This window comes from Petromyzon marinus, chromosome 6 (genome assembly GCF_048934315.1).
Source record: "Petromyzon marinus isolate PM22_M1 ecotype Great Lakes invasive population chromosome 6, UKy_Petmar_22M1.pri1.0, whole genome shotgun sequence".
Lineage (NCBI taxonomy): Eukaryota > Metazoa > Chordata > Hyperoartia > Petromyzontiformes > Petromyzontidae > Petromyzon > Petromyzon marinus.
The window spans coordinates 17808405-17952583 of record NC_133672.1 but is presented as its reverse complement, the minus strand read 5'-3'; the positions used below and the strand labels follow the sequence as shown (position 1 = coordinate 17952583).

Genomic DNA, 144179 nt, shown 5'->3' with positions numbered 1-144179 from the left:
TGTTTAAGGTCTGCTTTGTGTTCACGAATGCGGTCCGAGACATGGCGTTTGGTTTCTCCAATGTAACTACTACCACAGAGGCAACTTAGTTTGTAGACACCAGGGTATTGTATGTCCGGAATCACATCTTTTACAGACGGAACCATCAGGTCTCTTTTTAATTAGGACATCTAAAAAAGGTAGCCATCAGATTTACCATGGAAGTCGAAAAAGATGGCAAGCTACCTTTTTTGGATGTCCTAATTAAAAAGAGACCTGATGGTTCAATGAGCCACTCTGTCTACAGGAAAGCTACCCATACGGATGCTTATCTGAAACCGGATTCCCACCACCATCCATCACAGAAGAATTCTCTCATCAAGACTCTGTATCATAGAGCCCAATGCATATCCGACCAGGAACACATAGGCAGTGAACTCAAGCACGTACACCAAGCTCTTAAGGCTAATGGTTACTCCGACTATACAATCCGCAAAGCTATCACTCAAACCATGAAGGACCCTCTTGAGGAGCCTTTCAAAACCATCACTTTACCCTACATTGTGGGGATCACAAAAAAGATCTCCAAAATCTTGAATAAACACAAGATCCAGGTCCGTTTCAACACATTACATAAAATCCGTGATCTGGTTCCGTCTGTAAAAGATGTGATTCCGGACATACAATACCCTGGTGTCTACAAACTAAGTTGCCTCTGTGGTAGTAGTTACATTGGAGAAACCAAACGCCATGTCTCGGACCGCATTCGTGAACACAAAGCAGACCTTAAACACGGTAGGACCAACACCTCGGCCGTGGCAGATCATTGTTATAATTCAGTAGGCTCACATGACATTAACTTTTCCAAGACAGAGGTTATTTGTAAGCCATCTGGCTACCATGAGAGATTCGTTCATGAGCTATCCACATATACAAGCACAGAGACAATTTCAACCGAGAAGATGGATTCTGGCTTAGCAATCATTGGAAAGATTTGATAAACCATTTCAGGTCTTAATTGATTGTTCACGCTTACAGTGGCTTTCAGACAGCGTACATTAATTTTTTGTCTCCCCCCTCCTCTTTTCAGAACATAGATGGACTAGTCCTTCTAAATAAACTGCCAAATCGCTGCGCGTGGCACTAACGGTTTTTATAAATAAATACACCGTTTAAAAATAAATACATTTATGCAAACCGACACACCTGATGACGACCGTTTGTGTTATGGTCGAAACGTCGTGAGAATTTTTATTGTTATATATATTTTATTATTTTATTGTTTCCCTTCAACGTGACTTTACCGAAAGAACTAAGAACATGATCATTTCTTTGTCAGTGGGCAAACGTACAAAATCAGCAGGGGATCAAATACTGTTTTCCCTCACTGTACCTATGTAAAAGCACTGTTTGCTAAATGTTTACTTCTGTCAGATAAAAAAAGACAGTAGTCTGCAAATATTCCATTCTTGGAATATGCAGATTTTTGTGACACTAGTCATTACTAAGTGGTGGTATGTACGTAGAACTTATTTCGCGCCGCACATAGCCAACCAGGCTAATCCGAGGTGCTTGATGCATGCCAAGTGCACCAAGACAGGATGGAATTCCAAAGGTTCAGCGGCAGAAGGGCACAGGAAATATCCAAGCGTTACGTCTTAACAGATGCTCAATTGAAACACGGGTACATGAGGCTACACAGTGACGCACGCGTGTACACATAACGCTGTTGCCCACGCGGACACGAAGCGTACCTGGCTTGGTGATGTAGGCGAGACACTCCTCCTGTAGAGCCTTGTCATCGGTCAGCTGCTGCAGCCCAGGCGTTGGGCAGTACACATTGGAATACTATGCACACGCACAAACACACACAAGCATCTCACTTGCCTTGCAATTTTTTTTCACAAATAATAAATAATCTCCGCATGGATTGCCATATACATTAAAAAACAACATTTTATTCGATAAATAGATACATGCCTAAACAAGTATTTTGTTTGGAAACAGAGAGGGTGTTCAGTAGTTGTGCAGTAAATCTTACCTGGAATATAGGAACAATGGTGACTACATCATAGTACCTGTAAGACAGTTGTACATAATTTAGTACCGAATGTACTACGCACAGTATCAGAGACAGGGTTAATTATTACAAACAGAAGAAAATTTGGGAGAACACACTGTACGATTCATTGGTGCGAACACAGTTATTGTATCAGTGCAGATATATTTATTTTTTGCGAAGGGACAACATTTTCACGGTATTCTCGCTCAGGGATGGGAGTAGTGTTCTTCTCAGGGTTTACTGGTGAGGAGCACAGACTCGAGGCACTCACAGCAGGTTTTGTACGGCAATGCGCACGAGGTTGAGCTCCACATCAGCCTCGTCGGCGATCCTTCGCACCTGCCGGAACCCGTCCATATACGGCACAATCTGCGCGGCCGTAGGGCGCACAGTGAACAACAGACATATCCACGCCTCGGTGTCCACAGAGCGTACACACCCCACGACACCATCCTTTACGCTCACACTGTGCAGCATTTCACGACATACGCATGGCAGCATGCGTGCGTGGCTGCTACGAGCACAGTGTGGCTTCACCATTTGTAATGAGAGTAAAATCTCCCCCCGACGTGGAAGGTAAGCAGGGGGCTGGCCCAGCTACTGGCTACAATTAAGGATAGCCCACAGTGCGACTGCATTCACCAATCTCAAACCATGGACCAGTTGAAACAATGGGTAAAGATGCTCAAATCCCCGCTCCTCTGTTCCCATCCGGCAGTATAAAAGGGAACACCGGCCAGTCTACCAGCAGGTCACGTACCATAGGGTAGCGTCGGTACACCAACTACAGATAGTCCCCGAGTTACGATGGTCCGACTTACGATATTTCCATCTTAAGATGGCGATAGCGATACGACAAAACTGTAAAATATTTTTAATTTCGCGCGGCAGGCAAACGCAGCAGCGTACAAGGTACGAATCTTGGCAAGTACAGTAGAATGATACGTTACGATACGTTCAATGCATGTATGATACGTAGCTTTAGCGATTTCATTTTAGGTTTACCACGATACGTTCAATGCATGTTAAAAGTTTTTATAGCAGATAGGATTGTTTCCTGAAAAAAACTTTCTATTAAATTGCAGTTCATATAGGTAGGCTAAGAATTTACCTTTTTTTACTTTACATTTTACTGTGCAATACAGTATTGTAATTAATAAATACATACAGTATATAGTTCATACAGTATGGTACTGTAAATTGCTCTGTTTTGCTAAATTATCACCATTCTTTAAGACTCCTGGGTAGGCTAGGCCATCTTCGACTTATGATGTTTTTGACTTCTGATGTGGGGGTCGTCGTAACGCATCTCCATCGTAAGTAGAGGACTACTTCCAAGTAGTGGTGCGGGCAAGCAAATTAGCAATTGCTGGGTTGCGCCTTTACCGTTTAACTGAGAAACGAGGGCAAATGTACTTCGTGGTTTGTACATTCGCGTGCATTAATCTGCATTCATCACTAAAATTATACTGGATAACAATTACTGGTTCCTGACTTTGGAACCGGTGATCGATTCTGAAAACGGTTTCCAATTTACCGATTATAGTTTAAGAACCCTATCCTGAAGCCATCCAATGTTTCACCAACCATGACATGAATATAGAAACGCTGCTGATCAATTCCTTTCCCCACGAAAGAAGCGGAGCCGCAGGCTTGAGGTCTTACTGGCTGCACACTGCTGGGTAGTGTACATATGTTGTACGTGTGTAGAACTTATTTTGCACCGTACGTAGCCGACCCTGTTAATCGGAGGTGCAGTGGAAAGACAACAAACTAAACAAAAAAACCAGTGTTCTAAAGAAATGGGTTTTCAATCTAGGTGATGATTTAAAAGTGCATAGCTCATGTGGGCTTCCTAACATAAGAAGGAAGAGTGTTCCAGACGGCTACAGAAGCACATCCGACAGCGCACAATGCAGTGACCATCTTTGTTCGATGGCGAGGTCTCCCTGACCGAACGCTGCATTGTGGACAAGGTGATGCCCTCACCTGCTGGGTGGTGAGGTCCCACTGGCTGAAGTCGCGAGCATCGCGGGGCTCCGTGAACACGGGGACGTCGTACTCCTGCACCACGGCCGGGGCACGTCGCTGTGGGACCACCTTCACGTGGATCGTGTTGGACTCGTCTGCACAGCGCCCGAGCAACGGCCAAGACGACGATCCCCAATGTGCATACGTACATGTACAGCCCTTGAGCCAATCCACGGCTATATTAGGGCCTTCCCCATGCCACATGGGTCATGGGGGTTAATTTTTCATACTTCAGTGCGCTGTTCGATGTGGGTTAGTGAGACATGGAGCATGACAATGTATATTGCTGCACTGCTGTCTGCTGCCCAGTGTAGTCCCAAAGCCTATAATGCGTACGTGTTGGTCGTCCATCAGACGTGATATGTAAACAAGGACAAATTCACAACGCGGTTTGTACGTTCACATGTGTCAATTATGAGTAAATTTAGTGCCAACATTCCAGGCTCAATCTTGATTAGCTTCCAGATCTGATGAGGTTGAACGTATTCCGGCTAATTTGGTCAAAAGTTATTTACAATGCTCATCTATGTATATAAAAAAGGGATATTTGTGAATATGTGTGTCTGTTCGAAATGTTTAGCATACTTCCCAACATGCAACAAACTTGAAATTTGGCATGTGGGCAGCTTCCAGACTGTACACAATGCAAAAAGTCAAAAAATAGACTTTGTATTTTGGGTGGGGGGTGCAATAATGGATATATTTTGCACTGGAAGTGAGCGGTGACGTCACGTCTGTGAAGTCACCCGCATGCGGCAGCGTCACGCAGTGTGCCTGCTGACGTCACGCATCCCCCCCCCACCCTCCGCGTAGACCGTGTATTAATCCAAGACAAAAATCCAAGTCTTGGGCGAAGCCGGGTAATGAAGCTAGTTACAAATATGTTTGTGGAGCTGTTCGGTAACTTATGTGAGGGCAGACAGTTTAGCCAGGAACTAATGCTGAAGTAAGGTCAGTCAAGTTGGTCGGTGATGCTGAGTATGAAGGTTGATTGACAGTCCTTGAATAATAGAACAGATGAAAAAGACATCAAGGGCAGTTAGTTCAGACTAATCAATAATACACTGCAATTCAAGTAAAACATTTTCTCCAGCACTGGACTAACATAGGCTCAAAGTAATGCAATAATTGTGGTGGCCCAAATAGATATTTGTTTTTTTTCCTGCAGTAAAATCAATCGGAAACAATCATATAACTCGGAAACACCAAGCATGTAGGCAGGTACCGAAACGTCGTACGCTGACCTAGACCAGGGGTCAGGCAACCTGTAGCTCTGGTGCCACGCGCGGCTCTTTTGAGGACTCCCGCTTCATGACGTTATTTATTAAGGACCGCCGTCTCGTATTCACCATGTATTACGACTGTAAATGTTTTTTTTTAAACCGAATTCGAAACAAAATGGCTCTTCTTGTTATTTCGGTTGCCGACCCCTGACCTAGAGGAACTCGCAGACCGTTCCGCTCACCGACAGGAATGGAGCATCTCCCGGACGAATTGAGCTCCGACAACAGCTCGGCCATGATGCGCGGCAGCCTCTGCTTACTCTCTTCGTTGGAGATGAATCCATTCTCCTGCTGTACTCGGAGAGCGAGAGGGACACTTTGTTAGATAGAGGCAGGTGAAAGACAGATTGGGGTCAGAGGAGGAAGGCATGGCGCACAGAACAATAGGAGACATTACCCTTGGCGAGAGTTTACGTTGATATATTGACTTCTGTAATTAAAGTGTGAGAAAGGTAATGGCCAAAAGAGTTAAATAAATCAAGTGTGAAATTGTAAAATCACAAGTTCCAATTCTGGTCATCATTAGCTCAGTCTTATCAGATCTCAAAGGTGGGTAAAATTAATACCTCCGAGTCAGCATCATTTTGGTGGGACCAAGCAATGGTTTGTTTTAATGATTCATTGGTCACCACTGCAGAAGCATGGCTTGTTCAACAATTACACCAAGCAACCAAGACTGATGGAAGTAAGTTATAAGGTTGCAGAGTTCTGGTTAAGGTGTAAGAAAAGGCAGGCACCTCCAATGTCTTGAGGTAGGTGGAGAGCTTCTTAACGATAGGCTCCAGAGAACAGGTCTTGGCAGCCGCATCGCACACCAAGGCCATGTTAAAGAGCAGCGCGTTGCGAGAATACTTCTTGTTCTCGATGCACACCGGGCAGCCAATCACCTTCTTTCCAAGAGCCGTCCTGCAGGCAAAAAGAAACACCCGAAAACCTGAGTTGTAATCATTTATGCAATCACCTAGTAGTCACAGAAATAGGTCAGAAGGGTACAATTTTGGGGCGAAACCAAACGTCATAATCTTTAAAGAAACAGGCACAAAAGCTAAATAGGACAATGGTCGTGCCCAGTATCATCTCAGTGTCAGGGTCTTCCTGGCCAGATAATGTCTGTTATTTGTAGAATCAAGTAACAACGGACCACTGTCTTAGCAATAACCCTTTTATATCAGGTTCTATTCAAGAGCAGATACTTTCTAACCACTGGCTTAGATATCCAGCATGTTGCCAATTAACCTCACCCAATGATAAATACGTATTCCTTAAGCACTGTACATTTTAAATGAATTAATGGTTACATTTCTGAAGCTGAACAATGTTTAAAAGCATGATTGAAATGTAACACTTAATAATATTATACTTTTGCCACTGTTCTAGTGATGTATCAAACATTAAAATGGCAAATTTTCTATCACTGGTAAGACAAATGTGCTCCATATTTACCTTAAGGTTCTCTGCTGCACGAATGATAAACGAATTAATAAACAATAGAACTTACAACAAATGAAAAAATGTGTTTTGTCTTACACTGTAATAAGTTTATTTTGTAGTTCAGGTTTGGTGATGATGTAAACTTGAATGGTATCAAAGAACTCCTTTGAGATGTAATCCTCTGGAACCTGCAGGTCAAAACGCACCAAGGATGATGCATCAACACTCATGCGCTGTAAATCAGAACGGAATATACGAACACACCAAGGCTGTAGCCATGGAGTCAACATTGGGGGGGGAGGGTGGGGGGGGGGCAAATCATCCAGGAGGTCCGGGGGTCTCCCCCCAGAAAAAAAATCTAAATTTGAAAACGAATTTCCTGCCTAAAATATTTAAAAATTCACCAACACATGGGATTGATTTTTTGCTTACAATAATGTCTAATAGTGTATATTGTATTGCATTGCTCCGTTTTTACTTTCTTACCATTTCTTGTTTCATTGTATGTAATGGCAGAGATTAGGGATTAATAAAGTACAACTATAACCACAATCATATAAACAGAAATCTATTTTATAGCGATATATTGGGGGGGGGCATTTTGAGCATATTTGAATATATATTATAATTATGGCCTTGGAACACACCACAAACACCGCAAAGATGCAATAATTTCCCACAAAGGCTTTCACAAAATTAGGTAGGAAGGCATTTATAATGACAACAGCCACCTTCAATCCCTCTCCATCCAATCTGTTCCTCTAATCATATCTAAACTCAAGTTTTCTTTGGAACCAAGACTCTTTAAATACTGAAATCCGAGCGTCATGTGTAGAATAATCAGTTTACTGTCCACGGCTGCATTGTATGGACAACTTTATTTGTAATTTAATGTCACACGAATGTGATTTCATTTGAATTCAGAAATTAATGCTTTAGTTAGTGCTGGATAATCACAAATATTAATTTAGATTTATACAGCGTCTAAATACCGCACAAATCTGTTCCAACAATTAAGGCGTTTTACGCTATTCTCTATAGCAAACCAAATCCACATACCACAGATACAATTATTCAAATTTCACCCTTAACGAACCATTAAGTGGACATAATAAAAATATGTTAAGACAAAATCGGCAGATCTAGTTATTGAAATATTTATCACAGGAACTGCTTATGATCAACTGCGTATCAATTATTAAAACAGTACAGCACGTGTTTAATCTGTCACGTATCCGTTGACGCGTGTAAGTCTTCAACGCAGACAAATTGTATTATGATCGCGTTGATCAGTGCTGTAAACGTTTGCACATTTTATTGATGGGGGATGTTGGAGTGAATAGTATAGTTCGTGTTGTTTGTAACAGGCGAGCCCGGCACTGCCTTCAGCCCTTTCGTGCACGAATGCCTTCAAGGGGGACCTTGAAATGAACACTTTTGTCTACAATGCATGTTGTGCAACCAGAAACTCCAAACATTGTACAATCAACGGTCCAAACAAGCTAAGAAGCGGCGCTTCCCACATCTGCGGCTATGCAAGACACCACTAAAGCCCCATTGGTGTATTCAAGTTAAACATTGTTAGTATGAAAACCCTTGATGGTAATAAAACAGATATTCTTGTGCAAGGAACATATTTTATTGCCAGAAAGGGTGAAAACCTATCCTTGGTTTTTTTAATACTTTGATACTGGCAACAACAAAAATAAGATCCCATTTAGTAAATACTGATAGGGGCCCGTCCATAAATGACGTCACGAGATTTTGGACCCCCCCCGCTAGTCACACGGCGTCACAAAAAGTCAGACCCCCCCCCTCAAATATGACGTCACAAAGCTCTGCCCCCCCCCCCAAAATAAAACATGCTTCAAATCGCTTTAAACTATTGTCATTGTAGTGAGTATTTAATGTGGCGCTACACTCTGATGTTGTAGGAGAAAACATTTATTTAAAAAAAGTCTTATTTAATTAAGTAGAACGTGTTGTCTATATTTATTTAAAGTTGCGAATGTTGATGTGACGTCACATTTCTCAAACCACCCCCTCCCCCTTGTCACACATCGTCACAAATGTCTGACCCCCCCCCCTAGGTGCGTGACGTCATTTATGGCCGGCCCCTTATCCTAACGCCCTGACCGCAAGGTGCACCCCCCCCCCCTGCCCGCCTCTCTCGTCACCTCGCCTCGGACTTTCCGCCTCCACTCGCTGCAGCAGTACGACGCCTCGGGCAGCAGCAGCTGCACGAAGCGTCGTGCAGCAGCAGCTGCACGAGGCCTCGCTGCTGCACGAGGTGTCGTACTGCTGCTGCTGCAGAGCTACTGCTGCACGAGGCCTCGCTGCCGCTGCGGCAAGCGACGAGGCCGCGAGTTCTCTCCCAGAGTCCCCGCCCTCGTGTTTGTTCGCCTCTCGTGCGGCGCCACTTTGTTCAGAGAGAGCCGGGTGGGTGTAGCGTGGTGGTGGTGGTGCACGATAGCTGCGGTGTGAAGAGGCCGAGACGGAGGCCCCAGCGAGACCCTGCCTGGAACGTGATCTTGGGCCCTGCCGTGGGATGGAACTCGCTGAAGAGGATGCACTCGATGCGTCGCTCCATCGCCTCCACCCTCCCTCCTCCTGCCCGGGGGGATTCACTCAGCCGAAATCTCTCTCACTCCCCTTACCAACCTAGCTCACCTTATCGCGTCCTCGCTCACCCCTCTTTACACTCACACACTCACCCTCTCTCACTCACCCTCTCTCACGCTCACACTCATCCTCTCACACTCACCCTCTCTCACTCACCCTCACACTCACTCACACTTACTCACACTCATTTACCCTCACTCACCCACACACTCACTCTCTCTCTTACTCTCACTCACCCTCTTTCGCTCACGCGCTCACCCACCCCCCCTCGGTCACGTGAGCCGGGGCCCTGCAATGTGAATTCGCTGTTGTCTGCGGGCCCGGGCACGTGAATTCTTCTCTGTCCGGGCCCTGGAACCGGAATTTCTCTTCCGAGCTCTGCAACGTGAATTGCGCGTTTCCGGGGGGCCCAGGAACGTGAATGCCCCGTTGTGTTGCGTGGCCCTTGAACATGAATCTCTCTCGGGGCCCTGTAACGTGGATCCCACTCTGGCGTGACATTGTCAATTCCCGCTCGAAGAACTCCATCAAATCGGCGCCCCTCCATCCTTATCAGTGCACCGACTACCTCCAGCACACATCGCCATCTGAATGTTGTTTCTCCTTTTGTCCAATGCAGTTACCCGCATTACTTTAGAAATAGGCCGTATGCAATATTGTTCAGTGCAAAAGGGGCCAGTCACATTCTCCCAGCAAGTCTCAAGCCGAAGTGACCAGATCTGGAAGACGCTACTTCATGATGATTTTAATACAAGGGCACATCCTCTTTCAGGGCTGTGCATATGCGGTAGTGTCAGATTAATGTTGTAAATAACAGGAATGTAGTTCTACATCCATTGCTGAAAAACGATTGTCGTGATAATGCTCATTGTAGAATGCAAAAGTCACGAATGGAAAACATAATTTAAAAATATTGTTGTGGAAAACGGTACCCCTGATATATACATTACTTTAATTATGATGTTGTTACTGGCAACTTTTACATTCTATAATGAGCACTTACCACGACCTTGGTATGGAAGTTTGTTTGGCTTGAATGTCATCAGTTTCACCTACACATGGGTAATTTTCACTGTCAGTTTTATCCATGAGCATCAGGACCTGAACATTTGGTTGCCCCGACTTATTCTTTGGGTCTTTTAAAAATTTACTTTAAAAAAATAAACAAAAAAAACACGACGTTTCGATCGCGACACAAGCGACCGTTTTCAGGCGGAAATAAGGGGTGAAGCTCCCAAAGGCAAGCTGTCTTTAAAGGTTTGAGCTGAGCGTAGCCCAAGTGTCATAACGAAGGAGGCGGGCTACAAGTGCCCTAGGGCCAGCAACACCGCACTTGCAGTGCGCCCAACGAAGTGGGTTATGTTAATGTGGGAAATTAACAACTTGTTGTACTTGTCGCATGCCCAACTTCAAGCGGAGACGGTTATGTTCATGTAAAATCGGAGAATCAGGAGAAGGGTAGGCGCATGAGCCCTGGAGAAATTAACAGCTTTTGGGTGCGACAGCGAAAACTGGAATTGTCCCATTTTTAGTCAAATAAAACTTAACATCGGAAGGTGACAAGATGGAAACATCACAGCCAGTTATCTCTGGTTGTAGCCAATGTTTTCATGGAAAATTTTGAGATAAATGCCATCCAGGCATCCACTCTACGTGCATCTTTGTGGAAGAGGTACGTAGATGACACGTTCGTCATCTGGTCACATGGCCGACCAGCTCTGAAACAATTCAACCACATCAATTCCATACACCCAGCCATCAAATTCACCATGGAGGTAGAAAAGGATGGCAAGCTACCATGTTCTAATCGAAAAGAGACCAGATGGCTCAAGGGGCTACTCTGTCTACAGGAAAGTAACCCATACTGATGCAGACCTAAAACCTGACTCCCACCACCATCCATCCCAGAAGAATTCCCTCATCAAAACTCTACACCATAGAGCTCGATGTATCTCCGACCATCACCACCTAGCCAGTGAACTGAAACACGTGCACCAAGCTCGCAAGATGAATGGATATTCAGACTACACAATCCGTAAAGCTATCACCCAAACCGTTGGGAAAGAAACATCTGAGGACCTAATCAAAACCATCACCTTGCCATGCATAGCAGGGGTCACCAAAAAGATTTCCAAAATCATGAGCAAACACAAGATCCTGGTTCGATTTAAGTCCATAAAATTCGTGATCTGATCCCATCTGTCACGAAAGCTTTAAGTCAAGAAATTGCCCCTACTTTGCCCAGTTTTTTCTCCCAAACTCTTGAAATTACATTCTTAATTGATACGGATTTAAAGTGAACTTAATAAAAGGGACAGGAAAAAATGTCATCAGCCTTTTTCATTTGTAAAGGTATAACATGCTCAGACAAATTTCCTGAACATACTATAAGCCTTCTCAGTAAGACATTTTTAGAAGTACACATAGGTAACTGCAAAACATTTCAGGCGTGTAGCTTTATTCGTTTTTACCATATTCCAGTGTGAAATTTAACCCAAAACACATTCGTGAATGCATTATTTACTCTCCTCCATGTTTAAATGAGCATTCCAATTGGCCTATAGAACTGCAACATTGCATATGGTCTAGGTCTATAGTAGTAAAACCTTGGACAAAAGGATAAACTATGGATATGGTAATGCTGGAAGGTTCCTGGTATGCAGGCAACCTTCACCCATATAAACTTTAAGATATTTTAATATTAAGTACGATGCTTGGAATTATTTTATCACTTAAAATTTCCATACTTTACAATGTTAAGCAACATTAACCTGTACATATTGAGTGGAACACTATGAGCAAGGCTCTGCGAAATTAAAATATATATTGGGGGTAGTTACTGTGAATAACTGTTCATACCAAGTCGTGCAATGTATGTTCTGTTTAACTCCTGAAACAAACTGGTTAAGAGGAATGTGACATTTCCAACACTGGGTCAGGGCTGACAGCAAGAGAGGACACACATGCCTAAGTAGGAAACCACTTCGATTTGTTTTTCATAACTTGCCAAGAAATTATCATGAGACAGTAAAATTGTAAGCCTGTAACTCTGAATAATAAGCGTGTTAATTTTTATTGACAACTTAAACAATACAATGTCAAATCATTGTGATTCACTTTTTCAAAATTCAAGTCAACTGCATCTTAACAGCCAATGGTCATAATTCAATACAACTGATGGTAAAAAATAAAAATAGAAAAACCATGGTTCTCCAAAAAACAAACAAGTTTATATAACCTTATCCAGAGCACGCATTTGCAAATGCACATTTCTATCTCTCAAGCACATTCTTCCGAGGTTTAGTTCTTGTCTTCATACTGAGCCTTGTTTTTCATTAAATATGCTGCCAGGTACTCAATAGGATTTGGTGGTCTGCAATGAAACATAAGACAAATAAAAAATGGTTTCGTTAGTGAGCCTCAACAGACCATTAATAGACTTTAAATTGATACTTTACAGAGAAAAACACATACTAAAAAGGTCCTGAGTGCAGCATTGGACCAATTTATTTTCAAATATTGCATGAAGAATATCTACACAAAAATTGGGGACTCGATATGCACAGGCTAATGGCAAAACTGTATGCTGTCATCATCATCACGATCCATGGGCAGATGGGCTGTAGGTGTCGACTTCACATTGGTCATCGTTTACACTTTCCTATCTATTGCCAATTTATTTAAGTAGTGCCACGTCATGCCCCATTAGATGTTCCTCTCTTTCCGGTTCCTTTATTTTTTCCAAACAATACACTTTAAATTTGCTTGTTGTTGTTCATTCTACAGGTGTCCAAACTGTGCCAGTTTCCTTCTCATCACTGCCTGCATCATCAGGTCTTCTTCTATGTGCAACCTTTTTATTACTTCTATATTGGTCACTCTTTTGGTCCAGTTTACACGCACTATCCTACAGCAATATATTTCGAATGCCAATGTGCAAGTTTCGCAGGCATAAAAAAGCTGTACCGAACATGCACGTAAAAATGTTCCGTTTGGTCGCTGATTTTCTTGCTTCTCCATATGTTATTGAATACTACCACGACTCCTTTTGCCTTTGTGATCTTCGCTCTTATGTCTTTCGTTGCAATCGTTGTCCCATGTCAGTAGACTTCGCTGTATGCTGTACCTTCCCCTAGAGGCACCATAATGCCCAGCAGATGGGGGGTCTTATGAGGATGTTTCTTGCTAAATCACTTGTAGCTCAAGTGCTGTGACAATGTATGGTCTTTTCATATTAAGTCTCTAACAGTGTGATTAAGAGATTTGTTTTTAAACAGTTAATATACAAACATATGACTGAATAACGTGGTAATGTTTCTACCAGGTAAAAGAGCATAAGCACCTGTCCTTGGCAAGTACAGACAGCCCCTGGAGGAGGATAGGCACCACTGTTTGGTCAAGATATGCACGCGTAGGCAGCGCCTGCAGGTCCACCTTCTGCTTGGAACGGTCCCCGCCAACCCTCTCGCTCTCCATGATTTTCTGTAATGAAGTACAATAGCAGTGGGGTTTTTGGTTTGTATGTTAAGTTGAAATATCTGCAAGAACAGAAGCCAAATGGAAGATGGAAGTGTGCAGATGCAATATACCTGGATACTGTCTGCAAGTCCGAACTCTGCATGTGGATTTTCAGGTCCCTGCAAAGGAAACTTCCGTTTTGAGAATGCAGTTTGCAAAAGCGCAACAGGTTTAAATTTTCAGAATAAAAACTTAGTTAAAATTTAAATCATTGAATTGTATTTCGATTCCTGCTCTTCCATCTTCATAAATCCGTCACATTAAACAATGAATAGGAGTTGTGGTTATGTTAACTTTAAGAGATGGTTAGGGTCAACGCTACAACTGCTTACATCTGCATAGGTTGTCGTCACTTCACACCGTACGAGGACTGGCGCTGAGCTTGTTGCATTTATGTATGGTATCTCACCATCTGCTCGTTGATTTCCAGGCACCCATATAAATCATGTTAACTTGAATGAACATCAGCCACTGGTGATATGCATATATATTACAATGTGTGATTCAGGAGTGTGCATCAAGTCAGACATTTGCAAGCATATAATGTAAAATGACAAGCTCATTTGCAGACCATTTGGTCAGATAGAAAAGAGAACTGTATACATAACTCTCCACCCCATTTCTTCCCTCCCTCCCTCCCCACCCCTCACGTTGTAGTCTAAACGTTTCACCTCATTACTAAAAGGCAAGTGTGCTCTACATTGCAAACTTGACCCCAGTAATGGCAATAATGTACAACAGCACTGTCCATCCACTGCTGGATTAATTGCCTATCACTCTGCTGTCAGTCATGCAAACACATGTTCTGGTCCACACTGGGAATATTCAACTTGTATGTATCAAAGTGTGCACCTACACCTCGCATTTATTTACCTCTCAAACTCTCTCCTACTTTTGTAACAACTAGGTTGAGATCTGCACCATATTTATGCAACTCTGCGTGTTATAGTGCAGTATTTGGAGCAGATGCCCAGTGCTGTTCTCTGTTGTAGTCTATCAGCATTTAAATTATATTATGTAGTACTGCAGATAAGTCTGTTGAAACTGTAATTCAAGCAGGCCTCATTTCATTATACATTCACCTTATCCCAGACTGGCCGAGTACATGACCCCACTCGGCAAATTGAAAGTATTTTTTCATTGAAGTCTGTCTCACGCAGAATATCATACTGTGGTGAGTATTGTATCCAAGACAACACATTTATCTTGAAACTCATTCGTCGGAAATCATGTCAAACCGTTTAAGTCCATCAGGCGGTACTTCGCCTGCTTAACCAATGGTTTAAATCGACCGTGCGAATACATATTTACAAAAACAAACGTATTGTTGCTTTCATGAAAACGCGCTCTGGATCTAATTTCCGGAATGAGCGGCCTCCTGGCGTTGGCCGTGCCAGCATCTTACCTGGGGCTGCGACTCGGTCGCTTGCTCAGCCGACACCACCGCCTGTTCTGCAACACAACAAGCGCAACACACAAAACCGTGTCAAAGAGACGGAAGGAACGCGACTCCCCGAGTGCTGGCAATTCATCGACTCACACGGGGTTCGAGGCTTAGTTCGTAATCTTAAACACGCGAAGGGGGCCAATATCACCGAGTGTGTTATACAACCGGTCAGTGGTTACGCATACTCGAGAAACACTCCATTGTTTAATGTACGAGTGTGAGAAGAGTGTTGAGTGTGAGAAGAGTGTTGAGTGTGACAAGAGTGTTGAGTGTGAGTGTTGAGTGTGACAAGAGTGTTGAGTGTGACAAGAGTGTTGAGTGTGACAAGAGTGTTGAGAGTGACAAGAGTGTTGAGTGTGAGTGTTGAGTGTGAGTGTTGAGTGTGACAAGAGTGTTGAGTGTGACAAGAGTGTTGAGTGTGACAAGAGTGTTGAGTGTGACAAGAGTGTTGAGTGTGAGAAGAGTGTTGAGTGTGACAAGAGTGTTGAGTGTGAGTGTTGAGTGTGACAAGAGTGTTGAGTGTGACAAGAGTGTTGAGTGTGACAAGAGTGTTGAGAGTGACAAGAGTGTTGAGTGTGAGTGTTGAGTGTGAGTGTTGAGTGTGACAAGAGTGTTGAGTGTGACAAGAGTGTTGAGTGTGACAAGAGTGTTGAGTGTGACAAGAGTGTTGAGTGTGACAAGAGTGTTGAGTGTGACAAGAGTGTTGAGTGTGACAAGAGTGTTGAGTGTGACAAGAGTGTTGAGTGTGAGTGTTGAGTGTGACAAGAGTGTTGAGTGTGACAAGAGTGTTGAGTGTGACAAGAGTGTTGAGTGTGACAAGAGTGTTGAGAGTGACAAGAGTGTTGAGTGTGACAAGAGTGTTGAGTGTGAGTGTTGAGTGTGAGTGTTGAGTGTGACAAGAGTGTTGAGTGTGACAAGAGTGTTGAGAGTGACAAGAATGTTGAGTGTGACAAGAGTGTTGAGTGTGACAAGAGTGTTGAGTGTGAGTGTTGAGTGTGACAAGAGTGTTGAGTGTGACAAGAGTGTTGAGAGTGACAAGAGTGTTGAGTGTGACAAGAGTGTTGAGTGTGACAAGAGTGTTGAGTGTGACAAGAGTGTTGAGTGTGACAAGAGTGTTGAGTGTGACAAGAGTGTTGAGTGTGACAAGAGTGTTGAGTGTGACGAGAGTGTTGAGTGTGACAAGAGTGTGACAAGAGTGTTGAGTGTGACAAGAGTGTTGAGAGTGACAAGAGTGTTGAGTGTGACAAGAGTGTTGAGTGTGACAAGAGTGTTGAGTGTGACAAGAGTGTTGAGTGTGAGTGTTGAGTGTGAGTGTTGAGTGTGACAAGAGTGTTGAGTGTGACAAGAGTGTTGAGTGTGACAAGAGTGTGACAAGAGTGTTGAGTGTGACAAGAGTGTTGAGAGTGACAAGAGTGTTGAGTGTGACAAGAGTGTTGAGTGTGACAAGAGTGTTGAGTGTGACAAGAGTGTTGAGTGTGACAAGAGTGTTGAGTGTGACAAGAGTGTTGAGTGTGACAAGAGTGTGACAAGAGTGTTGAGTGTGACAAGAGTGTTGAGAGTGACAAGAGTGTTGAGTGTGACAAGAGTGTTGAGTGTGACAAGAGTGTTGAGTGTGACAAGAGTGTTGAGTGTGACAAGAGTGTTGAAAGTGACAAGAGTGTTGAGAGTGTGAGAGTGTTGAGTGTGACAAGAGTGTTGAGTGTGACAAGAGTGTTGAGTGTGACAAGAGTGTTGAGTGTGAGAGTATTAAGTGTGACAAGAGTGTTGAGTGTGACAAGAGTGTTGAGAGTGACAAGAGTGTTGAGAGTGAGAGTATTAAGTGTGACAAGAGTGTTGAGTGTGACAAGAGTGTTGAGAGTGACAAGAGTGTTGAGAGTGACAAGAGTGTTGAGTGTGAGTGTTGAGTGTGACAAGAGTGTTGAGTGTGACAAGAGTGTTGAGTGTGACAAGAGTGTTGAGTGTGACAAGAGTGTTGAGTGTGACAAGAGTGTTGAGTGTGACAAGAGTGTTGAGTGTGACTAGTGTTGAGAGTGACAAGAGTGTTGAGTGTGACAAGAGTGTTGAGTGTGACAAGAGTGTTGAGTGTGACAAGACTGTTGAGTGTGACAAGAGTGTTGAGTGTGACAAGAGTGTTGAGTGTGACAAGAGTGTTGAGTGTGACAAGAGTGTTGAGAGTGACAAGAGTGTTGAGTGTGACAAGAGTGTTGAGTGTGAGTGTTGAGTGTGACAAGAGTGTTGAGTGTGAGTGTTGAGTGTGACAAGAGTGTCGAGTGTGACAAGAGTGTTGAGTGTGAGAGTGTTGAGTGTGACAAGAGTGTTGAGTGTGACAAGAGTGTTGAGTGTGACAAGAGTGTTGAGAGTGACAAGAGTGTTGAGTGTGACAAGAGTGTTGAGTGTGACAAGAGTGTTAAGTGTGAGTGTTGAGTGTGACAAGAGTGTTGAGTGTGACAAGAGTGTTGAGTGTGACAAGAGTGTTGAGTGTGACAAGAGTGTTGAGAGTGACAAGAGTGTTGAGTGTGACAAGAGTGTTGAGAGTGACTAGAGTGTTGAGTGTGACAAGAGTGTTGAGTGTGACAAGAGTGTTGAGAGTGACAAGAATGTTGAGTGTGACAAGAGTGTTGAGTGTGACAAGAGTGTTGAGTGTGAGTGTTGAGTGTGACAAGAGTGTTGAGTGTGACAAGAGTGTTGAGTGTGACAAGAGTGTTGAGTGTGACAAGAGTGTTGAGTGTGACAAGAGTGTGACAAGAGTGTTGAGTGTGACAAGAGTGTTGAGAGTGACAAGAGTGTTGAGTGTGACAAGAGTGTTGAGTGTGACAAGAGTGTTGAGTGTGACAAGAGTGTTGAGTGTGACAAGAGTGTTGAGTGTGACAAGAGTGTGACAAGAGTGTTGAGTGTGACAAGAGTGTTGAGAGTGACAAGAGTGTTGAGTGTGACAAGAGTGTTGAGTGTGACAAGAGTGTTGAGTGTGACAAGAGTGTTGAGTGTGACAAGAGTGTTGAGAGTGACAAGAGTGTTGAGAGTGTGAGAGTGTTGAGTGTGACAAGAGTGTTGAGTGTGACAAGAGTGTTGAGTGTGACAAGAGTGTTGAGTGTGAGAGTATTGAGTGTGACAAGAGTGTTGAGTGTGACAAGAGTGTTGAGAGTGACAAGAGTGTTGAGTGTGACAAGAGTGTTGAGTGTGACAAGAGTGCTGAGTGTGACAAGAGTGTTGAGAGTGACAAGAGTGTTGAGTGTGACAAGAGTGTTGAGTGTGACAAGAGTGTTGAGTGTGACAAGAGTGTTGAGTGTGAAAAGAGTGTTGAGAGTGACAAGAGTGTTGAGTGTGACAAGAGTGTTGAGAGTGACAAGAGTGTTGAGTGTGACAAGAGTGTTGAGTGTGACAAGAGTGTTGAGTGTGACAAGAGTGTTGAGTGTGACAAGAGTGTTGAGTGTGACAAGAGTGTTGAGAGTGACAAGAGTGTTGAGTGTGATTGTTGAGTGTGACAAGAGTGTTGAGTGTGACAAGAGTGTTGAGTGTGACAAGAGTGTTGAGTGTGACAAGAGTGTTGAGTGTGACAAGAGTGTTGAGTGTGACAAGAGTGTTGAGTGTGAGTGTTGAGTGTGACAAGAGTGTTGAGTGTGACAAGAGTGTTGAGTGTGACAAGAGTGTTGAGTGTGACAAGAGTGTTGAGAGTGACAAGAGTGTTGAGTGTGACAAGAGTGTTGAGAGTGACTAGAGTGTTGAGTGTGACAAGAGTGTTGAGTGTGACAAGAGTGTTGAGAGTGACAAGAATGTTGAGTGTGACAAGAGTGTTGAGTGTGACAAGAGTGTTGAGTGTGAGTGTTGAGTGTGACAAGAGTGTTGAGTGTGACAAGAGTGTTGAGTGTGACAAGAGTGTTGAGTGTGACAAGAGTGTTGAGTGTGACAAGAGTGTGACAAGAGTGTTGAGTGTGACAAGAGTGTTGAGAGTGACAAGAGTGTTGAGTGTGACAAGAGTGTTGAGTGTGACAAGAGTGTTGAGTGTGACAAGAGTGTTGAGTGTGACAAGAGTGTTGAGTGTGACAAGAGTGTTGAGAGTGACAAGAGTGTTGAGTGTGACAAGAGTGTTGAGTGTGACAAGAGTGTTGAGTGTGACAAGAGTGTTGAGTGTGACAAGAGTGTTGAGTGTGACAAGAGTGTTGAGTGTGACAAGAGTGTGACAAGAGTGTTGAGTGTGACAAGAGTGTTGAGAGTGACAAGAGTGTTGAGTGTGACAAGAGTGTTGAGTGTGACAAGAGTGTTGAGTGTGACAAGAGTGTTGAGTGTGACAAGAGTGTTGAGAGTGACAAGAGTGTTGAGAGTGTGAGAGTGTTGAGTGTGACAAGAGTGTTGAGTGTGACAAGAGTGTTGAGTGTGACAAGAGTGTTGAGTGTGAGAGTATTGAGTGTGACAAGAGTGTTGAGTGTGACAAGAGTGTTGAGAGTGACAAGAGTGTTGAGTGTGACAAGAGTGTTGAGTGTGACAAGAGTGCTGAGTGTGACAAGAGTGTTGAGAGTGACAAGAGTGTTGAGTGTGACAAGAGTGTTGAGTGTGACAAGAGTGTTGAGTGTGACAAGAGTGTTGAGTGTGAAAAGAGTGTTGAGAGTGACAAGAGTGTTGAGTGTGACAAGAGTGTTGAGAGTGACAAGAGTGTTGAGTGTGACAAGAGTGTTGAGTGTGACAAGAGTGTTGAGTGTGACAAGAGTGTTGAGTGTGACAAGAGTGTTGAGTGTGACAAGAGTGTTGAGAGTGACAAGAGTGTTGAGTGTGATTGTTGAGTGTGACAAGAGTGTTGAGTGTGACAAGAGTGTTGAGTGTGACAAGAGTGTTGAGTGTGACAAGAGTGTTGAGTGTGACAAGAGTGTTGAGTGTGACAAGAGTGTTGAGTGTGACAAGAGTGTTGAGTGTGAGTGTTGAGTGTGACAAGAGTGTTGAGTGTGAGTGTTGAGTGTGACAAGAGTGTCGAGTGTGACAAGAGTGTTGAGTGTGAGAGTGTTGAGTGTGACAAGAGTGTTGAGTGTGACAAGAGTGTTGAGAGTGACAAGAGTGTTGAGTGTGACAAGAGTGTTGAGTGTGACAAGAGTGTTGAGTGTGACAAGAGTGTTGAGAGTGACAAGAGTGTTGAGTGTGACAAGAGTGTTGAGTGTGACAAGAGTGTTGAGTGTGAGTGTTGAGTGTGACAAGAGTGTTGAGTGTGAGTGTTGAGTGTGACAAGAGTGTTGAGTGTGACAAGAGTGTTGAGAGTGACAAGAGTGTTGAGTGTGACAAGAGTGTTGAGTGTGACAAGAGTGTTGAGTGTGACAAGAGTGTTGAGTGTGACAAGAGTGTTGAGAGTGACAAGAGTGTTGAGAGTGACAAGAGTGTTGAGTGTGACAAGAGTGTTGAGTGTGACAAGAGTGTTGAGTGTGACAAGAGTGTTGAGAGTGACAAGAGTGTTGAGTGTGACAAGAGTGTTGAGTGTGAGAGTGTTGAGTGTGACAAGAGTGTTGAGTGTGACAAGAGTGTTGAGAGTGACAAGAGTGTTGAGTGTGACAAGAGTGTTGAGTGTGAGAGTGTTGAGTGTGACAAGAGTGTTGAGTGTGACAAGAGTGTTGAGTGTGACAAGAGTGTTGAGTGTGAGTGTTGAGTGTGACAAGAGTGTTGAGTGTGACAAGAGTGTTGAGTGTAACAAGAGTGTTGAGTGTGACAAGAGTGTTGAGTGTGACAAGAGTGTTGAGTGTGACAAGAGTGTTGAGAGTGACAAGAGTGTTGAGTGTGACAAGAGTGTTGAGTGTGACAAGAGTGTTGAGAGTGACAAGAGTGTTGAGTGTGACAAGAGTGTTGAGTGTGAGAGTGTTGAGTGTGACAAGAGTGTTGAGTGTGACAAGAGTGTTGAGTGTGACAAGAGTGTTGAGTGTGAGTGTTGAGTGTGACAAGAGTGTTGAGTGTGACAAGAGTGTTGAGTGTAACAAGAGTGTTGAGTGTGACAAGAGTGTTGAGTGTGACAAGAGTGTTGAGTGTGACAAGAGTGTTGAGAGTGACAAGAGTGTTGAGTGTGACAAGAGTGTTGAGTGTGACAAGAGTGTTGAGTGTGAGTGTTGAGTGTGACAAGAGTGTTGAGTGTGAGTGTTGAGTGTGACAAGAGTGTTGAGTGTGACAAGAGTGTTGAGAGTGACAAGAGTGTTGAGTGTGACAAGAGTGTTGAGTGTGACAAGAGTGTTGAGTGTGACAAGAGTGTTGAGTGTGACAAGAGTGTTGAGAGTGACAAGAGTGTTGAGAGTGACAAGAGTGTTGAGTGTGACAAGAGTGTTGAGTGTGACAAGAGTGTTGAGTGTGACAAGAGTGTTGAGAGTGACAAGAGTGTTGAGTGTGACAAGAGTGTTGAGTGTGAGAGTGTTGAGTGTGACAAGAGTGTTGAGTGTGACAAGAGTGTTGAGAGTGACAAGAGTGTTGAGTGTGACAAGAGTGTTGAGTGTGACAAGAGTGTTGAGTGTGACAAGAGTGTTGAGTGTGACAAGAGTGTTGAGTGTGACAAGAGTGTTGAGTGTGACAAGAGTGTGACAAGAGTGTTGAGTGTGACAAGAGTGTTGAGAGTGACAAGAGTGTTGAGTGTGACAAGAGTGTTGAGTGTGACAAGAGTGTTGAGTGTGACAAGAGTGTTGAGTGTGACAAGAGTGTTGAAAGTGACAAGAGTGTTGAGAGTGTGAGAGTGTTGAGTGTGACAAGAGTGTTGAGTGTGACAAGAGTGTTGAGTGTGACAAGAGTGTTGAGTGTGAGAGTATTGAGTGTGACAAGAGTGTTGAGTGTGACAAGAGTGTTGAGAGTGACAAGAGTGTTGAGAGTGACAAGAGTGTTGAGTGTGACAAGAGTGTTGAGTGTGACAAGAGTGTTGAGTGTGACAAGAGTGTTGAGTGTGACAAGAGTGTTGAGAGTGACAAGAGTGTTGAGTGTGAGTGTTGAGTGTGACAAGAGTGTTGAGTGTGACAAGAGTGTTGAGTGTGACAAGAGTGTTGAGTGTGACAAGAGTGTTGAGTGTGACAAGAGTGTTGAGTGTGACAAGAGTGTTGAGTGTGACTAGTGTTGAGAGTGACAAGAGTGTTGAGTGTGACAAGAGTGTTGAGTGTGACAAGAGTGTTGAGTGTGACAAGAGTGTTGAGTGTGACAAGAGTGTTGAGTGTGACAAGAGTGTTGAGTGTGACAAGAGTGTTGAGTGTGACAAGAGTGTTGAGAGTGACAAGAGTGTTGAGTGTGACAAGAGTGTTGAGTGTGAGTGTTGAGTGTGACAAGAGTGTTGAGTGTGAGTGTTGAGTGTGACAAGAGTGTCGAGTGTGACAAGAGTGTTGAGTGTGAGAGTGTTGAGTGTGACAAGAGTGTTGAGTGTGACAAGAGTGTTGAGTGTGACAAGAGTGTTGAGAGTGACAAGAGTGTTGAGTGTGACAAGAGTGTTAAGTGTGAGTGTTGAGTGTGACAAGAGTGTTGAGTGTGACAAGAGTGTTGAGTGTGACAAGAGTGTTGAGTGTGACAAGAGTGTTGAGAGTGACAAGAGTGTTGAGTGTGACAAGAGTGTTGAGAGTGACTAGAGTGTTGAGTGTGACAAGAGTGTTGAGTGTGACAAGAGTGTTGAGAGTGACAAGAATGTTGAGTGTGACAAGAGTGTTGAGTGTGACAAGAGTGTTGAGTGTGAGTGTTGAGTGTGACAAGAGTGTTGAGTGTGACAAGAGTGTTGAGTGTGACAAGAGTGTTGAGTGTGACAAGAGTGTTGAGTGTGACAAGAGTGTGACAAGAGTGTTGAGTGTGACAAGAGTGTTGAGAGTGACAAGAGTGTTGAGTGTGACAAGAGTGTTGAGTGTGACAAGAGTGTTGAGTGTGACAAGAGTGTTGAGTGTGACAAGAGTGTTGAGTGTGACAAGAGTGTTGAGAGTGACAAGAGTGTTGAGTGTGACAAGAGTGTTGAGTGTGACAAGAGTGTTGAGTGTGACAAGAGTGTTGAGTGTGACAAGAGTGTTGAGTGTGACAAGAGTGTTGAGTGTGACAAGAGTGTGACAAGAGTGTTGAGTGTGACAAGAGTGTTGAGAGTGACAAGAGTGTTGAGTGTGACAAGAGTGTTGAGTGTGACAAGAGTGTTGAGTGTGACAAGAGTGTTGAGTGTGACAAGAGTGTTGAGAGTGACAAGAGTGTTGAGAGTGTGAGAGTGTTGAGTGTGACAAGAGTGTTGAGTGTGACAAGAGTGTTGAGTGTGACAAGAGTGTTGAGTGTGAGAGTATTGAGTGTGACAAGAGTGTTGAGTGTGACAAGAGTGTTGAGAGTGACAAGAGTGTTGAGTGTGACAAGAGTGTTGAGTGTGACAAGAGTGCTGAGTGTGACAAGAGTGTTGAGAGTGACAAGAGTGTTGAGTGTGACAAGAGTGTTGAGAGTGACAAGAGTGTTGAGTGTGACAAGAGTGTTGAGTGTGACAAGAGTGTTGAGTGTGACAAGAGTGTTGAGTGTGACAAGAGTGTGACAAGAGTGTTGAGTGTGACAAGAGTGTTGAGTGTGACAAGAGTGTTGAGTGTGACAAGAGTGTTGAGTGTGACAAGAGTGTTGAGTGTGACAAGAGTGTGACAAGAGTGTTGAGTGTGACAAGAGTGTTGAGAGTGACAAGAGTGTTGAGTGTGACAAGAGTGTTGAGTGTGACAAGAGTGTTGAGTGTGACAAGAGTGTTGAGTGTGACAAGAGTGTTGAAAGTGACAAGAGTGTTGAGAGTGTGAGAGTGTTGAGTGTGACAAGAGTGTTGAGTGTGACAAGAGTGTTGAGTGTGACAAGAGTGTTGAGTGTGAGAGTATTGAGTGTGACAAGAGTGTTGAGTGTGACAAGAGTGTTGAGAGTGACAAGAGTGTTGAGAGTGACAAGAGTGTTGAGTGTGACAAGAGTGTTGAGTGTGACAAGAGTGTTGAGTGTGACAAGAGTGTTGAGTGTGACAAGAGTGTTGAGAGTGACAAGAGTGTTGAGTGTGAGTGTTGAGTGTGACAAGAGTGTTGAGTGTGACAAGAGTGTTGAGTGTGACAAGAGTGTTGAGTGTGACAAGAGTGTTGAGTGTGACAAGAGTGTTGAGTGTGACAAGAGTGTTGAGTGTGACTAGTGTTGAGAGTGACAAGAGTGTTGAGTGTGACAAGAGTGTTGAGTGTGACAAGAGTGTTGAGTGTGACAAGAGTGTTGAGTGTGACAAGAGTGTTGAGTGTGACAAGAGTGTTGAGTGTGACAAGAGTGTTGAGTGTGACAAGAGTGTTGAGAGTGACAAGAGTGTTGAGTGTGACAAGAGTGTTGAGTGTGAGTGTTGAGTGTGACAAGAGTGTTGAGTGTGAGTGTTGAGTGTGACAAGAGTGTCGAGTGTGACAAGAGTGTTGAGTGTGAGAGTGTTGAGTGTGACAAGAGTGTTGAGTGTGACAAGAGTGTTGAGTGTGACAAGAGTGTTGAGAGTGACAAGAGTGTTGAGTGTGACAAGAGTGTTGAGTGTGACAAGAGTGTTAAGTGTGAGTGTTGAGTGTGACAAGAGTGTTGAGTGTGACAAGAGTGTTGAGTGTGACAAGAGTGTTGAGTGTGACAAGAGTGTTGAGAGTGACAAGAGTGTTGAGTGTGACAAGAGTGTTGAGAGTGACTAGAGTGTTGAGTGTGACAAGAGTGTTGAGTGTGACAAGAGTGTTGAGAGTGACAAGAATGTTGAGTGTGACAAGAGTGTTGAGTGTGACAAGAGTGTTGAGTGTGAGTGTTGAGTGTGACAAGAGTGTTGAGTGTGACAAGAGTGTTGAGTGTGACAAGAGTGTTGAGTGTGACAAGAGTGTTGAGTGTGACAAGAGTGTGACAAGAGTGTTGAGTGTGACAAGAGTGTTGAGAGTGACAAGAGTGTTGAGTGTGACAAGAGTGTTGAGTGTGACAAGAGTGTTGAGTGTGACAAGAGTGTTGAGTGTGACAAGAGTGTTGAGTGTGACAAGAGTGTTGAGAGTGACAAGAGTGTTGAGTGTGACAAGAGTGTTGAGTGTGACAAGAGTGTTGAGTGTGACAAGAGTGTTGAGTGTGACAAGAGTGTTGAGTGTGACAAGAGTGTTGAGTGTGACAAGAGTGTGACAAGAGTGTTGAGTGTGACAAGAGTGTTGAGAGTGACAAGAGTGTTGAGTGTGACAAGAGTGTTGAGTGTGACAAGAGTGTTGAGTGTGACAAGAGTGTTGAGTGTGACAAGAGTGTTGAGAGTGACAAGAGTGTTGAGAGTGTGAGAGTGTTGAGTGTGACAAGAGTGTTGAGTGTGACAAGAGTGTTGAGTGTGACAAGAGTGTTGAGTGTGACAAGAGTGTTGAGTGTAACAAGAGTGTTGAGAGTGACAAGAGTGTTGAGTGTGACAAGAGTGTTGAGTGTGACAAGAGTGTTGAGTGTGACAAGAGTGTTGAGTGTGACAAGAGTGTTGAGTGTGACAAGAGTGTTGAGAGTGACAAGAGTGTTGAGTGTGACAAGAGTGTTGAGTGTGACAAGAGTGCTGAGTGTGACAAGAGTGTTGAGAGTGACAAGAGTGTTGAGTGTGACAAGAGTGTTGAGTGTGACAAGAGTGTTGAGTGTGACAAGAGTGTTGAGTGTGAAAAGAGTGTTGAGAGTGACAAGAGTGTTGAGTGTGACAAGAGTGTTGAGAGTGACAAGAGTGTTGAGTGTGACAAGAGTGTTGAGTGTGACAAGAGTGTTGAGTGTGACAAGAGTGTTGAGTGTGACAAGAGTGTTGAGTGTGACAAGAGTGTTGAGAGTGACAAGAGTGTTGAGTGTGATTGTTGAGTGTGACAAGAGTGTTGAGTGTGACAAGAGTGTTGAGTGTGACAAGAGTGTTGAGTGTGACAAGAGTGTTGAGTGTGACAAGAGTGTTGAGTGTGAGTGTTGAGTGTGACAAGAGTGTTGAGTGTGACAAGAGTGTTGAGTGTGACAAGAGTGTTGAGTGTGACAAGAGTGTTGAGAGTGACAAGAGTGTTGAGTGTGACAAGAGTGTTGAGAGTGACTAGAGTGTTGAGTGTGACAAGAGTGTTGAGTGTGACAAGAGTGTTGAGAGTGACAAGAATGTTGAGTGTGACAAGAGTGTTGAGTGTGACAAGAGTGTTGAGTGTGAGTGTTGAGTGTGACAAGAGTGTTGAGTGTGACAAGAGTGTTGAGTGTGACAAGAGTGTTGAGTGTGACAAGAGTGTTGAGTGTGACAAGAGTGTGACAAGAGTGTTGAGTGTGACAAGAGTGTTGAGAGTGACAAGAGTGTTGAGTGTGACAAGAGTGTTGAGTGTGACAAGAGTGTTGAGTGTGACAAGAGTGTTGAGTGTGACAAGAGTGTTGAGAGTGACAAGAGTGTTGAGTGTGACAAGAGTGTTGAGTGTGACAAGAGTGTTGAGTGTGACAAGAGTGTTGAGTGTGACAAGAGTGTTGAGTGTGACAAGAGTGTTGAGTGTGACAAGAGTGTGACAAGAGTGTTGAGTGTGACAAGAGTGTTGAGAGTGACAAGAGTGTTGAGTGTGACAAGAGTGTTGAGTGTGACAAGAGTGTTGAGTGTGACAAGAGTGTTGAGTGTGACAAGAGTGTTGAGAGTGACAAGAGTGTTGAGAGTGTGAGAGTGTTGAGTGTGACAAGAGTGTTGAGTGTGACAAGAGTGTTGAGTGTGACAAGAGTGTTGAGTGTGAGAGTATTGAGTGTGACAAGAGTGTTGAGTGTGACAAGAGTGTTGAGAGTGACAAGAGTGTTGAGTGTGACAAGAGTGTTGAGTGTGACAAGAGTGCTGAGTGTGACAAGAGTGTTGAGAGTGACAAGAGTGTTGAGTGTGACAAGAGTGTTGAGTGTGACAAGAGTGTTGAGTGTGACAAGAGTGTTGAGTGTGAAAAGAGTGTTGAGAGTGACAAGAGTGTTGAGTGTGACAAGAGTGTTGAGAGTGACAAGAGTGTTGAGTGTGACAAGAGTGTTGAGTGTGACAAGAGTGTTGAGTGTGACAAGAGTGTTGAGTGTGACAAGAGTGTTGAGTGTGACAAGAGTGTTGAGTGTGACAAGAGTGTTGAGTGTGAGTGTTGAGTGTGACAAGAGTGTTGAGTGTGAGTGTTGAGTGTGACAAGAGTGTCGAGTGTGACAAGAGTGTTGAGTGTGAGAGTGTTGAGTGTGACAAGAGTGTTGAGTGTGACAAGAGTGTTGAGAGTGACAAGAGTGTTGAGTGTGACAAGAGTGTTGAGTGTGACAAGAGTGTTGAGAGTGACAAGAGTGTTGAGTGTGACAAGAGTGTTGAGTGTGACAAGAGTGTTGAGAGTGACAAGAGTGTTGAGTGTGACAAGAGTGTTGAGTGTGACAAGAGTGTTGAGTGTGAGTGTTGAGTGTGACAAGAGTGTTGAGTGTGAGTGTTGAGTGTGACAAGAGTGTTGAGTGTGACAAGAGTGTTGAGAGTGACAAGAGTGTTGAGTGTGACAAGAGTGTTGAGTGTGACAAGAGTGTTGAGTGTGACAAGAGTGTTGAGTGTGACAAGAGTGTTGAGAGTGACAAGAGTGTTGAGAGTGACAAGAGTGTTGAGTGTGACAAGAGTGTTGAGTGTGACAAGAGTGTTGAGTGTGACAAGAGTGTTGAGAGTGACAAGAGTGTTGAGTGTGACAAGAGTGTTGAGTGTGAGAGTGTTGAGTGTGACAAGAGTGTTGAGTGTGACAAGAGTGTTGAGAGTGACAAGAGTGTTGAGTGTGACAAGAGTGTTGAGTGTGAGAGTGTTGAGTGTGACAAGAGTGTTGAGTGTGACAAGAGTGTTGAGTGTGACAAGAGTGTTGAGTGTGAGTGTTGAGTGTGACAAGAGTGTTGAGTGTGACAAGAGTGTTGAGTGTAACAAGAGTGTTGAGTGTGACAAGAGTGTTGAGTGTGACAAGAGTGTTGAGTGTGACAAGAGTGTTGAGAGTGACAAGAGTGTTGAGTGTGACAAGAGTGTTGAGTGTGACAAGAGTGTTGAGAGTGACAAGAGTGTTGAGTGTGACAAGAGTGTTGAGTGTGAGAGTGTTGAGTGTGACAAGAGTGTTGAGTGTGACAAGAGTGTTGAGTGTGACAAGAGTGTTGAGTGTGAGTGTTGAGTGTGACAAGAGTGTTGAGTGTGACAAGAGTGTTGAGTGTAACAAGAGTGTTGAGTGTGACAAGAGTGTTGAGTGTGACAAGAGTGTTGAGTGTGACAAGAGTGTTGAGAGTGACAAGAGTGTTGAGTGTGACAAGAGTGTTGAGTGTGACAAGAGTGTTGAGTGTGAGTGTTGAGTGTGACAAGAGTGTTGAGTGTGAGTGTTGAGTGTGACAAGAGTGTTGAGTGTGACAAGAGTGTTGAGAGTGACAAGAGTGTTGAGTGTGACAAGAGTGTTGAGTGTGACAAGAGTGTTGAGTGTGACAAGAGTGTTGAGTGTGACAAGAGTGTTGAGAGTGACAAGAGTGTTGAGAGTGACAAGAGTGTTGAGTGTGACAAGAGTGTTGAGTGTGACAAGAGTGTTGAGTGTGACAAGAGTGTTGAGAGTGACAAGAGTGTTGAGTGTGACAAGAGTGTTGAGTGTGAGAGTGTTGAGTGTGACAAGAGTGTTGAGTGTGACAAGAGTGTTGAGAGTGACAAGAGTGTTGAGTGTGACAAGAGTGTTGAGTGTGAGAGTGTTGAGTGTGACAAGAGTGTTGAGTGTGACAAGAGTGTTGAGTGTGACAAGAGTGTTGAGTGTGACAAGAGTGTTGAGTGTGACAAGAGTGTTGAGTGTGACAAGAGTGTTGAGTGTAACAAGAGTGTTGAGTGTGACAAGAGTGTTGAGTGTGACAAGAGTGTTGAGTGTGACAAGAGTGTTGAGTGTGACAAGAGTGTGACAAGAGTGTTGAGTGTGACAAGAGTGTTGAGAGTGACAAGAGTGTTGAGTGTGACAAGAGTGTTGAGTGTGACAAGAGTGTTGAGAGTGACAAGAGTGTTGAGTGTGACAAGAGTGTTGAGTGTGACAAGAGTGTTGAGAGTGACAAGAGTGTTGAGTGTGACAAGAGTGTTGAGTGTGACAAGAGTGTTGAGAGTGACAAGAGTGTTGAGTGTGACAAGAATGTTGAGTGTGACAAGAGTGTTGAGTGTGACAAGAGTGTTGAGTGTGACAAGAGTGTTGAGTGTGACAAGAGTGTTGAGTGTGACAAGAGTGTTGAGTGTGACAAGAGTGTTGAGTGTGACAATAGTGTTGAGTGTGACAAGAGTGTTGAGTGTGACAAGAGTGTTGAGTGTGACAAGAGTGTTGAGTGTGACAAGAGTGTTGAGTGTGACAAGAGTGTTGAGTGTGACAAGAGTGTTGAGTGTGACAAGAGTGCTGAGTGTGACAAGAGTGTTGAGTGTGACAAGAGTGTTGAGAGTGACAAGAGTGTTGAGTGTGAGTGTGACAAGAGTGTTGAGTGTGAGTGTTGAGTGTGAGTGTTGAGTGTGACAAGAGTGTTGAGTGTGACAAGAGTGTTGAGTGTGACAAGAATGTTGAGAGTGACAAGAGTGTTGAGAGTGACAAGAGTGTTGAGAGTGACAAGAGTGTTGAGTGTGACAAGAGTGTTGAGTGTGACAAGAGTGTTGAGTGTGACAAGAGTGTTGAGTGTGACAAGAGTGTTGAGTGTGATAAGAGTCTTGAGTGTGAGTGTTGAGTGTGACAAGAGTGTTGAGTGTGACAAGAGTGTTGAGAGTGTGAGAGTGTTGAGTGTGACAAGAGTGTTGAGTGTGACAAGAGTGTTGAGAGTGACAAGAGTGTTGAGTGTGACAAGAGTGTTGAGAGTGACAAGAGTGTTGAGTGTGACAAGAGTGTTGAGTGTGAGAGTGTTGAGTGTGACAAGAGTGTTGAGTGTGACAAGAGTGTTGAGTGTGACAAGAGTGTTGAGTGTGAGAGTGTTGAGTGTGACAAGAGTGTTGAGTGTGACAAGAGTGTTGAGTGTGATAAGAGTGTTGAGTGTGACAAGAGTGTTGAGTGTGACAAGAGTGTTGAGTGTGACAAGAGTGTTGAGTGTGACAAGAGTGTTGAGTGTGACAAGAGTGTTGAGAGTGACAAGAGTGTTGAGAGTGACAAGAGTGTTGAGAGTGACAAGAGTGTTGAGAGTGACAAGAGTGTTGAGTGTGACAAGAGTGTTGAGTGTGACAAGAGTGTTGAGAGTGACAAGAGTGTTGAGTGTGACAAGAGTGTTGAGTGTGACAAGAGTGTTGAGTGTGACAAGAGTGTTGAGTGTGAGAAGAGTGTTGATTGTGACAAGAGTGTTGAGTGTGACAAGAGTGTTGAGTGTGACAAGAGTGTTGAGTGTGAGAGTGTTGAGTGTGACAAGAGTGTTGAGTGTGACAAGAGTGTTGAGTGTGATAAGAGTGTTGAGTGTGACAAGAGTGTTGAGTGTGACAAGAGTGTTGAGTGTGACAAGAGTGTTGAGTGTGACAAGAGTGTTGAGTGTGACAAGAGTGTTGAGAGTGACAAGAGTGTTGAGTGTGACAAGAGTGTTGAGTGTGACAAGAGTGTTGAGAGTGACAAGAGTGTTGAGTGTGACAAGAGTGTTGAGTGTGACAAGAGTGTTGAGTGTGACAAGAGTGTTGAGAGTGACAAGAGTGTTGAGTGTGACAAGAGTGTTGAGTGTGACAAGAGTGTTGAGTGTGACAAGAGTGTTGAGTGTGACAAGAGTGTTGAGTGTGACAAGAGTGTTGAGTGTGACAAGAGTGTTGAGTGTGACAAGAGTGTTGAGTGTGACAAGAGTGTTGAGTTTGACAAGAGTGTTGAAAGTGACAAGAGTGTTGAGTGTGACAAGAGTGTTGAGTGTGACAAGAGTGTTGAGTGTGACAAGAGTGTTGAGTGTGACAAGAGTGTTGAGTGTGACAAGAGTGTTGAGAGTGACAAGAGTGTTGAGTGTGACAAGAGTGTTGAGTGTGACAAGAGTGTTGAGTGTGACAAGAGTGTTGAGTGTGACAAGAGTGTTGAGTGTGACAAGAGTGTTGAGTGTGACAAGAGTGTTGAGAGTGACAAGAGTGTTGAGTGTGACAAGAGTGTTGAGTGTGACAAGAGTGTTGAGTGTGACAAGAGTGTTGAGTGTGACAAGAGTGTTGAGAGTGACAAGAGTGTTGAGTGTGACAAGAGTGTTGAGTGTGACAAGAGTGTTGAGTGTGAGAGAAGTGAATGTTGACATTTGAGGAGAGTTGCCACTACGAGTATGACGACTGTGTGGTGAGTGTGAGTAGTGTGAAGCAAGTACAATATGTAGTGTTAAAAGTGTAGCGAGTGCGAGACGTGTCCTTTCAGTACGAGATGTTTGGGTGGATGAGTGCATTAGGAGTGTGTATTATTTGCAGTGTTTTAGCGGAGAGGGAGATGCTAAGAGTAAGTGCTGGAGAGTGTGATAAGCACGAGGAGTATTAATAGTGAATTCGTTTTTATTAGTGAGTGGTAGTGTGGTAGGTGTCTGCTATTAGTACATAGGAGTGTGTTATTGGTGTGAGTAGTGATTTGAGTACAGTATTAGTAGTGTGTTATTGGTGAGTAGTGTTGAGTACAGTATTAGTAGGAGTGTTATTGGTGAGTAGTGTTATGAGTACAGTATGAGTACAGTATTAGCAGGAGTGTTATTGGTGAGTAGTGTTATGAGTACAGTACTAGTAGGAGAGTGTTATTGGTGAGTAGTGTTATGAGTACAGTAAGAGTACAGTATGAGTACAGTACTAGGAGAGTGTTATTGGTGAGTAGTGTTATGAGTACAGTAAGAGTACAGTATTAGTAGGAGAGTGTTATTGGTGAGTAGTGTTGAGTACAGTATGAGTACAGTACTAGTAGGAGAGTGTTATTGATGAGTAGTGTTATGAGTACAGTAAGAGTACAGTACTACGAGTGTTATTGGTGAGTAGTGTTGAGTACAGTATTCGTAGGAGAGTTATTGGTGAGTAGTGTTATGAGTACAGTACGAGTACAGTATGAGTACAGTAGTAGCAGGAGAGTGTTATTGGTGAGTAGTGTTATGAGTACAGTATGAGTACAGTACTAGTAGGAGTGTTATTGGTGAGTAGTGTTATGAGTACAGTAAGAGTACAGTACTAGGAGAGTATTATTGGTGAGTAGTGTTATGAGTACAGTATTCGTAGGAGAGTTATTGGTGAGTAGTGTTATGAGTACAGTACGAGTACAGTATGAGTACAGTAGTAGCAGGAGAGTGTTATTGGTGAGTAGTGTTATGGGTACAGTATGAGTACAGTACTAGTAGGAGTGTTATTGGTGAGTAGTGTTATGAGTACAGTACGAGTACAGTATTAGCAGGAGTGTTATTGGTGAGTAGTGTTATGAGTACAGTATGAGTACAGTATTAGCAGGAGTGTTATTGGTGAGTAGTGTTATGAGTACAGTATGAGTACAGTACTAGTAGGAGTGTTATTGGTGAGTAGTGTTATGAGTACAGTAGTAGCAGGAGAGTGTTATTGGTGAGTAGTGTTATGAGTACAGTATGAGTACAGTACTAGTAGGAGTGTTATTGTTGAGTAGTGTTATGAGTACAGTATGAGTACAGTACTAGTAGGAGTGTTATTGGTGAGTAGTGTTATGAGTACAGTACGAGTACAGTATGAGTACAGTAGTAGCAGGAGAGTGTTATTGGTGAATACAGTATGAGTACATTAGGAGTGTGTTATTGGTGAGTAGTGTTGAGTACAGTACGAGTACAGTATGAGTACAGTATGAGTACAGTAGTAGCAGGAGTGTTATTGGTGAGTAGTGTTGAGTACAGTATGAGTACAGTATTAGTAGGAGTGTTATTGGTGAGTAGTGTTACGAGTGCAGTACGAGTATAGTACTATTAGGAGAGTTATTGGTGAGTAGTGTTATGAGTACAGTATGAGTACAGTATTGGTAGGAGTGTTATTGGTGAGTAGTGTTATGAGTACAGTATTAGTACAGTATTAGTAGGAGAGTGTTATTGGTGAGTAGTGTTATGAGTACAGTATTAGTAGGAGAGTTATTAGTGAGTAGTGTTATGAGTACAGTATGTGTACAGTATGAGTACAGTAGTAGCAGGAGAGTGTTATTGGTGAGTAGTGTTATGAGTACAGTATGAGTACAGTATTAGTAGGAGAGTTATTGGTGAGTAGTGTTACGAGTACAATATGTGTGCAGTATGGGTACAGTAGTAGCAGGAGAGTGTTATTGGTGAGTAGTGTTGAGTACAGTATGAGTACAGTACTAGTAGGAGAGTTATTGGTGAGTAGTGTTATGAGTACAGTATGAGTACAGTAGTAGCAGGAGTGTGTTACTGGTGAGTAGTGTTAATCGCGCGCTTTGTGTGACTGGTGCGAGGGGCTTGTTACTCAATTGATGGGTGACTTCGCGCGCTCTACGAGCGTGATGAGGGTGGTTTTGTGTCTGTGGCGCCGTGAGGTGTAGTGAGTGAGTGAGGTGTAGTGAGTGAGTGGGTGAGTGAGTGGGTGAGTGTGAGTGAGGTGTAGTGAGTGAGTGAGGGTGTGAGTGAGGTGTAGTGAGTGAGTGGGTGAGTGAGTGGGTGAGTGAGTGAGGAGTAGTGAGTGAGTGGGTGGGTGAGTGGGTGTGTGTGTGTGAGTGAGGTGTAGTGAGTGGGTGTGTGAGTGAGTGGGTGAGTGAGTGAGGTGTAGTGAGTGAGTGGGTGTGTGTGGGTGAGTGAGGAGTAGTGAGTGGGTGTATGTGAGTGAGGTGTAGTGAGTGAGGTGTAGTGAGTGAGTGAGGTGTGAGTGAGGTGTAGTGAGGTGTGAGTGAGGTGTAGTGAGTGAGGTGTAGTGAGTGAGTGAGGTGTATGTGAGTGAGGTGTAGTGAGTGAGTGAGGTGTAGTGAGGTGTAGTGAGTGAGTGTGTGTGAGTGCGTGCGTGCGTGCGACAAGCCCCGCGCTCGCAGCAGCAGCAGCAGCGGGGAGCTGTCAGGAGGCCCTCACCGTCCGCCATAGCTGCCGCCTCCGTCTCCAGGGCCGCGCGGCTCGCAGCCAATACGCGCGCGCTAAACGTGTCACGTGACGCTCGCCGCGCGTGCGTGCGCGTGCACCACAGCCGCTGCGTGAGCGGCCGACGTGCGAGTGCGCGAAAGCTTCTGTCTGCGACTACGCGGGCTTCTGTCTGCGATTCCACAGGCTTCTGTCTGCGACTCCACAGGCTTCTGTCTGCGACTCCACGGGCTTCTGTCTGCACCCCCCCCCCGTTGTGAGCTGTCACTCAAACTCAGCAGAGCCGGTAAGCTATAAAGGGGCCGTCTATTAATGACGTCATGTGATTTTGGACGATTTTTTGACCCCCCCCCCCCTAGTCACATGGCGTCACAAAAAGTCAGACCCCCCTTCAAATATGACGTCACAAAGCTCTGCCGCCCCCCCAAATAATAAAACATGCTTCAAATAGCTTTCAGCTATTGTCATTGTAGTGCGTATTTAATGTGGCGCTGCACTCTGATTAAAAAGTATATTTAATTAAGTAGAACGTGTTGTCTATATTTATTTAAAGTTGCGCATTTTTATGTGACGTCACATTTCTCAACCCCCCCCCCCCCCCCCCCCTTGTCACACATCGTCACAAATGTCTGACCCTGCTGGATCTCCTCTCTGTTTCAAAGAACAAATTTAACCTCAGCTCTTCGCTCATTTACCAGCTTCACATTCCCTATTGCCGTACAAAAACTGGAGGAAGGGCCTTTGCTATTGATGCCCCCAGGGTCTGGAATGCTATTGCCAATAAACTGCAACTTGAATCACTACCTATGAGATCTTCACTCAAAACTGCTCTAGAGGAGTTGTACAACCCTAGCTGCCACTGCTATTCAGTGGCCTAAAATATGGCTCTAGGGCAGTGGTTCTTAACCTGGGTTCGATCGAACCCCAGGGGTTCGGTGAGTTGATCTCAGGGGTTCGGCAGAGCCCCCGCCACGGAGGTCCGGACACACTTGAATTATTGTGTAAATTTGTGATGACACACACGGCCCGCTTGGCCATCACTGGCTGCAGATGATCATGCTACACTGCTTGGCCAATCAGCGCTGCGGGGAATTTAGTGCGTACTCAGTAGTCAACGTGTGACTGTTGTTGTGGTACGTCGTGTGATTTCTTTAATATTTTATCCATACTAACTATGTCGGGCAAAAGAAGAAAGTGGTCGGACGAATATGTACAACATGGATTCTCATGTATCACGGAACGTGATGGGAGTGAGCGTCCTATCTGCATGATTTGCAACGCCAAGTTGAGCAACTCTAGTCTTGCACCGGCAAAACTAAAGGAACACTTCTTGAAGCTGCATGGAGACGGGGAATACAAGAACACAACACTTGCTGAATTCAGGGTGAAGAGAGCCAGATTCGATGAAAGGGCCACTCTGCCTGCTCTTGGATTTGTACCTGTTAACAAACCAATCCTGACAACATCGTACGAAGTTGCTTACCTGATCGCAAAGCAGGGCAAGCCACACACCATTGGTGAAACACTTGTGAAACCAGCTGCATTAAAGATGGCGAATCTGATACTCGGAACAGCGGCCGAAGGTAAATTATCCCAAATTCCCCTTTCAAATGACACCGTCAGTGACAGAATAGAAGACATGAGTAAAGACATCTTGGCTCAAGTAGTCGCGGATCTGATTTCAAGCCCGGCAAAATTCAGCCTTCAACTCGACGAAACCACAGACGTTTCTGATCTAAGCCAGCTTGCTGTTTTTGTACACTATGTGAAAGACGACATGATAAAAGAAGAGTTTTTATTTTGTAAGCCTCTTACAACAACAACGAAGGCAGCCGATGTGAAGAAGCTTGTGGATGACTTCTTCAGAGACAACAATCTTTCATGGGATATGGTTTCTGCAGTTTGTACGGACGGAGCTCCAGTCATGCTGGGAAGAAAGTCTGGTTTTGGTGCGCTAGTAAAGGCCGATGCACCACACATCATTGTGACGCATTGTATTCTGCACAGGCATGCGTTGGCAACAAAAACCTTACCTCCAAAAATGGCAGAAGTATTAAAAACTGTGGTGGAATGTGTGAACTATGTGCGAAAAAGTGCTCTGAGGCACCGCATCTTCAGTGAGCTGTGTAAAGAAATGGGCTCTGAATTTGAGGTACTTCTGCTCCATTCTAATATTCGGTGGTTATCCCGGGGACAGGTGCTGAATCGTGTTTTTGCCATGCGTGTGGAATTAGCCCTGTTTTTGCAAGAGCACCAACACTGCCATGCAGATTGCTTCAAAAATCCTGAGTTCATTCTCATTTTAGCGTACATGGCTGATATATTCGCAGCTCTCAATCATCTCAATCAGCAGATGCAGGGTGGTGGAGTCAATATCATTGAAGCGGAAGAACACCTGAAGGCTTTTCAAAAAAAGCTACCGTTATGGAAACGACGAACAGAGAACAATAACTTCGCAAACTTCCCGCTTCTGGACGACTGTGCAAGTAAGATCGAAGATGTGTCTGGAATCGGAGATATTTCTGTATCCACGGAACTGAAGCAAACAATTGCCACGCACTTAGATGAGCTTGCAAAGTCTCTCGACGGATATTTCCCTACAAGAGAGTCATATCCAGCATGGGTGAGACAGCCGTTCACGTTTGCTGTTGAAACAGCAGATGTCAATGATGAATTCCTCGACGAAATCATTGAAATTCAGCAGAGCCAGGTTCAACAGCAACTCTTCAGAACAACAACGCTCTCAACGTTTTGGTGTCGACAAATGAACAAGTATCCAGTTATTGCTAAGAAAGCCCTGGATTTTTTTATACCATTTGTTACAACATATCTTTGTGAGCAATCCTTTTCGAGGATGCTGGACATAAAAACGAAGAAAAGGAACAGACTTTGCTGTGAAAATGATATGAGAGTGGCACTTGCCAAGGTGAAGCCACGCATATCTGAACTGATCTCTCAAAGGCAACAGCAGAAGTCACATTGATTTCCAGGTATGTAATTTGTTGTGAGTTTATGCATTGTGTTGGTTTTATTCTTTGAACAAGGTAATGTTCATGCATGGCTCATTTTGTGTACCAGTAAAAAAACATATCTATGTCTTGAATTTGAAAAAAATCACATTTTATTTTTCACTAAAGAGGGGTTCGGTGAATGCGCATATGAAACTGGTGGGGTTCGGTACCGCCAACAAGGTTAAGAACCACTGCTCTAGGGCTTGGTGTTATAATTTATGTAGTTTATTGTTAAAAATTCGGTCACAGTCCCTATGATCACTGTTACATTGCATTTGTAGTGGGTTCCAGTGACACGGAGACGGTAGAGTAGAGGCAGCTCTTATTTATTTATAACAAGGGATCACACTGAAGGGGTAGCGGCCCCTTCACCCGAATACGCTTAGGAATATCCCCCTAGGCTATCTAGCCTAAGTCTATGTTCCCCGGTTCCTCCAGCTAAGGGCTCTAGGGGAGGCTGTCTGATCTGGCCCTGGTTAAGCTCAGATCACGGCACCCCGCCAACCAGACCGGCCCTTAGAAGGACGTCGGCTCTGTGGCTCTTGGGGCCGTACCGCCGGCTTGCCCTGCCGATCCTGAGAAGGACAGCGGTCAGGGGAGTCCCAGGGTTCTACTTAGCTGGTCTTCCTTCTTCCCTGGTTACTTCATTCTTGGCACCAACACTCTGCCCCGAGCTCTCTCACTCCCCGCCCTTTATACCCACAGACACCTGGGCGGGGCTGTAGAAGCGGACGTGGTTGTAGCCACCTAGGATCACACCAAGCATCGGCTGTACCTCTGCATCTCACAACACCCCTACACATTTATGGCTTTTATTTTGGTGATTTCGAAAACGTTTTTTTTTGGTTTGGCCATCATCAGGTGGGAAAGCTTTTGTGTTGCCCCCGAAACGTCGTGATTTATTTTATTTTATACCTACTACGTGACTTTACCGAAAGAACCAAAGAGTATGGATTCCTGCAGTCACGAAAGCTTCAAATGAAGATAAAATAATCTAAACGAAGCCAGCAGTGGCGGGCGGTTGTCTAAAAGTTTTTTGTTGTGGCGGTGTCGGCGTCGCAAGACCGTGGTGGGTGGGCCTGGGAACGAAGGGGACTGTGCCTTTAATGTCCCTGTGAGACATTCCAGGTCCCTGTGAGACATTCAATGTCCCTGTGGGACATTCAATGTCCCTGTGTGGCTTTAATGTCCCTGTGAGACATGCAATGTCCCTGTGAGACTTTCAATGTCCCTGTGAGACTTTCAATGTCCCTGTGAGACATTCAATGTCCCTGTGAGACTTTCAATGTCCCTGTGAGACATTCAATGTCCCGGGGAGACATTCAATGTCCCTGTGAGACTTTCAATGTCCCTGTGAGGCTTTCAATGTCCCTGTGAGACATTCAATGTCCCTGTGAGACATTCAATGTCCCTGTGAGACTTTCAATGTCCCTGTGAGACATTCAATGTCCCTGTGAGACATTCAATGTCCCTGTGAGACATTCAAAGTCCATGCGAGACTTTCAATGTCCCTGTGAGGCTTTCAATGTCCCTGTGATACTTTCAATGTCCCTGTGAGACATTCAATGTCCCTGTGAGACTTTCAATGTCTCTGTGAGGCTTTCAATGTTCCTGTGAGACATTCAATGTCCCTGTGAGGCATTCAATGTCCCTGTGAGACATTCAATGTCCCTGTGAGACATTCAATGTCCCTGTGAGACTTTCAATGTCCCCGTGAGGCATTCAATGTCCCCGTGAGACTTTCAATGTCCCCGTGAGACATTCAATGTCCCCGTGAGACATTCAATATCCCCGTGAGACTTTCAATCTCCCTGTGAGACATTCAATGTCCCTGTGAGGTATTCAATGTCCCTGTGAGACATTCAATGTCCCTGTGAGGCTTTCAATATCCCTGTGAGACATTCAATGTCCCTGTGAGACTTTCAATGTCCCTGTGAGACTTTCAATGTCCCTGTGAGACATTCAATGTCCCTGTGAGACATTCAATGTCCCTGTGAGACTTTCAATGTACCTGTGAGACTTTCAATGTCCCTGTGAGATATTCAATGTCCCTGTGAGGCATTAAATGGCCCTGTGATACATCAAATGTCCCTGTGAGACTTTCATTGTCCCTGTGAGACATTCAATGTCCCTGTGAGACATTCAATGTCCGTGTGAGACATTCAATGTCCCTGTGAGACATTCAATGCCCCTGTGAGGCTTTCAATGTCCCTGTGAGACATTCAATGTCCCTGTGAGGCATTCAATGTCCCCGTGAGACATTGAACGTCCCTGTGAGACATTCAATGTCCCTGTGAGATTTTCAATGTTCTTGTGAGGCATTCAATGTCCCTGTGAGGCATTCAATGTCCCTGTGAGACTTTCAATGTCCCTGTGAGACATTCAATGTCCCTGTGAGACTTTCAATGTCCCTGTGAGGCTTCAATGTCCCTGTGAAACTTTCAATGTCCCTGTGAGACTTTCAATGTCCCTGTGAGACATTCAAAGTCCCTGTGAGACATTCAATGTCCCTGTGAGACTTTCAGTGTCCCTGTGAGGCTTTCAAAGTCCCTGTGAGACTTTCAATGTCCCTGTGAGACTTTCAGTGTCCCTGTGAGACATTCAATGTCCCGGTGAGACTTTCAATGTACCTGTGAGACATTCAATGTCCCTGTGAGACTTTCAATGTCCCTGTGAGACATTCAATGTCCCGGGGAGACATTCAATGTCCCTGTGAGACTTTCCATGTTCCTGTGAGGCTTTCAATGTCCCTGTGAGACATTCAATGTCCCTGTGAGACATTCAATGTCCCTGTGAGACTTTCAATGTCCCTGTGAGACATTCAATGTCCCTGTGAGACATTCAATGTCCCTGTGAGACATTCAATGTCCCTGTGAGACTTTCAATGTCTCTGTGAGGCTTTCAATGTTCCTGTGAGACATTCAATGTCCCTGTGAGGCATTCAATGTCCCTGTGAGACATTCAATGTCCCTGTGAGACTTTCAATGTCCCTGTGAGACATGCAATGTCCCTGTGAGACATTCAATGTCCCTGTGAGACTTTCAATGTCCCCGTGAGGCATTCAATGTCCCCGTGAGACTTTCAATGTCCCCGTGAGACATTCAATGTCCCCGTGAGACATTCAATGTCCCTGTGAGGCTTTCAATGTCCCTGTGAGACATTCAATGTCCCTGTGAGACTTTCAATGTCCCTGTGAGACTTTCAATGTCCATGTGAGACATTCAATGTCCCTGTGAGACATTCAATGTCCCTGTGAGACATTCAATGTCCCTGTGAGACTTTCAATGTCCCTGTGAGCTTTCAATGTCCCTGTGAGATATTCAATGTCCCTGTGAGGCATTCAATGTCCCTGTGATACATTAAATGTCCCTGTGAGACTTTCATTGTCCCTGTGAGACATTCAATGTCCCTGTGAGACATTCAATGTCCGTGTGAGACATTCAATGTCCCTGTGAGACATTCAATGCCCCTGTGAGGCTTTCAATGTCCCTGTGAGACATTCAATGTCCCTGTGAGGCATTCAATGTCCCCGTGAGACATTGAATGTCCCTGTGAGACATTCAATGTCCCTGTGAGACTTTCAATGTTCTTGTGAGGCATTCAATGTCCCTGTGAGGCATTCAATGTCCCTGTGAGACTTTCAATGTCCCTGTGAGACATTCAATGTCCCTGTGAGACTTTCAATGTCCCTGTGAGGCTTCAATGTCCCTGTGAAACTTTCAATGTTCCTGTGAGACTTTCAATGTCCCTGTGAGACATTCAAAGTCCCTGTGAGACTTTCAGTGTCCCTGTGAGGCATTCAATGTCCCTGTGATACATTCAATGTCCCTGTGAGACTTTCATTGTCCCTGTGAGACATTCAATGTCCCTGTGAGACATTCAATGTCCGTGTGAGACATTCAATGTCCCTGTGAGACATTCAATGCCCCTGTGAGGCTTTCAATGTCCCTGTGAGACATTCAATGTCCCTGTGAGGCATTCAATGTCCCCGTGAGACATTGAATGTCCCTGTGAGACATTCAATGTCCCTGTGAGACTTTCAATGTTCTTGTGAGGCATTCAATGTCCCTGTGAGGCATTCAATGTCCCTGTGAGACTTTCAATGTCCCTGTGAGACATTCAATGTCCCTGTGAGACTTTCAATGTCCCTGTGAGGCTTCAATGTCCCTGTGAAACTTTCAATGTCCCTGTGAGACTTTCAATGTCCCTGTGAGACATTCAAAGTCCCTGTGAGACTTTCAATGTCCCTGTGAGACTTTCAATGTCCCTGTGAGACATTCAATGTCCGGGTGAGACATTCAATGTCCCCGTGAGGCATTCAATGTCCCCGTGAGACTTTCAATTTCCCTGTGAGGCTTTCAATGTCCCCGTGAGATATTCAATGTCCCCGTGAGACATTCAATGTCCCTGTGAGACATTCAATGTCTCCGTGAGACTTTTAATGTCCCTGTGAGACATTCAATATCCCTGTGAGACATTCAATGTCCCTGTGAGGCTTTAAATGTCCCTGTGAGACATTCAATGTCCCTGTGAGACATTCAATGTCCCTGTGAGACATTCAATGTCCCTGTGAGACTTTCAATGTCCCGGGGAGACATTCAATGTCCCTTTGAGACATCCAATGTCCCCGTGAGACATTGAATGTCCCTGTGAGACATTGAATGTCCCTGTGAGACTTTCAATGTCCCTGTGAGACATTCAATGTCCCTGTGAGACATTCAATGTCCCTGTGAGACTTTAAATGTCTCTGTGAGACTTTCTATGTCCCTGCGAGACTTTCAATGTCCCTGTGAGACTTTCAATGTCCCGGTGAGACATTCAATGTCCCTGTGAGACATTCAATGTCCCTGCGAGGCATTCAATGTCCCGGTGAGACATTCAATGTCCCTGTGAGAAATTCAATGTCCCTGTGAGACTCTCAATGTCCCTGCGAGACTTTCAATGTCCCTGCGAGGCATTCAATGTCCCTGTGAGACATTCAATGTCCCTGTGAGACTTTCAATGTCCCTGCGAGGCATTCAATGTCCCTGTGAGACTTTACCGATTTCCCAGGACAACCCCCCCCCCCCCCAAGAAGGGGACAAAGTCGTCAGGACGACGTGGCAACACCAAGCCCCACGCATTCATCGCGGCAACACCGGGGGGCCCGAACTGCGCTCACGTTCTGGGGCAGGGCGAGTTTAGTGGATAAGTAAGGGGCCGTCCATAAATGACCTCACGCGATTTTGGACGATTTTAGACCCCCCCCCCACCTCGTCACACGGCGTCACAAAAAGTCAGACCCCCCCCCCTAAAATATGACGTCATAAAGCTCTGCCCCCGCCCCCACAAAATAAAACATGCTTCAAATCGCTTTAAGCTATTGTCATTGTAGTGCGTACATAAAGTGGCGCTGCACTCTGATGTTGTAGGAGAAAACATTTATTAAAAAGTCTATTTATTTAATTAAGTAGAACGTGTTGTCTATATTTATTTAAAGTTGCGCATTTTGATGTGACGTCACATTTCTCAAACCCCTCCATCGTCACAAATGTCTGAACCCCCCCCCCCCCCCCGGTGCGTGACGTCATTTATGGACGGCCCCTTACTGCCAGCGGAACGTTCCTCCGCGAAGTCGTCCCTGTGTGGTGTGAGAGCAGTCGTCTTCATTGCAAGGCCCGCGGGCCACTGGCGGCCCCTGGGCGGTCTTTAGTGGAGCCCCCGACAATAGACAAAGAGTGACAACGCCCCCCCCCCCATCACAACCACCATCATCATCGTGCTGCTGCTGCTGCTGTCAAACACAACAATGGTTTCAAACGCGTGGCGGCCCTCTCGCTGATGATGTCTTATCGGCGACAGTGGGCCCCCTCTGAAGACGAGTGAAACACACTGTAAGAGCAATATTCATCAGCCCAGTAAACCATCAGCCACACGTCAGAGAGGAGTGAACCAACACGGTGTGCCACTTTCATTGATTCTGAAACATCTTCATAATCTTCCTTGGGTTCTTTCCGTACAGTCACGTGACTTTACCGAAAGAACCAAAGGAAAATGAATTCCTGCAATTCACGAAAGCGTTCAGTCAAAATGTCCATCACCATCCTCAGCCCTGGTCAAGCTGCCGATTAAAATCTTCTCAAGCACCCGGCCACCTCTCAAGTCAGCCACGTCATAGTTCACCTGGCACCGCCAAACGAGTTAATGTCATCACTCCATCTCCTTCGGTGGACGTACTCTCAGACGTGTTCTGTTCCTTGGATGGCAACTCATCGTTCGTGACATCGGCCAAATCTCCTTTAGCCGTGACATTTCACCGCTGAAGCCCAAGCCCACTTACTTTTGTCAAGTCCGATGTCGGCAACCTGTGTTGTCTCATTCACATGTTCTTATTTCCGTCTTCAAAACGCGAATCTCTCCATTCTCTTTGCGCGCTCTACGGTGTTCGTTCAATTATCCTTAAATCAACTACCCATGAAGATGTTTTTTGACACAATATTTTTCTTTATTGAAAATATCAATGACATTTTGCCGTATGAAGCAAGGGCGACGTTTAAGCTAAAGCAGTGTTAATGTGGTCCTCTGTGTGCTCGTATAGGCCTATGTTAGTGTAACGTGGGTGAATGTTGAATTTGACTTTAGGTGCCTGTGACCACTGCTCATGTTACATGGATACACCTATTACACATTTTGTGCGTAAACGCGCTATTTAACCACACGCGCAAGGTTTCATTTGTCACTGGATAGTTACTGGAATGCTGCTAGGCTGGCTTGGAGTGGGGATTATCGGTGTAAGGCACTGCCACTAGAGTACACAAGGTCCGCCTATACGTCATAATACGATATTGTTATATTCCTATAACCCTGTTAAGGTGGATTTGTAGAAAAGAAGGCGAGATGGAGTGTGTTGTGTCAAAATAATTCCCAGAACAGCATTCCGGACTGAAATTATGCGCTGCACAAGAGTAACGATGTGGTGCTGGCTGTGTTACGTACACATCGGTATTAACAGCCAATGAATGACGAAATCCAGTCGCATCCTGCAGTGTACTATCAGCCAATTGGCGGGCGCATTCCAGAAAGCAGCACAGCTTGGCACAGTATGTCGGCATGTTTTAGACTCGCTTGGAGTGTCCAGGTGTTCTTATGCCACACGTGTGGGTTATCTTCAAGTATTCATAGATAATAACCACGCACGTGTGGGTACTTCCCACACTGGAACACCCTGATCACTGTGGTAGTCATTTCTCCCAGAGTTGTGCTCATTTTATGTAATATTTATGTCGCTGTAGAACATTTCTTGAAAGGCATCATGGACTCAGATTACAGACTGACCAATAGCTGCTATGAATAGAAACCTTGGCTTATATTGCTATTCCAGTAGTATACACACACACTCGTATACATTTACCAGACTAGCTGTTTAAAACATTTTCCAAAAAAAACCTCATGCGAATAAATGCTTGACGTTTGTACTGGGCTCACAATGCCTGCATTCCGGTGCACAAACATGCACTTTGGGCTGCTCAACAAGATTTCGATCCAGCATTGACTGGGTTGCCACCTCTGTGGTACAAAAAAAACTCGGGACATATCGTGGGGAGAATACTACCTCACCATTTTGAAAGGGCGCAGAAATACACTTAATTTGCACTGTCTTGAATGGTGTATATTTACCAACTTACACACACCGGGACTTCTAATGTCCTAGGAAGACTTACAGAACTCCGAGGACAAGCTGCCTTAACTAGGGTCCAATCCTGGGAAAAAGACAGGACAGGTGGCAACCCTAATTCTAATACAGCAATGACGCAGCATTACAGGCTGATGACACGTGGCGGCATGAGCTGCGAAAATTCACACTGGATTAAGATTGATGCCCTACAGTAAACGAAGTGATTTTGGGAGGAGACACTATTTGTCCCGTGTCAATGGATAATGAACAAATACGATGCTGTCCAATGTTTGCGAGTAAATGTGTGGCCGTGTGTGTTTCCACGTGTGTGCATGTACTTGCGCTTGCGTGCTAAAGCCAAACCAAAAAGCAGGGGAATGTCATCTTCTACAAAAGATTATCCAACACGTGGTCGATGTCAGCAGCTTGTTATATGCTCATGTCGTACGAGTCTTCCACTTGGGTCGCTGCACACGCCTGCAGGTGCTTGCACATTTCGATTCTCTGCAGAAATGACCATCATCGTCAGTATCACCATTAACGTCACTCAGATAAGCAATGACCGGGGCTTAACTTCAGCCAGGTCTGTCTAGGTTGGTGATCCAGAAAATATTTCCACACACCACATCCAGGATACCTCTTGCTACCACTGTGGCTGCTAGTCACATGCCACTACGGTCTTCTCTTTAGGTCCACTCCAGTCAACCAGTGACCCAGAACATTCTCAGTCAGACATTAAGCCCCGATAATCAAGATACCATGATAGTAAATAGAATAATTAAGGAATTAGTAAATCCATATCTGGATAAAGACCTCCCCACATAGTGTCAGTGGTGGGGGCATGTGGCCATACTTCCCCACGCTGGACACTGCTGGTTGGTGAAGGGAGGTGACTAGGACCGTTTAGCATTTAACTCGCCACTGACGTTAGCACCGGTCAAAAATTAAATACAGATCGCCCAGTTCATGATACACACGGAGCTTTAACCATTTCGCCACTGTTCCACTCCCAGTTATGATCATACTATTGTCGACATTCCCTAACGAACACCAGGCAAATTGATCAAAGGGTGCCTTTGAACAAGTTAGATAATTCATGCATATCCATTAATTGTATGCCTTGTTTAATAGCAATTAAAAACATGTATAGTTTTTTTAGATTATGGTCCACCATCAGAAGATCATTTGAAATGTATAACAGTGTGGAAGTGTTACATTAAGTTTTGACAAATGTCCATCCATAAGCAGCGTTCAACGAATCGTGTTATCTACGATGTTCACCATGCGTTGTTGATGTTCACCATGCGTGGTTGAACGTGTAGTTGTATTGTACGAATAGTGCACGTGCATGCAGGGAAACATTGAACATACCGGTTGGCTGGTTAGCTTTTTCAACACGTCCCTGGCCATTTTCAGACACGGTTGATAGTCAGCCGTTTTTTTCATTGACTTGCACGATTGTTTGAACACTACATTCTGTCACACACACAAACACACAGTCCATGAATCTCAGGGTTCAAAACAAGGAGCAGTGAAGCACAGCGATCCAGTAACAAACAGGGTAAAACGGCACATTCCCACTTTCCAAAATACAATAAAAATGTATTTTTAAAATTAGATTATTTTCATTTCAAACTGACCACATCACCGTAATCTGCCAGAACTTCCCTCTGGCTAAAAGAATGGGATTTTTTTTTACGAGAAAGCTGCTGCAAGGAGCCGGCAAAGAATCACCCCCGGTGAAGAGCTAGCATCTGGCTGGGAGTGGATTTCGGCAGATGCAGCTCTCATGAAATCATGGGGGTGCTTCTACATCGCCGACCAATGTGCTTGTCAGGAGAAGCAACCCTTACGGATCATCTCCTGACATTCCCTGCACGACCACAATGCACTCCACAAGATTTGGTAATGCCAACACCGGAAGTGGTGGCCTGTGCAGAACATTGGGAATTATTAATATAATTAGCACAATTCAATCAAAATGAAGCGATGTGTTTTTGCATGCAAGTGTGGCTGGCATGCGTGAGAGTTTGGTGTGTGCGTGTGAGAGCGCAAAAAGGGGTAACGATAGAGCGATAGGGTCCTGGATGCGTGTCGCACGTGTAACAGACTCTACAGCGCGGGAGACACGACAGCTCTGCTCGACCGTACGTGGCTGGACTACACGCACATCGTCAGTCTGGGTGATGTCTGAGCTCATGTAGGAGCTCATGATATATGTCACGTTGTGGTGGTTGGTGGTTGCTAAGACAATGAGCATAGGCTACTCCTTTCCAAGTGCCTGTGGTGACACTGACCTGCTGGGGTTACACTACCTTGGCAATGCTATAAATTGTTCAGGGACTCTATGACCAAGGGCACAACCACATTAGGGAGCTGGAGGCATTCTTCAAACGAATGATTCCTGGTGCTTATAGTTTAGATTATGGGTACGTTCCGCGAGATTCACCCCCCACTTTGTTACAGTGACCAGCTTGAGATCATCATATTGCTACACTTGAGAACCCATTTCAATTGCAGGTGGCTGAAACCCATATTGAAATCCCTGATGTCAGAGGTATCAGCCCAGCACTCTGAAGCGCTGTGCCAACGTTTAATAACTTTTCATGCACAGAATAGTAGTCAATCTGCAATTAATCAACAATATCCCCAAATCTATTACTTGCCGATCAGCCTGAATGTTTTTCTCCGCTGCCTTTGCACGTGTTGGGGCTGCTTCCATTCTTAGTCTGCTGCTCCCAGGCGTATCACCAATGTCGGTCTTGCCATGTGGGACAACCGGTCTCCACTATGTGGAAAATGGCATTTTTCGTTGGCACAGCCCAGCTTTCGTGAAGTCAAAGTTTCGTTTGACAATTTCTGCTGCTTTTTAACAGTTGACACGTTAACTGGCAACATGAATAACACGGTAGTGGTTGCTATGCCTTCACACCTTCGCAGGTAGAATATTCCCGTGCCACCTTAGCCATGCTTACTTTGAACCTCTGAACTTTATAGCACCCGATGTATTTTCAGGTTGTATCGCACATTTTCTTTGGTTCTTTCGGTAAAGTCACGTAGAATGAGAATAAAATAATAAATTGATAAAATAAAATAACACAATAATATTCTCACGACGTTTTGGCCACAACACAAGCGGCCTTCATCAGGTGAAGGGAGCGAGACTGTCTGGTAGGACAGCGCTGGAGTGAGAGAGCCACGTTCAGATCACGGCTTTTAAGCTGTGTGAGAGGAACAAAGAGCCTTGACGAAGGAATTAGCATAAAATTTAGCATTGAAATGGCTGAATGATTAGCTTGTGACTGGTCACAGAAATAGCTATGTTAAAAGTTAAAGCATACACATCCGCAGAGGCACCCATTGTTAAAAGGAATTAGCATAGAATTTAGCATTGAAATAGCTAAGTTAAGGCATACACATCCGCAGAGGCACCCCTTGACAATGGGATTAGCATAAAATTTAGCATTGAAATGGCTGAGTGATTCGCTTGTAACTGCTACAGAAATAGTTACGTTGAAGTCAGAGCATACACATTCACCGAGGCACTTAGTACAAATCAAACAGGAGAATTTAGCATTGAAATAACTAGGCGAATTTAGCATTGAAATAACTGGGTGATTTGCTAGTGACTGGTCACAGAAATGACTACACATCTGAGCTATTCACAGTACTATATAGTGAACCAATAAAAACTAAAATATAAATTACCTTCATGTTATCAATAAACTCTATATTCTCCAATCAGCTAAGCTACCAACCATAAGTCGTTATATATCACAATGCTATATGGCGAAAAAATGGGTGGATTCTTACCCTCAAATTTCCGTACCACGGATAGCTACGGGCCCCGTTCAGACGGACGAGTTCGTCCATGGTCGGAACAGAGGAGGGGGAGAGAGACAGCTGCGAAGCCCTAGTATACTCCATGTTGTAAACCATACCATTAACCGTGGTGTGAGAGGTATTAAGAGGCAATGCTGGCGAAAGAGCTGCGGTCTGAAGGTCATCGTAAAATTACAATTAATTAAGAACAGAAATGATTTAACACATCTTTCCAGTGGTTACTAAGCCTGAATCCATCTTCAGGATATCACGCTAAACAACATGCGGGACAGCCCATAAACACATCGGAGAGCCTTTGCTCCTTGGCTTTCCTCCTGGTGCAATCCATAGTGGGGGAAGTTTTTGTTGCCATATCCTGTTCATAACGAACTTATTGCCAATATTCAAACATATGAATCGGGCGTTGAGTCTGTATAATTGAGTAGTGAGCACATTTGTGCGTGTGTATGTTTATTTCTGTGTGATTGTGAAAGTGCATTCCAACCTTGCGAATCTTCAGAAGGTCCACGGCAACTTCCATTGTGGTCTGGCACAATGCGCACTGGTCCTGAGCGAGAAAACACGCACCACGGTTTAGAAATGGGACAGTTATGTAGTCCACCACAGTGCCTAAGATCTATTCTACAAATACTACTGCATATGCAAAATAATTTATATATGAAATTAAAAAACCTGTTCATCCATCTGTACTTAATGTCCGTTGCCCGTGTCTGCTCTGTGTATGAAAGTAATGCAGTGTGTTTGAAAGCGCTGCGAGTTTTCCTAATGCAAATTGGATATAACGTGATGAATGTATGAGGGAACATTTTTTTTAAATATATAACGCGGATACGAATTGGATATAACGCGATTAAGTGAACAGAACTATGTCGCATGAGCATGAATGAGCCGTTGTACGGCTGCCTTGACGTAGCATCGCACAAGGCGGGATGCTGCTGGATGCTTCTAGATGCTACCCAGTCTTTGTTCGGCCTGCATATGCATCGCGGACTGTGCTTTACTCTAATATTATTTGTTATCACGCGATTTTCCATAACGCGGTGTTCTTCAGGAACGCAACTACTACCGCGTTGTAGGAGAACAGACTGTACCAACAACAATAATTTAACAGCCACCATTCAACAATAGCAGCCCCACTTTTGGATGAAGGCTTATTTACATCGTATTAGTCATGGCGGGTTGATTATACTTCCCCACGTTGGTCAATGAAGAGGCCGTGGGCTGCCCAGGACCAGTTCCAGATATCACTTACCACTGATGTTAGCCAGGACCATGAATCTAACTCAGATCACCAGGTTCATAGTGCAGTGACCATGCACTAATATTATTCGTGCCAATTTCCAAGTGGTGATTTTAAGATATTTTTACGTGACGTAAATGAAGGTCGGGGTGAGTGTGGGTGTGTGCACCTGGCAGCTCTGATTGGTGTTCATTGAGTCAAGTGCGGCATTGCCCGAGACACCATCCTAGCTAGCATCACCGGGTTATGTGGCTGAAATGGACGGCAATGATTGACGTGGCTGTAATGATCATGGAAATGGGTTCGAGTTCAAATAAACAACAAAAAATTTATGATTGCGTTGGCAGCATTATTGAACAAAAACGCCATGCACTCTCTGCTATGGAGAAGGGTAAATGCTCGAAATGCCACCTAATATATATTGTTGCATCTGATCCAACACTGCCCCCAGCACTGCCGATTCACAAGCAATATCACCAACAACCACCAAGCCTCCGTGGAGGCTTTTAAACAGCTCAATAACATCCATATCCAAGAAATAACATTGCAAAAGTCACCCCGCCGCATACGAAAGAAGAAGACCCCGACGAACCTGTGTGGCGTGGAGAGGCACTCATCTCGCAGCGAACTGACAAAGGGCTGTACGTGTACAATTAAATAACTATACAAATAACCATAGCGGTCTGTATGGGTGAACGGTGGAGGTGCTGTGAAAGTAGAGGGAATCTTAGTCTTTGTGGGCACTCAAATCAGCACACTTCACTTGTGAGATATGGTATATATAGTTTTGCAGATACTTCAATAAGTCGATGGCATAATTACATAGCACATATGACAAGTTTGTTGATGTAATACGATGGCTAAGCGTATTAAATATTCATTTTGTATCATATACAACAGCAGGTGCATCACATGGCAATGGAACTGACAGATTTTGGGCAGAGAGCTGGAAAGCCCAAGTGTTGTTTTGTGCAGTTATTCGTAGTTACGAGGGTATAACCACCAAGGCTCTGCACTTAGGAGCCTGATTAAATGTGTTGGTGGCTGCTGCATTTCAAACACATAACTTAGACCTGAGATAATTTGCGCAAAAGCTTTGATTAGTACAGTTGGCAACGTACGACGGAAAAAAGTTCAATACATATACACACAACCCAATTGCTCTCGCAATCGCACAACTTAGTCATCGCCTGCCCCTGCTTTCTTCAAATCTGAGTGAACAGTGTCACGACAAGGGGAGTGAAACAGCGTACTCAGGATTGCAACAACCATCGTTCACTTACGTGCAGCACGTGATCAAATGTCTGCTACAAATGATCGATCTTTATCTTAAGCAACCGGATGTGCAACTGCTCGCAGTTGATATTCTTAGTTCTTTCGGTAAAGTCACGTTGAAGGGAAACAATAAAATAATAAAATATATATAAAACAATTTTATTGTTTTATATATATTTTATTGTTTCCCTTCAACGTGACTTTACCGAAAGAACTAAGAATATGAATTACTGCAGTCACGAAAGCTTTAAATCAAAATTTGCTCGCAGTTGGTTCCAGACGTCCACATTCAGGATACGCGATTCAGTTGCGCAACCAATCACTCCGATGTGCACCCGGGCTGAGTGGTCCTGGCACGTGCTTCTTGCACAACTGTTTTTTTTATTCTAAACAAGACGATATCACGTTCCTTAGTGAAGCGTGCGCTTTGGGAGTGCAAATATGGCAACAATTTGTAGACAAGTGGCACAATAACTCACTTACCAAGTCACCAACGTTTCCAAGCGAATCCTCAACATCGGTGTCAGGCGATTCCAGAAAGCCGTGCGCAGCTAAAGGGAGGCAGAATCGTAAAATAAAAACATGTAGTAAAGTATAAAATAAAAACATGTAGTAAAGTATAAAATAAAAACATGTAGTAAAGTATTCTGTCACATGAAGGAATTGGCCTCATTATCTGACACCTACAATTAGCGTCATTGTCACTGTTTAAGTTTCCTCGGTTGTGCTATATAGCTCCCCAATGTCCTTTTGGGTTGTACCGCATGCTCGTCGGCTTGATGTCCGACGTTTCGCTCCACGTGCATACCAATTCAGGAAGTGAAGAAGCTCCCAGCATGTGTAGCGAAATGTCCGACATCATGCCAAACAGAACACGTGGTACAACCAGAAAAACACATCGAAAAGGGTTTGTGTGTCTCCTGTTTTGACAGCGTGGAACCTTCATTGAGGTTACTGCTACAGATGTAAGCCAGTTCACGCGACCCGTTCATCTCATTGTCGCCTTACAACGCCCATATCAATTCATCTCAAAGACAAACACGCCCGCGTCAAAGTTGTACAATACTATTCTCGCACGTCTGTGCTATCTACCTTCCCTAACCAGCGCGAGTAAGCATGATAAAAAATAACACCCACGACTCCCCGATCCAGTAATGCTTATTAACAAAAAGGGCTGACTATGTACACAACCACGGTTGACGCATTGCCAACGAACATTCAACCTCATTACGAGAACAAGGACCGCGATGCGTACTGATAGCACACGCCAGGGCGGCCAGGACAACGAGGGGAGACAGCCAGAGATGCCCCATGCTGATGAGCTCCGAGGCACGAATCTGAAACGAGGGAGTGCAGGGTGCGGCAGTCTCGGAGAGGTGACAATTTATAGTCGATTTGAGAGGCCACCACCACTCCTCCACAACCCATCCACGAGGGGAGTGGAAGTGTGTGGGCGTGTTCGTGCGGCCAACAATGCAAAAAAAAATAATGCGTAGAACGTATTTTTTTTATTCCCCCGTTTTCAAATTTTTTGCGTGAGGTGTTGAAAATAAGTGTGGTCGACCAAAGGAGCGAATGCTAGGGATTTTAGTCCTCACAAACATCAAGCCAAAGCCACATTAATAGGAAGTAATTTTGGCAATATGAGCATTAATTAAAATAATTATTAAGTTTGTAGCTCTCATCATATTTTATGGTTTTTTTTCTCTTATTCGCTGTAGTCTGAGTACAGTCAGAAGTAACTTGGTCATTATGTTCGGCAACGCTGCTTCATAAGAACATTATAGTGCTCGAGAAACGCTGTATAAGGCGCCATATCAAAAACAAGTCAATATCATTGTTAACTCATTTAGACTTTTTGAATATTTAAACAATGAATATTTTCCAAATGAGAGACAAATGGCAGTAGTATGAGTTTGACTGACTTGTATTCAGAGAAAGTGTATCTATGTTAAGAGCGTCACATGGCAATCGTCTGCAGCGATTGCTTTGATCTGGCAGTGGAAATTACATGACCAAGCTATTGTTAAAACACTTCTACATTTTAGAAATGTTAGCTTGAAATGTAATAACAGAGGAGTCCATTTATGAAGAATTTTCCTTTGGCAAATATTGCACTGTAAACCTTTAAATGATGTTGGCAGTGATCACAAATCATAAAAACACATCGCATTACTCTTTTTTACATCTATTTGTTAATCCACTGCTGGATGAAGACCTCTTCATGCTGTGTCAGTCGGGGGATTGATGAGGAAGGGGTGGGGGATCCAGGACCTGGGTGCTACAGTGGTGAGATGTTAACTCCCTCGCCTGACATACAGGTCATGGGCTCGATCCCGACCCTGACGCCTGTATATCTATTTACGCAATCTGACTAAAAAACATCTGTATTATGGATGATATTGGTCGTGAAAGCTTACATCGAGTTTGTGTGTTCTCCCACTGGGCTTTAACTGGTAAAAAAAAATGTAGCATCACTCACCACCATTGTCAGTCATGACCAAAAACCACTGAGCTACTGCCTACCCCAAACGCTACCTTATCACAAAATACAGCAGCCTCGCATTTAACCCGGATCTGTGTTTTGAAATATGCTTTACAACGTGGTGCCTTAAAGACACTGAACAATTTGCAGAGAGTAGATATAACAATACATTTGAATTGCCGTGAACAGTATTTTTTCATTCGCAAATTTTGAACAGAACACACATTTCAATAGTTTAAATGTATGAACAAACCAATTATAAGTTATAAATATATGCATCAGATTTACAATTCAGAAATGTATCATGGAAAATTAGACAACAATAAAAAAATGAGAGTAGTAAATTCTCCAAGTCCATGTAACAGGTCACATTCACTGATAGAAATTGGGAAGACCACGTTACAATAATAAATCGTAGCCGGTGCTTGAGACAAATGACAGAATAGCAGCTAAAGAAGATAATATGCCTGAGAGCATGTCCAGAGGAGTGATGAAATCAGCTCGTTTGCATGAGGGTGCTTTTGATACAGCAGTGGATAGAATGGCTGATGAGAAGTAGACAAACATCCATTGCTATATTCCCCCTTGTGAAACGAACAATATCATGAAATTCTGAAATATTGCAGAATGGAGGAAACTAATTAACAGAATCTGGGAGGTGCCACTGTTTGAGAAAGTATAGGGGCGTGTTGTGTGTGATGGATGAGGTGACAGCGAGTTTGATGGGTTGAGTGACGATGGGGTAAACATAAAGAGCAGGGTTAGTGGGTGGCAGATGAGCAGCAGTCCGCTCCACCGGTTATAGAAAACCCAAGAGTAGTAGTACAAATGTAGTGAGTGCAACTGAGTCGCAGACGTTATTCTTTAGAGGCAAAACATTTATTATATCAACACGTAACACACAAAGGGGTAACTGCCCCTTAACGAGATTTACAGCTACGAAGGGTCGGACCCTCACTCGGGTCCCGGCCACGTGTTGATGCCTTGTAGAGCTTCCAGCTTGTAGGACGTGGAGCTTTAAGCTTGTAGAACGAAGTGACCCCGGTCCCTCTCAGGGGCCCACCTTATATCCTCTCGGGTCAGGGCTGGCTCCGCCCAGGCCCCGCCCACCTTCTCGAGCCTTCTAGCTCCCTCTTGATCCCTGTCGAGAGCTCTCCCCGGACACGTGATCACCCCCTAGCCCCCCCATCTGGGGCCCTCTCTGTGAACACTACGGATCACGTGTCTACATGGTCAACTAGAGTGCCATGGCCTGGGGCCACTCGGTCCCTGGGCTGACACTCTCCCTCTCCCCCTTGTGGGAGCCCGCACTATACGCCATGCGCGGTGTCCGTGCTATCCCAGCGCTCACCAAGCCCCGCTAGGGCTGGTACTACACCCATCTATGGGGTGTATGCGATGACGGTGCATTGCACGCCGTGCTATAGTAAAGCCGGCATCACACAGAAACCCACCCAGTGCTTCTGTCGGACTTTTGGCAGTTGCCGCTTGACGAGGCCTCATGGCCCAAGACGGCTTTTCGAACACCACAGGGGCTGTTCGAGTTTAACCGGCTTCCGATGGGGCTCCACTCCGCGCCGGCCACCTTTCAGCGTTTGATGGAATTGGTTTTGGTGGCCCTCCAGTGGGATTCATGCCTAATCTGCTTGGACGACATCATTGTTTTCGGTCGCACGTTCGATGAGCATTTGGATCGCCTGCGGGCTGTTTTCGTTAAGATGCGTGTGGCCGACCTGATATTCAAGCCCCGAAAATGTCACCTACTCCAAAAATCTGTTCGATAATTGGGCCATAGAGTCAGCGAATCGGGAATCACAACGGACCCGGAGAAAACTACTTGCGTTCGGACATGGCCGACCCCCACCTCGGCCAGCGAGGTGTGCAGTTTTATCGGCTTTGTCTCTTATTATCACTGATTTGTCGTGGGCTTCGCATCTATACCAAAAACTCTCCACGCCTTGACAGCTAAGGGCCAAACATTTCATTGGGGGGAGGAGGAGGAAGCTGCGTTCCACTCTATTCGTGATGGGCTGGTTAATGCCCCTCCCCTGCGTTATCCCGACTTTTCGTTGCCATTCGTTTTGGACACGGACGCCAGTAGTACCGGCATTGGTGTGGTGTTATCCCAAGTCGTAAATGGCGTGGAGCACGTGGCCTCCAGCCGAGCAGCGGTAATGCGTAACGCGCCGGGAGCTATTGGCCATTGTGATTTTTGTGCAACAATATCGGCCGTACTTGTACGGGCGACATTTCGAGGTGCGCTCCGATCATGCGGCACTCCAGTACACGCTACGTGTGGATCAGCCCTCCGGTCAATTGTCATGCTGGCTCGAAATCCTGCAGGATTTTTCGTTCAATGTCACCTATCGTAAGAGTTTTCACCATACGAACACCGATGCCCTATCGCGATTGCCAGCGGGCGGGGAGTGTGATTGTTTTTTGGGTTCGGGTTGTTGTCGACCGGCCGGCTCGATCTCCCCTTCCCCTCTCTTTGCGTCCGCCACGGACACGATGGCAGGGACGGGCGACGTCTCTGCTGCACGGGATGCGATTTTGGGGTTGGACTAGGAGGTGTGGGGACGCTGGCAGGCGGAGGACGCGTCCCTCCTTAAGTTGCGCTGGCGTGTCAAGGAGACCGCCGATGGCACGGCTCCGCGGGGTGTCACCTCGTTCGTCCTGCGGGGTGGCCTGCTCATGTACTGGGATGGAGGATTGCGCCGTTATGCTGTTGTTGTCCCTACCGCCCTGCGTGGCGAGGTTGTTTGGGCTGTGCATAAATTGTTGTTGCATCTCGGAGTGCAAAAGACACTGGCCGTTCTTAAACTGGATTTTTATTGGCCGGCCATGGCCTCCAACGTCGAGGATCTGCCTAAGGGCTGCGTGCAATGTGCTGTTCGGAAGCCGCCAGCGAGATTGTGTTGCCCTCCGCTTCAATCCATCCAGGTGTCGTGTGTAAATTAAATTGTTGCCCTTAATATTCTCGGGCCGTTTCCTGCTTCCGCGCGTGGAAATAGGTACTTGCTTGTGGGCGTTGAGTATTTCTCATGCTGGCCTATGGCCTGGCCGCTCCCGAATCAATTGGTGGTGACTATTACCGAGGCATTCCTCAATGGCTATGTTCTGGATAAAGGTGCCCCCGAGCGCCTCTTGACGGATCAAGGCAAAAAAAATTCGTCCAAGCTGCTGCATGAGGTGTGCGATTTGCTGGGGATGAAAAAGGTACGCACGTCACCGTACCACCCGCAAACAGATGGCATGGTCGAACGCCTACACCGGACTCTGACCTCCATGTTGAGTCACTTGGTCAGTGAGTCACAGGTCGATTGGGATTTTCATATTCCTGTGGTTCTCGACGGTTATAGGATGATCCCTCACGCGTCCACCGGCTACTCTCCCTTCTCTTTGATGTATGGGAGGGAGTATGATCCTCCCATCAATGTGCAGTTGCAAGCCGCGCCCACCCCGAAGGTGTCCAAAATTTCTGATTCAATTCAGTTCACGCTCGGCAAACTTTCCGAGGCGCGGGAACCTGCCAATGTTAACTCTTGGGCCAAACAGTTGGTCAACGAGTGGCTCAAAGGCGCCCGTGTTTCCCTGTGCGATTGGTCGCCGGGGGACAGGGCCTGGTTGCTCTGTCAGCAGGTGCCAATGGGCACATCTCCCAAATTGCTGCAACCATGGAGGGGGACGGTTGATGTGGTTTGAGTCGTGTGTCCGCAGCGTGTCGAGATTCGGTTTGGTAAGCGGAGCTGGTTTGTACACCCCTCTCGTCTTTAGCCCTTTATCACGCCGTGTGAGTTTGTTTCATCTCCATAGCGCAGGGGCCGAGTGTCGGGTGTGCCCGACAAGCTGAGGCGTGCGTCTGCCGACGCAGGTCCTCAGGAGAGTGTTTCTGTTCCGCCCCCCAGGCGCCGCGCAACTGATGCCTCGCACGCGGCCGCTCGTGTCGGCCTCGCGTGCTCCGGACATGAAGGGCCCAACGACCCGGCCGACTGCTCTTCGTGAGGAGCCGGCTTCGTCGAGTCGATTTCTTGTTCCCCCCGGCCCTTCCAGGGCGGTCGAGCCCAACCCGCCTGGAGGACCGGCGTCACCGACTCGTTCAAGTACTCGATTCGTGTGATCCCCGCGCATTTCACACTCCCACACCCTCATGGGTTGTCGCGCTTGCATGAGTCGTGGCGAGTGTTTGGCTGATCCTGCTCGCCATCAAGCTCATGGGCGCTGTTACACGTTGTGGGTGGGAGATGTTGGTTGTGGGGATCTTGTACGACGCGATTGTTGGGTTGTTCATTTTTTTTCTCTCTCGGTGTATATATTGTAAAGTTGGGTTTGGGTAATTTATTGCATTGTTCTGTTATTGTTGGAGCACACTTGCTTGTTGTTCTGTACAATTGTACGTTGGTTGCTTACTTGTGGGGGAGTTGGCAGCCGGGACAGCTGGAAGCTACGGAGGGGGGTGATGTAGTGACTGTGATTGTCACTGTGTGGTGCCGGGCTTACGAAGCCACGGTGAATAATGTTTTAATATTACATGTAGCCCGCTTACTGGGCGTAGTACCAGCCCTAGCGGGGCTTGGGTGATCACTAGTCAGCGCGGAAGGACCATGGACACTGCTCCGGTGAGGGAGCGAGAGGGAGTGTCAGCCAGCCAGGGTTTTCATTGGGGCATGATACGCTGGTTGACCTGCCGGCACGTGACCGGATGATATTGGAGGGGGGGGCACCGGTAGTCGGGGGCCGCTGGGCGGTCACGTGGTATAAAAGAGCTCTCGGGGAGCCTTCGGGAAAGAGCTCGAGAGATTTAGAAGGTGGGCGGGGCGAGGGGCGGAGCCAGCCCCAGCCCAGGCCGATATAACGGGGGCCCCGTGAGGGGCTCGGGGTTCTTCGTGTTGCTGGTGATGAAGATCGACGTTGTGTAAAGGAAGCCTCTAGCCACGCGGTCCGGGACCCAGCTTGTGGTCCGGGATAGCGAACCGTGTCTAGTTCTACCGTAGCGTGGCTAGATGGGCATTCAACACCCAAGTGTGGGTTGTGTTATGTTGAGTTACTGAATAGTGTTGCTCCCAAGACAACGTCTGCGACTCAGTTGGACTCACTACATTACAATTAGAATAACGATCCCCCTGATTATAAAGTAAAACACGATACGTATTACGCATTTAATTGTCGTAATTTCAATCATTAAGTACTGTACGAAAGACGGTAAGACATATAGACTGCAATGGTATAATGTGCGCATATGCACAACGGTGCATATCACGACACAGTCTTCAACATGCACAGATTTAGCACTTATATTTCAATTATTTACATCAACAATCATAATTAGAACATTTATTTTGACAATTTCAATAGCGATAACATTCTAAATCATAATCACGGTTCGAACCTGCTCACTCAACTTTAGCGTAACCATGTTGCCCTCAGCGCGTCGGAACGGGCGTGACAAAGCAAATTATAATTATATTTATTACAATGTCATTATTTTAGCAATAGTACTAATTATTATTGTTGTAATTGTTGGTCTCGCGCTATTGAACAACAGCGGCCGCTCCGGCGCCTTGACAAGCGGCGATGTAAGCGGCCTTTCATTGGACAGAGGCTGCCCAGCAACAGCCACTCGGATTGGACGAGATGTCCCCCCTCGTAGTTGGGCGCGACCATTCATGATTTGATATGGGGTGGAGGGTGGGGGTTGGAATGTGTGAGTGTTCATTATAACAATTTAACCTTATGGCTCCCGCATAATGTCCGTGATGCAGTCATTTTTAGTCTGTTGATGGTCGGCGATGCGGCAATCGACTCATCTCGACCAGCTGTACACGATGCACCACCACGGTGCGTACGAGCGTTCAGGGTTTCAGCGCAATCGTCCTCGCTGCGTTTCGACATCGCGGAGTGGCACTGATTTCGGATTGATTGGTACCCCAGTCGCGGAGTTAAGTACACCCCTGGAACTATTGTAGTGTACCAGAAATTAAAATATTATTGCCTCGGTCATTTTGTATTATTTGGTACCCCGGGGTACCGCCATTAGGATCAATTAATACAAAACACGAATAGGCACAGTATCGGTGGGACCTGGAGCCGTTTTTTAAATAATTAAATCTTTAACTGTCACGCGAGATGACTAGTCTGTGTATAATATTGTAGCTCGTTAGGCTTCGTAGATCCGAAGATATTAAACGTCAAAGATATCAATGGATAGAAAAGACATGGAAAGTTCAATAAAAGTGTGGAATTTAAAAAAAAGCTTGATTACTGCACCAAACCCCGAACCGGTGTTGAACTCGGCTCCTAGACCAAACCCAGAACCGATGTTGAACTCTGCTACTACGCCAAACCCAGAACCTGTGTTGAACTCTGGTGCTACACCAAACCCCGAACCTGTGTTGAACTCTGGTACTACAACAAACCCAGAACCGATGTTGAACTCTGCTTCTGGTCCACACCGAGAACCGATGCAGCTTCCCCCTACCTGCCCCCACCGTTCCGGAATGGCAGTGGGAAGATGTGAGCAGAGCACGAGTGCTTTGTTCACAAGATTGCAGAAAGTCCTGATCTTGTTTTGGACCGGATTTCATTCATACATTGCTGACTGCTGTGTTGACCACTGCGGTATACCACGCAATGTGTGCGAGTGAGGACATTGCTGTGGCTACAAGAGGCTGATGCATACATTTGGCAATAAAGTATTTATTTTGAAGATCAGCAAAATTACATTTCTCCTTTCTTAGAGAAATTCGTTTACACTAGCAGTAGTGCGGTCGTAAAGGTCAACATTTAACAGAATACAAATGTATTACTGCACCCCCACCATTTTACCAACAGGCTTGGTGAAGTAGGGTCAATTAACCTCCATCACAGTGTGGGCAAGACCCTCAGGCAGTGGTCTGATATAGGGGTGCACATGCACCCCTACAAACATGTACCCCACCAAAGCACGTATGTAGCAAGCCGTGGATAATTTGTGATAAACTCACGACGATATAGAGAAATGTGTACATTTTATTGCAAATGGTGATTTTTTTTACACCGATGTCCACTGTGTAGAAAGCAAACTTTTAACAGACGTTCTGGTGTGCTCGTATAGAAACGTGGTTGTCCCTCAGCCTCCAGATGCCCGGCTGCGCGATTCTCCTGGACCTCACAACCCAGTTTATGGCCCCAGTAACGCACACAGGCAGACATCTAGGTGAGGCTTGGGGTGGTGGTCGGGAACCACAGTGTTTAAAATCTTTGCTTAAACATAGTTGTATGCACAGGAATGTTAAGTTAGGTTCTCGCCCAGATGTTGGAGAACGGTCTGTGAAAGCGGATAACAACATAACTACGTATGAAGTTACACTTTCGCTCACACCCTGCTACAGAGTTAACAGTCCATGTGCCAGAGCAGAATTCAGTACCATTGGTGATGTCAGACATCTCGCTTAGCGTCCTGGGAAATTCTTCAGGTGAAACGCGTTCCAAGACAGAGCTTGGCAGCACAGCCACAAACACGTGCGCAGCAGAATCACATGAACGCGTCGGGTCCACACCGGTAGTCGGATGTGGGAGGCAGAGCGAGCACGTGGCCAAGTTGCGGGGTGCGTCACGCGAGTGGATTGCGAGGTGAGGTGCGCCAGTGTGACGAGGTGACGCTGGTACACATTGGGACTGTGCTGGACTGGACACTCGAGTGTGTTGTGGTGTGGCTGTGTACGCCGAGGACATTTGCCACTTGCAGGATGGCGATGCTTTCACGTTGGGCCGCAAAGGGGACGGCTGTCACGGGTTGCCACTGGTAGGTCCGCCACGTGGATAGACGTGAGATGTACTGCGTAAGCAATGGTGATGATGGGTGGTGAGGTCAAGACATTAGAAGGTAGGTTTTGGGAATGTAACAAACAATTAAAACTGCTCTGTTTTGAGTATACACGACATTCACTATGGCAGATGTTAGGAATGTCACTGAGTACAGCACGTTAAGACATTAGTAATTTGTAAAGGTAATCGACTCTGCATGAGCTTTGCTCGTTTTACTTGCTCTGGGTTCTGCATTTAATCTCATGCCGATTTCTCTTCACGTCGGTGTCTTCATGAGAGAATAAAACACCTACATACGCTTCGTCTACCAAAAGTATGTACAGTAAACGTTTATTTTCTGAAGCCAAGATCTTACGTCCCTCTAACCAACAAATAATTTAATCGCAAGTTTGTATAAAACATTCAGACGTAAAACCGTGTTAAAAAAACAAGCTCAGAGGTCATCTGAGCTGGCAGCTCTGTAGCGGTGATGGACACTCCACATTGCTGGCGGGCACTGGAGCCAGCGCCTCCAGAGCACGGCCACATGGACCTCTGCTTCACTGCGAACTCAGTCGACGCATCGCGACAAGCGCCGCTAACAGAGAAGCCGTGAGGCTGTGTTGCATCGCCTCAGATCTTTGGCTCACGCCAGGCAGCTCTGAGTCCGAGTCCCCCCTCGCCCCCCACTGGGTCCACCTCTCCCAGCTGAACTGGGCTCCCAGCTCAGCTCCAGCTGAACTGGGCTCCCAGCTCAGCCCCAGCTGAACTGGGAGCCCAGCTCAGCCCCAGCTGAATGGGGCTCCCAGCTCAGCCCCAGCTGAATGGGGCTCCCAGCTCAGCTCCAGCGCCGAGCTTCGTTATTGCGCCACTCCGCGGGCGTCGAGGAGCGAGGCGGCCCCGTCCTGGGACTCCTGCGGCTCCCGGGCCGCGCGAACCCCGCCCCGGCTTCTGGCCCCAGTCCCGGCCCATTCCAGTCCCGCCGTGCCGGGCCCGCCCGGAGTCCCGCGGGCCACGCCGGACGCCCCTCGCCCCCGTCTCCGCTCCGCCTCCTGGCCTCGCCTCCGGCCAAGCCGCGACCGCGGTCCGTTCCCGGCTACCCCCTCCCTCCTCCTGCTGCTGCTGCTGCTTCTCCCCGCCGCCGCCGCCGCCTCGTCCCACCCGGGCCCCGCGGCGTCCTCCCCGGGCCCCAGGGCGACCCGCACGGCGTCACGGCGCGCCCGCGCCTCGGCGCGCAGCAGCAGCCGCCTCCGCGCTCGCACGCACCGCAGGCGCCAACGCAGCAGCGGGAGGTAGAAGGAGCTGACGAAGTGGGCGAACATCGCCGTCGTCTGCGTCAGGCAGAGCAGCAGCAGCTGCGCGCGACACAATCGCCGCGCCACCGCCTCCACGTCCAACTCCATTCGAGTCGCGGGCAGCGACAGGCCCCGGAACGTGCGTTGAGTGATTTGTGGGGCCCCGGAGCCTGCATTGAGTGATTTGTGGGGCCCTGGAGCCTACATTGAGTGGTTGTGGGGCCCCGGAGCGTGCATTGAGTGATTGAGGGGCCCCGGAGCTTGCATTGAGTGATTTGTGGGGCCCCGGAGCGTGCATTGAGTGATTGAGGGGCCCCGGAGCGTGCGTTGAGTGATTGAGGGGCCCCGGAGCGTGCATTGAGTGGTTGTGGGGCCCCGGATCGTGCATTGAGTGATTGAGGGGCCCCGGAGCGTGCGTTGAGTGATTTGTGGGGCCCCGGAGCCTGCATTGAGTGATTGAGGGGCCGCGGAGCGTGCATTGAGTGATTGTGGGGCCCCGGAGCGTGCATTGAGTGGTTGTGGAGCCCCGGAGCCTGCATTGAGTGGTTGTGGGGTCCCGGAGCCTGCATTGAGTGATTGAGGGGCCCCGGAGCGTGCATTGAGTGGTTGTGAGGCTCCGGAGCGTGCATTGAGTGGTTGTGGGGCCCCGGAGCCTGCATTGAGTGATTGTGGGGCCCCGGAGCGTGCATTGAGTGATTTGTGGGGCCCCGGAGCCTGCATTGAGTGATTGAGGGGCCCCGGAGCGTGCATTGAGTGATTCAGGGGCCCCGGAGCGTGCATTGAGTGATTGTAGGGCCCGGGAGCCTGCATTCAGTGATTTGTGGGGCCCCGGAGCCTGCATTGAGTGATTTGTGGGGCCCCGGAGCCTGCATTGAGTGATTTGTGGGGCCCTGGAAGGTGCATTGAGTGATTGAGGGGCCCCGGAGCCTGCATTGAGTGATTTGCGGGGCCCCGGAGCCTGCATTGAGTGATTTGTGGGGCCCCGGAGCGTGCATTGAGTGGTTGTGGGGCCCCGGAGCCTGCATTGAGAGGTTGTGGGGCCCCGGAGCCTGCATTGAGTGATTGAGGGGCCCCGGAGCGTGCATTGAGTGGTTGTGGGGCTCCGGAGCGTGCATTGAGTGGTTGTGGGGCCCCGGAGCGTGCATTGAGTGATTGTGGGGCCCCGGAGCGTGCATTGAGTGATTTGTGCGGCACCGGAGCCAGCATTGAGTGATTGAGGGGCCCCGGAGCGTGCATTGAGTGATTGTGGGGCCCCGGAGCGTGCATTGAGTGATTCAGGGGCCCCGGAGCGTGCATTGAGTGATTGTGGGGCCCCGGAGCCTGCATTGAGTGATTTGTGGGGCCCCGGAGCCTGCATTGAGTGATTTGTGGGGCCCCGGAGCCTGCATTGAGTGATTTGTGGGGCCCCGGAGCGTGCATTGAGTGATTGAGGGGCCCCGGAGCCTGCATTGAGTGATTTGCGGGGCCCCGGAGCCTGCATTGAGTGATTGTGGGGCCCCGGAGCGTGCATTGAGTGATTGAGGGGCCCCGGAGCGTGCATTGAGTGATTGAGGGGCCCCGGAGCGTGCATTGAGTGATTGAGGGGCCCCGGAGCGTGCATTGAGTGATTTGTGGGGCCCCGGAGCGTGCATTGAGTGATTGAGGGGCCCTGGAGCGTGCATTGTGTGATTGAGGGGCCCCGGAGCGTGCATTGAGTGATTTGTGGGGCCCCGGAGCGTGCATTGAGTGATTGAGGGGCCCCGGAGCGTGCATTGTATGATTGAGGGGCCCCGGAGCGTGCATTGAGTGATTTGTGGGGCCCCGGAGCGTGCATTGAGTGATTGAGGGGCCCCGGAGCGTGCATTGAGTGATTGAGGGGCCCCGGAGCGTGCATTGAGTGATTTGTGGGGCCCCGGAGCGTGCATTGAGTGATTGAGGGGCCCCGGAGCGTGCATTGAGTGATTGAGGGGCCCCGGAGCGTGCATTGAGTGATTGAGGGGCCCCGGAGCGTGCATTGAGTGATTTGTGGGGCCCCGGAGCGTGCATTGAGTGATTGAGGGGCCCTGGAGCGTGCATTGTGTGATTGAGGGGCCCCGGAGCGTGCATTGAGTGATTTGTGGGGCCCCGGAGCTTGCATTGAGTGATTGAGGGGCCCCGGAGCGTGCATTGTATGATTGAGGGGCCCCGGAGCGTGCATTGAGTGATTTGTGGGGCCCCGGAGCGTGCATTGAGTGATTGAGGGGCCCCGGAGCGTGCATTGAGTGATTGAGGGGCCCTGGAGCGTGCATTGAGTGATTGTGGGAGCACCGGAGCGCCCATTGAGTGATTGTGGAGCCCCGGAACGTGCATTGAGTGATTGTGGAGCCCCGGAACGTGCATTGAGTGATTGTGGAGCCCCGGAACGTGCATTGAGTGATTGTGGGGGCACCGGAGCCCGGCTGAATGCCGCCTGAACCTGTTTGTTCACTCTGGGGAGCGTGGCCAGCTAGTTGCCGCGTGCGCATGGAGCCGCGATCAGAATCACAAATCGGTTCGTTGTTGGTTTCGTTGAGGCTCCGTGCCATGTATTTACACTGCTTCCACATCACCGTTGATTGTCTTGCCGGAGCTGTGGTGGTAAACGTTAAAAGTTGCGTTCGAGACACGGTTAACACGTTCGTTTGGAATCTAGATTTGAAGTGTTTCCTGACTGCAGGGATCCATACTCTTTGGTTCTTTCGGTAAAGTCACGTAGTAGGTAGAAAATAAATTAAATCGCGACGTTTCGGGCGCAACACAAGCGTCCGTCATCAGGTGGGACAACCACAGCAATAAACTAAGTTGCACCTGTGGTGGGTGTTACATTGGGGAAACGGAACGACATATCTCGGACCGTGTTCGCGAGCACAAGTCAGATCTGAAACACGGCAGAACTAATTCCTCTGCCGTAGCTGACCATTGCTATAACGCTGTGGGCTCTCATGATATTGTTATTTCCGAGACCAAGGTACTCTGCAAATCTTCGGGCTGCTATCAAAGCTTTGTTTAGGAAGCCATCCAGATATATAAACATAGACATAACTTCAATCGAGAAGATTGAGCAATCATTGTAAGGACGTTATGAACCAGGTAAAACCTTCACTGCTTTATGGAGTTGCCTTCATATCCGCATCTCCAGTTTCATCAGACTCCAACCCCCAGCCCCGCTCACTTTCCCCCCCCCCTCCCCGGCATTTTGCCTTGCTCCTAATCCCTCTATCTCTCTGGCTCCTCCCCCCCCTTTATATCTCTCCTCCCTGGCTCCTCCCCCCCCTTTATATCTCTCCTCCCTGGCTCCTCCCCCCCTTTATATCTCTCCTCCCTGGCTCCTCCCCCCCCCTTTATATCTCTCCTCCCTGGCTCCTCCCCCCCTTTATATCTCTCCTCCCTGGCTCCTCCCCCCCCTTTATATCTCTCCTCCCTGGCTCCTCCCCCCCCTTTATATCTCTCCTCCCTGGCTCCTCCCCCCCCCCTTATATCTCTCCTCCCTGGCTCCTCCCCCCCTTTATATCTCTCCTCCCTGGCTCCTCCCCCCCCTTTATATCTCTCCTCCCTGGCTCCTCCCCCCCCCCTTTATATCTCTCCTCCCTGGCTCCTCCCCCCCCCCTTTATATCTCTCCTCCCTGGCTCCTCCCCCCCCTTTATATCTCTCCTCCCTGGCTCCTCCCCCCCCCTTTATATCTCTCCTCCCTGGCTCCTCCCCCCCCTTTATATCTCTCCTCCCTGGCTCCTCCCCCCCCTTTATATCTCTCCTCCCTGGCTCCTCCCCCCCCCTTTATATCTTTCCTCCCTGGCTCCTCCCCCCCCCTTTATATCTCTCCTCCCTGGCTCCTCCCCCCCCCTTTATATCTCTCCTCCCTGGCTCCTCCCCCCCCCCCTTTATATCTCTCCTCCCTGGCTCCTCCCCCCCCCCCTTTATATCTTTCCTCCCTGGCTCCCCCCCCCCTTTATATCTCTCCTCCCTGGCTCCTCCCCCCCCCTTTATATCTCTCCTCCCTGGCTCCTCCCCCCCCCTTTATATCTCTCCTCCCTGGCTCCTCCCCCCCCCCCCTTTATATCTCTCCTCCCTGGCTCCTCCCCCCCCCCTTTATATCTTTCCTCCCTGGCTCCCCCCCCCCCTTTATATCTCTCCTCCCTGGCTCCTCCCCCCCCCTTTATATCTCTCCTCCCTGGCTCCTCCCCCCCCCCTTTATATCTCTCCTCCATGGCTCCTCCCCCCCCTTTATATCTCTCCTCCCTGGCTCCTCCCCCCCTTTATATCTCTCCTCCCCCCCCTTTATATCTCTCCTCCCTGGCTCCTCCCCCCCTTTATATCTCTCCTCCCCCCCCTTTATATCTCTCCTCCCTGGCTCCTCCCCCCCTTTATATCTCTCCTCCCCCCCCTTTATATCTCTCCTCCCTGGCTCCTCCCCCCCCTTTATATCTCTCCTCCCTGGCTCCTCCCCCCCCCTTTATATCTCTCCTCCCTGGCTCCTCCCCCCCCCTTTATATCTCTCCTCCCTGGCTCCTCCCCCCCCTTTATATCTCTCCTCCCTGGCTCCTCCCCCCCTCTCTATCTCTCCTCCCTGGCTCCTCCCCCCTCTCTTACCTATATAGCCTCTTGTCACAGCAGCCCTTTAGCCCACTTCAGCAATTGTTTCTTGCCGTGGTTGTCCCACCTGATGACGGACGCTTGTGTTGTGCCAGAAACGCCGTGATTTTATTTATTTTATACCTACGTGACTTTACCGAAAGAACCAAAGAGTACATTCGTTTTTAGTGGAATCAACGTTCAACTGGTGTCGAACAACCCGCGGGGATACACAGCGCCATATACAGCGTGCTTCAATAAAATGTTAACACTTTGGAGAATTTACAAACAATACCGCAAGAAATGTGCCTCCGCGCACTGGAGATAACCTGGAGAAGATTGTGTTGACAATGATGGCGAACAAATGGAGACTCTTTGAAGTTATTAACATACATTTATTATGTTACAGTGTATTATCCATTGTCTTTCCATTAAAAACGATAGTCCCATAATAAGTGTTAACATCTTTTTTTGAAGCACCCAGCATTAAGCCAGTCGGCAGTTTCACGCCTCGTTTTTGAGCGACACCCTTGCTCGCTCCGTAGGCCCCACCGTTTCCTCTTTAGGCCCCGCACCTTCCTACGTTGACACGGTGGAGTTGACGCCGAGGGTCGTGGCAGGGTTGTGAAAGGGGGCCCCAGTAAACGTGGGTTGCGGTATTCGTGGCGGGTCGTGGCAGTAGGGGAGGGCAGCTTCACAGCTTACCGAGAGCCCTCTTCGAGCAGCAATATAGGATTTCAACTGACGTGGAGAGCATGTTACTAGAGTGAATTATGTCATATATAAGCAAATGATATCCCCTATAGAAGTGTTATTTAAGCATTAGGTTGCATTTTTTTGCAGTTTTGGTTTCGAAATTTCATATTCGCTTTCCCATACCAATTCCACTTTTAGGTAGTTTGTTTTTACCTTGATCAAAAATATGTTCACGTGATCTTCAATTTAAAAAATGTTTTAGTTGTATTATTGTTGTTCTTGTTTATCCAGGGACGCCTCACCGAGTCTGCCAAGTTTTCGCAACAAGGGACAATGATTGCAATGTTTCTTCCACTTAATGTTTTACACTTGGCTAATTTGAACCATGAGGCCGGCACACTAATTAGGTGATAATTACTCTTAATAACGCGTGACTCGTTTTGTTACATTACCTGTTTAACAATGTGCTGTGCACTGTTTTCCAGACGTGTATTTCATTTCGAAGCCTTGAAAACCCAAAACCGTTGAACACTTGTAGCATGATTCAATTATCAAAAGTTCAGGTCTAATAGAATGTAATGTTGCGCGCTATGTTTAACACGTACGCTATGATCACAAAACCACACAATACACCGTCCAATTGCATAATAATACAACACTTATAATACTGTAGTTTTCATCTCACCATTTCATGGCGCTTTTAGGTTGATGTACACAGACCAATACTGTTGTCTAATCCACACTAAATTCCAAATGTACGTCAACTATATATGCCTGCGGGTATATTGGGTTAGGCCATTGCAGTTCAGCAGAGGCACGGTTTAGCCGAGCGAGCGTTCAAGGCATGGGGACACGATAGTTTCCGCACACAGGGGAGACTTGTTCATGATGCAGTCACTGATTAAAGGCCATCCTTGCGTTCATGGTGGATTCATTAAAGCGTGCATTTAAGAGTCGATCATTTATAAAATGCACAAACCATATGCAAATGTATTCTTGGTTCTTTCGGTAAAGTCACGTTGAAGGGAAACAATAAAATAATAAAATATATATAAAACAATAAAATTGTTTCCCTTCAACGTGACTTTACCGAAAGAACCAAGAATATGAATCACTGCATTCACGAAAGCTTTAAATCAAAGCTTCTATTTTTGGCGGATGAATGTAAAAGCGCTCCTACAGTTGCAATCGTGAAATCGCGAGTAAAACCTGCCATCAACTCCGAGCTCCAATCCCTACACTAGAAAATACTGTTTTTGTTACAGAATACTGTATTGTTGGTGCTATGGAGTGTAGTGTCACGAAAGCTTTAAATCAAAATTCATATGCAAATGGTTTGTGCAGAGCAAGAAATAGTGCAAACGAGATGGTACAAAGGATGCAAACATCAAATGTTCTTAATTTGAATCATGGTCTCGGATCGTGACAACCTAATTTCTGTGGGGGATATATTGTTACAGGTATTGCTTCGAGCACTGTTGTCATCTTAATACAGTAATGTATTCGAGGTGCTTTTACCTGTGTGATTGTGGTATTCCAGAGCGCACAAGAAATGATGACGGTGCAATATTTGACAGTCATAGCGCTCGCTAAACTTCAACTAAGTGCGGTGCTCGGTCATGTCCCTCGGGGTTACATCGCAATTCCTTACAGACTGCATGAGTAGGACAACCTATTTTCAATTTAGGGTGTCAAGTGCCTCGGGTTACTTTTTATTCTGTACCTACAAAACAGCATGAGACACAATTCAAGAAAATGGACCTGTTGTGCAACATTAACTTGAATATTTAAATTGGAAAATTCTACAATGTACCATTGCAAAGAGTGGTCTATTGCAGTATATAATGAAATATTTAAAGTTTATTCGTAATGTAATTATTGTAATGTGTATATTGTTTCGTATTAATATAAAGTACTATACAGCACAGTAATACTGAAATTGTAAAAGTGTTCATAACTTGGACGACGCAAGGAAAACCATTAAAAACGTCTTTGTAGTGACTGAAATTGGAATGTTCAGTAACGTATCCATATTTTCTCATCCGAGTATAAAACACGTGAGAAAATGTGTAAACCTTGAGTAATAAGTGGAATCTTCACTAATTAGTACACGTCGTTCCACTATTGCAAGTTTAACAGGTTCTAAATATCAAGTTATAACGACTATGTTTGATATGAGGCGCTTAATACGTAGTCTTCATTGCAATACTACTGCAATCTCCAGATTTTAAGACACTGGAAATATACTCTGCTTTAAAATACGGGGGGGGGGGGGGGGGAGTGCATCTTTTAATCTTGAGGATACAAAATATAAAGTGGGACATGCAATAACATAAGTATTGAAAATATTCCATAAAAAGGTCATAACACGGGCAAAATACCGTGAAGCGAATTAAATATAATCAAGGAATGGGGGTAGCAAGAGTACTGTGCTCGACTTGTGTTCGAAGAGGGGCCAGCCAGCAACACCCGGGTACTGCATCTTCAGCTGCACATGGGGACGAATGTGTGAACACATGTAGAGAAATGCTGTGCTCTCGAGCAGCAGCAGCAGCGAACACGGTGCACTGCCGGGTGCTGTGCCCCTGTAATGGATGCCAACCTCAGCTGAGTCGATCACAGGAAACTGGTCTCCCACTCGGGCTGTGCATCTTCCGTTTTGAGCTGAAGGTAGAACAAGCCACCTTCCCTGCATGTGCCATCCACACCAACGCACAGAACACACCACACACGTATCACTTTGCTCATTACGATGTCTATTTTGTGCGTATTCTTTGGGTCTTTCGGTAAAGTCACGTAGATAGAATAAAAATGAAAATAAAGTGAATAAAAAATAATAAAAAATATCACGACGTTTCGATCGCAACACAAGCAATCGTCATCAGGGGAAAAAAGGGGGTAAAGCTGCTGAGGCAGGCTGTTTTTAAAGGTTTGAAATGGGTGTAGCCCAAGGGTTATAAACGAAGTGGGCGGGGCCAGTGATGTAAAGTGAGAGAGATTAGCATGTCAATGTAAGATATTACCAGGTCAATGTAAACAGCGGCTGTGTTAGTGTGAACCTGTTAATGTAAAATCAGAGAGTCGAAAGTAACTAATCAAACGGTAGGATGGAAACATCACAGCCAGTTATGACTTTAACTGGTTAATAACGCCCTTCCAATGATTGCACAGTTTGTACCCATCTTCTCGGTTGACATTGTGTCTGTGTCTATATATCTGGATGGCTTCATGAACGAATCTTTGTTGATAGCCAGTGGGTTTGCAAAGTATCTTCATCTTGGAAAAATCAATTTCGTGTGAGCCCACTGCATTAAAACAATGATCAGCCACGGCTGAGGTATTGGTCCTACCGTGTTTCAGATCTGCCTTATGTTCACGAACACAGTCTGAGACATGTTGCTTAGGGAAACTAAGCGACATGTCTCGGACCGTGTTTTAATGCGGTGGGCTCACACGAAATTGATTTCTCCAAGATGAAGATACTCTGCAAACTCAGTGGCTATCAACAAATATTCATTTATGAAGCCATCCAGACATATAGACACAGACAATTTCAACCGAGAAGATGGGTACAAACTGAACAATCATTTGAAGGACGTTATTAACCAGTTTAAGTCATAACTGGCTGTGATGTTTCCATCCTACCTTCCGATGTTAGCAGTTATTTTCAACTCTCTGATTTTACATTAACAGGTTCACATGAACACAGCCGCCGTTTACATTGACATGCTAATCTCTTACATTGACATGCTAATCTCTCTCACCTTAACATCACTAGCCCCGCCCACTTCGTTTATGACCCTTGGGCTACACCCATTTCAAACCTTTAAAGCAGCCTGCCTCAGCAGCTTTACCCCCTTTTTTCTCCTGATGATTGCATGTGTTGCGATCAAAACATCGTAATATTTTTATTATTTTTTATTCACTTTATTTCATTTTTATTATTTTATTGTTCTATCTACGTGACTTTACCGAAAGAACCAAAGAATATGAATTCCTGCAGTCACGAAAGCTTTAAGTCAAGATTTATTTTGTGTTTATTTAAACCAACTATATCACGATTATAATATCCACGTCTCAGAATGAATGTAATAATGTTTACATCTTGGAAATATGTAATCCTCTGGAGTGACACAAACACAAGTAACATCGTTCAAATTTCCTGACATCCCTGAGCCTGCAAGAAAAATTCAGACGATTAAATATGTTCAAGCATACACCATGATCACCATGTGTACCACAAACACACGGGCATCATACACACGGGAATCATGAAGCAAACAACAGTGTCGATGTACATCCCCCCTTATGTGCACAATAATGCTTATGTAGCGAGTCCAACTGAGTCGCAGACGTTGTTCCTTTTAAAGGCAACACATTTATTTGAAGTTCTGTCTTCACGTGCATATTCTCTACACAACACACGTAACACAAAGGGGTAACTGCCCCTTCACCAGATACAGCCTAGGGTGGTGACCACCCAGCTAACTACTCTATACATAGGAGTTACTGCTACGAAGGGTCGGGCCCTCACTCGGGTCCCCAGCGACGTGGCTGCCTTGTAGAGCTTCCAGCGTGAGACGTAGAGCTTCCAGCTTGTAGATTGCAGCGATCCCGGTCCCTCTCAGGGACCCGCCTTATCCCCCTACGGTCGGGGCTGCTCCGCCCTTGGCCCCGCCCGCCTTCTGGAGCCTTCCAGCTCCCTCTCGAGAGCTCTCCCTGGACACGTGATCACCCCCTAGTCCCCCCACCTGGGGGCCTCTCTATGGACACTCTAGATCACGTGTCTGCAGGGTCGACCAGAGTGCCATGGCCCGGGGCAACCCTGCCCTTGGGCTGACACTCTCCCGCTCCCCCTCCTGGGAGCCCCCACCACACGCTGTGCGTGCTGCCCACGCTATCCCAGTGCTCACCAAGCCCCGCTAGGGCTTGGTACTACACCTGCCCACAGGGTTTATGCGATGACGGTTCATCGCGTGCCATGGCCCTCTCAGGCCGGCACCGTACAGTGACATCCCCGATGTCACTACACTTATATACACTCAATGAAATTAAATAATATTGTTTAGTCACATTTCACTGACGCTCATGGAGAAATGTTACAAAGTATTGCCGCTGAACTTGTTTGATGTTTATATGATGGCTAATAGGTGCTATTTCACCAGGGCCAACCAAAAATCTTCACTGAAATGCAAAAATATAGATGATGTGTAATATACAGTATGTTGTGGGAATTTCCGTTGTAGGAAAAACTGGTAAATGTACTAAATCAGCAGCGTTTCAGGCAATGCCCTTCTTACGTGCTGTTGATTGTGCTTGTACATCACTGCCAATGCAGCAGCAGTGTCACCAAATAATTAGTTTTAGTAAATGTAGCTGGCTTTCATAACAAATCGTCATATCACAGGCAGCGTGCATCGTTTATTCACCATCATGGTTAAATAAGAGTTTACCATAACTTAAAATGCTATATTCCACGGGTAATACAAATGCCAATACATTTAATAACCACGAGTCTACTAAAATAATATGAAACTTTTTTTTAAAGTAGTCAAACTCCATTTATCCAGGGTAAACGGGGAATCGGGTACCCTGGTTCCAAATATTCTGGGTCCCAACTGCAGATTCACTCGTTTATCCGTGGGGCATGACTACGGATAATCCCGGATAATGGGAAGAATTTGCCGAATAATTCTGTTTATTCGTGGTCCCGACCCCGGATATTCGGATGATCGGGTTTAGACAACCCGAGATGAACAAATTAATGGATAATCGTGTCGTAGATAAATAGATTGTGACTGTACTTGCTTACATATGCAGCCTGACCCACTTCTGTAGCGAGTCAAAGCATTTTGATGGCTACATTTGACAGACCTTCACTGCAGCTTTGCTTCACCGTCAGTGCTTGCATAACCCGTTAAAGTCTTAACTGACTGTGATGTTTCCATCCTACCTGCCTATGTCAGATTTTATTTTCGACTCTGTGTGTCTTTCTCCCTCTCTCTGTGCATCTCTCTCCGATCTCTACTCCAGTGACCTGGGTGCTGCTGCGGGGTCCACTTTCTGCCCCGCCTCCTCCCCCCCCTTCTCTCTCCCCCCTACTGCCGAGGCCTACTATATAACCTCGTGCCACGGCAGATCTCTCGCCTACTTCAGCAGTTTGTTCTTGCCGTGGTTGTCACACCTGATGACGATTGCTTGTGTTGCGATCGAAATGTTGTGATCTATTATTTTTTCCACCTACGTGACTTTACCGAAAGAACCAATGGGTAAAGATTTAGTTTATTTAAGACAGTACTGTAATCATCATAATTGACAACCCTTCCATTTCTGCTGGATTTAAAGCCTATGCACACTGTCAGTTTTTGGGGTTGAATGACCATTCTTGACCACGTTGGTCAATGCAGGTTAATAAAGGGGTGAGGAGGGTGGGTTCAGACCAGTTCAGATATCATTTGCCCCAAATATTAGCCATGACCCGGAAATTATAGTCGCCGGGTTAATCGCTTAGTGTGTTAACCAGTGCCATCACTCCCCCCACGTTAATTTATCATAACATATATGTCTGCATTTCAAATTCAAGTGTATGAGGTGCGGTCTCACATACCTGTCCGACTCAGTTTTGTCCTCTGGATCTGCCGTGCTGCTCACATCCACGCGCACATTTGTGTGCACACTGTTGTGTATCTTGTTGCGTCTGTCACAAAACTGCTCGCTCGTTTTATCATATGCCTATTCGGACAACAAGCGACAGGGCAAGGAACCAGAAAAGTGGTGAAGGACAGAGGGACAGCAGACAGGAAATAACAGATAGAAACAGATTCCAGAGCTACTCCTTCATTGTAAAATATCATCTGTATTCTGCCCACTGTTAGATGAAGGCCTCCCCACATCGCCATCTTTCAGTGTCACCATCCATCCTGCACATGAACTAATATCATGGCTCCATCTCCACAGAGATTATTTTCTCGACCTATTTCCTCCTTTGCCTGCCATTCCATCACCGGTCTCATCCATCGGCCAGCAACCATTTTAACAGTTAACATGATTTCTCTTACTTTTTTCTCAGCTCCATGTTTCCCCTTTCTATATCTTGGTATAATTAACAGCATGCATTAGTCCAGGACAATGGACTTTCAAGCATTTTTTCCATTTGCTTTGGCAGTTTTGATGTTTTTGATTCATGTTACAGTTAGCAGAAGACACTGAAAACGTTTATAGGCACATCAGTATACTTATTTTTCATGATCGAGATCAGCTTTTTTATTAAACGCTTCATCCAGCTGTTCATCATTTTTAAAAATCATGTTGATCAAAGGCCACTTTACACGGCTGCCCCTATTATACACATACTGCTGTGTTTTCAAGTTATACCCCTTCAAATGTTCCAATTTTTCTGAAAATTTGCTCATGTTTACGAATCCAACTTTTCAGCCTTGTTTTCACAGTTCACTTATTACGTGAATTTAATTTAGCCTTGGGTTTGGTGTTTCTAAATTGTAGAAACAGCACTATCGCGGTCATGCGTTTGTACAAACAATATAAACATGTGGTACCTGTAAGTATGCCGGTGGTAGAAGCTTTCCCACTGTTTTCACGAGCTGGGAGAATGTGGGTCTTTGGGATGCTCTGAGTGCCCAGCAAGCCTTCATTATCTCAAACCTGACTCAATCACATGCACAGTCACAGCCAGGATTAGGGAACTTCAGCAATGGTCCACAGGCACAAGTAACACAAACTCAAGTGTCTTTAGAACCGCCCTAAAGAGGAAAATAATGGTCAGTGCCGAAAACGTTGCACATTATCTACGTGTATTAACCGTGTAGGGTAGTGTTGGCGAAAGTGTTGAGTTTTTATTGTGACCCTATTCCACCATTGTCAAATCATGTTTCCACTAGCACACTGCCATGCTATTTGAAATTCGCACGATATATCGGAGATGGTTCTTGAAGTGCTGAGTGGAGAGCCGTTGGCGTGAAAAGGGAATGCTCTAGGCCAGGCGAGGGTTTGAGTGGAGTGCTCATGTTGGAATGCTTTGTGGTAGCCACAATGTCGAAATGGGGAAGGCGGCACGAACTTCCTTGGTACTGACCCTGAATGAATAAAAAGCCCACGTCTAATTCACCCTTTACTTGATGTTCTGTGGGAAAATATTACTTACATTGTGTGGACATGCATGGAGTGTAAAATCGCAATTTCGATTTAAAGCTTTCGTGACTGCAAGGATTCATCTTCTTTGGTTCTTTCGGTAAAGTCACCACGTAGAATGAGAATAAAACGTCGTGAGAATATTATTGTGTTATTTTATTTTATCAATTTATTATTTTATTCTCATTCTACGTGACTTTTCCGAAAGAACCGAAAGAAGATGTAAAATCGCACTTTATTCAGATTTACGTTGGTTCTTTGTCATCATTGTTGTGATATAATCCACGTCACATTCAGATGGCTGCAATAACCTCACGCAATGCATCATGATCAGTATTGAGATTTACACATTTCATAAAGCAAGATTATATTCTTTGGGTCTTTCGGTAAAGCCACATAGATAAATATAATAATAAAAATAATTTGAATATAAATAATAAAAAGAATAACAATATCACGACGTTTCGATCGCAACACAAGCAATCGTCATCAGGTGAGAAATATCGCGGGAGAGCTTTTGAGAATATATGCTAGATTACTTGTGTTATTATTAGCAGCAGTGTTTGCATGTTACCGTCACATGGACATCTCGTTTAAAACTGTCAACCATGCCAGCATGCATGGCTCTGTAGACCAATTTTATTTCTCAGAGTAGAATTCATCAAGCGAAGGCAAACAGAAATTAACGATTTCTGTAGTCGGTCGAGAAGGGACGTTTAAAACAGATGACTTCCACTGCGAGGGGTAACATGTAACGTTTTCCGTAATCATTTTTGTCGTCTATTAATTTAATATGAACTATATTAATTATAAAGTAGGAGAATCCAGGGTCCCCACACGTATGTTACCATGATATATTTTTTCTGTACTCTCATCCTAATTCGCTACCTACATAGTTACCACAATGCGTCGCACTAACGAGTACTCACATGTCTTCTGTCGCATGTTCTGGCTTGTCCATATGAAGTCCAGCTTTCAGCTGCCCATAAAAGTGTGCATCAATCGCCATTCCAGGGTAAGGACTGCCTCCTAGAGATAATTCATCATCACCGTCATCATCATCACCATCATCATCGTCATCATCATCGTCCCAGCGGCTTCTGGCTGACCATCGAATACAGACGGTCACCGCATCGCGCACTTTCAGATGCGCTTCTGCGGCCTTCTAGAACACTCTTCAGACATTGAGCTATTGGAGCTATACATTTTTTAATTATCTAGATTAAAAACTGATTTCTAAAGAACTGCTTTTTGTGTTTAGTTTGTTGTCCTTCTCCCGCACCTCTGATTAGCACGGTTGGCTACGTACGGTGCGACAGCAGTTCAACATACATCGTCATCGCATGTGCATTGCTAATTCTAAGTAAATGCACGTCAAGGGGTGTATGCAATACTCACGTTTCCAATGTCATAAGGCATATTTAACACAGGAACCTTTACAGTTATATGAAAACTACACTCCATAGCACCAACAATACAGTATTCTGTAACAAAAACAGTATTTTCTAGTGTAGGGATTGGAGCTCGGAGTTGATGGCAGGTTTTACTCGCGATTTCACGATTGCAACTGTAGGAGCGCTTTTACATTCACGCGCCAAAAATAGAAGCTTTGATTTAAAGCTTTCGTGACTGCAGGGATTCATATTCTTGGTTCTTTCGGTAAAGTCACGTAGAAGGGAAACAAAAAAATAAGCAAAAAATAAAAAAATATATTTGTATTATTTTATTGTTTCCCTTCTACGTGACTTTACCGAAAGAACCAGGAATATAAAAATAGAAGCATCGGAAATTTGCGCCACAAGTGCCTCTCACGGACTGGCCAGCCAGGGACGCGATAATCCAAGATTGGCAATTTGAGGGCACGATATCACTCGTGCATCTCACCTGCTCATATAGCCCAGGGGACGGTAAAAAAAGAACCCCTCAATATTTCAAGAGCTGCAAGGCATGTGTATACAAGAGCAGTGGTCTTTAATGAATATCGTCAAGAAGCAATCCTTCAAGAGTCGCATGTTGCTCTGTAACCGCAGGTTGCTGACCCCTGCTCTAGCCCAAACTACCCTGGGCCCATTTAGTTCATAATTGATCGTGGATTTGTGAATTTGCGTTTACTTTCACCTATCATAGTTGACCAGCCCTGAAATAGCATTTTGCATGTGATAGCATTACACGAAATTACATTTGTGAGTGCGGTATTCGGATAGAAGTGCGTGTTCACATACCGAGCGAGAATATTTCCCACAGCAGCACACCGTATGACCACACATCGCTGAGTGTTGTGTACACATTGTCAAAGATGCTCTCGGGGGCCATCCATTTCACCGGCAGGAACGTCTATACACACAGATACATTACGACTTTCACTCGTTAAAAGTTACATCCTTGATCCATCCGTTCCTCCTCACTCAGTGTCGGTCTAATTCCAAGCGTGACTTCAGTGACTGTCGAGGTATTGTGAACAAATTGCCTAGGACATACAGCATACTGGTTAAAATGAATCGATTCTTACACGTATGAATGGATGCTTGCATCATGAACGTAATAATGCATTTGAATCGATTCATCTATGGACTCTTGTATGCCTATGTGTCATGGCAATAACATGATTTCATAAAATGTCAAAAAATTACGTCTTAAATTTTGATTTAAAGCTTTCGTAACTGCAGTAATTCATATTCTTAGTTCTTTCGGTAAAGTCACGTTGAAGGGAAACAATAAAATAATAAAAAAATATATAAAACAATAAAAATTCTCACGATGACGACCGTTTGTGTTATGGTCGAAACGTCGTGAGAATTTTTATTGTTTTATATATTTTATTATTTTATTGTTTCCCTTCAACGTGAAATTAAGTCTTGTGCAATTTGTGTAAATGTCCAAATATTTGATTACATGTGCATGCATATGTACAAACAAAGACACCCCTGTTTTAGCGAGCACCTATTAAGGCCGGCACGGCACACAAGGGGGTAGGTGACTAGATCCACACCCTGATCGCCTTTGTCCCCCAGTGCTCATGTTTACACATTCGCACGAGGTACTTATTTAAGTCAGAGTCGACCTTGGGGAGGCCCTGAACCAGTTAAAATACTCACCACATTTGTTAGTCGTGAGCAGGAATTGAACTCCACTCACCGGGTTCATACCACAGTGCGCAAACCACTACACTTCTGCCCCCCCTCCCCCCACACACACACACACACGTGCAATGAAAGTCATGTTTTGTACATACATTGCCCCTGGATATGTAGTTGGTGTCTTTCTCCAGATCTCTCGCCAGTCCAAAGTCACAAATTTTGACCACTCGGTGGTTTGCGAGCAGCACGTTACGGGCAGCCAGGTCTCTGTGTACGCACTGCCGCATGCAAACACAATAACAACACACGTGTTATACCCTATATGGTTCAACTAGCTGCACTACCCGGCTTCGCCCGGGACTTGGATCCACCACGCCCGGCCGCCTTTGTCTCCCCAGTGGCGATGTTCACACACCACACCAGTTACTCGTTTGAGGCTGAGTCCACCTAAGGCAGGCCCAGGACCGGTTAAAATAATCGTCACCGGTGGTGGCCGTGAGTGGGAATCGAACTCGGGTCGCCGGGTTCGTAGTTCGGCGCACTAACCACTACACTACAATACGTTACGCTTACACACACACAAACACATCGCGCTAACCACTACACTACAATGCGTTACGCTTCCACGTGCGCGAGTCACGTGACAGATTTTACGTCACAGCTCACTTGCCGTGCAAAAAATATAAATGCATTGAGCTCCCCCTCCCCCCCCCAAAAAGTGTATTTGTATAATTTTTGCATAGTGTACAGTCTGGAAAGCACCCACATGGCAAATTTCAAGTTTGTTGCATGTCGGGAAGTACGCTAAACATTTTGAACAGACATATTCACAACTTTGCCTTGTATATATATATGGAGATGTGGCATTTTTGAGAGCCTATTAAGGCTGGCACAGCACATGATGCATTTTAACTAGCACTTTATCCATCTGCCTTCATCCTTTCAATACTGAAGCTTACGCAGCCAAAAGGATACATTACTGAGTTTAGGCTGGTTCTACCAATTATCCTTGGTACTATGCAAGGCACAGGATCGATCCATAGTATCTGGGATAGTGATACATTGTGTTATTGACTACAGCGCTGCTCCTGATATTACATTAGTTTGATGCTTTTCTAACAAGTTGGGTAGCTGCCAAATTTGTTAGAGCACAGTTCTTCGATCATACCCCAGTATGCCTTGGGTATGCCACCCAAGCATCATTTGGTCCTGATATTTCAATGCATCAGTGGGCAACAGGTATGATAAGTGGGTGCACGTGGTTCTCGTTTTGGCTAAAGCCCAATCTCTTATTATGGCACATAAGTGCCAAAATATACCATATAAGGCCCCACATTAGATCGGTTAATAATTGGTGCTATGACAAATAGAAAATCAGCAAATCGTAGAGTGTTCATGTGGAGTGAATACTTATTCAGTACATGTGTGGTGTTAATGTGTGAAGTTCATACACAGTTACGTACAGGTCTGATGATTGTTTTAAATATCAGACGTACATTTTTAGAGGCAAGGAACGCCATGCCCTGTGCCACCTGGTAGGCACAGCTGAGGAGGTCTGTAGATGTGAGGGGCGACGCCCCACCAAGTTCACAGCTGGCATAGAATGGTTCGTCTGTAAAAATACACAAGCTATGACCAGAATGTCATAAATGCTACAGTTCACGGGCCCATCCATGAGTTAAGCACACATTATTATCGGCCTATCCACAATGAATATGCATTGTGTGAATGTACATATTCTTACCATCTCTTTGGGTATCCATATAATAGACCCCATCCACCACTGTGTATACAACGCGGTCCACACGTGCTTCAGAACGCACGTAATTGTCATCATCTCCGGGCCTCATATCCATATACATGCTCTCAGCACATGTAGAGCTACACACACACGCGCGCGTGCGTACACGTGAGCACAACCAGAACATCTGTACTTATATACAGAATCGCATTATTTCATGTTTTGTAATCACAATGAAATGTAATACTGCAAATGTACAGCTCTTTGTAAATCCACTATTGAATGAAGGGCCCTCCCCATTTCATATCAGTCATGGGTTTACTTTACCTTACTTCAGCACGCTTGTTCGGTGCAGGTTAGTGAAGGTTGTAAGCTGAGACCGTTTTTGATTTCACTGATGTCAGCTCGTGGCTGTGAATCGTACTTAGGTCGCTGGGTTCATAGCACCGTGAGATAAACAGCCCCATCGGCCTAACCAGCCACACTACTCACGACGTGAAGTGTGGTGACAACGGACATCTCTGTGGGCAGCCCACCTTGCTGCAGGCCTCTTGAGCGACTGCTGAGCATCCTTTAACCAGTGAAGGTACGCATACTTGTTTCTGTGCAGGAAGTTCACCAGATCACCGTGGCAACAGAACTCGGTAATGATGTAGACAGGACCTGCGGGGTCATTGTTTTTAGTCGTTATTTGCTGTCTTCTATAAATGTGAATGGCACAATTCGCTATTGTAAAATGTCCATTTTAAAAACAAGCATCTGCTGCTTCCGTTGGCAAGTTACAGCATAACACGTCATTTGTGCATTATGACACCTCAAGATTTCAGTGAATGAACTCGCATTCCCAGATACGTTTGAAGATAATGGCATAAATATGTAAATTACTGTACTCACAAAAAATTGTCATGCATTTTTAATTGAAGTAGGTGGCTATAAATAGGCATGTGAATGAGCAAACAATTCATAATTAATCGCTCGTGATGTATTTGGGTAAAGGCGCAGGCTTCCTATTGCTTACTCAGGGCCTCCACTCCAGGGGGCTCTAGAGGGTAACGTGAACACTCTTCCACACTGGCTCGCTGACTTGGAAGAGGTGACAGTACTCAAACTTTACACCACCACACTGTCCCCAACTTTACCCCAGCCAATCGACCAACTACGGTGTACCCATTTATGCTGCTGGGTGGACAGAGGCAGTGGAGAGGGGCGGGAATTTCAGAAACTTGTCCATTGTTTCAACTGCCAGGCCGGGAAATCAAACCAGCAAAACTCTGCATCGCAAGTATAATTTGCGATCCATTCTGCCGTGGCTGCATACGGTGATTGCATCATCATTATCATCAGCCCTGGCCAATCCACTGGCTAAATAATAATAATGCAATTTATAAAGCACGCAACATTTCACGGAGATAAGTGACCGCGACTCTTAAGGCGCGGAGCCAAGCTCAGGTGAAGAGGTGGGGGCCTTTAAGTGTCTTAAAAGTCGCCGTAGGTTGAACGCTGCTGCGAATGTGCAGCAGCAGCAGCAGCGGTATGGCGTTCCAGACGGCGGGGGCTGCCACGGAGAAACGTCGCCCGGCAGTGAACATGGTCCTGGGCCTTGGCGTAGAGGAGAGGAGGTTGTGAGTCGCACTGCTACGGAGAGTTCTACCGTGAGGTGTAATGCGGGGCGACAGGAGAGCGAAGAGAGATAACGGTGGACGACTGAAAGTAGAGGCGCAGTGGCACAGGCAGGCAGGATGAAGGCCTCCCGAAGCTGCTGCTGCCACCTCTGCGATGCAATAATCCACCTAGCACTTGCACGTGAACTGCTTTCATCGCCGCACCTCGTTGGTGTTTCAACAAAGAAACGTGAAATCGTCTTGCCTCCCACAGTGCAGGCCCCCAACAGGTTGACGATGTTGAGATGTGCGCCCAGGTGGCTCATGATCTTCAGCTCAGACATCATCGCTCTCCTTTCACTCGTGGACGAGTTGGCTGGGAGACACAACGACCCATGCACACAAAGACTTTATCATCATCAGCAGCTGTGATCTGTTGGTTGCAGGATGAAGGGCTCGCCAAGCCGCCGCGCATGGGCAGATTTCGTCGTTCCATCTCGGACATCCTCAAGGGCGCGTTCCCTCTTTTGGATGCGACACAATTATTCATACAAGCGCAAAACCTTACACACTTGCGAGTTGACGTAGTGGTCTGCACTATAAATCAGGACATCTTCCTTGATTCCCGAAGCATGGCAAACATTATTTGGTGAGTGATATCTATCAATTTAAACTATCAACATTTTTTTTATTTTACCGGGTAATGCCCAACTGAGATAGGCGGCTCTTTTTGAGAAGCGATCTGGCCACAAGTTATAGCTCAACGAAGTGGCTTGTCACGTGGGAATTTCTACTGTAGCAGCCGAATACTCTAAGCACATGGTAATTCTAAATGTGGAGGGAAAAACCGGAGGACCCCCAGAAAATGGAACCCACAACCTCTTGTATACCAGGCGAGGTAGTTAACATTTCGCCACTGTGGCGCCCCTAAACCATTCCTCAGCGCATCCCCTTCAGTAACCCACACTGACCTGCGTGGTGAGGTACGGTCAAAGGATCCCTTTATTTGTTGTCAGGCATACAAAACCCAAGGCTGAAATATCACCGGCAAATGACTCAATTTATATTAGACGTAGCAACACCGCCCCCTACCGCTGAAAACGCAGCAGGACCCTCCCGCGAAGGAGTCTTGAGACTCAGCGAGGCTATCCTGGGTAAATAATCATACAAAACGAAAATAATTTAGAAAAATAATATGCAGCCTCATTTGTTCAAATGGGCTGCTATTGTGGATCCACTGCAGACGCTCCCCTATGTTACTGTCACTCTTGTTGCGATAGTAACTGTGATAGTTACTATAAACAAATATGATTAGTAATTTATGTTTTGCGTTAGGCCACATAATAACCTGGCCAAACTTGTGGCATAAGTTCCTCAACCACCCGACAAAGCCAAACATGACATTTTCACGTGTACTGTACAAGCGTTTCACACGCCAGTAAGTTTAGAATAATTATCACTACCAAATTTAGCAATTAGACATGACGTGTCGCTTAAAACTGTGCCAAGCATCTTCAGGGCAAAATCGAGGAAGTCAGAATGTGGCCTTAACCAAAAATCAATTTTTGAATCGTCATATTGTTGTGTATGTCGGAGAAGCGGCGGTGTTGTTTTTTGTTGATGAAACCCGATTTAAGAGTTTATTGGCTCACAGGATAATTCAAAATCATCTGAAACTGAACTGATATTGGCTGTAAAAGCGTACATGTTAAATTATATTACATACAGGGATTGCTGAAAATGTATTTTCTAAGTTCATTGAAATTAACCTTTATATTAATGTACTTTTACAATGTTTTCACAATTATATGTGTATTTGGTAAACGTGTTTCTTATTGTGTATGTATGCACGTGCACGCGCGGAAATGTTACCTTTAAGCATTTTGACAGCGACGCACGGAGTTTCCGTGCCCTGTATGCTTGCTTCAACCACTTTACCAAAAGCGCCACAACCCAGGACTCGACCTGTTTGAAGAGGGATAATAATAATCACAAGCATGCATGATAAATTATGTTAGCCCACCTATCCAGGATTCAGGGCTTCCCATGGCTCTCAAATTTAAATTCGGGGATGAGGGATGGGCCAGCTCTGTAGCCTCGGAGGAAGGACTCAGCCCTCCTTAACTCAAGGTTCTCCTTAACAACGGCTAACTTTGCGAGCGAGGGCAGAATGCAAGATAGATGAAAGCAAATCACAGCCTTACCAATGCTGTTTGGTGTTTAATGTGTTTAGCGTTTGTTTAACATTGATTGTGTCGTGCCTCCCCCCACACTACCATCCTGAGTGTTTTAATGCTTCATTTTAAACTAGGTCACGCTACAGGGCTGGGACGGACCAAGGTCCTGGGAAGCCCTGTCAGCCCTGAACCGACTGTGAGAAATACAGGGTAGGCTGCTGCTCGATCAGCCACCAAGTTACAGGGAAGATTAGAGTAGGGTCCGGAGCAAGTTGTAAGTGTGTCTGTTGAGGTTAGGGGTGGCTCAGATGGCCCTGGGTTAAGGTCCAGTAAGCTCTTAATTCGAACCGGAATATTTAATATACTTAGAGATTAAAAGTTTTCACAATTTGTTATAATTTCACATATTCTGCAAAGTTTCACCAAGTTTAAATTTAAAAAAATATTAGAATGTAAGTGTGAATTTTATTTGGTTTGTTTTAACTTAAAATAAAATAAAGTAAATTTTGTATAAAATTCAGAGGCAATAAGTACGTATAATAGTGCACAATTAATATGCTGCAGCAGCTTTTTTAAAAATTACATTTTATTAAAATACATATTTATACAGTGGATGCATATATTGAAATATATATTTATATATGTTTATGTATTTGTTTTCCGTCATACTGCGTACATGCCTGGAACATTGCCTTTTCCAATGGGTAAGATGAGTGAATGTGTATGTGCTTACATTGACTACGCTTGTGAACGGGTTCATACACCATAGGATGTTTTTGTGATGGCAGCTTACGTGTTTTTCATTTCTACGATTTGCTGGCTTTGCCATACTGAACAAACGTCACGTTTTACATTCAATGCATGGGCAATTTCTCCGATAGGTTTACTAACACTATTGAGTATGACGTTGTTTGGTAAAGGTGCAGCTCTGCTATTATTTGCTCACACCACTGCCGGCAGAAGGGCCTCAACTGGTGTATATTTTGGCCTACTCTTTCACACTCGTTTCTTCATAACTGCTTCTTGTTCATTAGACCTCCTTTACCAGTACCAAATGTAATAATAGGTATTTGAGCTGTACGCCTTCTGGCGTCATCTGGTCGAGCACCAATTGGGTCGAGGCTCAAAAGAAAGCCGTCCCTTGGTGTGGACCAATCAGTTTCAAGGACAATGCATATATTATCATAGTATGTTTTTTGTTTGCATTTTGACTGCAGGTATTGTAGTTAATGCAGACATGAATCCTTGTAAAAAGGTTTCAGTTTTGTTGCCAGAAAAAAGGGGGAAAACCCTTTTATAACTGCTTCTTGTGTTTGGTTTGTTGCACTTTCCCCGGCAACTCTGATCAGCAGAGTTGGCTACGTACGGTGCGACAGAAGTTCAACATACATTCATGCTGGCCAGGTGTCTTGGTGGGAGTACGTACACGTTACCCCACCAAACGCGACACGCCAATCAACAAACAGTGGCGTCCCCATTTAGACTGCTGGATGGACTGAGGGGGGTGAGAGGGAGAATTTACGAAATATTCCCCGTTGTTTAATTGCTCATGGGGATAAAACTGGCAATATCTGGGCGTCACACCCAAAGTTCTAACCGTTACGCCACGGCACCATCCCAAACGCTGTTAAAACGCGATGCAGCGCGACGGCGAGAACTTCCTCTCCTCTCGGCGACGGTGTCTCTGTGCGTTCATACCAAATTTCAGAGTGCTTCGGGGAACTTCCCAGCGTCGGTCATACAGGAGTTGCATCGGGTCCACGTACGTGTACTCGCTCCCGTCTGGGCTCAGCGGCTCGATAACTTTCCACCGCACCTCGTAACGCGGTTTCTGCGCAGGCAAAGCCAAAGCATTCGCGCACGCACGCACGCACGGACGCACGTGAGAAGAAGAGCCATCGGCACGCTCCTCGCAGCTGCGTCGCGGTGGGCAGGGTGCACACTGCATGGTGGGGATGAGCGGACATGCGCTAGTTCAATATACCGTATTGGTTGTGGGGTTCACCGAAGCAGTTTATTGAAACATGTTGGTTGAGACAGGTTTCCATGGCACTGTAATCCGTAATGTGTTTGTGCTGGTGTCAACCCCCTTTTCATATCTTGTGTGTTACGTAGCTGAATCGTTTTGTTTATAAAATACTTTTGGGAACAAAACCCCCATCATATTTCTCTCGAAAGAAAATTAACACAAACTCAATGCATTCATCAATAATGCTGATCTAAAATGAAAATGTGCACAGTATATACTGTATATACTAGGTGACGTTTCGCGTCAAGGCTCTCCCTGCCATTTATTCCTGGCAGGGAGATGCCCGTTGCTATTAGAATGCTATCAAACCTAATTTTAAGTGTTGTGATCTTGCAAAGATAATATATTAATAATGCCATGGTAACGTGATCGGTTAAGAGCAACAATGCAAAATTAATAATCTGCAATATTCTTAAGCAATGCATTTCTATTGCTATTTGTTTCTGTGGTATTAGATCACGACTGAAAAAAGAGCGTTGTACTGGACAAGTACCGTCCTCCATAGACATGTTAAAATAATGGAGACCAACAAAAATCCACGAACCGCCTTCCACTGCCACGTGGAAGGAGCAAGAGGCCATCCATGCAAGAGGTAACTGGACAGCAAAGGGGAGGACTATAACAACAATGAAGTATTCTTACATGAAGTGATCGCTGTGACCGGAAAAAATAAATGAGGGGGTGGGAGGGGAGCTCAGCTCTGTCCAGCCTCATCGACAGCCACCTCGTGATCACCGTAGAGAGCAGAAGAGAGAGAGAGAGAGACACGGTCCTCCACAGCAGCGCTCCAGAGTCCCCACACGAAGGTGGAGGCGGACGCTCACTTACCCTATTACAAATGACAATGGCAACGATGAGGAGGGCCATGGAGAGCACGAGGAGGAACAGCACCACCGACAGCGCTGTGAGGCCCACCTTGGAGTCTTCATCATCATCGTCGTCGTCGTCGTCGCCACGCATTACCAAGCAACAAAACAACATTACATTGAGTTTATCGTTGCACAGTAGTCGCAAACATTCAAACGTGTTCATGACGAAAGTGTCATCGTGACGATTAATATCATCAGGTCGCTTTGGTCTGTGGTTGCAGTGCTTTTGACACGCAAACAGTGGATTGCAAGTTCTAATATTAGAGCGGGGTCAACTCGGCCCACCATCCATCTAGACGGGATAACGTAGGTAACTCCTCTGAGATAAGTCAACAGCAATTGAATGAGGAATTTCCACCAGTGGCGAAAGATCGTCAGCGGAGATGAGTAATGCCCCGCGACTTGTTTAAGTCCGACTCAAATCAGCACTGATGACATTTGGATTGTTTTTTTAAAATATGATGCGAATTGAAATGGTGGTGTTGGTGACCATACCCGTGTTCAGTAGGGACAGGATCTGCTCATCGGTTTGGAAGGGGTTTGTGGCCACGCAGCGCACAGCAGTCGGGGTCACCAATGTCGCGGGATCGAAGGTGATTGTGCTGCTGCTGATCCCCTTGCTGGGATCGGCCCACTCCTGCACAGATATGCCCTCTGCAATACAGAGCGTGGCATCGACGTTAGTTACTCGGGCAAAACGCCGAAGCAGATGAGTGAGGTCATTTTTGAAATGGAAATGCTCATTGAAACCTTTGTCTGGGTTCACGTTGCTGTAGTCGAAGCCAACAGCTGGGTTGTCTCTGCGGCTTGAATTCGCGTCAGCTGGCAGGCCTGAGCCTAGCCCTGCAGGAGCTGTGCCATTGCTGACGTAGATCAAGGTCCAATGAGTTGGTTCTGTGCAACTGGGGGAGGTGTGAGGCACAGCAATGAACAAACACGTTAAACAGTTGCATGGTAGGTTTGCGTGTGGTGGGGTCAAGTATGCGTACACCCGCCTCTTCCAAGACATGCCCAGCGTGGAAGAGGAGGCCATGCCGACCCTCTGAAGGGTCGAGCTAGCGGTGGCTTGGGCGAGCCATTTCTGTGCTGGGCCTTCTTGCCGCTACCTGGTTAAACAGCGAATGCCTCACTCACAAATCACAACGGAATTTCACAGTCGTCAAGTGCTGAACCTCTTTCTTGCTGGTAAGCAAATTGTCCTTTCAACAAACAGGGGAAGTGACGGACAACATAGAACCTTACGGCGGGGACTCTGGGGTCCCATAAGCCCCCGGCTCTCGCATGAACTGCGTTGCGACGTCGTTTTATGTCTGTGGAAGGCGAACGACACGGCCATCTCTTCCTCTCGACGTGCCCTGCACGATGCGCTCATCAAAGTTTAAAAGTTTTGTTTCTCCTGCGCATTCGTCCTCGCTGCTACGCTTGAACGACGCGACAACAGAACGATTTGCCCCAGGTGGGTCGCGGCGTTTATGTTGCGCGGTGGGACGGAGTCGCCAAAAATAAATGAATTCATTACGATTTTGACTTGACCGTTTATTCGGGATCCCGGGGTCCCGCCATAAGGTTCATGAATGGCATCCTGGAGAGACTGCAAAGCAATTCCGAGTATTTTATTGGGAGAGCTGACCACTCCACCACAGCAATGCCACTGGGCATGATAACGCCGCCTGCAATCTCACACTCGGTAATAACAATAACGATCATTTGCTTTTGTTAGGGGCCATTCACAGTGTCTCAAGGTGCATGAAAAGGACAAAGATAACGAAGAAGAACCGAGTGGCAAAATAAGAACCAGAGAGGAATAGAGCCGTTTGTAAGTTTACTTGAGTTTATTTTGATTTGCAACACGGATGACCCCGTTTAGCCAGTTGCCCGGCTAAGGAACATGGGAGATCCGTAGTGCTACGTGAGCAGCAACAGCAGCAGCAGCAACAGCAGCAGGAGCAGCAGGAGCAACAGCAGCAGCAGCAGCAACAGCAGCAGCAACAACAGCAACAACAACAACAGCAGCAGGAGCAACAGCAGCAACATCAGTAGCAGCAGCAGCAGGAGCAACAGCAACAGGAGCAGCAGCAGCAGCAACATTACAGAGAACGAGCGCAGGGTATTTAACGGTCGTGAACGAAACACACGCGGGAGTAGAGAAAAAGCAGTGCTTATATAATTTTAATATATATAACAATAAAAAAGAAAGATGTGTTGTAGTCAGGGTTTGTTTATTTTTGCAGAGGTTCATGTGTATAGACATCTAATCTGCAGGCTTATTGTGGTCAGCAGATGGCAAACAGAAAGTAGGTTCATAACATATATCCGTGCACTTTTGTGTGTTGTGCATTACTCTGGTTTTTACAACTCACCCAAAGTGGTAAAATAGTAAAAGAGGCTTGACATTCAGTAAGGCTGACAATGAATCCTAATCAACTGGAAAATCATGTTGAGGCTAAACATGAAATGACCACTCGCAAGAGTACGCTGCTGCATGCGTATGTGACAGCCGAACATTAATAAAAGCTGCCCAATTCAAAGTAGTCGCAGGTCACTCTCGCAAAAGACTCAACCTTAATGAATGCGAACCTAATTAACAATTAAAGATGCGAGGCACGGCCCTGCTTTCTTACAGCATTGCTGGTAGGAGGGCTTCCACTAGAGGGGGCTCCAGGTGAACCCCGACAGGGGGTATTTTGGCCAATCCTTAATATTGTTCATTTTGGCTTTTTAAGCACTATTCATGCCTCCATCTCTGACGCGTTCTGTTCCGATGTTGCCTGTTCTCCGGAGGGATCACTTTGATGTTGTTCTTATTCTGTGCTGATGCACCATGGATCTGTCTCCCTGGCAAACTAGCTGGGTAAAGTGGCTAAGCGGAATGCTGCGTGTAACTATTAAACATTGGTGGATTGTTTCCACGCTGGGCCAGACTTCTTGGAAGACGTAGAAGGATCCACACTTTACCCAGCTCACACCGCGACATGCCCATACACTTCCTGTGAGGTGTAAGTATACGGGAAGTCCCCGAATTCAGGAATGGTTCCGTTCCAGAGACCCGCTCGTAAGTCAAACGGTTCGTAAGTCAGAACACAATAACACACTGTATTTAAAAGCACTTACGGTCAGTGTTAAAATATGTGTTATGGTTCAACAAAAAATGGAAGCACTGTTTAAGTCATAAATAAGAAATATTCTACATTTGCGTGCAACACCGTAAATTGTTCCGCGGTTTGGTTCGCAAGTGCGAAATCACGTTGGCGAAAAAAATGAATATCCAGTGGAAGCCCGTTCGTAAGTGAGGATGTGCGTAAGTCGGGGCACTGCCCTTACCGCACTATATGAAGGATACCGTAATGAGTTAAGAGAGACGCGGAGCCGTGGACGCTTGGTGCTGCTACCGACCTGTGCTGCTGGCTACAGGCAAACCACTCGATGCGTGGTTTGGGAGAGCCCCGTGCCAGGCACACAACGCGGTGCGCTCCGCTCCAGCCGTCGTCGCCCCGCTCCGCGTTGTCCGACAGCTTCGTGATGGCTGCCGGCACTGAGGGAGTCGACGGCATAATTACGACTGGTGGCATCGTCCTACGCGATGTCTGCGTTGGATTCAGTATTCACACGTACTCTTTGGTTCTTTCGGTAAAGTCACGTAGGTAGAAAATAAAATGAATAAAATCACGACGTTTCGGGCGCAGCACAAGCGTCCGTCATCAGGTGGGACAACCACAGCAAGGAAACAAAGAGAATGGATCCCTGCAGTCACGACAACTTTAAATTACATATTTGTAAAGAATTATGTTGCCAAAATGGTTTTGTGACAGTGTTTAGCTGGTTCCTTACGCTAACGGGTTCATTGAATGGATTATATAACATGAGACTGATGGACGAGAGCAGTGATGGCAGGGGTTTGAGATGTTGGTGATGATCATGATCTTGTGATGCTGCGATATGACAAACAGTGGATTTTCCAACAAAACAAAAAAACGCAGAAGAAAGATTGTCGTGCTTATTTTGAGAATACAAATACAAAATTGTGTTTATAATTAAAAAAACACAGCAAATACACAACAGTAGCTCATGAAGCGTAAGAAACCCGTGGCAATGTTGATGCCTTGTTATAGGAGGGGCGTTTTACCATTGATGGACAGGTAGAAGCTGTAGCTGGCATTGTCATCGCTGTTCTCCACCACGATAGAGTAGAGGCCCTCATCGCTTAGCGCCACCCGGCTGAGACCCAGCCAGCTGCGGTAACTGTAACGTCACCAGACAATCAACGCAGCATCACACAATAGCTACTGCACAGGGCCATCACGCCTGAAATGCCCAGCGTCGTCACTGCCACCACGAACGATTCAGACACGAAATACTGAAGTGTTAAGCACACAGAGATCACGTAGCTACAAAAATAAAAAAAGCCCTTTGCGTCCCGAAGCTCAAACGAGCGGTGAGTGCGCGCAGGTGAGTTTGTGCACCTCCAATCAGAGGTGCGGCCACATTTTGAAAGCGTGGGGTTGTCCTACTCTCGAATGGTTCCTGACAGTATCCCTGCATCTCCGCATGAACTACGATATTGTAGCGCATGGCCATATTTAGTCGTACAGTCCTCACAATCGGCGCATTCAGGTAGCATCACTTACTGGTTATTCCGTGGATCTACAGCTTCAAAGCCAATGTTTGCGTGGCTGTCTCCACGATCGCCAGAGCTGCCGTCTGCCCCCTTCCAGCGCGACTCCTCCTGGTCCCGTTGACTGTCAGGCGCAGCTTTGTCCGCACTCTCTCTTGCTCGATCACGATGGAACGGACCTCCAGCCTGCCGACTCTCAGCAGTCGGCCTGTCGTTCTCCAAGCCCCTCCCTGATCGAGCGTCCAGCACTTTCTGATGATCGCTCCGGCCGGTGCCGGTGCGAGTGCTCGTTATGAGGTTATCGTCCGTCTTGCCGCTGCCCACCGTTTGCTTGCGACGCCTGTGGTCCGGCCCGCCGCCTTTGGGCGGCTGCTTTCCTTCCTGGCGGTGACGAGCGAGCGGAGCCTGATCGTTCGGCTGATGGCGGTCCTTGTTCTTGTCAATCAAGCGTCTGCCGTCTTTGGTCCAGAAGACAGCGAGCGGAGGCGGGAATGCGTAGACGTCCACCTCGTACAGGGGCGAGCTCAAGAGCATTGCAGACTCATCGGGGCCTATGTGAGGCCGAACGCGGACAAACCCCTTGTCTGCGGAAGAACAAGTAAATGTTAAATTTTGATTTAAAGCTTTCGTGACTGCAGTAATTCATATTCTTAGTTGTTTCGGTAAAGTCACGTTGAAGAGAAACAACAAAATAACAAAATATATATAAAACAATAAAAAATTCTCACGACGTTTCGACCATAACTCAAACGGTCATCATCAGGTGTGTCGGTTTGCATAAATTTATTTTGAAAACGGCATATTTATTTATTTATATATATAAAAAAATTACGTTTGCGTTATGCGCAACGATTGGCAGTTTGCCCAGGACTAGTCCATCTATTTTTTGAAAAGAGGAGGGGGGAGACGAAATTTGTTTTTATGTATGCTGTCTGAAAGCCACTGTAAGCGTGAACAATCAATCAAGAACTGAAATGATTTATCAAATCTTTCCAATGATTGCTAAGATAGAATCCATCTTCTCGGTTGAAATTGTCTCTGTGTTTGTATATGTGGATAGCCTCATGAACGAATCTCTCATGGAAGCCAGATGGCTTACAAAGAACCTCCGTCTTGGAAAAGTCAATGGCATGTGAGCCTACTGAATTAGAACACATTACATAAAATCCGTGATCTGGTTCCGTCTGTAAAAGATGTGATTCCGGACATACAATACCCTGGTGTCTACAAACTAAGTTGCCTCTGTGGTAGTAGTTACATTGGAGAAACCAAACGCCATATCTCGGACCGCATTCGTGAACATAAAGCAGACCTTAAACACGGTAGGACCAACACCTCGGCCGTAGCAGATCATTGTTCTAATTCAGTAGGCTCACATGCCATTGACTTTTCCAAGACGGAGGTTCTTTGTAAGCCATCTGGCTTCCATGAGAGATTCGTTCATGAGGCTATCCACATATACAAACACAGAGACAATTTCAACCGAGAACATGGATTCTATCTTAGCAATCATTGGAAAGATTTGATAAATCATTTCAGTTCTTGATTGATTGTTCACGCTTACAGTGGCTTTCAGACAGCATACATAAAAACAAATTTCGTCTCCCCCCTCCTCTTTTCAAAAAATAGATGGACTAGTCCTGGGCAAACTGCCAATCGTTACGCGTGACGCAAACGTTATTTTTATATATATAAATAAATATGCCGTTTTCAAAATAAATTTATGCAAACCGACACACCTGATGATGACCGTTTGAGTTATGGTCGAAACGTCGTGAGAATTTTTTATTGTTTTATATATATTTTGTTATTTTGTTGTTTCTCTTCAACGTGACTTTACCGAAAAAACTAAGAATAAGTAAATGTTAGTTGGTGATAACAGTAGGGGGCCGTCCATAAATGACGTCACGCGATTTTGGACGATTTTTGACTCCGCCTCCCCCACCCCCCTTCGTCACAAGGCGTCACAAAAAGTCAGACCCCCCCCCCCTCAAATATGACGTCACAAATCTCTGCCGTCCCCCCCCTCCCTCGTCACACATCGTCACAAATGTCTGACCCCCCCACCACCCCCCCCCTAGGCGCGTGACGTCATTTATGGACGGCCCCTTACGTGAGATCCACGGCAGAGGTGTTTGCGGTTGTGCTGCGTTTAGCTTTCCCGTGGGTTTTCGGGTTGTACCAAAGTCTGACAGTTCTGCTGTCAGCACGTGCAGTGAAACGGGAGACCAACATGCCCAGCATGTTTACAGCCCTTTGTCGATCCACTGCTGGATGAAGGCGTCCTCATACACTGTGCCAGTCGTGGGAGTTGTTTGGCCATGCTTCACTGCTCAGTGTGAATTGATGAAGGGAGGTGTCCAGGGCAGATTCAGGTATCACTCGTCATGGCTGACACTGGCGGAGCCACTGGAGGGGGTGGAGTGGCACGTGCTCCCCCAGTGATCCGATCGAAATCCCTCATTTCGATCGGATCAGTGGGGATTATTAGTAATAAATCGGCATTTTGTGACCCCCCCCACTGCCACTGTGTAGAATATTATTACGTGCCAGGGACTCTATGAGATGATAGGACAATAGTCTGAGTACATAATTAGCAATAAGTAACGGCAAAGCAGTTATAAGTGACTCACAGAATTGTGCGCAGTTGTGTATACAGTCCACGACTTTCCTGAAGGCATCAACACCTTCAGCGAGCGCGGTGCCGATCACACAACGCGGTTCGCAATTCGACCCCTCGATCGATGGCTGCGTCATCGCCACACATGCATCGAGTAACAAGCAAGGGACAAGTCCTTACTTACTAACAACTCCTTACTTACTAACAACTCCTTACTTACTAACAACTCCTCTATAATTTTTCATTGCTGGAGGGATTGCCCCCCCTACCTGAAAGTTCTGGCTCCACCATTGATGGCTGGGACTTTAACTCAAGTCACTGGGTTCAAACCACTGCACCACTGCTCCACAATAATGTAAGGGGACGTCCATAAATGACGTCACGTGATTTTGGACGAGTTTTGCCTCCCCCCCTCGTCACACGGCGTCACAAAAAGTCAGACACCCCTCAAATATGACGTCACAAAGCTTTGCCCCCGCCCCCCACAAAATAAAACATGCTTCCAATCGCTTTAAACTATTGTCATTGTAGTGCGTATTTAATGTGGCGCTGCACTCTGATATTGTAGGAGAAAACATTTATTTTAAAAAGTCTATTTAATTAAGTAGAACGTGTTGTCTATATTTATTTAAAGTTGCGAATTTTTATGTGACGTCACATTTCTCAAACCCCCCCCCCCCGTCACAAATGTCTGAGCCCTCCCCCCCTAGGTGCGTGACGTCATTTATGGACTGCCCCTAATTATATTCAAGTCAATTAGCATTCACTTTTGTGAGCATTCATATATCCAATAATTATGATACGGTAATATTAATTGCTCATTCATAATTGGACGTAATCGTACAATACATTTACAAAGGTTTTGTATTTGCACGGTTGCTGGCAGTTCTACTAGCCATCGCACCACGTTACGTCCTCTGGATTGCCAAACAACAAGAGTTCGATCCCCGCTCACGGCCAACATCGTTCGTCCTCTCCTAGGTCGACTCAGCCTCAAATGAGTACCCGGTAAGGTGTGCAAACATCGTCGCTGGGGAGACAAAGGCGGTCGGGCGTGGTACCGCCCGCCCACCCCCCATATTTACGCATACCATGCCAGCCTTCATAGGCGCTCGCGAACAGCATTAGCCCCGATAGTTTGTTTGGAGGCTACCCGGGAGACCTTTGTCTGTGTGCGGAGCCACGTATCGTGGATTCGCTCACCCAGCACGGCGATGTGCGTGCTCTCGTTCGCCTGTCCGTACGAATTCTCGGTCATGCACGTGTACACGCCGGCGTCGAGCTCGTCGGCCAGCGGCACGGTCAGCGTGTGCACGATCTGCATGCCGCCGGGAACGCGCCTCTCCAGCACGCTCGTGCGCGCTGTGCCCTCACCGACCTGCGCACGCAACACCGAACCGCCAACACAGTGAGGGCGGCATTGCGTGGCGCGCATCGCCACTGGCATCACTCCTGTGATGGCGGTGATGTTTCCGTGTTTGTTTCCCCGTGGTGGAGGATGAGGTGGCGAGCAAGGAGGTCATCACGGTCAACTCTGGCGATTCCACCACAACACAACCGTTTGTTTTTCATCCCATCTTTCCGCTCAGTTCCAACAATTGTCGTTTTAAAGGCCTACACCCACTGGTCACGTTCTGCTCTTACAGTCTGCCAACATCTGGCTTTAGGTATTCCCTTTAGTCTCGGTCACCTGCCCCCCTCCACCCATTGTAACCTTCTTTTCCTGATTACATCTTCAATACTGTCTTTCCATGTTCCACTCTAAACTGTCAAGTCGTCTCCATAAATCGCTCCATGTAACTACGAGTAGCTTCTGAATGTCCCTGTGCGCAGACGTTAGGAGCTTCCTTTCACTTTATTTAAAGTGAAATTTTTGACATCGCTGAGTGACACGGATATTACTCCAGCCTCAATCCCTCATCTTGTAACTCAGGGTGACAACTGTGCTCTTCCAAACTCATGTGATTAGACCTTTGAGAAAGCATTCCCTGCTCAAGGTCTACGTCGCTTGACCCGATTCTTGCAATCCTCAGTGCATTACGGCACATGCCAGCGTATATATGCATGGCACATTGGCACGTCAAGTCGTTCACTACACTCCCACTTCCTACTTACAACTGTCGTCGATCTTGTCTTAGGGAAGTTCACAGTAAAACCCCAATGTTCAACATCGTTGCGTAAAACTTCAAACGGTGACAATGTTGCCGGTCAAGGTCCCGGTCTTCGAAGTGGGGGGTACTCTACCCATAGCCCCCCCCTCCCCCCCCCCACAGTCGCCCCCCTCCCCGTCTAAATTATTTGTGAGCCTGAGATACAGCAATAGTTACCAACATTCTCATGACATGCTTTGTATGTACCGTATTTTAAACTTTGTTTGCACCATATGCAGCCAACCATGCAAATCGGAGGTGCCTGGAATTTGAGGAGCGGAAGTTTGTCCCTCTGAGTCTTATATAGCCCAAATAAAAGATTAATCGCAAAGTGTACGTAACAAAAATGAAGCCCAATGGGCATTTATTGGGTACTGAATCCTGACACCTCTCCTCACTGCTCGTCAATGACAATTCCACATCGTCAATCCACACTTTCGCTCTTTCTCTCTTCTCGCCCCCCCTTCACTGGAACAAACTTCCCTCTCCACATTAAGCAGTCTCAGTCACCTTCTCTCACTAGTTTATTGTTACCTCCAGCTCACCCCACGGCCCCTTAATCTCCCCCTCTTCAAATTCTCATTATAAATAGAAAACGATGTTTTATTTTACCATGTAAGGCACACTGAGACGTATAGCTCTTTTTCAGAAGCGACCTGGCCACAAATGATCGCTCAACGAAGTGGCTTATCACGTGGAAATTTATACCAACCAAATACCGTAACCTAAACGCGTGTTTCTAAAGGTGGAGGGTACAACCGGAGGACCCGGAGAAACATCCACACGACCACGGGGAGAGAGACACGCAAACTCCACATCTACAGCAGCAGGCATCGTCAGGGTCGGGATCGAACCCACGGGCTCCTGTACACCAGGCGTGGTAGTTAACATCTCCCAGTCACCGTGATGATGATGAGAGAGAGATAGACACGCAAACTCCACATCTACAGCAGCAGGCATTGTCAGGGTCGGGATCGAACCCACGGCCTCCTGTACACCAGGCGAGGTAGTTAACATCTCCCAGTCCACCGTGATGATGATGAGAGAGAGATAGACACGCAAACTCCACATCTACAGCAGCAGGCATCGTCAGGGTCGGGATCGAACCCACAGCCTCCTGTACACCAGGCGAGGTAGTTAACATCTCCCAGTCACCGTGATGATGATGATGAGAGAGATAGACACGCAAACTCCACATCTACAGCAGCAGGCATCGTCAGGGTCGGGATCGAACCCAAGGCCTCATGTACACCAGGCGAGGTAGTTAACATCTCCCAGTCACCGTGATGATGATGAGAGAGAGATAGACACGCAAACTCCACATCTACAGCAGCAGGCATCGTCAGGATCGGGATCGAGCTCACGACCTCCTGCGTACCGGGCGAGTGAGAAGAACATCTCCTAGCCACCGTAGCTGTGCGTAGTTATCACTCATTCCCCATTCATTCAATCCATTCATCATCATTCACTGTCATGAATTTCGCTTTCACCGAATTCACGCATCGTCACGGATTCGCCCCCATTGCTTCCTCTCATCCATTTTATTCACCTCACCTCCACCGTCACATCCAAGGCGCTTTATAAAGTACGTTTCGATAAGATAATAATTCAAGGGCACGTAATGATAATAATCATGATAGCCGAAGCACAAGGGCCATACCGGCATGCGAGGGTGCCTCCAGGTGAACATGACGATGTCGTTGCCCGTCACGGTGCACGTGACCGTGATTGTGTCACCACGCAGGACCACGGCACGCGGCGAGGTCACCACGGGACGGAGCTGTGAGACTGTGGACACACACACACAGTCAGCCACAGGCGGAGACACACACACACACAGTCAGCCACAGGCCGAGACACACACATACAGTCAGCCACAGGCGGAGACACACACACACAGTCAGCCACAGGCGGACACACACACACACACAGTCAGCCACAGGCGGAGACACACACACACAGTCAGCCACAGGCGGAGACACACACACACACAGTCAGCCACAGGCGGAGACACACACACAGTCAGCCACAGGCGGAGACACACACACACAAAGTCAGCCACAGGCGGAGACACACACACACACAGTCAGCCACAGGCGGAGACACACACACAGTCAGCCACAGGCGGACACACACACACACAGTCAGCCACAGTCGGAGACACACACACACAGTCAGCCACAGGCGGAGACACACACACACACAGTCAGCCACAGGCGGAGACACACACACACACAGTCAGCCACAGGCGGAGACACACACACACAGTCAGCCACAGGCGGAGACACACACACACACACAGTCAGCCACAGGCGGAGACACACACAGTCAGCCACAGGCGGAGACACACACACACAGTCAGCCACAGGCAGAGACACACACACACAGTCAGCCACAGGCGGAGACACACACACACACAGTCAGCCACAGGCGGAGACACACACACAGTCAGCCACAGGCGGAGACACACACACACACAGTCAGCCACAGGCGGAGACACACACACACAGTCTGCCACAGGCGGAGACACACACACAGTCAGCCACAGGCGGAGACACACACACAGTCAGCCACAGGCGGACACACACACACACACAGTCAGCCACAGGCGGAGACACACACACACACAGTCAGCCACAGGCGGAGACACACACACAGTCAGCCACAGGCGGAGACACACACACAGTCAGCCACAGGCGGACACACACACACACAGTCAGCCACAGGCGGAGATACACACACACACACAGTCAGCCACAGGCGGAGACACACACACACACAGTCAGCCACAGGCGGAGACACACACACACAGTCAGCCACAGGCGGAGACACACACACACAGTCAGCCACAGGCGGAGACACACACACACACAGTCAGCCACAGGCGGAGACACACACACACAGTCAGCCACAGGCGGAGACACACACACAGTCAGCCACAGGCGGAGACACACACACACAGTCAGCCACAGGCGGACACACACACACACAGTCAGCCACAGGCGGAGACACACACACACACACAGTCAGCCACAGGCGGAGACACACACACACAGTCAGCCACAGGCGGAGACACACACACACACACAGTCAGCCACAGGCGGAGACACACACACACAGTCAGCCACAGGCGGAGACACACACACACAGTCACACACAGGCGGAGACACACACACAGTCAGCCACAGGCGGAGACACACACACACAGTCAGCCACAGGCGGAGACACACACACACAGTCAGCCACAGGCGGACACACACACAATCAGCCACAGGCAGACACACACACAGGCTGCCACACGAGGAGACACACACACAGAGTCAGCCACAGGCGGAGACACACACACAGTCAGCCACAGGCGGAGACACACACACAGCCTGCCACACGAGGAGACACACACACACAGTCAGCCACAGGCGGAGACACACACACACAGTCAGCCAGAGGCAGAGACACACACACACAGTCAGCCAGAGGCAGAGACACACACACAGTCAGCCACAGGCGGAGACACACACACAGGCTGCCACACGAGGAGACACACACACAGAGTCAGCCACAGGCGGAGACACACACACAGCCTGCCACACGAGGAGACACACACACAGCCTGCCACACGAGGAGACACACACACACAGTCAGCCACACGAGGAGATACACACACACACAGTCAGCCACAGGCGGACACACACACAGAGTCAGCCACAGGCGGACACACACACACACAGCCTGCCACACATACACACAGCCTGCCACACGAGGAGACACACACACACACAGTCAGCCACAGGCGGAGACACACACACAGTCAGCCACAGGCAGAGACACACACACACAGTCAGCCACAGGCGGAGACACACACACACACAGTCAGCCACAGGCGGAGACACACACACAGTCAGCCACAGGCGGAGACACACACACACACAGTCAGCCACAGGCGGAGACACACACACACAGTCTGCCACAGGCGGAGACACACACACAGTCAGCCACAGGCGGAGACACACACACAGTCAGCCACAGGCGGACACACACACACACAGTCAGCCACAGGCGGAGACACACACACACACAGTCAGCCACAGGCGGAGACACACACACACAGTCAGCCACAGGCGGAGACACACACACAGTCAGCCACAGGCGGACACACACACACACAGTCAGCCACAGGCGGAGATACACACACACACACAGTCAGCCACAGGCGGAGACACACACACACACAGTCAGCCACAGGCGGAGACACACACACACAGTCAGCCACAGGCGGAGACACACACACACAGTCAGCCACAGGCGGAGACACACACACACACAGTCAGCCACAGGCGGAGACACACACACACAGTCAGCCACAGGCGGAGACACACACACAGTCAGCCACAGGCGGAGACACACACACACAGTCAGCCACAGGCGGACACACACACACACACAGTCAGCCACAGGCGGAGACACACACACACACAGTCAGCCACAGGCGGAGACACACACACACAGTCAGCCACAGGCGGAGACACACACACACACAGTCAGCCACAGGCGGAGACACACACACACAGTCAGCCACAGGCGGAGACACACACACACAGTCACACACAGGCGGAGACACACACACAGTCAGCCACAGGCGGAGACACACACACACAGTCAGCCACAGGCGGAGACACACACACACAGTCAGCCACAGGCGGACACACACACAATCAGCCACAGGCAGACACACACACAGGCTGCCACACGAGGAGACACACACACAGAGTCAGCCACAGGCGGAGACACACACACAGTCAGCCACAGGCGGAGACACACACACAGCCTGCCACACGAGGAGACACACACACACAGTCAGCCACAGGCGGAGACACACACACACAGTCAGCCAGAGGCAGAGACACACACACACAGTCAGCCAGAGGCAGAGACACACACACAGTCAGCCACAGGCGGAGACACACACACAGGCTGCCACACGAGGAGACACACACACAGAGTCAGCCACAGGCGGAGACACACACACAGCCTGCCACACGAGGAGACACACACACAGCCTGCCACACGAGGAGACACACACACACAGTCAGCCACACGAGGAGATACACACACACACAGTCAGCCACAGGCGGACACACACACAGAGTCAGCCACAGGCGGACACACACACACACAGCCTGCCACACATACACACAGCCTGCCACACGAGGAGACACACACACACACAGTCAGCCACAGGCGGAGACACACACACAGTCAGCCACAGGCGGACACACACACACAGTCAGCCACAGGCGGACACACACACACACAGCCAGCCACAGGCGGAGACACACACACACACAGTCAGCCACAGGCGGAGACACACACACACACAGTCAGCCACAGGCGGAGACACACACACACACACAGTCAGCCACAGGCGGAGACACACACACAGTCAGCCACAGGCGGAGACACACACAGTCAGCCACACGAGGAGACACACACACACAGTCAGCCACAGGCGGACAAACACACAGAGCCTGCCACACGAGGAGACACACACACACAGTCAGCCACAGGCGGACAAACACACAGAGCCTGCCACACGAGGAGACACACACAAAGACAGCCACAGGCGGACACAAATACAGCCTGCCACATGAGGAGACACACACACACAGTCAGCCACAGGCGGAGACACACACACACAGTCAGCCACAGGCGGAGACACACAAACACAGTCAGCCACAGGCGGAGACACACACACAGCCTGCCACACGAGGAGACACACACACAGCCACAGGCGGAGACACACACACAGCCTGCCACACGAGGAGACACACACACAGTCAGTCACACGAGGAGACACACACACAGCCTGCCACAGGCGGAGACACACAGTCAGCCACAGGCGGAGACACACACACACACAGCCTGCCACACGAGGAGACACACACACAGCCAGCCACACGAGGAGACAGACACACACATCTCACTGGAGTGGTATTGTGCCCGTCAGCACATCTTAAGCACTAATATGTACCACATGTAGTGAGCTGGTATTCATGGCCTTTGCGTCTGCTAGCTTGCAAACACATACGAATCTGGAAAGATCAATTGTGTCTCAATGTGGAGCTGATAGCACCGGAGATGTCATTCATTATTTTGTATAACTACCAGGTGAAATTATTGTATGTTTAGATGTTTTTCTTGTCGTACACTATGAGATGTGTCGTGAAACAGAGAATCCATTTGGAAATCTAAACAGAGCAGTTCCGAGAACCACGTGCCCGATAATGGTTGTGCAACAGATTTCCAGACATTCTTCTGAATAACCTTTCAACTGGCCTTTTAAAATAACACCAATCTAAACACACTACGGTGGGTACTTTCACAGATACTCTTCTATGAGATTAATGTCTGATGCATTACAGTGAAACCGACATTTTAATTCCGGTTGTCGATTAAAACGATGCGGCATTTGAGGCGTGTCCTGATAAAAAAAAATTATAATCCACATATTTACAATTTTAAAGATAATCTATGCATTCCTCATTGGAACACTTTACAGCCCACATCTGACATTTTGATCAACCCCCAATCATCTCGCCCACAGACGGCTGGCTGCCCAATAACTACTCAAAAAAATGTCTTTCTTCATCCACTTATTCCTTCTCCTCTCAACAGAATTGCTGCCAGATGGACAATAAGATTGTGTGTGGGCTATCAAGTCGGTGCCGACGGCGGCGATTGCGTTGGCGCACCGGCGAGCACCATCACGTGGTACTCTTCCGACTCCTGCGTGCGCCCCTCCAGACGTGCGATGCAGCGATAGCGCCCGGGCAGCAGGAACGCCCGCAGGCCCACGCCGGGCACGTACCACACTGCCCGGCGTGGGGCCCCCGCGCTCGGCACCGCGGCGGCGAACGACGCTCCGCCGGATTCGGCGAGGTGGACGGTGGTGACGTTCGAAGAGGGCCCTGTGCTCGCCGCAACATTGTAAGGCAGCCCGGCGTTGCCATTGATCTTGCCTTCGAGGTTTTGGGCGTAATCGGCAGCGTTTACGTTGGGCAGGGGCTGTTTTTTAAGTTCATCGGTGGGGGTGTTTGAGGAGTGCGCGCTTTGGTTCGTTACAGTTTGATGTTGTAGCGTTTGGGCGCCTCGTTGCATCTGGCGGGTGACGCTTTCTCCGGCTGCTACGTCGTTCCTGTGCGTGGTTGCGGACGGTCGAGGCGCTGTGCTGTCGCTGTCAGGCGTGGTGGCGGCGGTGGTGGCGGCGTCGTGACGGAGCGACACCGAAGTGTGTGGCGACGTGACGAGGCACGGCAGAGTCGCCACGTCCCCGGCGTGCACAATCACCACCTGCGCGTGCTCACTCAGCGAGGGCTTGAACAGCGAGCGCCCGTCTGGAAGGCGCGCACAGCGACAAGCAGCGTTGGCACCCTGGCGGCGAGGAACCCGAATATCGAGTGAAACGTCACTCCGAGTGAAACACTTGTTTTCAGTAGGCGTCTCGAGGTCAGTCGTAGCGCGCTGTCGGGAAAGAGTTCCATGTTCCCGTCAATAAGGGAAAACGATTACCTATTTTGGCCGTATGGTGGGTTGACACTTTTCCTGGTTTTCCCAGTACCGTCTCTTTTTTTAAGGTAGCTGTCCTTGGGAAAATCCATTAATAACATTCAAAGTCCTAATTACATAGTGACCCCAACACATAAAGCATGTCACTTGATTCACAGCATCTTCCGTCTGCACCTCCTTCCCCACACCCCTGATCTGCCCTTAGAATGCTGGTTACTTCCTCAATACCCCTCCTTCCCCCCCTCATCCCCCGTCGAAAGACCCCCTAAGGGTGGGCACCTTCCCCACACCTAGACGTGTTTGTTCAAGCGCCGAAAATCCTCCCCCAAGAAACCATCGACGCGTTGTATCGGACTTGCGCGCTCACCATAATAAAAAAAAAACATTGAAGAAAAACAGTCCCAGTTACACGTTGTTGTTGTTCTGCCTTCTTATGTCCAAGATGTGTCCTCGTTTTTTGTACCTTCAGAGGTGGCAACACTGCTGCCATAACAGGAACGTTCAGTGAACAACCGTTTAGGCTAGAGGAGTTGGTGTGGCGAGCAACACACCGGCCACCCTAAGTTACCCATTGGAGGTCGTGGATAGGGAGTGATTGAGATGCAGGTCAGATATAAAACCCAATGATTATTCACGTAAACTAAAAACAAAACGTATTTTGCGAACGAAACATTTCATTTACCGAACTTTAAAAGACCGTCGTAAAAAAACGTTGCTTTGTTGACACAGGTGACGATGATGATCATGATGATGGTCGTGACATTGATGATGATGATGATGTAAAACTTACCTTGCACATAAACTCTCACAGTGGCACCTTGTGGCTCTGTCCCATCAGTGACGTCAACTTCATCGTATCGACTCATGTCTTCGTGATGATACTGACACGTGTACACACCATTGTGTTGCAGCGTCGCATTCTCAATTCGTAGCCAAGTTGAAAACAAGCCGAATTCAGGTATGGCTTCCGTCTGAAAGTGAAGATGTCAAGAACGTAAAATGATTTTGTGACGTGCAGAAAGGTTCAACAAGAAAGCCTCCCATAATCTGAAGAAGACGTTTTAGGGGGTTCCCGGAGGTCGGTTTTCCCCTCCACATATAGAAACAGTATTTGGCTGCAATACATTTCCACATGATACGCCACTACATTGAGCTATCATTTGTGGCCAAATCGCTTCTGCAAAAGAGCTATTTAGCTCAGTGGGCCTTAGGGGGCGTCCATTAATGACGTCACGCACCTGGGTGTGACGAGGGGGGGGGGGTGAGAAATGTGACGTCACATCAAAATGCGAAACTTTAAATAAATATAGACAACACGTTCTACTTAATTAAATATACTTCTTAATAAATGTTTTCTCCTACAACATTAGAGTGCAGCGCCACATTAAATACGCACTACAATCACAATAGTTTAAAGCGATTTGAAGCATGTTTTATTTTGGGGGGGGGGCAGAGCTTTGTGACGTCATATTTGAGGAGGGGTCTGACTTTTTGTGTGACGAGGGGGGGGGGGGGTAAAAAATCGTCCAAAATCGCGTGACGTCATTTATGGACGGCCCCTTACCTGGTAAAATATATATTTTTAAATGTTTGGGTAAATTAGATTTACAAGTTGCATGTGGGATGAAAATGGAGTACTCTTTGGTTCTCTCGATAAAGTAACGTAGAAAGAAAAATAAATAAATAATAGAATACGACGTTTCGATTGCAACACGAGCAATCATCATCAGGTACAAATGAAAGCGAACACAAACCTTGTAAACTTAGAAATGTAACGCAATACAACACAGAGAGTCGGCTAACACAACAGTCAACACCCTACCTGGTTGATTACGTTCTTGCAAAGAGTGATACATTTGAGAGAGGCAAAATACAGACACGGAGACGCACAGACAGACACACAAGCAGAGAGACAACACAGAGACACAGAGAGAGAGAGACACACAACATAGACACACAGACAGACACACAAGCAGAGAGAGATAACACAGGGACACAGAGAGAGAGAGACAACATAGACAAAGACAAAGACAAAGACAAAGATCCCCCATATAGCCTTAACAGACTGTAGGGGCAAGTGCTGTTAGCGAGCACCTATGAAGGCCGGAACGGTACACGAGGGGGTGGGTGGCCAGCACCACGCCCGACCGCCTTTGTCTCCCTAGTGGCAATGTTTACACAACGCACCAGGTACTCATTTGAGGCTGAGTCGACCTAGGGGAGGCCCGGTACCGGTTCAGATAATCGTCACTGGTGTTGGCCGTGAGCGGGAATCGAACCCGGGTCGCCAGGTTCATAGCGCAGCGCGCTAACCGCTACACTATCGCTCCCCACAACATAGACACACAGACAGACACACAAGCAGAGATATATAACACAGAGACACAGAGAGAGAGAGAGAGACACACAACATAGACACATAGACAGACACACAAGCAGAGAGACAACAGAGACACACACAGAGAGAGACACACACAACATAGACACACAGACAGACACACAAGCAGAGAGATAACACAGAGACACACAGAGAGAGACACAACATAGACACAGACAGATACACAAGCAGAGAGAGACAACAGAGACACACAGAGAGAGATTGAGAGACACACATAGACACACGGACAGACACACAAGCAGAGAGAGACAACACGGAGGCACACAGAGAGAGACACACAACATAGACACAAAGATAGACACACAAGCAGAGAGAGACAACAGAGACACAGAGAGAGAGACACAACATAGACACACAGACAGACACACAAGCAGAGAGAGACAACACAGAGACACAGAGAGACACACAACATAGACACATAGACAGACACATAAGCAGAGAGAGACAACAGAGACACAGGGAGAGAGAGAGACAACGTAGACACACAGACAGACACACAAGCAGAGAGAAATAACACAGAGACACACAGAGAGAGAGAGAGACGCACAACACAGACACACAGACAGACACACAAGCAGAGAGATAACAGAGACACACAGAGATAGACACACAACATAGACACACAGACAGACACACAAGCAGAGAGATAACAGAGACACACAGAGAGAGATACACAACATAGACACACAGACAGACACACAAGCAGAGAGATAACAGAGACACACAGAGAGAGACACACACATGCACAGACACATAAGCAGAGAGAGACAACACAGAGACACAGAGAGAGATAAAACTAACTTAAATCCTCCCCATAGAGGTGGTTTAAACTTTATTTGAAGTTTTTCGTGACTGCAGGAATTACTTTTTGGTTCTTTCGGTAAAGTCACGTAGACTGTTATGTTAGCCGACTCTGTTGCATTGCATTATAATCCTAAGTTTACTGATGATGATTGCTTGTGTTGCAATCGAAACGTTGTATGCTATTATTTAATTTATTTTTTTCTTTCTACGTGACTTTACCGAAAGAACCACAAAGTAATTCCTGCAGTCACGAAAGCTCCAAATCAATTTTGCAAATGTAGTACCTGGACAAAACCTATGCATAGGAGGGGATAACACCCAAAGCTCCACACAGTTAGATTCAAAATGTCATTACTGTACTTCCATCTCCTGGCCATCTAACAGCCCAAGGCGATAACAATTGGAATTCACTGGCAGTCTCCCATCCTGCACTGCGTTTCCCCTTCAGCATCACACTCAATAAAACTCTGGTAAACATCTTCCCTGGAATGCTCAATAAGATATCTAGGTACAGATATTGCATTCACTGCTTACATATTACCACGAAAAACATCACCTCGCTCCAACATTCTACTTGATAAAGTGTATTTAACAAAGGCTTACTTTTAATGGCTTTCATTAAACTCCGTAAATAAGCAATATTAATAATAAAGTACGTGGGTACATATTGATCGGGATCTAACTGAACTGTAAGAGTATCAGGCTGCCAATTACGAGATGCCAAGTTCAAATCCAGGTCACCCCACTCGAGTGAGCACAACGTGGAGCAGCTTGTGGAGGCTGCCGTTTGTGATCACAACGGCGTGGCATGGACCGCTTGCAACACAGCGCAGGACCGTGAATACAGGCAGCGGCGTTCATATTTGAAATGATAATAGCTAAGAAAATAATATTTTTGTAACGAAGAGTTGAATTTACTGGAGTCAACGATGAATGTGAGCGCGTTGAGTTTGGTGATTCATGACGATGAGTACGACCACTGGCCTTGACGGGATTCCGTTCGTCCGAATGAAGACACGGGTTAAGATAATTTAGTAAAGTTATTTAGGTAGTGCAGAATAACACACGGGTCCTCATAAAGCAGTCTGACGATGTTGCCATTGAATGAGGTGCTGACTCTCCATCAGAGGTTGCTTGAGATTCAGCAGCTGATTTAATCTCGATTTGAAGCTTTCGTGACTGGTTCTTTCGGTAAAGTCACGTAGTAGGTAGAAAATAAAATGAATCACGACGCTTCGATCGCAACACAAGCGTCCGTCATCAGGCAGAAAAAGTATAATCCAGCAGTGGAAGCAGCTGAACTAGCGAGAGAGCTGCTCCAACAACAACAAGGAGCCTATAGATGTGGCGATGGGCAAGCAAGCGAGGTCAGATTCAATCTGCGCGCTGTTGCACGAATTGCGAAAAAAATCAGCAGCTGCTTTGCCGTTCAAACGTAGTCGTAATATGTTGATGGCACCGTCAGCCAAGAAATTATTCTGGAAATGAATCGCGAAACCGTCCGACCAAATCTAGGGCGTGAGGAGTCAGACCTTGCCCTTTGGAACAAGCAGCAGCAGCCAGTCGTCATCAGGCTGGGCGCTGCAATACGCCAAGAGACTGTGAAACTTCGTGTGAGCTGCTCATAACATTCGCCGTCCGACTATTTCGACATCACAAGGACTGCTGTTGACGCTCCCCACGAAACTTTATGACCACGGTTGCGAATCGCGGGAAAATAAATCATTATTGCGAAGATTTTTTTTTTAATACCACGCACCAGTATACAGACCTGGTAATGGGGGGTTTGGGTGCGCGTCCCTCACACCAACATTTAATAACTAAGAGTGGACTAAATGTTTGACTGCTTTCAGTTGACGAGACAAAGGGAATGATTCAATGAAATCCACAGACTGAGATACGATTCGAATTCCAGAGGCTGTTGTCGACTGGAATAAGACTGTGACTGAAATGTAATCAAATGCTGCCCGAATGGAATACTGGTAGACAAGGCATTACTCACGGCTCTTCTAAAAAAATGGGAGACTGATATCAAATTGAATAACACGTCAGTGTTAACATCAACAAATATGTGGGTATGAACTATCATCCCGCACCTACGATTTGCACGGTTGGCTATGTATGGTGCAAAATAAGCTAAAAATACATATTTACATCACATCTGTCAAGAAAAAACAATGGTGATACTCAAAGTAAAGTAGGCTCGATTATCCGCGTTAATGGCAGGGATAATCCGAAAAAAACCCCCACTTTCCACGGATCGCTATGCCAAAAAACACAAATAAAGGTATAAATTAGCAATTGATGCGCGTACTCAGTGATAACAACTTTCCTGCTCCCGCGCGGAAGACTCTGCCCACAAAGTGGACGGCAGAGCCACGCCAATCAACGTGAATCAAACTCCGCCCACTGTTGTAAACATCTGAAACTACTGTACTGTAGAGGCGACCACGTGAATTTCGGATTATCCGGAGCACATATTTGCGCGGTTTATGCACGTGACTTGTAATAAACATTTCATAGAATTAACAATGTGTAACTGTTTTTAGATGATTCATTTGGGTTTAAGGGAAATGCCATGAGTTATTCATCCATGTGAAAATCTCAGGTGACCGGTTAATACGCAAACCGGATAAACCGCACGCGGATAATCGAGGGTCTCCTGTAATGCCTTTATACGAGTTTTAGACACGATGTGGGAATCTGGCCTAACGGTGAGCATCTGCGTGCCCTCGCCACCGACTCAGGCGAGGCATGCCCACCGCAGAGCACGATGATCACTCATAATTGCTTGCTGTGTAAACTAGGAAACGTGGCTCATCTCAGTTGCATGTTCGCCACCAATTGCAGAGGCTTGAAGCAATCACATTTTGTGCACAGAGAACGTAATGTCCAACCAAAACATTCTGTATATACAAAAATGCTAATGCTGCTGTTTTGCCCTTTACAAAACCACGTAACCCGTGGCACACCCGGGGACGCGACGGACATAGAGAAGGAAGGCGCAAGCAAAACTGAGCTTGCACGGAGCGGCGTACATTTTCACAGGGGGCGGGGAAAGAGGTGGGTGGCCACACACGAGGCACGGGAGGCTTTCGAGATGATCTGGATACTGAATATTGATACACCACGCACTCGAATGGAGCAACCTGATGCATTGCTCGAGAATGTTAACATGTTTGGTCAACTTAATTGCTGTTAGCTATCCAGTTTTAAACGTTTCATCGTATTGAACAGTCATATACTTTTGCATTTTTAAACATCACATCAGGCATATTCGGTAACAAACATAACATTGATAATAATAATAATTAATAAAATCAAGTGTTTCAACTCCCTTGTCTGCTGCGCAGGTGTAGTGAGTCCAACTGAGTCGCAGACGTTAACTTGGGAGCAGCACTATGTATTAACACAACAACACAAACATAACACAACCTACGCTCGGGTCTCGAATGCCCATCTAACCACGCTACAGCAGAACTAGACACGGTTCGCTATCCCGGCCCGGACCACAAGCTGGGTCCCGGACCGCGTGGCTAGAGGCTTCTTCTCCCCAACGTGGATCTTCGAACACCAACACTTGAAGAACCCCGAGCTCCTCACGAGGCCCTCGTTATATGCCCCCGGGCTTGGGCTGGCTCCGCCCTTAGCCCCGCCCACCTTCCAGGCTCCTCGGGCCCCTTCTCGAATGTTCCCGAGAGCTCTGCGGGACCACGTGACCGCCCCTCGGCCCCCGTCCACCGGTGGCCCCCCTCCAGTATCGTCCGGTCACGTGACAACAGGTCAGCCAGAGTGTCATTCCCCAGAGTGACCCTGGCTGGCTGACGCTCCCCCTCGCTCCCTCACTGGGAGTCGGCACCAGAGGAAGGGCCTTTAATATTGATGCCCCCAGGGTCTGGAATGCTATTGCCAATAAACTGCAACTTGAATCACTACCTATGCGATCTTCACTCAAAACTGCTCTAGAGGAGTTGTACACCCCTAGCTGCCACTGCTATTCATTGGCGTAAAATAATATAAAATGTTTCGCTCAGGATGACGCTGCAAAGTATTATCTGTATTTTGATTTAGTGTGCTGATCTTAAAGGTGCATTGAAAAATTTGATACTCCGACCGATGCTTCTGTTGTTGTGGAGTAACTCATGCAGCCAGTTATGGCTCTAGGATTTCGTGTTACATGTTATTTATGTAGTTTATTGTAAAAAAATGCGGTCACAGTTCCTATGATCACTGTTACATTGCATTTATGGCTTTATTTTGGTGATTTCTAAAAGTTTTTTGGTTTGGCCATGTTTTTGTTTGTTGTAGTACGGAGTTAGACTGATGACCTTCATATCAGTTTTCTTGTTGTTTGACTTGCATCCCACTGGGATTTTGCACACAGCATTGGTGTACGGTGCTATTTCAGGAATATTTTTGCTGTTTTTTTCATGGATTTTCTGTTTGCACAGTCACACATAATCACTTTAAGATGTTTTTCTTGTTCGTGTTTTTGTTTTTTTGTTTGTTGCGGTTGCACCCGATTCAAGAGCTGAATGGCTCACAGGGCTCTACCAAATAAATGAAACTATGAAACTCTGCTCGTGGTGCCTCTGCGCCAACCAGCGCTCACCCAACCACCGCTAGAGTTGGAACTGCAGCCCGCAACCCGGGCTGCCTGTAATGACAACATTACCGGCCGTGACTTCGCAAGTCCCGGCACCACACAGTGAAAAGTACAGTCACTACACAGGCAACATATTATGGCAAAGCCTAATGATAATAAGAAAAAGCTCGCAAGGTCGGAGCAAAGAAACAAACAGAAAAAGAAGAAATATTAGGAAATGTCTCAATAGCCAACTACTGTAGTAGTAGTAGTAGTAATAATAAAGCGCTCTTTATAACAACGCACCGCGTACACGACACAACATGCGTGGTGCCACCGCGGCGGAGCAGCTCCGTCGGGGGCCGTATTCACCACCGTGACACCGCCACCGGGGAGTGACGACGCCGACGCGACGCGGCGCGCCCCTACCCCCCCACATGTATATACACACACCCCACGTAGGGCCGGCAGGGAAGGTCACCTGGCCGACGGGTTTTTATCCAGAAGCCCCTAATGGGATCAAGCTTCGTGGTTTCCTGCGGCCGGGAAATTGTGCGACCTCCCCCCGAGGCCGACGCGCACCGTGGCGCCGTGACCTGACGTTAAAGCTGCGTGGTCACGGCGGAGGCCGCAGAGCCACCGCGAGCGAAACCGCACACACACGGCACGGGGCGTGGGAACCGCGAGATGCCTGCGGTTATAGGTGGAATTAGGAATTAAATGCCCTTGATTATAGGTGAGCTCCCGAGTCCAAATAACAACAGGATAGGAGCATTCAGGCCTCTGCATAGACAGGGCGGCGCGGGGCGGAAGCATCTGAATGTCTTTTGTTCTAGAAAATGTCACGGATCAGCATGTGAAAAAGGACGAAAATAACTCAGCCTCTGAATGGACAGGGCGGTGCGGAGCGTGGGAACCACGGTACGCCTTTGTCCTAAGTAATATTACAGATCTGAATATGAAGGAGCACGGGTGGGCAGGCGCCAGAGCAACGGAATGCCTTTAGGGTGTATAAAATACGGAGGCTTAGCGTAGCAAGCGACAGTCTTCTTCAAAAATCATCGCGGTCCACGCAGGAGGGGAGTCAGCCGTTCGAGACGTCCGCGTGACAAACTTCAGCGCAGCCAGGCTCAACCCTCTATGGATCGCTTTTCTACAGCTTCCAGCGCAGCAGAGTGGAAGCACGCATGAGTAAGAGAGAGAGGTAAGTTTGGGCTATTTGATCGAGGGTAGAAAGCAGAGCGATAGGCAGAGGAAATACAGTCTAGGATCCCAAGGGGAATAGGCTGACATCCACGGACCCACACAATTACGCGTAGCTTAACGGGTCGCTCGCGGTAAATAAAATATCTGGTAGGGGAATAAACTGTGTCGTGTGGTCCTTCGGAGGGTGAAGAGGAGGGTGGAGAGTGTTTTGTGTTCGCGTGCATACGCGGCTGTTTGCGGCGACTAAGGAAGTAGAGCGTGCTTGGTGTCCGTACGTGTACGATCGTTTACAGTATTGTTCAGCGCGCGCGTGCCTACACGACTATTTTCGGTGGTGCCCAGCGCTCGCATACCTGCGCAATTGCCTACAGTAGCGCTTTGCGCTCGCGTGCATGCGCGGTTGTTTACAACGAGGCGGAGCGCTTAGCGTGCGTGTGCCTACGCGTCTGGTTTCGGTGGCGTTGAGCGCTCGCGTACCTGTACGATTGTTTACAGTAGCGCTTAACGCTCGCGCGCCTGTGTGACGGGGTGGCTGTCGCACACCCGCGCGATTGTCTAATAGCGAGGTAGCGAATTAAGCGCCTAGCGTGCGGAGCAAAGTAATCGCGGCGTGTTTGTTTTTGCTTAAGCGCGTGGAGCGTGGGTGGGAGGGAATCCCACGGCGACGCTCCGTGCCTGTTTATTCCCGTGCAGGACGGGGTTTTACTTTGCGAGCGCGCTCACCGCGGCACGCCGCCGTTGAACAGTGTAGCGCATCGCAAGCGCAAAGCGTACGAGCCGCTAATTAAGCTACGCAAACGCGGTCGACATCCCAGGCAGAGGTACAGGGGGGCGAGACATTAGGGGTCGGTAGTCTGGACCTGACAGAGCAGCCGGGGGGTAGCGGTATGAATGGAACGGGGGAGTCGGTGGGCAACGGCCCCGACAATTGGATGATGGTGGGGGACGGTAGCCCCCACACATGTAAGCGAAGAACAACAGCAGTGACAACAACAACAAGATCGTTTTCTACGGTGCATGCATTGCGTTCGGCCAGAGCCACCAATGGGGGCCCTCTGGCACCCTCCTCACCTGCGCCGTGGCTGTGGTGGCGGGTGGCGTTGAGACGGCGACGTTTCGAGGCTCGACCCAAACCACGCGGGCCGAGCCCTCACACTTGATGGCCAGCCTCTGCCCGACCTCCACGGTCACCTCGCTCGTGTTGGGGATCACGCGTGGAAGATCCAGAGCACAGCAGCCTGAACGTCGGCATTGAGAATACTTATTACAAAAGGCGCCGGCGGTCCGTTTGTCCATCAACTAAATTTTCAGAGCCGTTCAGAAGGCCTGAATCAAAAAGTTATAGAAAGTGGATCCCCCCCCGCTCCTCGACCAGATGTGTGGATAAAAAGTTGATCTAATAGGGTTCCAAAAATGTTATTTTGTAGGCATATTAGCCTACACACCCTGCATACAATAGAGTTAGTAGTATCTACTACACACCTTACATAAAATAGTCAGTAGTGTCTACTACACACCCTACATACAATAGAGTCAGTAGTATCTACTACACACCCTACATACAATAGAGTTAGTAGTATCTACTACACACGCTACATACAATAGAGTCAGTAGTATCTACTACACACCCTACGTACAATAGAGTCAGTAGTATCGACTACACATCCTACATACAATAGAGTTAGTAGTATCTACTACACACCCTACAAACAATAAAGTCAGTAGTGTCTACTACACACCCTATACAATAGAGTCAGTAGTATCTAATCTACACCCTACATACAATAGTCAGTAGTATCTATTACACACCCTACATACAATAGTCAGTAGTATCTACTACACACCCGACATACAATAGAGTCAGTAGTGTCTACTACACACCCTAAATACAATAGTCAGTAGTATCTACTACACACCCTATATACAATAATCAGTAGTATCTACTACACAGCTTACATACAATAGTCAATAGTATCTACTACACACCCTACATACAATAGTCAGTAGTATCTACTACACACCCAAAATACAATAGTCAGTAGTATCTACTACACACCCAAAATACAATAGTCAGTAGTATCTACTACACACCCTACATACAATAGTCAGTAGTATCTACTACACACCCTACACACTATAGAGTCAGTAGTGTCTACTACACACCCTACATACAATAGTCAGTAGTATCTACTACACACCCTACATACAATAGTCAGTAGTATCTACTACACACCCTACATACAATAGTCAGTAGTATCTACTACACACCCTACATACAATAGAGTCAGTAGTATCTACTACACACCCTACATACAATAGAGTCAGTAGTATCTACAGTACTACACACCTTACATACACTAGTCAGTAGTATCTACTACACACCCTACATACAATAGAGTCAGTAGTATCTACTACACACCATACATACAATAGAGTCAGTAGTGTCTACTACACACCCTACATACAATAGTCAGTAGTGTCTACCACACATCCTACATACAATATTCAATAGTATCTACTACACACCCTACATACATAGTCAGTAGTCAGTTTAACACGTAGGCTTTCGCGACCAATATTATTCAAAATAAAGGTTTTTGGGTTAGATCGCATTATTTATAAATGTGTCGTAACCCTCCACCACCCAACACGGCCAATCAGCAAAAAAAGTGCCACGTTGACAAAAGACAAATAATTCACTACTTTAGCCCACCGGTGTGTTGAAAAGTGAATCCACAACATTTACAGTTTGAGTACGACGTTTCGCTGTTAAATACATCCAGCATCATCGGGCAATTCGCCAGAATGGAAAAGCCCTCACTTGCTCCCGGTCTTAAATAGAGCAACAGGGTGAAGTCATCACTTAACTCATATCAGGTGCAGTGATTAGAGGCGGAGGGGGGGTATTGTAATTATATAATCGATTAATAATCAGTAAATGATTATGATTAGTAATGAGTTGTAGATTAGTAATTAGTTGTAATGTGTTAGTGATTATATGCTATGTTAGTAATCCGTTAATTATTATGTGTTTCCCCTATAAGGAATTGTAATGTGCATTCATATTCTTAGCTCCCTCAGCAAAGCCACGCCGAAGGGAAACAACAAAACAACAAACATAGATATTCTATTATTTTATTGCCTCCCCCCAACGCGACCCCACCGAAAGAGCCAAGAACATGAATTACTGCAGTCACGAAAGCTTTAAATCAAAATGTAATGTGTATTATTTAATAATACGCTTCTAGGCCGCACTAAGCCTGTAGCTGTCAGAGCGATTAAAGTTATTCTTATTCCTCTCAATTTCAATGGATTCTCTAATTAGTCTTTGCCAGTAATAATTAGTTTTACACAACACTCTACATACAATAGTCAGTAGTATCTACTACACACCCTACATACAATAGTCAGTTTTATCTACTACACATCCTACATATAATAGAGTCAGTAGTGTCTACTACACACCCTACATACAATAGTCAGTAGTGTCTACTACACACCCTACATACAATAGAGTTAGTAGTATCTACTACACATCCTACATACAATAGTCAGTAGTATCTACTACACACCCTACATACAATAGAGTCAGTAGTGTCTACTACACACCCTACACACAATAGAGTCAGTAGTATCTACTACACACCCTACATACAATAGAGTCAGTAGTGTCTACTACACACCCTACACACAATAGAGTCAGTAGTATCTACTACACACCCTACATACAATAGAGTCAGTAGTGTCTACTACACACCCTACATACAGTAGAGTCAGTCGTGTCTACTACACACCCTACATACAATAGAGTCAGTAGTGTCTACTACACACCCTACATACAATAGAGTTAGTAGTATCTACTACACACCCTATACACAATAGAGGCAGTAGTATCCACTACACACCCTACATACAATAGAGTTAGTATTATCTACTACACACCCTACATACAATAGTCAGTAGTATCTATGACACACCCTACATACAATAGAGTCAGTAGTATCTACTACACACCCTATATACAATAGAGGCAGTAGTATCTACTACACACTCTACATACCAATAGAGTAAGTAGTATCTACTACACACCCTACATACAATAGTCAGTAGTATCTACTACACACCCTACATACAATAGAGTCAGTAGTGTCTACTACACACCCTACATACAATAGAGTTATTAGTATCTACGACACATCCTACATACAATAGAGTCAGTAGTATCTACTACACACCCTACATACAATAGTCAGTAGTATCTACTACACACCCTACATACAAGAGTCAGTAGTATCTACTACACACCCTACATACTATAGAGTCAGTAGTGTCTACTACACACCCTACATGCAATAGGGTCAATAGTATCTACTACACACCCAACATACAATAGTCAGTAGTATCTACTACACACCCTGCATACAATAGAGTTAGTAGTATCTACTACACACCTTACATACAATAGAGTCAGTAGTATCTACTACACACCCTACATACAATAGAGTCAGTAGTATCTACTACACACCCTACAAACAATAGAGTTAGTAGTATCTACTACACACCCTACATAAAATAGAGTCAGTAGTATCTACTACACACCCTACGTACAATAGAGTCAGTAGTATCGACTACACATCCTACATACAATAGAGTTAGTAGTATCTACTACACACCCTACATACACTATAGAGTCAGTAGTGTCTACTACACACCCTACATACAATAGAGTCAGTAGTATCTACTACACACCCTACATACAATAGAGTCAGTAGTATCTACTACACACCCTACATACAATAGTCAGTAGTATCTACTACACACCCTACATACAATAGAGTTAGTAGTATCTACTATACACCCTACATACAATAGTCAGTAGTATCTACTACACACCCTACACACAATAAAGTCAGTAGTATCTACTACACACCCTACATACAATAGAGTCAGTAGTGTCTACTACACACCCTACATACAGTAGAGTCAGTCGTGTCTACAACACACCCTACATACAATAGAGTCAGTAGTGTCTACTACACACCCTACATACAATAGAGTAAGTAGTATCTACTACACACCCTACATACAATAGAGTCAGTAGTGTCTACTACACACCCTACATACAGTAGAGTCAGTCGTGTCTACTACACACCCTACATACAATAGAGTCAGTAGTGTCTACTACACACCCTACATACAATAGAGTTAGTAGTATCTACTACACACCCTATACACAATAGAGGCAGTAGTATCCACTACACACCCTACATACAATAGAGTTAGTATTATCTACTACACACCCTACATACAATAGTCAGTAGTATCTATGACACACCCTACATACAATAGAGTCAGTAGTATCTACTACACACCCTATATACAATAGAGGCAGTAGTATCTACTACACACTCTACATACCAATAGAGTAAGTAGTATCTACTACACACCCTACATACAATAGTCAGTAGTATCTACTACACACCCTACATACAATAGAGTCAGTAGTGTCTACTACACACCCTACATACAATAGAGTTATTAGTATCTACGACACATCCTACATACAATAGAGTCAGTAGTATCTACTACACACCCTACATACAATAGTCAGTAGTATCTACTACACACCCTACATACAAGAGTCAGTAGTATCTACTACACACCCTACATACTATAGAGTCAGTAGTGTCTACTACACACCCTACGTACAATAGAGTCAGTAGTATCGAATGCACATCCTACATACAATAGAGTTAGTAGTATCTACTACACATCCTACATACAATAGAGTTAGTAGTGTCTACTACACATCCTACATACAATAGAGTTAGTAGTATCTACTACACACCCTACATACAATAGAGTCAGTAGTATCTACTACACACCATACATACAATAGAGTCAGTAGTGTCTACTACACACCCTACATACAATAGTCAGTAGTGTCTACTACACACCCTACATACAATAGAGTCACTAGTATCTACTACACACCCTACATACTATAGAGTCAGTAGTGTCTACTACACACCCTACATGCAATAGGGTCAATAGTATCTACTACACACCCAACATGCAATAGTCAGTAGTATCTACTACACACCCTGCATACAATAGAGTTAGTAGTATCTACTACACACCTTACATACAATAGAGTCAGTAGTATCTACTACACACCCTACATACTATAGAGTCAGTAGTATCTACTACACACCCTACAAACAATAGAGTTAGTAGTATCTACTACACACCCTACGTACAATAGAGTCAGTAGAATCGACTACACATCCTACATACAATAGAGTTAGTAGTATCTACTACACACCCTACATACACTATAGAGTCAGTAGTGTCTACTACACACCCTACATACAATAGAGTCAGTAGTATCTACTACACACGCTACATACAATAGAGTTAGTAGTATCTACTATACACCCTACATACAATAGTCAGTAGTATCTACTACACACCCTACACACAATAAAATCAGTAGTATCTACTACACACCCTACATACAATAGAGTCAGTAGTGTCTACTACACACCCTACATACAGTAGAGTCAGTCGTGTCTACTACACACCCTACATACAATAGAGTCAGTAGTGTCTACTACACACCCTACATACAATAGAGTAAGTAGTATCTACTACACACCCTACATACAATAGAGTCAGTAGTGTCTACTACACACCCTACATACAGTAGAGTCAGTCGTGTCTACTACACACCCTACATACAATAGAGTCAGTAGTGTCTACTACACACCCTACATACCATAGAGTTAGTAGTATCTACTACACACCCTATACACAATAGAGGCAGTAGTATCTACTACACACCCTACATACAATAGAGTTAGTATTATCTACTACACACCCTACATACAATAGTCAGTAGTATCTATGACACACCCTACATACAATAGAGTCAGTAGTATCTACTACACACCCTATATACAATAGAGGCAGTAGTATCTACTACACACTCTACATACCAATAGAGTAAGTAGTATCTACTACACACCCTACATACAATAGTCAGTAGTATCTACTACACACCCTACATACAATAGAGTTAGTAGTATCTACTATACACCCTACATACAATAGTCAGTAGTATCTACTACACACCCTACACACAATAAAGTCAGTAGTATCTACTACACACCCTACATACAATAGAGTCAGTAGTGTCTACTACACACCCTACATACAGTAGAGTCAGTCGTGTCTACTACACACCCTACATACAATAGAGTCAGTAGTGTCTACTACACACCCTACATACAATAGAGTAAGTAGTATCTACTACACACCCTACATACAATAGAGTCAGTAGTGTCTACTACACACCCTACATACAGTAGAGTCAGTCGTGTCTACTACACACCCTACATACAATAGAGTCAGTAGTGTCTACTACACACCCTACATACAATAGAGTTAGTAGTATCTACTACACACCCTATACACAATAGAGGCAGTAGTATCTACTACACACCCTACATACAATAGAGTTAGTATTATCTACTACACACCCTACATACAATAGTCAGTAGTATCTATGACACACCCTACATACCAATAGAGTAAGTAGTATCTACTACACACCCTACATACAATAGTCAGTAGTATCTACTACACACCCTACATACAATAGTCAGTAGTATCTACTACACACCCTACATACAATAGTCAGTAGTATCTACTACACACCCTACATACAATAGAGTTAGTAGTATCTACTACACACCTTACACACTATAGAGTTAGTAGTATCTACTACACACCTTGCACACTATAGAGTCAGTAGTGTCTACTACACACCTTACACACTATAGAGTTAGTAGTATCTACTACACACCCTACATACAATAGAGTTAGTAGTATCTACTACACACCCTACATACACTATAGAGTCAGTAGTATCTACTACACACCCTACATACAATAGAGTCAGTAGTATCTACTACACACCCTACATACAATAGAGTTAGTAGTGTCTACTACACACCCTACATACAGTAGAGTTAGTAGTGTCTACTACACACCCTACATACAATAGAGTTAGTAGTGTCTACTACACACCCTACATACAATAGAGTTAGTAGTATCTACTACACACCCTACATACACTATAGAGTCAGTAGTGTCTACTACACACCCTTCATACAATAGTCAGTAGTATCTACTACACACCGTACATACAATAGAGTTAGTAGTATCTACTACACACCTTACATACAGTTGAGTTAGTAGTATCTACTACACACCCTACATACAAAAGAGTTAGTAGTATCTACTATACACCCTACATACAATAGAGTCAGTAGTATCTACTACACACCCTACATACAATAGAGTCAGTAGTGTCTACTACACACCCTACATACAATAGCGTTAGTAGTATCTACTACACACCCTATATACAATAGAGGCAGTAGTATCTACTACACACCCTACATATAATAGAGTTAGTATTATCTACTACACCCCCTACATACAATAGTCAGTAGTATCTATTACACACCCTACATACAATAGAGTCAGTAGTATCTACTACACACCCTATATACAATAGAGGCAGTAGTATCTACTACACACTCTACATACAATAGTCAGTAGTATCTAGTACACACTCTACATACAATAGTCAATAGTATCTACTACACACCCTACACACTATAGAGTCAGTAGTATCTACTACACACCTTACACACTATAGAGTTAGTAGTATCTACTACACACCCTACACACTATATAGTCAGTAGTGTCTACTACACACCGTACATACAATAGAGTCAGTAGTATCTACTACACACCCTACATACAATAGAGTCACTAGTATCTACTACACACCCTACATACAATAGAGTCACTAGTATCTACTACACACCATACATACAATAGCGTCAGTAGTATCTACTACACACCCTACATACAATAGTCAGTAGTATCTACTACACACCCTACATACAATAGAGTCAGTAGTATCTACTACACACCCTACATACAATAGAGTCAGTAGTGTCTACTACATACCCTACATACACTAGATTCAGTAGTATCTACTACACACCCTACATACAATATAGTCAGTAGTATCTACTACACACCCTACATACACTATAGAGACAGTAGTATCTACTAAACACCCTTCATACAATAGAGTCAGTAGTATCTACTACACACCCTACATACAATAGAGGCAGTAGTATCTACTACACACCCTACATACAATAGAGTCAGTAGTGTCTACTACATACCCTACATACAATATAGTCAGTAGTATCCACTACACACCCTACAAACAATAGTCAGTAGTATCTACTACACACCCTACATACAATAGAGTCACTAGTATCTACTACACACCCTACATACAATAGAGTTAGTAGTGTCTACTACACACCCTACATAAAATATAGTCAGTAGTATCTACTACACACCCTACATACACTATAGAGACAGTAGTATCTACTAAACACCCTTCATACAATAGAGTGAGTAGTATCTACTACACACCCTACATACAATAGTCAGTAGTATCTACTACACACCCTACATACAATAGAGTCAGTAGTATCTACAGTACTACACACCCTACATACAATAGTCAGTAGTATCTACTACACACCCTACATACAATAGAGTCAGTAGTATCTACTACACACCCTACACACTATAGAGTCAGTAGTGTCTGTAGACATTTGGCGGTGGTCGAGGCGCCGAGCAGCCTTCCGCAGAAGCTTCCCATCAAGGCGGCCATAGGCTGCCGACATTCTAGTGACTTCAACGGTGTGCCTTCATTTCTTTGTGAATTTGCATCAAGAGCTGGCGTTTTGCAGGTCATGTGACTCCGGAGTCTACACTGCGGTATAGTTATCGCGTAGACTGCATTCCTCGTGGTGTTACAGATGTATTTGAATTCTTTTTGCCACTTTTAGGGGAGGAATTTCTCTGAAATAGAGATAAAGAGAGTATTCTCGTAGGGCCTCCACCACTTTTGCTGGCATCACAAAGCACAACTGATGACGTAAGAGATCATTCGATGTTGTCTAGAGTGGATAAGAGTTGGAGGCACTACCTCGCCGGCATGAAGAAGGGACATTGTCCAAAACGTCGCCTACTATAAACGTTTCCAGTGAAGGCCACTGCACAGTGTTGTGGACGAAGGTTCTGGGTTTTTTTGTTATTTTGTTTTGGGCACCACTGCCAATGCAGTAGCATCACACAATACTTGGCTTTTTTTTCTTCATATGAATCATTCTCATTTGTCTACAGAAATAGGACATTTTCAGGACCCCTTCCTGATCCGTTAAATGTTTAGCCAGTCCTTTTCGAAAACTGCATGTGAGGAACCCGAGATACCCACAAAACCCCATGCTTAAAAGAGGATGACACCACCACCACCACCACACACAGCCTGTAGTCACGTTTAAAAAACTCTCCTGATTCCCTACTGGAACCGTTTTTTTAGCGCATGGTGCCAGGAAATTATTTTCAAAACAAATAAACAATTATAATTCACATCCCTGTATATGATGCACCAGCCAGACCTGTGCAATTCCACATTTGAGACGTACACCACCACCAACACACTCGGACATGTATGGTGCAGCACTCATCTTTGTCAACAGGAAGCTACATACCCAGAATAATGGAGGCCAGCAATATATGTAGGCAGAACGTCATGTCTCGCGATGAAATCCAAAGTAAAGAGTGACGCTGTTAAGACACAGACACACACGACCACAATTACTCAGGAACACACAGGGCAGAGAGGATTTCAACAAGACACGGCCATGGAATGCCGCTCACAGAGACAATAAACTTGTAAACTGGGATTGTTTCCAGATGCTGCCGTGGTGTGATGCTTTGCGCACTGGACTTGCAACTCAGAGGCCGCAGTTCAATCTCCCGCGGTGCAAGTTTCTTCAAGCCTCTGTCCACCTAGCAGTTATAAATGGGAACGCCACAATTAATCGATCGGTAGGTCGCCTGTAGTGGGGTAAAGCATGGGTAGGTTAGCATGGAAGAATAGGCCACATATCCTCAAGAGGGGGCTGTCTAGAGGAGGCCCTTCTGCCAGAAGTGACTTGACCCAGTGATGTTGAGACAACTTTAAGCTCACGGGCTCACCAAATGGCTCGCAGGCTCTGACATTCGACACCAGGCTACTTACCGAGTGTGCCTCCTTAAACGGAATACCGTTTTCTGAAGGCGCATGATGAAGTTAAGCTGGCTCAAACTGAATGGTAACATTCTCTGTATTAAGTATGTTGTTGATTTTAACCACAGTGAAAACACCCTTCGGGACCTGTCTCATGAGTTAATAACTAAAATAGATATAACGACAGATTAAATATATTAACAAATTAACTGCTGGCCGGAATTAAATCAAATGTCAATGATAACTTCGACCAGGGCTAGCAAACAACACTAGCGAGTAAAACATTGGCCAAGTGTCCTGTCGCCTCCCACACCTCCATTCACAACTACGCACGTAGCACCTTAACATTGTATTACACATCGGGATTAAATGAGGCATCTGCAGTGAGCAGATGAACAATCATTGCCCGTGTCGTCGGTCTCTGAGATCCGGCGACCCAATGGATGATGGCAGCGGCATAAGTGAGGGCTGCATCCCACGCCTAGAGCGTGATACAGCAGCAGCAGCAGCATTTCCAACATCACATTCTACTTGGCATCGTCTCGCACAGGCAGAAACAGCGCGCCCAACAACTTCACCATTGTCACACACGATTCAACATATCGTAGGCGACGTTTCGGGCAATGGTCCATCTATCGTGGCCGCGAGGCGACGGGCGTGCATTACCCGTGGCTGATGCACCGCGGGACGCGTCGTTTGGCTGCGCGTGGGATCGAAGAACGCGCGGAGGAGGAGGAGGAGGCGGCGGCTGTCAGTGGCCGCCGAGCGGAGCGAACTCTTCATTCACGCGGCAGGCGTTGGGGTGGGGGGGTGCCGGGTTATCGTCGTAGCAAAAGTAGCTGCTACATATGTAGTAGTTACATATGTAGTAGCTACTGCACGTGTAATAGCTACTACATGTAGTAGCTACTACACGTGTAATAGCTGCTACATATGTAGTAGCTGCTACATATGTAGTAGCTACACATGTAGTAGCTACACATGTAGTAACTACACATGTGTAGTAGCTACACATGTGTAGTAGCTACTGCACGTGTAATAGCTACATATGTAGTAGCTACTACACGTGTAATAGCTACTACACGTGTAATAGCTATTACACGTGTAATAGCTACTACACGTGTAATAGCTACATATGTAGTAGCTATTACATATGTAGTAGCTACGGGCCCCGCACTTTCAAGGGCCCCGCGCTAAATGCTTGGAAGCTATCAATTCCGGCTCAGTGATTCTGCACGTGCTCTATCACTATAGTACTATACCGCCTTAGACTTTTACGAACGACTGGGTGGTTAAGGTTAGCGATTTGTCGTATCATACGGTTGTATAGCAAATGGAAAAAAATACAATTATTACTTTACTGTGCAAGTAAAACATTGGTATTTTAATATTTATATATTTAATTTAGGGTCCCTTTACAAGAACATATGCTACAGGCCCCGCACCTAGCTTCATCCGTGCAATTCGCGCGACTCGCTTTGTTGGTCTCGACTAGGAGGGGGTGGACAACCTGGGGCTCCAGAGCCACATGTGGACTGTCTTGTGACGCTATTGGATTAAGAACCACCACCGTCTCGCATGCACACACACACAGACGCGTACATGTTGCGGCTCTTGAAATATTTTGAGTTTTTAAATGAGAATTTGGGAAACAAAAAAAAATACCTCTCCTCGTTATTCTCGTTGCCTTGGTCTCGACTGATCCCCGTGGCCTCGGCTCGCTCATCGTGCCCCCTCTGCGTGCCGTCGTTTTGTTGATGAACATCTCTTCCCTAGAACCCAAGCACAAGTCCACCCCGCCCACCCAACCCGCTCGCCCCTTAAACAACCCGTCCCCTACAGCGGTGACAGAAAACGCTTACCTGGATCACCCACCACCCACAAAACGTGGAGGGAACCGAACAGCAGAAGAAGGATTCGTCACGCGTGGGTCCCAGGAGAACCAAGCTCTGTCTTTATAACATCCTAGCTCAAGTGTGTCGTGTCTTTATAACATCCTAGCTCAAGTGTCTCGTGTCTTTATAACATCCTAGCTCAAGTGTCTGGAGTCTTTATAACATCCTAGCTCAAGCGTCTGGAGTCTTTATAACATCCTAGCTCAAGCGTCTGGAGTCTTTATAACATCCTAGCTCAAGTGTATCGTGTCTTTATAACATCCTAGCTCAAGTGTCTCGAGTCTTTATAACATCCTAGCTCAAGCGTCTGGAGTCTTTATAACATCCTAGCTCCAGTGTCTGAAGTCTTTATAACATCCTAGCTCAAGCGTCTCGAGTCTTTATAACATCCTAGCTCAAGCGTCTGGAGCCTTTATAACATCCTAGCTCAAGTGTCTCGAGTCTTTATAACATCCTAGCTCAAGCGTCTGGAGTCTTTATAACATCCTAGCTCAAGTGTCTCGAGTCTTTATAACATCCTAGCTCAAGCGTCTGGAGTCTTTATAACATCCTAGCTCAAGTGTCTGGAGTCTTTATAACATCCTAGCTCAAGCGTCTGGAGTCTTTATAACATCCTAGCTCAAGTATCTCGTGTCTTTATAACATCCTAGCACAAGCGTCTGGAGTCTTTATAACATCCTAGCTCAAGCGTCTCGAGTCTTTATAACATCCTAGCTCAAGCGTCTGGAGTCTTTATAACATCCTAGCTCAAGCGTCTGGAGTCTTTATAACATCCTAGCTCAAGCGTCTCGAGTCTTTATAACATCCTAGCTCAAGCGTCTCGAGTCTTTATAACATCCTAGCTCAAGCGTCTCGAGTCTTTATAACATCCTAGCTCAAGCGTCTGGAGTCTTTATAACATCCTAGCTCAAGTGTCTGGAGTCTTTATAACATCCTAGCTCAAGTGTCTCGAGTCTTTATAACATCCTAGCTCAAGCGTCTGGAGTCTTTATAACATCCTAGCTCAAGCGTCTCGAGTCTTTATAACATCCTAGCTCAAGCGTCTCGAGTCTTTATAACATCCTAGCTCAAGCGTCTGGAGTCTTTATAACATCTTAGCTCAAGCGTCTGGAGTCTTTATAACATCCTAGCTCAAGTGTATCGAGTCTTTATAACATCCTAGCTCAAGCGTCTGGAGTCTTTATAACATCCTAGCTCAAGCGTCTTGAGTCTTTATACCATCCTAGCTCAAGTGTCTGGAGTCTTTATAACATCCTAGCTCAAGCGACTCGTGTCTTTATAACATCCTAGCTCAAGTGTCTGGAGTCTTTATAACATCCTAGCTCAAGCGTCTGGAGTCTTTATAACATCCTAGCTCAAGCGTCTCGTGTCTTTATAACATCCGAGCTCAAGTGTCTCGAGTCTTTATAACATCCTAGCTCAAGCGTCTGGAGTCTTTATAACATCCTAGCTCAAGTGTCTGGAGTCTTTATAACATCCTAGCTCAAGTGTCTGGAGTCTTTATAACATCCTAGCTCAAGCGTCTGGAGTCTTTATAACATCCTAGCCCAAGCGTCTGGAGTCTTTATAACATCCTAGCTCAAGCGTCTGGAGTCTTTATAACATCCTAGCTCAAGTATCTGGAGTCTTTATAACATCCTAGCCCAAGCGTCTGGAGTCTTTATAACATCCTAGCCCAAGCGTCTGGAGTCTTTATAACATCCTAGCTCAAGCGTCTGGAGTCTTTATAACATCCTAGCTCAAGCGTCTGGAGTCTTTATAACATCCTAGCTCAAGCGTCTGGAGTCTTTATAACATCCGTTCTCGAGGCTCATGCTCAGCGATTTGGCCCGTTTAAGCCTCCTCCTGCTCCTCCTCCTCCTCCCCGTGCATATGTGTAACACATGTCGTGTGCGAGATTCCCCCTCCACTCACTGAGAACCCGCACCCCCTCCCCACCATGAGTTCACTGGAGGAGAGAGAGAGAAAGAGAGAGACAGAGGAAAAAAATGCAGCGCGTTCAGGAAAACTATTGCAAACGGATGCTGAGATGTAAAAGTTACACACACCAACAACAGCCAGCCATTCGCCAATACGTGGCGTGGATGTCACCACCGCGCTTGTGCCAGGCTAGGTGCAATGTTGAGGCCACGTGGAGTGTCGGAAGGCTCGCCGCTGACAGGAGGTCACGGTAGAGACCCCAGGTGCCGTGCGTTAACTGACTGAGATGATTTGACAGACGTACCCAGCTGTGCTCCCCACTGTGCCAACCCACCGAGCGTCGCTCCTCTGCCCTCCGTTGCTGTTGGAGGGCGACTTGACACCGCTGGTACCAGTCTTCGGCAAGTCCACTCGGCTCCACGTCCTCCTGTACCACATCACTCCATCTCTTCTCTAGCCCGTGCCGCGCCCGTTTAGCCCCCTTGATCCGGCCGAACAAAATCTGTTTGGGCATGCGGTGGCTGGGCATGCGGGCTACATGACCCAGCCATCGCAGCCTTGCCTGCCGGATTGTATCACCGATGCGTCTACGTCCAAATCTCTCGCAAATCTGCGAGCTCCTCACACGATACAGCCTAGTTAAACCCAGAATAGATTTTAGGCAGGCCCAGCCTGAACGCTGGAAACCGGCGCAGATGTACCTTCAGATGGGCCCACGTTTATCAAGCACAGAGAGGGAGGGTTGGACTGTGGCCGAGAAGACCCGGAGCTTCGAATGGAGCGACAGGCCAGGTAGCTTCCACTCGGCGTTACGCAGCTGATGAAAAGACAATGCAGGCTCGACTGATTTGGAATGAGACGTCTGCTGCCAAATCCAAACTAGTCATAAGCACACTGTCCAGGTACGAGAACACCTCCACTCTCTCTTACAACTGCCCCATCACTCATGGGGAGTTGAGGGGGCGGAGTGTTTTATTACACAACATACCCTGACAGATGCTCTGTCTTTTTGTGGGGCTGATGGTCTCAGACTTTGGATCACCCTCGGTACTTGATGCCATCAACAAATGGCACAGCAGCCAGCCACTCGCACGGGGGCGCTACTTATTCCAATATTTGAGGCACCGTAGACCCGACAGGGTCATCACCACCTTCTTCCATGATGCTCAGCAAACCTGCAGACCTGTTCCTGGGAGTCGAAGATCACATAACCATTCTTTCCTTTAAGGATGGTAATAGGTGTGGTGCTGAAAGCGACTTTTATTATGGAATTAAAGATTTGTCATCGCGAGCCACTGATGCATTTTACATCTCCTCAGCATTCGTGTTGAGGCTGTGGGCTCGTGATGGGGCTGTGTGTCAGTATTGAGGCTGTGTGTCAGTGTTGAGGCTGTGTGTCAGTGTTGAGGCTGTGTCAGTGTTGAGACTGTGGGTAAGCGTTGAGGCTGTGTGTCAGTGTTGAGGCTGTGTGTCAGTGTTGAGACTGTGTGTGAGTGTTGAGGTTGTGGGTCAGTGTTGAGGTTGTGGGTCAGTGTTGAGGTTGTGTGTCAGTGTTGAGACTGTGTGTGAGTGTCAGGCTGTGTGTCAGTGTTGAGACTGTGTGTCAGTGTTGAGTCTGTGTGTCAGTGTTGAGACTGTGTGTGAGTGTCAGGCTGTGTGTCAGTGTTGAGGCTGTGTGTCAGTGTTGAGGCTGTGTGTCAGTGTTGAGACTGTGTGTCAGTGTTGAGACTGTGTGTGAGTGTCAGGCTGTGTGTCAGTGTTGAGACTGTGTGTCAGTGTTGAGACTGTGTGTGAGTGTCAGGCTGTGTGTCAGTGTTGAGGCTGTGTGTCAGTGTTGAGACTGTGTGTGAGTGTCAGGCTGTGTGTCAGTGTTGAGGCTGTGTGTCAGTGTTGAGACTGTGTGTCAGTGTTGAGACTGTGTGTGAGTGTTGAGACTGTGTGTCAGTGTTGAGGCTGTGTGTCAGTGTTGAGGCTGTGTGTCAGTGTTGAGGCTGTGTGTCAGTGTTGAGACTGTGTGTCAGTGTTGAGGTTGTGTGTCAGTGTTGAGACTGTGTGTGAGTGTCAGGCTGTGTGTCAGTGTTGAGACTGTGTCAGTGTTTAGGCTGTGTGTCAGTGTTGAGACTGTGTGTCAGTGTTGAGACTGTGTCAGTGTTGAGGCTGTGGGTCAGTGTTGAGACTGTGTGTCAGTGTTGAGGCTGTGTGTCAGTGTTGAGACTGTGTCAGTGTTTAGGCTGTGTGTCAGTGTTGAGACTGTGTGTCAGTGTTGAGACTGTGTGTGAGTGTCAGGCTGTGTGTCAGTGTTGAGACTGTGTGTCAGTGTTGAGACTGTGTGTCAGTGTTGAGACTGTGTGTCAGTGTTGAGACTGTATCAGTGTTGAGGCTGTGTGTCAGTGTTGAGACTGTGTCAGTGTTGAGGCTGTGTGTCAGTGTCAGGCTGTGTGTCAGTGTTGAGGCTGTGTGTCATTGTTGAGACTGTGTGTCAGTGTTGAGACTGTGTGTCAGTGTTGAGACTGTATCAGTGTTGAGGCTGTGTGTCAGTGTTGAGACTGTGTCAGTGTTGAGGCTGTGTGTCAGTGTTCAGACTGTGTGTTAGGGTTGAGACTGTGTGTCAGTGTTGAGGCTGTGTTTGAGTGTTGAGACTGTGTGTGAGTGTCAGGCTGTGTGTCAGTGTTGAGGCTGTGTGTCAGTGTTGAGGCTGTGTGTCAGTGTTGAGGCTGTGTCAGTGTTGAGGTTGTGTGTTAGTGTTGAGGCTGTGTCAGTGTTGAGGTTGTGTGTCAGTGTTCAGACTGTGTGTTAAGGTTGAGACTGTGTGTCAGTGTTGAGGCTGTGTGTCAGTGTCAAGCTGTGTGTCAGTGTTGAGACTGTGTCAGTGTTGAGACTGTGTGTCAGTGTTGAGGTTGTGGGTCAGTGTTGAGGTTGTGGGTCAGTGTTTAGGCTGTGTGTCAGTGTTGAGACTGTGTGTCAGTGTTGATGCTGTGTGTCAGTGTTGAAGCTGTGTGTCAGTGTTGAGACTGTGTCAGTGTTGATGCTGTGTGTCAGTGTTGAGACTGTGTGTCAGTGTTGAGGCTGTGTGTCAGTGTCAAGCTGTGTGTCAGTGTTGAGACTGTGTCAGTGTTGATGCTGTGTGTCAGTGTTGAGACTGTGTGTGAGTGTCAGGCTGTGTGTCAGTGTTGAGACTGTGGGTAAGCGTTGAGGCTGTGTGTCAGTGTTGAGACTGTGTGTCAGTGTTGAGGTTGTGTGTCAGTGTTGAGACTGTGTGTGAGTGTCAGGCTGTGTGTCAGTGTTGAGACTGTGTGTCAGTGTTGAGTCTGTGTGTCAGTGTTGAGACTGTGTGTCAGTGTTGAGACTGTGTCAGTGTTGAGGCTTGTGTCAGTGTTGAGACTGTGTGTCAGTGTTGAGGCTGTGTGTCAGTGTTGAGACTGTGTGTCAGTGTTGAGACTGTGTGTCAGTGTTGAGACTGTGTGTGAGTGTCAGGCTGTGTGTCAGTGTTGAGACTGTGTGTCAGTGTTGAGACTGTGTGTCAGTGTTGAGACTGTGTGTCAGTGTTGAGTCTGTGTGTCAGTGTTGAGACTGTGTGTCAGTGTTGAGGCTTGTGTCAGTGTTGAGACTGTGTCAGTGTTGAGACTGTGTGTGAGTGTCAGGCTGTGTGTCAGTGTTGAGACTGTGTGTCAGTGTTGAGGCTTGTGTCAGTGTTGAGACTGTGTGTCAGCGTTGAGACTGTGTGTCAGTGTTGAGACTGTGTGTCAGTGTTGAGACTGTGAGTCTGTATTGAGACTGTGTGTCAGTGTTGAGACTGTGTCAGTGTTTAGGCTGTGTGTCAGTGCTGAGACTGTGTGTCAGTGTTGAGACTGTGTGTCAGTGTTGAGGCTGTGTGTCAGTGTTGAGACTGTGAGTCTGTATTGAGGCTGTGTGTCAGTGTTCAGACTGTGTGTTAGGGTTGAGACTGTGTGTCAGTGTTGAGGCTGTGTGTCAGTGTTGAGGCTGTGTCAGTGTTGAGACTGTGTGTTAGTGTTGAGGTTGTGTGTTAGTGTTGAGACTGTGTGTCAGTGTTGAGACTGTATCAGTGTTGAGGTTGTGTGTTAGTGTTGAGACTGTGTCAGTGTTGAGGTTGTGTGTCAGTGTTCAGACTGTGTGTTAAGGTTGAGACTGTGTGTCAGTGTTGAGGCTGTGTTTGAGTGTTGAGACTGTGTGTGAGTGTCAGGCTGTGTGTCAGTGTTGAGACTGTGTGTCAGTGTTGATGCTGTGTGTCAGTGTTGAAGCTGTGTGTCAGTGTTGAGACTGTGTCAGTGTTGAGTCTGTGTGTCAGTGTTGAGACTGTGTGTCAGTGTTGAGGCTGTGTGTCAGTGTTGAGACTGTGTGTCAGTGTTGAGACTGTGTGTCAGTGTTGAGGTTGTGTGTCAGTGTTGAGACTGTGTGTGAGTGTCAGGCTGTGTGTCAGTGTTGCGACTGTGTGTCAGTGTTGAGACTGTGTGTCAGTATTGAGGTTGTGTGTCAGTGTTGAGACTGTGTGTGAGTGTCAGGCTGTGTGTCAGTGTTGATGCTGTGTGTCAGTGTTGAGGCTGTGTGTCAGTGTTGAGACTGTGTGTCAGTGTCAGGCTGTGTGTCAGTGTTGAGACTGTGTGTCAGTGTTGAGACTGTGTGTCAGTGTTGAGACTGTGTGTCAGTGTTGAGGCTGTGTGTCAGTGTTGAGGCTGTGTGTCAGTGTTGCGACTGTGTGTCAGTGTTGAGACTGTGTGTCAGTATTGAGGTTGTGTGTCAGTGTTGAGACTGTGTGTGAGTGTCAGGCTGTGTGTCAGTGTTGAGACTGTGTGTCAGTGTTGAGGCTGTGTGTCAGTGTTGAGGCTGTGTGTCAGTGTTGAGGCTGTGTGTCAGTGTTGAGACTGTGTGTCAGTGTTGAGACTGTGTGTCAGTGTTGAGGCTGTGTGTCAGTGTTGAGACTGTGTGTCAGTGTTGAGACTGTGTCAGTGTTGAGACTGTGTGTCAGTGTTGAGGCTGTGTGTCAGTGTTGAGACTGTGTCAGTGTTGAGGTTGTGTGTTAGTGTTGAGACTGTGTCAGTGTTGAGGTTGTGTGTCAGTGTTCAGACCGTGTGTTAAGGTTGAGACTGTGTGTCAGTGTTGAGGCTGTGTTTGAGTGTTGAGACTGTGTGTGAGTGTCAGGCTGTGTGTCAGTGTTGAGACTGTGTGTCAGTGTTGAGGTTGTGGGTCAGTGTTGAGGTTGTGGGTCAGTGTTTAGGCTGTGTGTCAGTGTTGAGACTGTGTGTGAGTGTCAGGCTGTGTGTCAGTGTTTAGGCTGTGTGTCAGTGTTGAGACTGTGTGTCAGTATTGAGGTTGTGTGTCAGTGTTGAGACTGTGTGTGAGTGTCAGGCTGTGTGTCAGTGTTGAGACTGTGTGTCAGTGTTGAGACTGTGTCAGTGTTGAGGCTGTGTGTCAGTGTTGAGGCTGTGTGTCAGTGTTGAGACTGTGTCAGTGTTGAGACTGTGTGCCAGTGTTGAGACTGTGTGTCAGTGTTGAGGCTGTGTCAGTGTTGAGGATGTGTGTCAGTGTTGAGACTGTGTGTCAGTGTTGAGGCTGTGTGTCAGTGTTGAGACTGTGTCAGTGTTGAGACTGTGTGCCAGTGTTGAGACTGTGTGTCAGTGTTGAGGCTGTGTCAGTGTTGAGGATGTGTGTCAGTGTTGAGACTGTGTGTCAGTGTTGAGACTGTGTGTCAGTGTTGAGACTGTGTGTCAGTGTTGAGACTGTGTCAGTGTTGAGGCTGTGTGCCAGTGTTGAGACTGTGTCAGTGTTGAGACTGTGTCAGTGTTGAGGCTGTGTCAGTGTTGAGACTGTGTCAGTGTTGAGGCTGTGTGTCAGTGTTGAGTCTGTGTCATTGTTGAGGTTGTGTGTCAGTGTTCAGACTGTGTGTTAAGGTTGAGACTGTGTGTCAGTGTTGAGGCTGTGTTTGAGTGTTGAGACTGTGTGTGAGTGTCAGGCTGTGTGTCAGTGTTGAGACTGTGTGTCAGTGTTGATGCTGTGTGTCAGTGTTGAAGCTGTGTGTCAGTGTTGAGACTGTGTCAGTGTTGAGTCTGTGTGTCAGTGTTGAGACTGTGTGTCAGTGTTGAGGCTGTGTGTCAGTGTTGAGACTGTGTGTCAGTGTTGAGACTGTGTATGAGTGTCAGGCTGTGTGTCAGTGTTGAGACTGTGTGTCAGTGTTGAGACTGTGTGTCAGTGTTGAGACTGTGTGTCAGTGTTGAGGTTGTGTGTCAGTGTTGAGACTGTGTGTGAGTGTCAGGCTGTGTGTCAGTGTTGCGACTGTGTGTCAGTGTTGAGACTGTGTGTCAGTATTGAGGTTGTGTGTCAGTGTTGAGACTGTGTGTGAGTGTCAGGCTGTGTGTCAGTGTTGATGCTGTGTGTCAGTGTTGAGGCTGTGTGTCAGTGTTGAGACTGTGTGTCAGTGTCAGGCTGTGTGTCAGTGTTGAGACTGTGTGTCAGTGTTGAGACTGTGTGTCAGTGTTGAGACTGTGTGTCAGTGTTGAGGCTGTGTGTCAGTGTTGAGGCTGTGTGTCAGTATTGAGGCTGTGTGTCAGTGTTGAGACTGTGTGTCAGTGTTGCGACTGTGTGTCAGTGTTGAGACTGTGTGTCAGTATTGAGGTTGTGTGTCAGTGTTGAGACTGTGTGTGAGTGTCAGGCTGTGTGTCAGTGTTGAGACTGTGTGTCAGTGTTGAGGCTGTGTGTCAGTGTTGAGGCTGTGTGTCAGTGTTGAGACTGTGTGTCAGTGTTGAGACTGTGTGTCAGTGTTGAGGCTGTGTGTCAGTGTTGAGACTGTGTGTCAGTGTTGAGACTGTGTGTCAGTGTTGAGGCTGTGTCAGTGTTGAGGTTGTGTGTTAGTGTTGAGACTGTGTCAGTGTTGAGGTTGTGTGTCAGTGTTCAGACCGTGTGTTAAGGTTGAGACTGTGTGTCAGTGTTGAGGCTGTGTTTGAGTGTTGAGACTGTGTGTGAGTGTCAGGCTGTGTGTCAGTGTTGAGACTGTGTGTCAGTGTTGAGGTTGTGGGTCAGTGTTGAGGTTGTGGGTCAGTGTTTAGGCTGTGTGTCAGTGTTGAGACTGTGTGTGAGTGTCAGGCTGTGTGTCAGTGTTTAGGCTGTGTGTCAGTGTTGAGACTGTGTGTCAGTATTGAGGTTGTGTGTCAGTGTTGAGACTGTGTGTGAGTGTCAGGCTGTGTGTCAGTGTTGAGACTGTGTGTCAGTGTTGAGACTGTGTCAGTGTTGAGGCTGTGTGTCAGTGTTGAGGCTGTGTGTCAGTGTTGAGACTGTGTGTCAGTGTTGAGGCTGTGTGTCAGTGTTGAGACTGTGTCAGTGTTGAGACTGTGTGCCAGTGTTGAGACTGTGTGTCAGTGTTGAGGCTGTGTCAGTGTTGAGGATGTGTGTCAGTGTTGAGACTGTGTGTGAGTGTTGAGACTGTGTCAGTGTTGAGACTGTGTGTCAGTGTTGAGACTGTGTCAGTGTTGAGGATGTGTGTCAGTGTTGAGACTGTGTGTCAGTGTTGAGACTGTGTGTCAGTGTTGAGACTGTGTGTCAGTGTTGAGACTGTGTCAGTGTTGAGGCTGTGTGCCAGTGTTGAGACTGTGTCAGTGTTGAGACTGTGTCAGTGTTGAGACTGTGTCAGTGTTGAGGCTGTGTCAGTGTTGAGACTGTGTCAGTGTTGAGACTGTGTCAGTGTTGAGACTGTGTCAGTGTTGAGGCTGTGTGTCAGTGTTGAGTCTGTGTCATTGTTGAGGTTGTGTGTCAGTGTTGAGACTGTGTCAGTGTTGAGACTGTGTGTCAGTGTTGAGACTGTGTGTCAGTGTTGAGGCTGTGTGTCAGTGTCTATGCGATTCGGGAGAGATTGGTGTCTTTGAGGTTGTTCTTGTTTCCCCATGGCGTTGCAGGAATGTTCTTCTGCGTGTGTGTGAACTCTCATCCCGCTTAGGGCAAGCAGAGGGAGTTAGGCATTGCTCTTTGGGTACATGTGTAGTGACGCAATTCGTCAAGGGGCCGTCCATAAATGACGTCACGCACCTAAAGGGTGGGGGGGTCAGACATTTGTGACGATGTGTGACGAGGGGGGGGGGGGGTTGAGAAATGTGACGTCACATCAAAATTGACAACTTTAATTCAATATAGACAACACGTTCTACTTAATTAGACTTTTTAATAAATGTTTTCTCCTACAACATCAGAGTGCAGCGCCACATTAAATACGCACTACAATAACAATAATTTAAAGCGATTTAAAGCACGTTTTCACGTTTATTTGGGGGGGGGGAGGGGGCAGAGCTTTGTGACGTCATATTTGAGGGGGCGGGGTCTGACTTTTCATGACGCTGTGTGACGAAGGGGGGGGGGGGGGTCAAAAATCGTCCAAAATCACGTGACGTCATTTATGTAGGGCCCCTAGGGCACCTTGTTAATTCTCGCACGCAAGGGAACGACAAACTCCCGACGTGCTGGTACACTCGCCACACATCCGTCCAATTCGATGGCACTCGATAGCTAGCACAGTTGGCAGGCTGTCCAGCTAGCGGCGTCTCGTGATGGTGAAGACGGCGGCGACCAAGGAAATGTTAAATTATCTCAAACACAACTGTCGGCAGTGGCAGAACATGCTTGTCAACAAGGACACTCAATTGGTTTTGATAACGTTGAAGTGTTGTGTTAAAACGAATTATTACTGGCAAAGACTAATTAGAGAGTCCATTGAAATCGAGAGAAGTAGAAATAACTTTAATCGCTCTGACAGCTACAGGCTTAGTGTGGCTTGGAAGCGTATTATTAAATAATACATATTACAATTCCTTATAGGGGAAACACATAATAATTAACGGATTACTAACATAGCATATAATCACAATAACACACATTACAACTAATTACTAATCTACAACTCATTACTAATCATAACAATTGACTGATTACGAATCTATTATATAATTACAATACCCCCCCTCCGCCTCTAATCTCTGCACCTGATTGGGTTAAATGATGATGACGTCACCCTGCTGCTCTATTTAAGACCGGGAGCAAGTGAAGGCTTCACCATTCTGGCGAATTGCCCGATGATGCTGGATGTAATTACCAGCGAAACGTCGTACTCAAACTGTAAATATTGTGGATTCACTCTTCAACACACCGGTGGTCTAAAGTAGTGAACAATTTGTCTTTTGTCAACGTGACACTTTTTTTGCTGATTGGCCGTGTCGGGTGGTGAAGGGTTACGACACATTTATAAATAACGCGATCTAACCCAAAAACATTTATTATAAATAATGTTGGTCGCGAAAGCCTACGTGTTAAATAAACTTAAATGTTGAACAATTATTGATTATATAACTCTTTGATAGCTAAATAGAGAAATTGACAGTTTAAAGCATGAAGTGGGGGGAAATGCTGTGTTTCTTGGTACATGTTTAGAAAGATAACTTAAATCTAAAATTCAGCTGTTTTTAAAAAAAGTGTTTTTTTATTTTCTTTCAAACATCACTCTCTTGCAAATATATATCTGGTTTTAATGAAATTGTCAGGGTTAAGTTTGAATTATGGTTAACAAATAGTGACATTAAAATTAACATTTGATAGAACTAACATATCCAATATATTTACATTTTTTTTTTTCAAATATGGCTAATTTGTCTCTTTTTTATTATTGAGCAGGGATATTCTATCATGCCACATGGAGTGCAAACATCAAAAAGGCCAAGTGGGTGCCAGCAAAGGATAGCAAAAGAGGCAATAATTAAATCACTTAAAATGCTTGCTGGATCCATGCTTCAATATGTCAAAAGACCGGATGATGTCCAGGGTTCATCAAAAGACACTGCCCGTCAGTCTCCAATTGATAAAGCGGATTCTTCTAATGCTAGCATGCATCCTGCAGAAGAGCAAGGAGTGGAAATGGAAGAATTTGAAGCAGAAGAGAGTGCTGAAAGCGACTCCAGCCATGATACTGTAAATGAGATGAGTAACGTTAAGGAGAAAGATTTGCAAATTTTTTCGTGATGTTTCTTTCTGGGAGATACCAGTTCCAGATCATTTTTGGGTTGAAATGAGCAAAAGTGGAAGTCCTTATTTCCAGAACAAAGATGGGCCCGGGCCTTGCGGTGTTGCGGCAAGGCGAGATGCACAAGCAATGGGAGATGTGCGTCAGCTTTCAAAAGAGTGGTTATACAAGGTGATGCCAAATTGTGAGAACATTCTGCGGTCATCGATGGTTTACTCACTCGACAGCGAGAATGGACACTGTTTTTGCTGCCGACTGTTTTGCCGTTAAGTGCTACAGATACGACATCCACATTTGTTGACTGGGTTTTCAGAAGCGGTGGAAATTTGAGCCCGAAAGTGCATGACCGCGAGACATCCGAAGAGCACCGACGTCGCCTAGAAAAGTGGAAAACTTTGGCAGCAGGACTGCGGCTGCACAAAAACATTGACGCCGAAACTGTTGCTTTGGTGGAATTGGCGAAGAAAAAGTGGAGGGACATCTTGCACTGATTGCTTGATATCACAGTTTCTTGCCAAGCAGAATCTGACATTCCGTGGCCACAAGGAAGATGAATCTTCATTGAATAAAGGGAACTTTCTTGAGATGGTTAAGATGCTTTCAAAATATGATCCAGTGCTGAAAGAACACCTAATGAGATTAAAGTGGAGTACAGTGCATGTAAACTTAAAGTATCAGTCTCTTATCTTGCACCAAAAACTCAGAATGGGTTTATAAGTGCCCTGGAAAATCATGTGAAGGAGAAGCTTGTCATGGACATCAAGTCTGAGAAGTACTTTGGGATCATGTTCGACAGCACACCTGACATATCACACACTGACCAGATGTCCGAAGTGATCAGGTATGTAAAATTAAACAATAGGAAAGTTGAAGTGAAAGAAGTATTTCTCGGGGTTTTCCCTTTAAAGGGGGGAAAAGCTGCTGACCTCAATTCTGATATTCTTAAAAAACTGGAAAGTGATGGCCTGGACATAATGATGTGCCGCACTCAAGGTTACGATAAGGCTCTCACTATGGCTGGAATCCATGGAAGTGTACAAGCCATTGTTAAGGGAAAGAACAAGAAAGCTAATTTTAATGGATGTGTGGACCATTCGCTTAACTTGTACGGTCAGCACTCTTTTGCTGAAAATGCATCGCGTGTGACATTTTTTGGAATTCTTGAGACAGTTTTTTTTCTCTTTGCTGCTTCCACCCACCGATGGGATGTGTTAATTGACGATCCTGGAGTGTCAGTGAAAAGGCTCTTAACAAGACGCTGGAGTGCTCATCATGCTGCAGTTAAGCTGCAGTTAAAGAAAAGTTCGATACGTTTGTGGCGGCGATTGAAGCTCTTTGTGATCCACGTGAAAATGTGGACACACGAGAAGCAGCACAAGGTCTTTTGCCTGCTGTCTGTGATTTCACTTTTCTGTGCTACCTGTACTTCTTGTGTGATGCACTTGAGGAAGTTGATCTTACACAGCAGTGCCTGCAGACTCAGGGGTTAACTCTCGACAAGGTGGTGACAAAGCTCTAGGCGCTGAGACTTTTTTCTGTTGTTGTGGAGTAACTCATGCAGCCAGCTATGGCTCTAGGATTTTTGGTGTTGCATGTTATTTATGTAGTTTATTGTAAAAATTCGGTCACAGTCCCTGTGACCACTGTTACGTCGCAATTATGGCTTTATTTTTTGGTGATTTCGAAAACGTTTTTTGGTTTGGACATGTTTGTTTTGTTGTAGTACGGAGTTAGACTGATGGCGTTAATCTAAGTTTTCTTGTGGTTGTTGTTGTTGTTGTTTGACTTGCATCCCACTGGGATTTTTTGCACACAGCGTTGGTGTACGGTGCTTTTTTCAGGAATATTTTTGCTGTGTTTTTTTTCCATGGATTTTCTGATTGCACAGTCACATAGTCACTTTAAGATGTTTTTTCTTGTTCGTGTTTTCGTTTTTTTTGTTTGTTGCGGTTGCACCCGATTCAGGAGCCGAATGGCTAACAGGGCTATACCAAAATAAATAAACTGGAAACTGAACTGCACGAAGAGCGCAGTCACCTAGTGGAGCATGCAGTTGAGCAGGCGCTTTTAAAATCAGACGAATGTGGAATTGCAGTAGAGAGAAGAGCCAGGTTCAAGGAGAAGATGGCAGGGGAGCAGGCAAGCGATGCTGGACTCACTCTGCAGGAAGAAAATAAGAGGGCGATGCTTGAGTGCATTGATCGCTTTCATTCTGAACTCCAGATCAGATCAAGAGCCATCAAGGAAGCAGCGGCCATGTTTGAGGCTGTTCAAGCGAAGAGTCTCATATCTGCCACCGAAGAAGAGTTAAAGGTGTCCATTCCAAAATTGATCACTTTCTACGATGAGGTATCCGAGAGTGAGCTTTTAATAGAAATACTAAGGCTGAGAAGGCACCTGAGAGCAAGCAGAGATTGATTTGGAAGAAGCCAAAGATTGGGCAACATTAAACGTTTTAAAATTCATAGCTGAATGGGACTTTATAGAATCTCTCCCAACCCTAAAAATTCTTTCTGACGATCTGTGTGGCAGTGGCTTCATGTGAGAGGAGCTTATCAAAAGCTGAACTTATAAAGAACTATTTGCGATCTACCATGGGACAGTCAAGGCCTTCTGATCTTGCGATATTATGAATTGAAAGTGAGTTGGCGAAAGGCATTGATTTCGATTAAGTGAGTCACAAGTTCGCAACTTTGAAGGCCAGCAAAAGAAAGTTCTGATTTAGTCGAGATGTTCACGAAGTGTTGAAATGCTTGTGTATTTGTTCCTGTTTATTTTTTTGGTATTATTTATGAGTATATTTTCAAATGCATTTGTCTACAATTTCTACATTATTTGGGCCGTTATTGATTATGCAAACCTAATCCATTAATGTGTCTCGTGTAACGGTTAAGTTTAATGTTAAAATGAACGTGATTTTGATGTAGTTCTTAAACGTTTTTACTTCGAATTATATTGTTTTCTTATCGAATTTTCACTTTAACCATATGAAACTATGTAAATACATTTAGGCTGTGCGTATGATATTGTAATTTAAAGGTGTAATTTTATTTTTGCTAGTTGTTTATGTCACTACTATTGCCATTACATTCAATGATAAACGGGAATGACCATTTACGGGTAACATTAGTACAAAAACATGACTAAGGATTCTGTATGGTCTGGTACGGGAGGAGGTCCATGGGTGGGTGGGGGGGGTGACACCACGAGTTACCACACTGGGTGACACCAACCCGAGTGAAGCCACTGGGGGTGGGAAGTGTGCGTACTCCCATAGCTCTTCCAAGACGTTCTGTTCCGCGTGGAAGAGGAGGCCAAATACCCTACACTAGAGGGGAGTCTCGAGAACTTCCTTTGCTCTCGGTCCTTCCCGCTAGCAGTCGCGTGCACCAGCGATCGCAGGGCTGCTCCTCTGTCCGTTGACTCTGCTGGAGGATTACTCATTGGTTTTTTCGGTAAAGTCACGTGTGTAGAAATACAATAAAATTATATTAAAACAAAAAACATTCACGACGTTTCAATCACAACACAAGCGATCTTCATCAGGTGTCAAGAACAAATCACGGAGGTAAATAGAACAAAAAGATGAGAGACGAGAATTCAACAAACCTGAAAAAACATTATGTGAAGCACATCCAGTCAGGCCAACAACACAGACACTTCCTGGCGGACCACGAATTTCAGAAGAGTGTTAAATTTCGTGTTCAACCTTTGGATTGCACATACCAGCATAGATAGAATAAAAAATACGAGGTACACGGTCAGTAGAAATACATATACAAGTCCACCAAGAGGTAAGGAGGGAGGAAAGACGGACAGGGAGGCAGAGAGAGAGAGAGAGGGGGCGGCTCAAAAAAGGACCACCTCTTGTAAATACAAAACTGAAGCTCAAAAAATTACCACCTCTTGTAAATACAAAACGGCAGCTCAAAAAAGGGCACATCTTACACATAATTACAACGGTAACTTCCCCGTAGAAGTGTGATAATAAAGTACTTGTATATACTTGTATATGTATTTCTACTGACCGTGTACCTCGTATTTTTCATTCTATCTATGCTGGTATGTGCAATCCAAAGGTTGAACACGAAATTTAACACTCTTCTGAAATTCGTGGTCCGCCAGGAAGTGTCTGTGTTGTTGGCCTAACTGGATGTGCTTCACATAATGTTTTTTCAGGTTTGTTGAATTCCCGTCTCTCATCTTTTTGTTGTATTTACCTCCGTGATTTGTTCTTGACACCTGATGAAGATCGCTTGCGTTGTGATCGAAACGTCGTGATTGTTTTTTGTTTTAATATAATTTTATTGTATTTCTACATTCGTGACTTTACCGAAAAAAACAATGAGTAATTTTATGCAGTCACGAAAGCTTTAATACTTTATCTGCTGGAGGATCTTTGAGACATCATTAAGCTCTGCGGGGCAGATCACAAGTTGGAGCCTCTGACACACAACACGAGGCTCGGAGCGAGTTTCCCGTCTTCGACACAAGTTAACGCTGGCTCAAAGTGAATCCTCACTCCAGCGCTGTCCTCCAGACAGTCTCGTCCCTTCGCCTGATGAAGGCCGCTTGTGTTGTGGCCGAAACGTCGTGATTTTTTGTTATTTTATTTTCACCTACGTGACTTTACCCAATAGAACCAAAGAGTTTGAGTATTAAAGTGAATCCGCCAGCAGGCATGGACTGGCCTCAGCCCGGGGCACCAGCCCGTAGGGCAAATACTCGATGGGGCCGGTCCATTCCGGGGGCCGGTGGGACCGGGCAGTGTGGGGAAATTGCCAAATGTGATCACATTTTATTAAATATTTTACCACCTCCAACGTGCACGCTTCAATGCCTATTATTGACGCCCTCGGTGGGATGACCGCGCGCCAATGTTGGGCCGCGGTGCGTTCACACCAAATGCCTGGGCCGATTATTATTTTTTTTTTGTTAAGCCCCAGTCCGTCACTATCCGCCAGCAAGTGGCGCGCGAGCAATTGCGGGGGCTGAGCCTTAGTCTCGATGTTACGCCAACTGCGTGCACCGAGCTGTGTACGCAGTAAGCAGCAGCAGCGGCGGCGGTGGTGGTGGTGGTGGTGGTAGTCGGGGCTGCGGGAGGGGCGTGCAGTGTGACCGCGACTGCGCCGGGTTGAGATCTCTGGCATTTCCGACCGGGTGCGCCCTCGCCCTCGCGCCCGTGCGTGCGCGCGTGCGCGTGGAGTGGAGTGGGGTGGTGTGGAATGGAGTGGGGTGGAGTGGGGTGGTGTGGGATGGAGTGGGGTGGAGTGGGGTGGAGTGGAATGGAGTGGGGTGGTGTGTAATGGAGTGGGGCGGTGTGGGATGGAGTGGGGTGGAGTGGGGTGGTGTGGAATGGAGTAGGGTGGAGTGGGGTGGTGTGGGGTGGAGTGGGATGGTGTGGAGTGGGGTGGTGTGGAATGGAGTGGGGTGGAGTGGGGTGGAGTGGAATGGAGTGGGGTGGTGTGGGATGGAGTGGGGTGGTGTGGGATGGAGTGGGGT

General features: G+C 46.2%; 4 protein-coding genes across 11 annotated transcripts in view; all 4 read right to left on the bottom strand.

Annotated features, from left to right (window-relative positions):
- The window catches only part of NPRL2 (NPR2 like, GATOR1 complex subunit), a 14984-nt gene extending 5286 nt beyond the window's left edge, over positions 1–9698 (bottom strand). The window contains exons 1-8 of one of the 4 annotated variants that reach the window (XM_032947594.2): positions 9305–9698; positions 6883–6974; positions 6093–6261; positions 5538–5646; positions 4031–4167; positions 2313–2380; positions 2021–2057; positions 1734–1827 (exon numbers count right to left, since the gene is read on the bottom strand). In XM_032947594.2, the coding sequence (XP_032803485.1) occupies positions 1734–1827; positions 2021–2057; positions 2313–2380; positions 4031–4167; positions 5538–5646; positions 6093–6261; positions 6883–6974; positions 9305–9376 (778 nt within the window). In that variant the 5' untranslated portion in view covers positions 9377–9698. Of the gene's footprint in view, positions 1–1733; positions 1828–2020; positions 2058–2312; positions 2411–4030; positions 4168–5537; positions 5647–6092; positions 6262–6882; positions 6975–9304 lie in introns of all 4 variants that reach the window. The other 3 variants (XM_076065153.1, XM_032947593.2, XM_076065152.1) reach the window with 3 other exon arrangements.
- A 2764-nt stretch (positions 9699–12462) lies between these two features.
- DPY30 (dpy-30 histone methyltransferase complex regulatory subunit) lies at positions 12463–34344 on the bottom strand. Its single transcript, XM_032947595.2, has 5 exons — positions 34241–34344; positions 15332–15378; positions 13998–14045; positions 13751–13890; positions 12463–12781 (listed from the first exon to the last, which is right to left on the bottom strand). Exons 1-5 carry the CDS (start codon positions 34248–34250, stop codon positions 12709–12711), a joined length of 318 nt encoding a protein of 105 aa, XP_032803486.1. The 5' UTR covers positions 34251–34344; the 3' UTR covers positions 12463–12708.
- Positions 34345–44691: 10347 nt separating this feature from the next.
- LOC116939356 (uncharacterized) lies at positions 44692–52650 on the bottom strand. Its single transcript, XM_032947596.2, has 5 exons — positions 52525–52650; positions 51753–51820; positions 49239–49301; positions 46283–46387; positions 44692–45415 (listed from the first exon to the last, which is right to left on the bottom strand). The coding sequence occupies exons 1-5, from the start codon at positions 52580–52582 to the stop codon at positions 45341–45343; spliced, it is 369 nt and encodes a 122-aa protein (XP_032803487.1). The 5' UTR covers positions 52583–52650; the 3' UTR covers positions 44692–45340.
- A 15125-nt stretch (positions 52651–67775) lies between these two features.
- LOC116939357 (platelet-derived growth factor receptor alpha-like) lies at positions 67776–128579 on the bottom strand. 5 transcript variants are annotated; one of them, XM_032947598.2, is made up of 26 exons: positions 125520–125677; positions 124333–124408; positions 114749–114915; positions 105475–105655; positions 103871–104512; positions 98782–98909; positions 96175–96349; positions 92365–92935; positions 91863–91978; positions 91133–91271; positions 88490–88641; positions 88235–88393; positions 87699–87793; positions 86540–86672; positions 84537–84629; positions 82930–83040; positions 81600–81726; positions 81067–81203; positions 80819–80934; positions 79478–79600; positions 78468–78579; positions 77175–77274; positions 75654–75759; positions 74705–74829; positions 70700–70786; positions 67776–70585 (listed from the first exon to the last, which is right to left on the bottom strand). In XM_032947598.2, exons 1-25 carry the CDS (start codon positions 125634–125636, stop codon positions 70714–70716), a joined length of 4074 nt encoding a protein of 1357 aa, XP_032803489.2. In that variant the 5' UTR covers positions 125637–125677; the 3' UTR covers positions 67776–70585; positions 70700–70713. The 5 variants fall into 5 exon arrangements, with proteins under 5 accessions (XP_032803489.2, XP_032803490.2, XP_032803491.2 ...); XM_032947599.2 differs by lacking the exon at positions 125520–125677 and adding an exon at positions 126716–128579 and having other exon boundaries at positions 67776–70786; XM_032947600.2 differs by lacking the exon at positions 125520–125677 and adding an exon at positions 126519–126660 and having other exon boundaries at positions 67776–70786.
- Positions 128580–144179: the final 15600 nt, after the last annotated feature.

Coding starts and splice junctions, on each gene's coding strand:
- DPY30 (XM_032947595.2), bottom strand. Junction 14,046..15,331: donor CGACCGAGTCGCAGCCCCAG/GTAAGATGCTGG, acceptor TTTCCTTTGCAG/GGACCTGAAAATCCACATGC. Junction 13,891..13,997: donor GACTTGCAGACAGTATCCAG/GTATATTGCATC, acceptor ACTTCATTACAG/AAAATCATGGAGAGCGAGAG.
- LOC116939357 (XM_032947597.2), bottom strand. CDS start 125,636: ATGAAGAGTTCGCTCCGCTCGGCGGCCACTGACAGCCGCCGCCTCCTC. Junction 84,630..86,539: donor CCGAAGCACTCTGAAATTTG/GTATGAACGCAC, acceptor CTCTTCAAACAG/GTCGAGTCCTGGGTTGTGGC. Junction 75,760..77,174: donor GAACATGCGACAGAAGACAT/GTGAGTACTCGT, acceptor TGATTGAGTCAG/GTTTGAGATAATGAAGGCTT.
- LOC116939356 (XM_032947596.2), bottom strand. CDS start 52,582: ATGGGGCATCTCTGGCTGTCTCCCCTCGTTGTCCTGGCCGCCCTGGCG. Junction 51,821..52,524: donor CGCCCTGGCGTGTGCTATCA/GTACGCATCGCG, acceptor GCCTCCCTTTAG/CTGCGCACGGCTTTCTGGAA. Junction 45,416..46,282: donor AAAAGCTAACCAGCCAACCG/GTATGTTCAATG, acceptor TCATTTCTGCAG/AGAATCGAAATGTGCAAGCA.